Source organism: Coffea arabica, chromosome 4c, assembly GCF_036785885.1.
Source record: "Coffea arabica cultivar ET-39 chromosome 4c, Coffea Arabica ET-39 HiFi, whole genome shotgun sequence".
Lineage (NCBI taxonomy): Eukaryota > Viridiplantae > Streptophyta > Magnoliopsida > Gentianales > Rubiaceae > Coffea > Coffea arabica.
Window position 1 is genome coordinate 51,787,540 of NC_092316.1, and position 102,639 is coordinate 51,890,178.

At 34.9% G+C, this 102,639-nt stretch overlaps 5 protein-coding genes and 1 long non-coding RNA gene across 9 annotated transcripts in view; 4 read left to right on the top strand and 2 right to left on the bottom strand.

Annotated features, from left to right (window-relative positions):
- Positions 1 to 4,616, top strand: part of LOC113739476 (protein NRT1/ PTR FAMILY 2.11) — a 7,331-nt gene extending 2,715 nt beyond the window's left edge. For both annotated transcript variants that reach the window (XM_072046357.1, XM_027266695.2), the window contains 2 exons: positions 1 to 191; positions 3,195 to 4,616. The exon at positions 1 to 191 is cut by the window's left edge and continues 366 nt beyond it. In XM_072046357.1, coding sequence (XP_071902458.1) covers positions 1 to 191; positions 3,195 to 4,098 — 1,095 coding nt within the window. In that variant the 3' untranslated portion in view covers positions 4,099 to 4,616. The remainder of the gene's footprint in view (positions 192 to 3,194) is intronic.
- Positions 4,617 to 11,941: 7,325 nt separating this feature from the next.
- LOC113740378 (protein NRT1/ PTR FAMILY 2.11-like) lies at positions 11,942 to 14,864 on the top strand. Its single transcript, XM_027267988.2, has 4 exons — positions 11,942 to 12,183; positions 12,339 to 12,556; positions 12,803 to 13,359; positions 13,899 to 14,864. Exons 1-4 carry the CDS (start codon positions 12,054 to 12,056, stop codon positions 14,797 to 14,799), a joined length of 1,806 nt encoding a protein of 601 aa, XP_027123789.1. The 5' UTR covers positions 11,942 to 12,053; the 3' UTR covers positions 14,800 to 14,864.
- Positions 14,865 to 16,202: 1,338 nt separating this feature from the next.
- On the bottom strand, positions 16,203 to 23,452 carry LOC113740379 (plasma membrane ATPase 1). The gene is made up of 21 exons (XM_027267989.2): positions 23,073 to 23,452; positions 22,829 to 22,948; positions 22,505 to 22,603; positions 22,281 to 22,418; positions 22,057 to 22,191; positions 21,783 to 21,962; positions 21,475 to 21,681; positions 21,268 to 21,387; positions 21,051 to 21,170; positions 20,846 to 20,968; positions 20,662 to 20,766; positions 20,366 to 20,510; positions 19,690 to 19,854; positions 19,318 to 19,556; positions 19,145 to 19,177; positions 18,886 to 18,967; positions 18,330 to 18,490; positions 17,534 to 17,719; positions 17,264 to 17,446; positions 16,993 to 17,171; positions 16,203 to 16,557 (listed from the first exon to the last, which is right to left on the bottom strand). Exons 1-21 carry the CDS (start codon positions 23,124 to 23,126, stop codon positions 16,461 to 16,463), a joined length of 2,871 nt encoding a protein of 956 aa, XP_027123790.1. The 5' UTR covers positions 23,127 to 23,452; the 3' UTR covers positions 16,203 to 16,460.
- Positions 23,453 to 39,557: 16,105 nt separating this feature from the next.
- Positions 39,558 to 42,979, top strand: LOC113738474 (uncharacterized). Of its 2 annotated transcripts, none has more exons than XR_003460151.2 (2): positions 39,558 to 40,500; positions 41,887 to 42,979. It is a non-coding gene; the product is annotated as an uncharacterized lncRNA (long non-coding RNA). The 2 variants fall into 2 exon arrangements; XR_011813244.1 differs by having other exon boundaries at positions 41,909 to 42,979.
- LOC113738473 (uncharacterized) lies at positions 40,555 to 46,536 on the bottom strand. Its single transcript, XM_027265682.2, has 2 exons — positions 45,648 to 46,536; positions 40,555 to 41,420 (listed from the first exon to the last, which is right to left on the bottom strand). Exons 1-2 carry the CDS (start codon positions 46,307 to 46,309, stop codon positions 40,976 to 40,978), a joined length of 1,107 nt encoding a protein of 368 aa, XP_027121483.1. The 5' UTR covers positions 46,310 to 46,536; the 3' UTR covers positions 40,555 to 40,975.
- Positions 46,537 to 47,550: 1,014 nt separating this feature from the next.
- Positions 47,551 to 98,335, top strand: LOC113739350 (LOB domain-containing protein 27-like). Of its 2 annotated transcripts, XM_027266565.2 has the most exons (4): positions 47,551 to 47,812; positions 56,799 to 56,868; positions 96,973 to 97,982; positions 98,085 to 98,335. In XM_027266565.2, exons 3-4 carry the CDS (start codon positions 97,102 to 97,104, stop codon positions 98,194 to 98,196), a joined length of 993 nt encoding a protein of 330 aa, XP_027122366.1. In that variant the 5' UTR covers positions 47,551 to 47,812; positions 56,799 to 56,868; positions 96,973 to 97,101; the 3' UTR covers positions 98,197 to 98,335. The 2 variants fall into 2 exon arrangements, 1 of the variants encoding a protein (XP_027122366.1); XR_011813245.1 differs by lacking the exons at positions 96,973 to 97,982; positions 98,085 to 98,335 and adding an exon at positions 76,165 to 78,880 and having other exon boundaries at positions 47,551 to 56,868.
- Positions 98,336 to 102,639: the final 4,304 nt, after the last annotated feature.

Consider the following 102,639-nt stretch of genomic DNA (forward strand, 5'->3'; position numbering starts at 1 on the left):
TTCTTGGGCACAAGAATTTATGTTATCGTTTTGCCGGAGGGAAGTCCATTGGTCAGTGTAGCTCGAGTTGTAGTTGCTGCAATCAGGAAAAGGAAATTACAGCTGCCGGAGGAACCTAAGCAGTCCCTTTTTAGAAGTTTCTCTACCGCAAGTTCCATCAATGCAAGGCTTGCTTATACAGATCAGTTCAGGTAATAATGGACTCAGCATTTTTTTTTTTTCATATTCTACAACTCATATCACATGCTGCTGGTTAGTACTACTAGTACTATCAAATTAGTGTATATAATATAACCAAAATTTTTTTTTTTAAAAAAATGATATAATGATTTTAGCCTTTATAGGTAATCAAAGTTCCCAAAATAGGCCCACCTCTATTCTCTTTGCCCCTTTTCAATATCATGTTTTGGTTGCAATTCTCAATCCTTTCTTTTACCACGAAATCCCTTACATTGCCCTTCCCTTCAGTCCGATTTGAACAAATAAACAAGGGATAATTGCAGAAACCTCCCCTGAGATTTCTGACATTTGCACTGACCCCCCCTAACAATTTTGAAATTGCATTAACCTCCCCTAGAAAAAAGTTGGAACTAATTTAAAAGGTAAAAGTGTGTGAAATTACTAGAGTACCCCTATTACATTTGACTTTACCAGATGAAAGGTTTGAGTACTTTCATCAAAATCAACGTTTAATTTGTTAAACAAATTAAACTAATCAAACTATTTCTGCATAGTTAAATTAATTAACTAATTAACTAATTATCTAATTAACTAATCAAACTATTTCTTCATAGTTAAACTAATAACTAATTATCTAATTGTTAATAGTTATTAACTAATCAAACTATTTCTGCATAGTTAAACTAATTAACTATTAACTAATTATCTAATTAACTATTAGCTAATTAACTAATTATTTAATTAATTAATAATCTAATTAACTAATTTCTATTTATCTAATTAACTAATTAAATAATTATCTAATTAACTAAATCTGTTGTCTGTCCGAAACTAACAAACTATTTGCATGTTAAACTAATTAACTAATTAACTGCTTAACTAATTAACTAACTAATTATCTAATTAATTAATTAACTAATTAACTAATTTCTATTTATCTAATTTACTAATTATCTAATTAACTAAAACTGCTGTTTGTCTGAAACTAACAAACTATTTGCATGTTAAACTAATTAACTAACTGATTAATAGACTATTTGCATGTTAAACTATATGCAGTACGCATTACCTATTTAAAGTATCGGCTCTTTATGGGTATTTTACTTTCAAACATTTAATTTATGATAAAAATATCAATATTTGTAAGTAAAATTCAAAAAGTGTTACAAAAAATATCAATATTCTTACTTTCAAATATTTAATTTATGGCCCTATGTCCCTCCCCTTTTGTAAGAATATTACTGTAATACTTTTGAATTTTACTTACAAACATTGATGCTTTTATCATAAATTAAATGTTTGAAAATAAAATACCCATAAAGAGCCAATACTTTAAATAGGTTATGCGTACTGCATATAGTTTAATATGCAAATAGTCTGTTAATCAGTTAGTTAGTTAATTAGTTAATTAGTTAAGCAGTTAATTAGTTTAACATGCAAATAGTTTGTTAGTTTCAGACAAACAACAGTTTTAGTTAATTAGATAATTAGTAAATTAGATAAATAAAAATTAGTTAATTAGTTAATTAATTAACTTAGTAATTAGTTAATTCCTTAATAGTTAATTAGATAATTAGTTAATAGTTAATTAGCTTAACTATTAACTAATTAGTTAAGCAATTGTCAAGCAAATAATAATTTTCAAGTAAGATGAGGGCAAAATTGGAAGAAATATTTTATCTCACTTCTACAAATAATTTTTTATGGGACATCAAACTGTCAGGGAGGTTTCTGCAACGAATGGTTACTGTTCAGGGGAGGTAAATGCAATTTCTAAACCTAGAGGGGAAGTCAGTGCAAATGTCAAAAATCTCAGGGGAGGTTTCTGCAATTATCCCAATAAACAAATGTAAGTTGTGCACATTGCAAGCAGTAATTAATATAAATTAAATTGAAATTGTACCTATTAATAGTTTTGGGGCAAAGAGCCAATTATTGATAGTTCAACAGGGGCAGCATGCAATTAACTAAAAATTCATACTGCTCTGCTTTTATTGTTTGGTTCAGAAGAGGAAACTCTTGAGCTGGTATGGAAAATTGACAATTTTCCAGAATCACGAAGAAATACCATCTTTTCTCCTGTCCCTGTCGATAGAACTAATATTTAATTTCATCAGTTGCTCCAAAAGGATAATAGTAAATAGCTGCAAAGTCTAATGGAGAATTAATTATTTCAAGACGGACCTGCCTAACACCTATCCTATTTTCGATAAATGAGCACAATGGACCTCAAACTTTTAGCAAATTATAATTTGTCATTCTTATATATCTTTTTCCTTTTTCTTTTTTGGTTGAACTTGTGCTCAAGTTTACTAGTTTTGTCCACCAACAGTAAAAAGCACTGATTCAAATCTCTTTTGATACATGATCAAATCCGAGCAAATCACTCTAAAAGGCCCTTAATGTCTTTCACAAACATGCCAGGTAGTTCTCAAAGTAATCACTAAATACTGCAGTTTCCAAGTTTCCTTGGGCAGATAAAATTGAATTGAAATTGTGAATTTAATAATGATTGCCCACAATTGTTTAGTCCATTGCTTCACAAATTCTTTTGGAAAATTTCATAAAATTTTGTTTAATGCCTGATAATCTTAGGCCATGTTTGATAATTCAATCCAATACTTAAATTTAATGGATTTATATCTTAATATGTTCAAGCGCGTTTGATAACCAAAAATTGAATATCTGAATTAATTAAGTGACATTGAAGTTCTTAAGCAAAACTTGCTCTCAAAAATTAGTGATATGGTATTCAGTTATCACTGAATATGATATACACTCAAATATATTTGATTTAATATTTAACAATTCAATAGTTTAATGAATTTATATTTCAAATTTCAAATTTCAGATTTCAATTTTCAAACTTCAGTTTTTATCAAACTTTAATACATTTCGAGGTGAAAGATCAGTTTACAGAACAACTATGCATTTACTTTACAGACGAACCAATATCTTGGCTTAATCAGTGGATAAATGCTTTGCATTAACAAGCAAGATGGTTTTGCATTCAGATTTCTCAACAAAGCTGCAATCATAACATCTGAAGATCAAATAAACCCAGATGGATCAGCTGCAAATCCATGGAGACTTTGCGATATTCAACAAGTTGAGGAAGTGAAATGCTTGTTAAGAGTGATCCCAGTTTGGATTGCAGGCATCATCTACTTTGTTTCTGTGGTCCAACAGCAAAACTACGCTGTATTTCAGGCCCTTCAAGCAGACAGGCGGTTTGGCAAAAGCAAGTTCAAGATCCCTGCAGCTTCTTACATCGTATTCGCGATGTTAAGCCTTACAATCTGGATACCAATTTGGGATAGAATCGTAGTTCCATGGCTGAGGAAACGCACAGGACATGAAGGTGGCCTCACAATCCTGCAAAGAATGGGAATTGGCATGGCATTGTCCATTTTAACCATGGTTGTATCAGGCTTGGTTGAAAATAAGCGACGAGCGACTGCCCTTACTAAGCCAACACTAGGGATTGAACCACGAAAAGGTGCCATTTCTTCAATGTCAGGTTTTTGGCTAACTCCACAATTGGTTTTTTCAGGGCTGACTGAGGCATTTACGATTGTTGGCGAAAATGAATTTTTCTACCAGCAATGCCCTGAAAACATGAGGAGTATTGCCATGGCATTTGTATTTGTTGGGATTGCAGGATCGAGTTATTTAAGTAGTTTATTATCATCAATAGTCCAAAGCATAACAAGTAGAAGCAATGGAGAAAGCTGGTTAGCAGAAGATCTCAATATGGGAAAGTTGGATTACTTCTATTACTTTATAGCTGTGCTGGAGCTCCTGAATTTGATCTACTTTCTGGTCTGCGCCAAGTATTACAAATACAAAGAAACAGACACCACCCCTGAGGTGGCCATGGAGAAAGTAGTGCAATCTGAAGAAAAGGCTGTTGTTTGAGAAATTAAAGAACTTGAGCAGTTTCGGTTATAAATAAATTAAGGGATGGCATCCCTTTTTTTTAAAAAAAAAAAAAAAAGAACTTGAGCAGACAGATGATAAAGTATTTGCACCTCCAACCTGGATCAGTAATGGGGAAATGGGAAAGGAATTTGCCATTTGCCACAACATTTTTTTAGTACTGGTCTTTCTGGAATGCAATTTTTAGGCAACTAGTCGGAGCCATTTTTTCTGTGCTCAAATGTCATTTGAGCTGTGTTTTACTTTCAACAGCCTGAAATAAAGAAGAATGAGTTGCAGTAATTCATTATTCCAATAAGCCTTGTTAAATACCCGCTTCGATTGGCCCTTCCATGTCTCTATACTTGAGAAGCAATATCTGTGAAATCTGTATTACAGGGCGAATAAGGTAAGGCTTGCTCGCATGTAAAGTTGATTGAATGATTTTCTCTACTGCAAAAATGTTCTTTGAGTTTTGGTTCGATAAATTCTGTTAAAAGATTGTGAAGGGGATGGTGGAATGGTTTTTCTGCTAAAAAAGTCCTTTCAGTTTTTTTCCCCTTTATGGATTATCTATGAAATGAATTTTCTTGTAGATTAAATGTCTTGGTGTAGTCATTAAGTATCTAAATATGCTTCAGCTTGAGCTTGACAACAATCAAAAGCTCTCCAATTCAGCTCAAAAAAAATTAAACTCTATCTACTTCAATTCGAAAGTTTTAGCTATACTTCCACGTGCAATTGTACTCACTTTTGTATTTAATGTTGTGGTAAATGCACACAAAAAAAAAATCATATTTCATACAAAGTGGATACAAATGCCAATTTGTGATAACATCCTAAAATTAATACAGATCTTTTGTTCCACTTCTTATTTCCACTCTCTACTCCACTTTTTGTTATATTGCTATTTTCCTTCTACAAACATCATTTTTTTGTCTTATTATCAAATAACTACTAACACAGTAAAAAATAAATATAACCATCTCAACAAAGTAATATATAATAGAAAATCAAAAAATATAGCAGAAAATTCATTTTAAAAAACCTCATTTTTTGTGTATTTTTATTTTTTGAGTTTGTCAAATTTGTGTATTATTCAGTAATAATTATTGGATTTTAAGGAAACAAAAAAATTAAAATATGATGTTTATGAAGGAGCAATAGTAATATAATAAAAAGTGAGATAGATAGTAGAACAAGGAGAGGGACAAAAAATCCATTGCGGCCTAAAATTGTGCAATCTTCACAAAGTGAGCCAAAGCTCCCATCAAGTGAATAAGCTGAAGCTAAAGCTCAACTTACTAAAGCTTGATCCCAAATGAAATTCTCCTAACTTGGTTAGTACCGTACATGATACAGATTAAAAATGAATGCACTGGATTTGTACAAACAGGCATAAATGTGCATATCACGGAAGTTCATACTTCATTGAATGTATCTGCAAGTCGACTTCAAAATCCGCACTAAAATTAGGACCACCATTCACACTCACCTGAGTTGGTGCATTCATAATGCTTGGCCACCAAATTGATGCAAAAATATAAATAAATAAATAAAGGCTTAGAGGCATCCACACACTAGTATACTTTGTGTATTGTCACAATTATACTGGATTAAGTTATACAAATGTTATCGTTATCGAAAAAATAATATGAAGTCGGAACAATGGGATTCAAGTATCATCTACGTCCATATTCTAGTGAAAATTTTAATTTGGCCCTCTAAACTATGCTATTGTAACAAGCAAGTCCTTTGTTTGTAAATTAACTATCACACCCTAATTGACAAATTTAATTTCAATTTGCTCCCTTCCACTAACTTGGTTTATACACCACACTAGTAAGCAAATTAAAACCTTGCACTTGGGGATCGATGTCACCCTTGTGACTTGTAAGAAGACGAGAATTGTTATTAATAAGTGTTTAAAGGTATCGATGCCTGTTGATTAGCTTGGTATATGTGTTGTTTATTCAAACACTAATATGATATCTAGTCTACTTTAGTCTCTCGGCCACAAATTTTTAAGTAAATAAGTGTGTTTAGTGTATTTGAAAATTGACATTTATGAACAGAAATTAAAACTTTATCTGTGCGGACAACTCAGTTAACATATCATTTGCTGTGGATTAGGTAGAAATTATAGCATATAGTTAGCCAAATTCACTTGGTCCGTTAGGCCTATATTGTATGAGGCTATGAGCCTTACCAAAAATTATATGATGAAACCGTGGTTTCCCTTGGAGAAATAGCAGATGGTTTGTCTTGGAGGAAGATGCATCATGGAGCCAGCTAGCTTTCCACTACTATTCATGTCATAATTTGTCGCACTCGATCTCAAAACATTTCTAGTTTCCTAAAGCATTTTTGGAAGTGTGTTCATGTCAAATGTGGAATCAAGACTGTAATCATTTTTCAAACTTTTTTTAACCTGCTTCGCCGTTACTAATAAGCATTCGAGTTTCAACTAAACGAGTAGAGCGGAATCGAGTTTTAACTTAATTTAGGAACTTGATTAAAATTTATTAAGTTCAAGTCATAAAGTTAATACTATACACAATATATGTAAAAATGGGTAAAATAGGTAGTGCTCTATGATAACTATCAGCGCAGCAAATATTTGCACTCAAGTTCAAATTGAATGTTTGGTTAAGCTGCTCGAAGTTGACTCGCTATCAAATGATGTCTAACTATTCATCAGACCAACTTTGTGAGTTGGCATGATTCTTTCACAAACCTAATCAAAAACTTGATGTCTTTCAAGGAGGGATGCATCTTTCGTACCCGAAACACAAACGATTATCAGTTACAACCGGTTGGAATAATATAATGCTTTTTGAATACGTTGTAACTCTACGTGAACTATTTTGTAAAACTTCATAATAGATACATAATTAATAATAAATACATAATTATTATACATAGAACCCCATGAATAATAATAAAATGTTACACTTTTTTTGTAAATATAAACAAATAGTTAAAATGTAGTTATAACTTCTTTAAAAAATATTACACTGTTTTGGACGATTATCACTAATAGGCAGCGGTCCATGCCCCTGTCTGTCTCCTTCTTGAGCATGACTAGCATTTATAGAACCCCCAAAAAAATCTCAAGACCACAAATGTCCCAACAAAAGAACATCCAATCCGACACGAAACCCTTCTCGTTGCCCTTCGTCATTTTTGGATTGGTCTAATTGGGCTATCTATATCGCATATAGAAGGGCAAATTATTCAATTGGCCCTTTAACTCTTTGTCTAGGTAAAATTAAGCCCCTCATCTATTTTTTGCTGACTTTAAGCCCTTGAACTTGTAAAATGAGAAATCCGTGGCCCTTTTAGCCAGTTTCTCCGGTTTTGCAACCGGAGGACCAATTCACACGAATGCCAGTGTGCTTCTTTCAAGGGCATTTTTGTCCTCATATTCTAAGTAAAAAGGGTACACATAGTCCACCTTCTCTCCACTGGCTTAGAAATCAACGGGGAATACAGTGGCCAAAATTTTCCCAAATGCCCGCCTAGACTCGTAAACGGACTTCCCAAAAACTACTGAATTGGGTAAAGAAAAATAAATATTCTCAAAGATGCAAGACTTAGGCTCCAGATGAGACATCAGACAAAGAGATCCAACCCCGTTTTTATCCACAACCAATACCTCACCAGGCATTAAAGACATCAGAAACCAAACCAATATCCTCAAAGATGCAAGCTTGGACTTGTTAAAGACATCAGAAACCAAACCAACTCCAGTAATCGATTTGAGGATGTTGTCATGGACGGAGACGATGCCGGTGCCTTCTTGGCCGCGGTGCTGGACCGTGTGGAAGGCTAAATAGCACAGGCGAGAAGCTTCGGGGTCACCATAGATGCCCATCACGCCTCACTCCTCTCTGGGTTTGTCGTCATAATCGTCGGAGACGACGTCGGAGATATGATTCTTGGAAGCGGCCGAGACACCGGTCCAGTGGACTTTGCGGGTGTGGGTGACGGGGTGGCAGGGTTTTTGAAAAGGAAGAGCAGAAGGGTTTGTCATGAGGAGGGGTTGTAAGCGGAAAGAGCTTCTGGGAGGCCGCAGCTGCTGCGGTGGCGGCAGAGACGGCCATGGGATTGCGTGGGGGTTGCGCAGGGAAGAGTAAGGGAGGTGAGGGAAATCAAATAGAAAGGTGGACTATGTGTGCCCTTTTTACTTAGAATATGAGGACAAAAATGCCCTTGAAAGAAGCACACTGGCGTTCGTGTGAATTGGTCCTCCAGTTGCAAAACCGGAGAAACTGGCTGAAAGGGCCACGGGTTCCCCATTTTACAAGTTCGAGGGCTTAAAGTCAGCAAAAAATAGATGAGAGGCTTAATTTTACCTAGACAAAGAGTTAAAGGACCAATTGGATAATTTGCCCCATATAGAATGCTGTTTATTTATTCTTTTGCACAAGACCACAAATTCTTTTTTTTTTCTTTTTTTTTTTCTTGTTGGGGTAAGGTAAGAGTCTAAGGCCAACCCACTTTATTCTCCAGTAAATTCATTACCCTTGTCTCCAGTTATAGACGCAGAATTCAGGTTTTAACCCCTTTGCCTTGTATTAGTAGGCGGATTAGTTAAGTCTCCCGTTCGAATTGAACAAAATTATTTCATTTAAAATGTCAAGATTTAAGAATTCAGACAAGATAGAACCAACATATATTAGCAAATAGCATGCAACAATTTATGTTAAAACACTAAGATGATTACTTTCATTGCGTGAAAATGGCAATCTGGACGCATTCATGAATCATTCGGAAGTTATTTTCAGATTTTAATAGCTGTGTGAAAATGGCAACTGGGCACGAGTGATCAGTAGTCATAAGGGCACAGCTGTGAAAGGGATATCTGAGATGGTGAAATTGCTAAAACACTAAGATGCTTACTTCCATTGTATTACTTGCTATCACGAGATATGGAGATTTTGTTGTTTTGCAGGGAAAAGTTTATCTAATGGAAACGTGAGTTCACAGAAAAATCAAGAAAAGTGCCAAACAGAAACCACAAACATAATTGCTCGCAATTTTTTGCTTGTACAACTCCTAATTGGTGACATGAGAAATAGATGACAAAGTAGGTTGAATCATCACTAGATCCAGCTCAAGTTTGAGAAGCTATGATCATGAACTGATCAACCCTTTGAAATTCACAGACGTATGGCATAAAAGCATGTGTTGTTCTAGTGAAAAGACCCGGAATCCCTCAAACAAGCTACAACTGCAAAGAACCTCTCAACTATATAAGTTTAGCAGCTCAATTACGTACCTTTTGTGTTCCCCATGCAAAGCATACTACTAAATGATCCTTCAATTTTGAACAACGCAGAGAGGATGAGCACGGCATGCGCAAGGAGGACGTGCACAAATCTAGATATGGTCCAAATTTTAGCACCAAAAAAAAAATGATCCTTCGATTTTTTTTCTTGTGTTATTATTATTGTTATTTTTTTTTAACGTACCCTTGTTTAAGTAATTTTGATCCTTAAATTAGTCGAATCACACTTTAATCCTAGATATCTTTTTTTTTTTTTTATCATTCTTCCATGTAAAAGGTCACACTAACATGTCATTCATCATGAACACACAACTGGAGGGGAAACAATGGACAATAAATATTTCCCTCCAATATGCAGTCAAAGTGGTATGTCAAAACACATGAATTTCTTTTTCTTGTCTTGCGTCGACTTGGAGCTAGCTGGATGTCAAAAGTCCGATAAAATCTAGCTTAAAAAACCCCTTTTTTTTATTTCCGGGAAGAGATGGGTGGGACTCGAAAAACGAGGAGGGTATGGGAGGATTTGAGTCCAGAATCATTTAATTCCTAAAGTCTCAATTTAGTCAAACTTAAAAAATTTGTTTTGCTAGAGATGGCAATGGGTAAGATAAAATTTGATATTTGTGAGTATTCAATCCGATGGTTAATTCGGGTTACATGCTCGATGAGTTATCCATTAGAATTTTATCTCATGAGTAGCTACCGATGAGTAACTCAAACCTAACACAAATGAAGTTAATTATAATTAAAAATAGAAGAATGTTGATTTAACCCTTCACTAAATGTTGTGTTTTGCGACTAACGAAACATGTTCGTAAGCATGTTTTCATCATTAGATAATGACATTTAGATCATTCCATTTGTCTCAGTTTGTTTGGACTAGGAAAAGTAGTAATATTAGAGTGGCACGTGAGTTAGCTAAACGGGCAAAATATGCTTTAGATTTTGCAATTTGGTGGTCTAATTTTCCAGACAATGTATCTCATGTCATCGTGACGGAATAATTACCTTAATATAACTATTGTTTTTTCTATCAAAAATTAAAGAAAAAGCATAAGTGCAAGAACAAGAGTAAAATGCACATCATCATGACCAATGTTGTTAGACTCGGACTAGACAGTGATTCAGCTAAACTATTGGATTAGGGGTCAACTGGTCGGATCAGTCGGGCTAATTCTCAAAAACTCGCTGACATCAGTATAATGTCATAGTTATTTTATATTTTTATAAGTTTCAAAAATATAGAAATTTGGTTATATTCGGCCAATCATACAAAATGTTCCAAAAATATTAGACTAACAATCAAATATACACCTAATAATTATATATAAAAATATAAATTCATGGCTAAAATATGTCCGTTCTCCAAAACTACTTGAAAAACATAATTTAAACAAATTAATGCAAGTTGGAATCACAGATGCTAAATTGATAAAATGATAGGGTAAAAAATATCTTGATTTAGAGATCATTCAGGGAAGGAATAAGTGGGTGGCGTTTTCTTATTCCTATTAATAAATGAAAGTGTTACAATTTAGGTAATTCAAATTATATTTGAGAAAAACAAGAAAGAAAAGTTTGAGGACCTGGTCAATCAATTGAAACTAATGACTAGTTTAGCCGGTTTTTGACGGTTTTGATTGATTGTTTACCAAAGCAATTTTATGCTACAAACCAACTCAAAAAAAAAAGGCTGATCACGATCGGACTGGTCGAACCAACCAGTCCAATCCGAGTCTAACAACACTGATTATGACTGACTTTTGTTTTTAGTTTACCAAAATCAATATCATAATTATAGGCTTAGGAAAATATTAAAGAGAGAGAGGGAGAGAGAGATAAAAGTATGACAACATAAAAACCAATTTCACGTAAGACACGGACACTACACGGTCAAGAACATGCATTAATGGTTGCGAAGTAGGATGGAAATTAGACTTCTCCACGTCAAGATCAAAGTCAAGTGATTTTACTACAAACTTGTATGAGTGGTCATTTGGAAAATATTAGGGACCCCGTGTAAAATCAGCATACCTTCTTAGACTAAAGACCGGTTGTGAAGTGTGAACCAATGGGCAGCACCATAGACCTTTCTCAAAGAAACCGCAATTATTAACCACAATCGACAACCAACAGCCCACATGCCTATTGGCCACCACTGGTTTTAAGGTTTGGTAAAGTGGGAAGTTAAGGTTCAAATCCTGTTTTCTATCACTTGCCATTATATGTCCGTTTGATCACTTGTCATTATATGTTCGTTTGATTCGATAATGATTCAATTTCGTTAATTTCTTAATAACTCAATAGAATATGTTAAAGTAAGAATAAGATAGATGAGTGATTATTAAAAAAAAAAAAAAGAAATTAAGAATCCAAAATTATTACCGACTGAAATTGTGGTCCAGCAGGATCAGAATTTAGCTAGTGTGAACAAATACCAGCTAGTTGCAGAAAAAAGGTGGACTAAAATAGTGAAATAAAGAAGCATGTGTCAGTATGGGATTGGCAGAAAAGATGCAAAGTTTGAAATGCAGTGAGTTGGTGGCACACACTTTTAGTTGGGTCATCTGCAGTTAATGCATGTGACTGGTACTCTCTGAATTCTGTCATCATTTCCCCACTCATCAAGGCATAAAAACATGTAAGCAAACACATTAGTTGAATGAGTGAGAAAATTATCGAGAGGAACCAGGAAGTGAGCATGGAAAAGAATGAGAAAGCTGCTGCTGTGGAAGAAGTAGATGAGCCTGAGATTAACTACAGAGGAATCAAGGCCATGCCCTATATCATAGGTTTGATGAAAGAAAAGATACCTAATTTATCAATTGGTTATGATTCCAGGAACCCCCTTTTTTTTTGGGGGGTTCATCCCAAGAAATCGCAGTTTCAATTGTGTAGCATCTTTTGCATTTTTTTCTGAACTGATTTGGATTTTTTTTTTGTTCAGGGAATGAGACCTTTGAGAAGCTTGGAGCTATAGGAACTTTGTCCAACCTGTTGGTTTATCTCACCTCAGTTTTCAACCTGAAACATATTACAGCTACAACTCTCATCAATGTTTTCAATGGTACCACCAACTTTGCTACCTTAATTGGAGCTTTCCTTTGTGACACTTACTTCGGTCGTTACAAGACACTGGGATTTGCTTCAATTGCCTCATTTCTGGTACTACCAATAACTGGCAAATAATCTTCCTCTATAAATGTTCTCTTCTGTTGAGCTTTACAATGTTGCACTAAAGGAATACATAAGTGTTGAATTGAACCCTTGTTCTTGGACAAGGAAACAAACTAGATTCGATAACGCTAATGATTTATTCTTTTTTAGTTCAAATTGCGAGATGAATATGAGAAGATAATGCTCTGATTATTGTATTTCATCTACTAAATTGTGCTACATTTTTTGCTCAAGGGGCTGCTTCTGATATCGTTAACAGCAGCAGCGAAGAAGCTGCATCCTCCCCACTGCGGATCAGAAGAAAGCCATTGCATTGGGCCAACTGCAGGGCAGTTAGCTGTTTTGCTAGGTGGATTTGCCCTCATGATAATAGGGGCTGGTGGCATTAGGCCATGCAATTTGGCTTTTGGAGCTGACCAATTCAATCCTAATACTGAATCTGGAAAAAGGGGTATCAACAGTTTCTTCAACTGGTACTTCTTCACCATAACCTTTGCCCAGATGGTATCAGTAACGCTAGTTGTTTATATACAATCTGATGTGAGTTGGTCAATAGGATTAGCAATTCCAGCTATTTTTATGTTGGTATCATGTTTTCTCTTCTTCGTCGGTACAAAAATATACGTAATTGTGAAGCCTGAGGGAAGTCCCTTGACAAGTATAGTCCAAGTCATAGTGGTTGCAGTCAAGAAGAGGCAGCTAAAGCTACCGGAGCAACCAGCGGCGTCCCTTTTCAGTTATACACCTCCTAAATCCATCAACTCTAAGCTTTCGTACACGCACCAGTTCAGGTAACAGTTTGATTTTTTATTACATTGATTGATCTTTAATGGCATCTTCGTTTTGAGTATATGCCAAGTTGACCTGGTCGCGTTGGAAGTTAAAAGCAGCTGCATTTTTTTTGAGTTCGCCAAGATGGTTGTATGGAAGTTAGAGGACTAACTTCTAATCCTATTGGCAAAAAATTCCACGTAGCAATGAGACCAAATTAGTAAAATACACACTCAAAAGAATTGTCTGCATCAAGAGTGTGAATGATTTTTCACACATCACAAAAATCCAGATACTACTAACACGCACTCGACCGAACCGTCTGCATCAAGAGTGTGAACAAAAAAGTCCGCACTTCACTAAAGCAAAACTAGTAATACATGCCCGGACAAAGCAGCCAGCATCAAGAGCATGTATCTGGCAAACAAGTGAATGGATGGACGTGGACTCCGGCATCTAGAAGCTATTTTCAAATTTTCTAGATGGATGAAAGCCGACAAGATTTTCCGTACACTTGCAATTACTTTTATAATCCTAAATAAACTTTTGCTGTTTTCAGATTTCTTGACAAAGCTGCAATTATAACTCCAGAAGATGAGATCAAATCGGATGGAACAGCTGCGAATCCTTGGAGGCTTTGTAGTATTCAGCAAGTGGAAGAAGCAAAATGTGTGTTCAGAGTAATTCCTATATGGGCTGCAGCTATAATATACCATGTTGCAATCATTCAACAGCAGCAATACGTAGTTTTCCAGGCACTTCAATCCAACAGACATCTAGGCAAAAGCAGCTTCCAAATCCCTGCTTCAACCTACACTATCTTTTCCATGTTAAGCCTCACCCTATGGGTACCCATATATGATCGGTTCGTTGTCCCATTCCTCCGAAGGCTCACAGGAAAAGAAGGGGGCATAACAATCCTTCAAAGAATAGGCATTGGATTTTTCCTTGTCATCATTTCATCACTCATCGCTGCCTTCATTGAAGATCGGAGGAGGACATTGGCTCTGACAAGGCCAACGCTAGGAGTTCATTCTCCAAGAGGGGCGGTTTCTTCCATGACTGCCTTGTGGTTGGTTCCTCAGCTCTCTCTAGCAGGACTTGCTGAGGCATTTGCTGCCATTGGCCAAGTGGAATTCTACTACAAGCAGTTCCCAGAAAACATGAGAAGCTTTGCAGGATCACTCTTCTTCTGTGGCATGGCTGCTTCAAGTTATGTGAATAGTTTTTTGCTATCAATAGTGCATCACACAACTGAAGGTTCTCGCTCTGGAAATTGGTTGCCAGAAGATTTAAACAAGGGGAGACTAGACTACTTCTATTTCCTCATCACTGCTCTTGGGGTCTTAAATGTTTGCTACTTTGTAGCTTGTGCCAAGTGGTATAGGTACAAGGGTGAGGGTAGCACTGCTGTAGCTGTGGAAATGGAAACTAAAAAGTCAGAAAAAGCTGTAGTTTAAGATGGATCAATGAGTCAGTCCTCTTGAAACTGATATTGAACATTAAACAGGAGCAGTTCTCCTCAGATTGGAAGTTCATAAAGATCTAAAACTTCCCGTTTCTTTCTGTACCACTGAGTACACTACCACCTGACACAGTCTCCTTGGTCAAGCAAGATCACTTTGTCTTTGGATAAATACACTTAGATTAGGAGAATAATATGATACAAAAAAGGGAAAGCATCAGCTCAAATTCCACATTCTATGGTTTACAATTCCACTTTACTGAAATTCAACAGCTACATAGCAAAGGAGATTCGCAAGCATAGTTATTAAACTCGGCCCGACCGGCGGTCGAACTGGTGAACAGGACATTAGACCGGACTGGGTTTTGAGTTAGATCATTTAAACAATTAATCCGTTGAATAGTCAACGGACCAGCGGTTCGACCGGATTAAACCGAAAATTCGGTCGATTTTGTCTACGAATCGGATTTCGGAGAAAAAATTTATGCCTTCCATGGAATTCAAACATTGGACGTCTGGGCATTGCAACAACGCGGATACCACCAGGCTACTTCACAATATGATGCTAAGGTTTCTTACTTATAATATATAAACCTTTTTTCAATTTTATCTTTTTTTTTTATTTTTCTAAAACAATTTATCTGGAATCTTTTAATAAAATTTATGACCCCCAAACTCTATAAGTTATAGAATAGACTTCAAAAATAACATATTACATAATTCATTTTAAAGACAAATATTATTTTTAATAATTTTTTGCACTTAAAACTTATAAATAAGTTAGATAATTACACTAAATATAGATAAAATTTTATACTTAAAATTTGATGTATTACTACATAACTTTATATTTTATTGATTCTTATATGAATTAATTATTTTATATCAAATTAAATTATATGAGTATTTGCTATAACATTATTTATTACAATTTATATCATACATCTTATATTTAAAGTTATGAAATATAATATTTAAATATATTTAGTGACCCACCGGTTCAACCACTCATTCACTGATTGAACCAATAATCTGTTGACCCACCTCATTCGCCAGTTCCCTCCCAGGTTGGGTTTAATAACTATGTTCACAAGTCATAACTCGCCTTTGCCATTTGCGAAAAAGCCAACTTATCCATTCAAAGATATCATCCAAACTACGAAACCCTGAATTATAACCAAACGCAATGCTTGTCACTAGTCAGTTGTTGCGCCTGCGGCAAGGCAAAACGACCAAGTGACATACGGAATACGGCGACAACAACAGCAAATAGAGATTCACTTCGTGGAAAATACACTTGGATGAAAAATTTTTTAGAGTAGTTTCCTATGCTCGACAGAAAAAAATTCACAACTCAACAGCAAGACGCAAAAGTCAAGCTAAAAAGAGACAGAACCATGAGAACAAAAACTTGATGGATATAGACAATACGCTATGGCATAACAAGCGTTGATTTATCCCACTTCGGGTTCCAGAGAACGCCTGGGAAGGTATAAAATTAAAAATGTTATTCTAGCAAATGTGCTGGAAAACAGCAATCACAGTCCACTTTGAACTCTCTGTATCAAAGGGAACTCACATCTAAGTGTGGATTATGGGTTAATTTTTACTCTCAGCACACGTTGCACCCAGGAGCAGCAGCAGTCGTATATCTCCTCAGACGGTATAGGCTTGTTGAATGGTATCAATGTCAAGACCCTTCAATCTCACCACTGATTCGACATGACCTTTGAGGGTGTGTAGTTCTCTTAACCTGAAAATGAAGACAACAAAGAATCAGGAAAACAAATATATGTTAGGAAAATCAACCACCCAAAAATGCACGAGCTTAAATCCATGGATGTCTAGGCCTGATTAAACAAAGGCTATGAGAAAAGAACGACAAGAACACTATTATGGACATTTGAGGTTCCAATGATGTAAAACTTGCTCATGCAATAATAAAATGAATGAAACAAAACCAACAGACTAAGTCAGTAAAAAAGTTCAAAGAATGTATTGGACTTAATACTAGGTCAACCATAGAACATCGTTATGCAAACGCACAATATAAGGAAACTATTTTTATCTATCGTTATATAGATTATAAAGAATTTTACGCTATTCCATAGGAGTTCCAAAAGATAATAAGAAAAACAAAACTCTAAGCACGAAACTGATATCACTTATTGCTATGATCAATCTCTACCTCGCAATTTCAGCTCTCCTTTTGGCTTCCTCAGCCAGCTGATTGAGTTCTGTGAAATTAGTAGCCTCACTAAACAATTTAGTGTCTGGTACTTGCAGCCCATGAAGTGTTCTCTGTGCATGTGCCCATTTGAGCTCGCGTTGCTCCTTTCCGAAGTCTTTTTGTCTCGTAAAAGCAATCTGCAGAACAGGGAAAACATTAAAAATATATGTATAAAATAAGCTATTCATAACAGATATGATCAAATATGCTGTGGCATTATTATCTGTACCCTTTGTTCAAGAACAAGATCCCAGGCCCTCCCACTTAGGGCATAGCGGGTGAAGAACTTTATGAAGTCAAGTGGGATATAGAATATGAGATTGTATAGCCAAATAACTCCAGCCCAACCCCATCCAATTCCTTCAATGGCAGCAAAGCTCCAATTTGCATATACCGCAATGAGAGTTGCAACCTATTTGCATTAAATGGAAAAAGAATTTTAATACAGCCAATAGTCTTGCTAAAAGGAACTCTAATACAAAGATCAGGCCTGGCTTACCAGCTGAGCAATCACAAAAGCCACCACAAGGAACAAACCAGGACGTTCAACATATGACCAACTTCGAGATCTTGTCACAAATATCAGCGCCTGACTGATTGTGCTTACTTGCAGATATATTGCCGATGCAAGCTTTCGAAAGTCATCATGAGCTGTTTTCTCAAGTGTTGACACCCCAAAAGTTCTCTGGTAAAAGACCAATACGAGTTACTTCAGTTATAAAGTAGCACAAAAATCCATAATTGGTGGGGAAGTAACAAGCCTAAGTCATGACATCTAGCAGTAAAAATCAGTCCCCCGGCTTGTTCTCAAGCGCATCAAATCAGCTGATTATAGCTTCTTTTAAGGTAAAACCTTTTCAGGTGTTTGAAACTCATTTTGGCTTCAGCTTTTCGGTTGAGTTACTTTTGGAAACAGATTGTAGCTTCTCTTAAGCTAAAACTTCTTCAGGTGTTTGAAACAGATTTTGGCTTCAGCCTTTCGCTTGAGGTACTTTTGGAAACAGATGTTAGCTTTCAAAACAGGCAAGACAAACACATGCTTTTAGTGTTTTCAAAAGATTTTCAATAATCAGCTATTTCAGAAATCAGCTTAACAGAGGAAAAAATTGTTGAAAGCAAGCACTTCAATCATAGATTGATACATTTTAAATCCAAGGAGCAAATCCACATGTAGTGCAGCGCATTTGACACTTGTAGATCAAAACTAAAATTTCAAACAAGAAAAGTAATCCAAAAGTTGTAGCTTTGCAATGAAAAATGTAAACCATCAGTTTCTGTAGTACAGGCCTGCTTACAGGGAAGAAATCTGTTTTATAGGCCACCCAAAAGAATATAACTGTCATCAGAGCCAAATAACTTCCAAGAATAATTCCAGTTGCAAAAATCTCAGCCAGTTTCCAGCTATCTGGTTGTGGAGATGGTTTCACCCTATCCTTCGATATCGTCATAATAGTGCCTGAAATACCACAAGTTGATCGTTATAGAAAGGACGGATGCCATCCTATGGGACCTCTAGCACAATTTAGCTTCATCAATCACAAATACCCTTCCTCTGGTAATATATGACACTGCTTAAAAGATGCTATGAGGAAAATGAAGAACTAATGCTTGCAGGTTAGGCAATATCATAAATTTAAAATCCAGTAAAATATTGAGGTTATTTCTGGAAAGCTTCTGTACCATACTTCTGTACCATACTACAGAAGATGGTATGCCCTATTCTCTACTACAGAAAAAGGTTTGCCCTATTCTCTGATGCATTTATTTTGGTTGACTTATTAATGTGTGTACATCAAGCAACAAAGCCAGACAGGGGAGGTGTTTGGGTGAAGAGCAGTTTCATGAACTAACCATCATTAAGGATTGCAATAATAAGCACCATGAAAGGTGGAAAGTCAAACTTCCATATCAATGCCAGCAACATAAACCCAAGCTGCAATGTTCAAGAAAATCAGAAACTGTCGAATAAAAGTCAAACAAAAGCAGAAGGGCAGAAGTGCCGATGACATATAATTGTTAACAGATGAAAGATCAGTTAGCATCTGCCAAGGAAAAAGAAAACGAGAATATGAGCACAAGCTTACAAGAACAAAGAAGTACTATAACTTACCACAATACGTATAGTGATAGAAACTGCATAAATCTGCAAACATTGAACAGTGTAATCAGTTAAAGTCTATGCAAACAGCCTTTAGGAAAGGGCACATGAACTCTGGCAAGACAGCAATGGTTAACCAAACACCAATAACCAAGACATAAAAATTATCCTCTTTGGTGCAGTACCGTATAATTTTTCATTCTCTGAAAGATGGCCCGACTGGTCAAAACAGCACTAATGATAACACTAAGCCCAGGTTCTGTAAGGACAATATCTGAAGCACTACGAGCTGCATCAGTTGCATCGGCAACAGCAATTCCAATGTCAGCCTTCTTCAGAGCAGGAGCATCATTGACCCCATCACCAGTCATTCCACAAATATGTTTCCTGGCTTGCAAGCGCTTTACAATCTCGTATTTGTGTTCTGAACAAAATGTCCAGTGAATATAGCAAGGAAAGCAAGAAAATATAATACTATATAAAAGATCTTGAAGGCCAGGAAAGGGTTCCAAATATACTACGCAATTCCAACCATCAAAAACTACATCAGAACCTACCAGGGAATACCCCAGCAAATCCATCAGCTTTTTCAATCAGTTCGTCAATGGGCAAAGCAGCGATAGACTCATCCTTGTCCTGACCCAACAAAGCAGATGAAGGATACATGTTTGTTCCCATTCCCAACCGTCGCCCAGTTTCTTTACCTATTGCCAGCTGATCACCTGGTAATACAAGAGTCAACCAATTAAACACTGGACTTCACGACAAAAAAACTGGTGCAGACAATGATGGTAGGCTGTTCGAAGCAAAAATGTACAAGCAGCCAGGAAGAATCTTATGTTATAGATACTTATGCAACATGTCATTTTTTCTCGTAAGAATGCATTATTTGGAAGGGCGATGGCTGCCTAAACTTTAGATTATTTCCATCTTCTCAAACCAATGACCACCAAAGACTCACTTTTGCCAGTTCATAGGGTGCCTTTCTAAAATACAGAGGCTGGGGGAAGCTGTAATATCATGTTCTTGGAGTTGTTTAAAGTTTACCAGGTAAGTTCTAGCTATTCATACAGCAATACAATTGTTCATACAAGATAGTTTAGTCTCAGTATTCACTTCAGCAAAATCCCATAGTAAACCTCCCTACAACCTCTATATATGCCATTCACCAAAACATTTGCAACATATTACATGTAAAGCAATTGGTGCTTAAAGGCATACTGTGCTATGCACCTGTAATCATTTTAACATTGACTCCAAGATTCAGAGCTCTCCTTATTGTTTCTGCACTATCATGTCTGGGTGGGTCAAAAAGAGGCATGAGACCAATAAATTGCCAAGGGCCTCCAGGACTCTCTTTTCTTCCCTCTGGAACTTCCTACACAATGCAAAGCAGGAAAAAAAAAAAGAAAAGTACAATTTAGACAAGATTCTAAAGAGGCAACACAAATCAGTTTTGCTACACAGGCAATATGAACACAAAATCAGAAATGCAGTGATCAAAATGGATTATATCTGAGCCAATTTACCTGGTATGCTACAGCAAGTGACCGCAAACCTCGCTCTGCAAACTTATCAATCACCGCATGAACCCTACGCTCTATATCCGACTTGTTGTGTGAAAGATTAAGAATCTAACATCCATTTTATACTACATATTAGCATACGCTATTAACTGAATACTAGTTAACAGAAAAGCCAGAAGAATGTTACCTGCTCTGGTGCACCTTTGCTGACCCTGTGCATTTTGCCTTGACTGTCAAAATAAGTTAACGCTGTCCTCTTATCAGTTGGATTAAAAGGAAGGAAGTGTATTTCTTGAATGCCAGCACGAGCCTGTTAATGGACATTTTGAAAGCCAATTCAGAATAGTAAGAAAGATAGTTGTATAAACATTCCTACTACAAAAGCAACATACCTCCTTTGGATCAGCCAGCATGCCAACTATAGCAGCATCTATCGCATCCTGATTTTCTGTTCTAGATGCCCGAGCAGCCATCAGAACAACAGTATCTGCATCAATGCCTTTGGCAAAAACCTGAAGATAGGATCAGAATTAGGAAAACCATACGTTGAACAAACCTATGGTGTAAAAAGAGCATGTATGATTTAAGAACTACTTTCCCCTCACTAACCTCAATAAGATTCTTGTCAACAGTAAGCTTGTTCAATGTCAAAGTTCCTGTCTTGTCACTGCAGAGCACATCCATCCCAGCCATCTCTTCTATAGCTGTCATTCTCTTTGTTATAGCTCCCTGTCAGAATAGAAATGTTTTGTCATAAATGCAAAACTTTAAGAACCACCATTGATCACAAAGTACAAGGAAACCAACAAAACAAACCTGTTGAGCTAAACGGTGAGACCCAATAGCCATTGTCACGGAGAGAACAGTGGGCATGGCAATTGGAATTCCACCTATGAGAAGCACAAGAAGATTGTCTATCCCAGGACGATATCGCCGATGTTGAATTGGATACATAACAACAATCTCGATTATCATCCCAATGGCGATAGAACAAATGCAAAAATTCCCAATAGCAGTCAAAACCTAAGTACGATGACCAGGGAAAATGAGACAAAATATGAAACAAACAAAATTCAAGAGGATATGCATTGTCAAAAACGCATATAAACAGCCCATATACTTGCCTTTTGAAAGTGGCCCACTTGATTAGTGGAGTCTACAAGATGAGCTGCCTTCCCAAAGAAGGTGTGAACACCAGTTGCAATCACTACTGCTTCAATTTCTCCTTGCTTGCACGTGGAACCAGAGTATATACCATCTCCAGGTCCTTTTGTTACAGGAAGTGACTCACCAGTCAGAGCCGACTGCAAATTCCACAATTGTACTTTCAGTACCTCGAGCAGAGCTGCAAAAGTGATGACTTGGAAATAGAAGGAGCAACCAAAACAGGATACCAACCTGGTCAATTTTCAAAGGATCTCCGTCGAGCAAGCGAGCATCAGCAGGAATGATATCACCAAGTTTTATACTGATTATATCCCCGGGCACAAGAACTGCAGCATCTTCCTCGCTCCACCTTCCATCTCTAAGAACCTTAGCAAAAACAATGAGATTCAGACCAACATAACTCAATGTCTAGACATAGGTGCATGAATTTAATGTCAGAAAATTAGATCAAATACCTTGGCTTTCGGAGCAAGACGAGCCATGAGAGCAGCTGCTGCATTGCCAGCATTGTTCTCCTCAATGAAACTGATTGTGGAGTTGATCAGAAGCAAAGTAATAATACCCACAAAATCTTGCCAATCCGGAGGCTTCCCCTGCAACACATGACACGGAGCTCAAAAAGAGCTCAAGAAGCAGAACAAAAGCTAAGCAATTCCAACCTCAAAAGACAAGCTCTCACCCCTCCATTGGCAAGTGCAATTGCCATAATAGCCGCAGCTTCCATGACCCATGAAAGAGGGTTCCACATAAAACCCAAGTACTTCAACAATTTGCTCTCCTACAATCCAGATTTTACAATCCAACATCAGGACACATTGATCAATAGCTATTACAGACCAAAACACAAGTTCAATTCAAACAAAATTCAAAAGCGGAATACTAATAACTGCAACATACATGAGATGACAAAGTGAGAATTAAATTGTACTGGTACTACTTAAAAAGGGGATAAATTCAGAAACTTGTAAAGAAAAAAAAATGAAGGTAACTTGAAAATGAGTACCTTCTTCTCCTCTAGCTTGTTGTAGCCAAAAATGGCCAATCTTTCTTGAGCACCCTCAGAAGTAAGACCCTCCTTGGTACATCTCAGATTCTCAAAAACTTCTTCGATAGGAATGTTTTCCTGCAGTTCCCACATACGAAAAATTTTCCCATCAAAAACCCGAATGAGAAAAATCAGGGCAACGGCCAAAACAAAAAAACCAAAAAGGAAAAAGCTTGCTTTCTTGAGTTCGCAGATCCATTACCAAATCAACTGTCTCCTTCACTACAGCTTCGAGGACTTCAGGCTTGTCAGCCATCTTCACTAGTTCAACTCACTTTCTCTTTTGCTATCAACCTGAGCTCTTTCTTTCTTTTTCTTCTTTTTTTTTTTTATTTTCCTTCTTCTTTCTCTCTAGAAATCAGGCTTCAGATCAGAACCCAGTAATCAGCGAACCACCATGGTTGGATGGATGGTTGAGAGTGAAGGCAGCACACAAACTTTAAGACAGGAAAAACAAGATTGAACCCAGTGACAAAGATCGGATTTTGAAGAGAAAGAAATGGAATTGAAGGCTAAAATGAGGAGAACTACCCACCAACACCAAATCTACAAGAACTTGAACCGCTGAAAAGAGGTTGGAGTTGTAACAGTTAAAAAGTTCATTGCCTTTTGTGTTTTCCCATTTCTCTCTTTTTATTTTAATTTACAAAAAGCATTTTTTTTTTTTAATTGTAGAGTAATTTACAGGAGCAGTTAAAAAAAAAAAAAAAAAAAAAACCATCTTATAACATTTCTGAAACGGCAGTGACCACACAAAGACAACAGGAGTCAGTACAGAAGAAGAGTTGAGATGATGATGTATTTATGAAATATATTAAAAATTTGTTTTTAAAAGTGGGACCCACAAAGCACTCAGCTAATTGCTAAACGAAAAGGGAAAATGTTTATAAAAAAAAAAGAGTGCATGAACCAGTTGTAATTTTGGTAAATTTTTAGCTTTGAATTTTTATTACTGCAGGATTTAGAAGAGATAATTTTTGTTTTTTCTTGGGGTATGTAAGAAGAAGGGCCCCTAGAGCAATTTATTTTGTTTCATTGGATTATCAAGAAAAGTGACAAAAGATTTTATTGCCTGAATCTTTTATTTTTCTTTCCTTTTCTGCAGTAATTTATCTCTTGGGGTTGGAAAAGAGTCACAGCAGTCAATTTGCAGTTGCAGCTTCTTTGACACAAATTACAGCACAAAATAATAACAAATGATAATTATCAACTTGTTTGACTGGCAGTCTTGAAGGAGACCAAGTGATGTAGGAGTAAATCTTTTTCTTCTCATATCAATCATTACCAAACAAATAATTGACCGGGTTAAGTCCCGTTTGGCATTATTGTGGCTTAAAAAGAAGCACTTTAAAAAAAAAAAAGGTTTTAAAAATATTAAAATTAGACTACTTAATTTACGAAAAATGAGTTATTATTTACTATCCTAGAAATGCTTTTAGTAGTTAAAAAAATACATTTTTTTTTGTAAGCACGCCGTAACTCCAATCAGGGTCTAATGCTACTGGAAACTATCCAATTCTAATTTGTAACAACGCAAGATTAAAATACGTGAACTGTGAGAGGATATCATTTTCATATAGAGTATTTATGCTGTTTATTGTCAAGGAAATGATTTTGCATTTGCAAATGTTATGGGTTTTAATGGTTAGTTTGAAAGTGTAATAATGCATCAAAGCGTGTACACTCTAGAACCAAGGAACTTTTCCAAAAGGAAAATAATTTCTAACTACACAAAATGACAAAAAACTACCCCATGACGGTCTGAAAAAGAAATTTTGTAAGATTATCATTTTGCATCTGAAAAAGATATTTTAGACGAAATAAGTTGATCTTGGTCAGGCCTAATTTTCACATCATTTTAATGTATATACTGTAACTCCTGTAAAATCGTTCTCAAGCATGTGTAGTACTTTTTTGTCTTTAATAATTAACAAGAAAAGTGCATGGTCTGTTTCTTTTTTTTTTTTTTTTTTTTTTTACGAAAGAATTGCTTCTCTTTTGTTTGGTTAATTTAGATGTTACCAGTTTTGCTTGTGACGGGAACTAAATAAGTGCAATTCATGGCATATACATCAAACATAATCATATGAAAAGAAAAACAAGCCGTTTTTATAGAAAATATAGTGTAGCGATTTGAAATATATATATATATAAGATAAAAAAATAATTAAAAAATATGTTCACGAAAACGTAAAGATTTTTTAATAGAAAAACTTCCTGTAAGAAGTTAGAGAATAGAGGACATATTCATTTATGTGCGATGTTTCTTTGTCACGTTGAGGTGAAGTCAAAATAGTGTTGAACTAACTGCATTTAAGTTTGGACACACTTAAACCATCATGGTTCTGAATTATTTACTACTCACATCCTTTGTCTATCTGGTTATTGTTTAGGCCAACCATGAGAAAAACTTCAGGCACTCCAGTCCGCTCTTTTCTTCTGTACTGTTTAATAAAACGACATTCCTAACACCTAAAAATAGCGTCGAGTACGAAATTTCCTCTCTATAGGAGTGAAAATCAGGTCACGGGTTCATCGGTCGACTCGAGTCCAAGTAGTGTAGATAATCTGTTAATTCGAACACAATCTGTTTAACTATTTATGTCATATCTTGACTCGAGATCGATTTGAAATTTTTATAGCTCATCTTAAAACAATCGAAAATGTATACGGGTTGTGTTTAACTTATTTGATAAATAAGGCAAGTTTTTTTTTTTTCTTTTCCTTGTGTCACTCATGTATTGAGACAACAATAATTTTAGATTCTACAGTGCATATTAATCACCAACCTTCCAAAACAAATGATTACAAATCAAAGATCCTAACAAGATATTAAATGATTGACCACATCAATAAATGACATAATCAAGATATCAAATTCACAAAATGCTGTAAGTTATAAAATATTAAATACCAATGTCCAAAACAATAATTTTATAGATATCATGGATTAGATAAGATCATTGCAAGTAACAATAGCTTGGGGAAATTTCTACACTAGTACCAAAATGTGAAGTCATATAGAACCATACTTTGTTTAGGTAATAATTATTCAACCTAATTAGTTCTTGTTGTGCGAGTGGGGATTGTTGAATAGTTTTGAGTAAAGTTTTTGTGTCTTTGCTGTTTGAAATTGTCCATTAATTTTATGCTTGTTCATTATTCTTTAGGCAAAGTTTCACAACTTAAACTATGTTGAACTTTGTAGTTTACTAAAATTAAAGACTTTATAATTAAGACTACTATGGTATTTAGGAAAATAATGCAAAATGACCATTAACTATGCTTCGGACATAGTTAGTAAAATACGGGACGAATATAGTATGAAATATAATATATACCTATATTATATCAATTTTTTTCCGAAATACGATTAAAAGTTTTGCACAAAAATATTACATGTAAATAAACAGATTGTGTTTTGAGGGGAGACTTCTTTTTTTTTTTTTTTTAAAGGTGTTTCTCACGACCAACAAATAAAAAATTCCAATAGGGGCACTTAATTTTCCATGTAACAAATCCTCGGAAAAAAATTTTATTTATTAGGTGAAAAGCTTTCAGGCTTCAATGTTTACTATTAGCATCACCTCTCACATTCTAAGTTTTTAATCACCAGTGCGGATATTAGTTTTGATATGTCAAATATTTTTTATCCACGATATGAGATGGGAAAATTTAGACATTAGCTTGTCACCTTTGAGTAATTTGCAATAAAAGAGAGGGTACAGAGCATTTGGAATCTACTGAATTACGTTTAACAAAATTTCTGTTCATTAGTTTTCTGTTGCTAACAATTGGAAATTTTGGTAAAAAAATAATTATTATGTTAAACATGAAGTTTAGATTTTGGAATCTACAAGCTCTCCAAACGTGGTATAATCATTCACGCATAAATATGTGGGTTAAAAATATGCTCTTTAACTTATGCTATTTCATTCAAATAGTTAAAAAGCACTTACAACAAAGGAGCCAACAAAAAAGAAAGACAGACAAGAAATGTGCAGGAGAGAAAGCAAGGAATATTGGGCTATCTTAAAAAAAAAAAAGTTTATATATTTTGCAATAATTGTCAAAAGAAAAACATTTCTATGTGTTTGGATAATACCCATTTGACCAAAAATTATTTGCTTGTATTATAAACACGGCTTCCAATGCACCTTTTTTTTTATTTTTTTAATTATTTTTTATTTCACATACATCACATTATATTACAAGAGATGTTACAGTAACTATTCCAAATAATATTCCAAATAATCTAGTATCCAAATTCAATTTTTCATTCTTTTTCTTTTGAGCAAGCGAAGCTACCTTTGAATTGATTCAGCCAAACAAAAAAAAAGCATGGGAGGTTGGCCACCTGGCTTGCAATTGATTCAACTTTTATATTTTACACAATAAGAAAATGTTGCAGGGGTGGGTGAACGACTTTGCTTTCCTCAATCTCAGCTTTCCTTTGTCCATCTACTTTGTCAATTCGGACTTTTATATTTGCCTCCTTGTACGTATTCCATTTCCCAAGTATGATTAAACGGTGGCAGTATCATATAATTCGGCCAAGTTGTAGAAATCCATTGGTGACAGAGGCCAAGAAAGTGAAAGCTGCTGTTGATACACTTTTATTATTCTGATTCTGAATTGAACGCAAAATCTTTAAGGTCGCTCCCGTGATGTTGATTTCCATCCTTTCGTACCTTTTAAAAGAAACATTTAGGCTTTATCATCTTTCTTTTTTTTTTTTTTTTGTCCCTCCTTCATAATCTTTTATAAGATTCCTTTTCCAGACTGCATATTGGTACCTTTTGTTTATGGTGAAAGGCATAGTTTGGAATAAAGGAAATCGATGTATAAGCATCTGTTTTTATTTGTCAAGTAATGGAATAAATCATTAGGATTTGTCCGATCATATGAAAGGACATGAGTCACTAATTGTGAAAGGCGAAATCATCTAAACTTTTTTAGCCAAAAAAATATATATATATGGAGAAACAGAGATTGCGTGACAAAGAAAACTTCATTTTTGTACAATTTTTACAGATCTAGTACCTTCAATTACTAACCACCAGTCTTTGGGGTTGGTGACCACCATCAAGCCTTTAAGGTTTAGTGGGGTGGGAGGCAAGGGTTCAATTGCCACATTAAATTGCAGATTTGTTTCAAAAAATTCAAGCGGATACGTGGTGCACCTGTTTGATCCGATGGTGGTTCAGTCCCTTAGTGCATGATAGATTAGGATATCCTACAATTATCATTTTCGGGGAAAAAAAAAGTACTTTCAATTACTCGTTCCCATATTATTGGGACAATAAGCCTCACATTAAGTTGTTTGAGACAACAATAATATTTTAGGAGTCTCATTTCAGAAGCCACCCTCCATATAATGTGAAGCAAAAATTTCACTTGCATACATCTCATTTACATATGTGGATGTGATTAAAAAACAATGAGCACGGAATAAGATTTTGCAATGGACTTGCCGAAGAAGAAGAAAAAGAAGAAGATTCTATATGAACTAGCATGTACAATTCGTACTCTATAGCGTATGTGTTTAAAGTGCATGATAGTATATTTTTCTTGGTTTGATGGAATTTTGCATGATCATGAACGAAAAACTTTCATCTATTATGAGTACGTACATACTAGTCTAGGGTTTGCTCTCGTAAAGAGTTTTGTTTAGAATTTTTTTCAAGATTAATATAAAAATAAAGGAGTAGCGAAGAAGAGATAGAATTAAATTGTGCCATATTATCTTCCTTTCTAAGAAGCTGAGGGAGTAGAGGTTAGCAATGGATGTAGGGGCGGGCAATTGCAAGAATTTTTAATTTTATCTCATACTTGCACTCCCTAAAATTTTTAAATTTTCTTTCTTCCGTTATATTGTCCCCCTAAATTTATAGAGTAATTGCATTTGTAGCTTAATTACTTTAAACGTGAATACATCCAAAATAAAAGTTAGTATCATTCTTTTGTTTTCAAAATAGTAATTTATTTTCTTTTTTCAACCTAAAAAAAAAAAGAAAATAAAGTATTAATTGAAAACAAAAGAATAATACTCTTTGACCCTTTGGTACATACAAATAAATAAATGATCTTCATTTAAACTCCTTTTTCAAGAACTATAATAGGCGTTCATGCAAACCATTATATATTCATCATCCTACCAACAAATGTTATCCTCACTGGCTTTTGCTACAGTCGAGAAATGTCGATTAATGTCAATACTACCACTACTAGTCAAACATGGGAATTAGAAACCATGCTTAGGAATTAGGAGAATATCTCATCCTTTCCACACAAGCCACCAACTTCGGCAATATATTAATTTCTTCTTCTTTTTTTTTTTTTTTGCTTACTTTATACTAGTATACATTTAGTTATTCGTGCAAAATCAATGGATTCATTCTTTTATTTTTTCTGAATCCATTGAATTTTTTTAGACAGATATCTTGCCCACAACGTACGTAGGAGGCCTGATCTACTGAACGCTAAGACCTAATGCCAGGTAAATATAATTAACAAAGATTTTATAGGTTGATTTAAGACCATGATTTTGATACACACTATAGTATATATAATTTATTAAACACCAAATGTGTTTAAAAAAAAATGTGCAGGTGATGCTTACAGATTACATCTCTTTCTGACAAAATGGTCAACTAATTAAGTGGAGTAAACGATTTTGCAAATCTAAATAGGTAGAGTTTAAGCTAATATCTTTTTTTGCCTTTTTATATGGATTAATTTTTCATATACTGTCAGTGCATACTTTAACTAACAAATGCAAATGCATACCACATCGTCTAAATTTACACGTGTAACATGTATCTGTACTCGCAAGTATATACGTTAACAGTGCATAAAAATTTACCCTTTAAAAATTTGAGGAACGTTCTTGAGTATTTGAGAATAAAAAGAAAAAAAAACAAGAAGACAAAAGTATCTTCATGTTAGGAGATGGTTGTTGTCCAAGTTTACAAAAAGATTGCCAAATTTAAAAAGAAAAAAAAAAAGGTTTTGAAAATTCTCTGCCAATTGGCAACGTGGAGTGTTCCTCCAGGGTTGCCAGTTCTTTTGCTTGTACCTTCCAATCTTCCATTATCTTCAAATATCTCTCTGAAGTTTGTGAACGTGATTGCTTGATGAAATAAGTGGCATGCATGTTGGTAGGCGATGGCGTTCACATTTTCTGATGTCGTGCTCAACAAAAAATTGGATGTGACCTATCAGTGGACCTTTTTTTTGGTTGTTAGGTCAATCAAGTGTGTATGTCTATAATAGTCTTGATGGTTTTATTTATTTATTTATTTTTTGTCATCACAGCGGGTATTTGGACCCGTGGACTGGTTACCGTATGACTCAACTAGTCCTCACTGCGGGCTAGGAAAGGCTCGCCCTAGCGTAACCAGCCATGTTAACACCGGGAGTCGAAACCGTGACGATGATACTCATCCGACTGAACTACTACCATCAGCTCCAACCCCGGAGGGCGTCTTGATGGTTTTAATTGGTCTTTGTCTCTTTGGTTTTTCCTGTTTATTTTTTTTCCTTGCATTTGCAGCTTCGTCCATTAATTTCTCGTATCTTTCCCTTAACAAGTAAAAAAAAAAAGTGTAAAGCTAATTAGGAGGACTGCTGATTATGGCAATGCTGCACATGCATGAATGTTCTTTCTTTCGTTTCTTGTTTCTCTTTTGGACTTAACGACGGCAGCAAAGTAACACTATGACTCATTCAATTCCCAAGTGTTAGGAATACGTAATTCTCATATACTATATTGCTCTACCTATCACTCCATTGATGACGATCATAAATTGTTGAATGAAAACGAAATACATAAGCAAACACAATTAGTTTACCAGCCCTCAAGCTTTTTCCTACCTAATAGTTCAAGAAAATGTTTTTTTTTTAAATTTTTACTTCAACAAATTTTTTGACAAATTAATTGAAAAGAAATAATTTGACCCTTTTCTTTGATCTCTGAAAAGAAGCTAATTTTAACTTCTTTTTTTTTTTTTTGAAGATGAAAGCTTTTCTTTGTGTGTTTTTGTTTCCTTTTATCTTATAATGTGGGAATTTGTTTTTCTTGTTAAGCTGAGACCAAAAAAAAAAAAGGTTAAAGGAAAAAAAAAACATTCCAGGAGCTTTTGGTAAAATAACTTTTGCATTTATTAGACCTTTTGCAATCACTTCTTCAATTACTTTAAAAAGTAAAGGCACACGAGAATAGGCCCTTAATGGAAAACATTGCTAGTTCTTTAATTTACCCCATTTCTTCATTAACATTCATTAAGGAAAAGAAATCAATCAATCAATCAATCCATTATGCATTTCAGCTGATGCAGCCCATATGCCATGCATGCATAGGGTTGCATATGTATGCATTAATTCAAATGTCTCATCTCATTAGAAATAGCAATTTTGAAACAATCAGCAATTACTTGAAACAATTTTGGGAATAATTACTTGAAATAGAGTATTATTTGAAATATTATTTGGAATAATTACTGTAGCATTTTTTGTGATGTGATGTACGTGAGATAAAAAGTAATTGGAAATATAAAAAAGTGAATTGGAAAATGTGTTTACGATGCAAGCGAAATATTATTTGGAATAATTTGGCAATCCAAACACACCTGGATTTGTTGTATACAAGCAAGTGTAGAAAAAGGGAGCCACTGCCATTTTCTATATATTAGGACTTAATTTACCACCTCAACTACTCTAATTATTAAACTCTCATAATGAAGACTATGACAGGGGGTAAATATCTGAAAACCAGTTAGGTTCAGAAGTTGCATCCTTTAAGCTTAAATGTTACTACTATAACTCCTTTTAAGTTTTAGCTCTTGAGACAAAAAAATGGAAACGAAATGACAAGTACATGGACTTTGGCCGGCTGACTGACGATGTTTTACATGAAGTATTTGAAATGGTTGTGGCTAGATCAAAGCTGTAATCTATGATTTGAATGAATGAAAACTTCATTTTATCCTAAAAAAAAAAATAGTTGTGGCTAAGAACAATCATATGCTTAAACATATTGTACATACCTCTAAAGAGACGCTGAGTGTCTATTTATTTATAGCAGGACTTCGAATATTACATTGTTTTTATCGAGTGCCCAAGTAAAATTTTTGACGCCGTATACCAATAAAAAAAATTTAAAAATTATGCTTACGAGTTTCTTCAATTTTTCAATTTGTCTCGCATTTTCATACCCTAAAATTTGTGAAATTTTCATTTACTCTCATATTGACCACATCAAAATAAGTACAATTTACAGTACCCTATTTGAAAAGTAAACAAAGAATGCAATTTCAATAAATAGGAATTTAAAGAATTGTGAAACTAATGATAACAAGCTTAATTTAAGCTCTGTCTAATGTTACTTTCGTATAACAATAATTAAAACTTAAATTACGTATTATTATTTATCTAAGTGATTAATTTATTACCCCCATTATCATAGGGTCCTGGCTCTGCCACTATCATACACATTACACACCCTCCACCAACATTTTACATTGAGAGGTTTAATTTCATATGCCAATAAGCAATACGGCATCCTGTATCCCGATTTTTTCTTTTTACTCGATGGATAGAATTATTAGATGTAAAAAAAATATATAGAATTATTAGATGTGCAAAAAAAAAAAAATAGTAGAGGGGTAGAGTGGGGAATGAAGGAGATATGGGAAGAAGGGCAGGTACAGCTAAACCTGGCACATGTATTGAGGCGGACTTCTTAGCCGCAAAGCGGAAGCAGAAACCCCCAAACAAACAAACAAATTTAGTTAGGGCAAATTATCCAATTGGCCCTTGAACTTTTTGACTAAATAAAATAAGCTCCTTATCTATTTTTTGCTGACTTTAAACCCTCAAACTTGTAAAATTGGGCATTCGTGACCCTTTTAGCTAGTTTATCCGGTTTTGCAACCAGGAGGACAATTCACACAAATTCCAGTGTGCTTCTTCAAAGGGCATTTTTGTCTGCATCTTTTAAGTAAAAAGGGGATAACTCCTCCTTAAGAAACAAGTTGCGGTTGGGTTAGGTTAGAAGGAGTGTCTTCTCCACCGTCGGAATAACCTAGTACGGTTTCGATATCTTTTCCGTCAAGCTTCCAAACCTCACCCAGCGCCGCCTCACTGATGGCGTCTCCATTAACTTTAGCGGTCAGTTCCTGGACAATGAGGAGACCCTCGTTTTCGTCTCCGAAAGATCCAGTTCTCCTAAGATCTACCTTTCCAAACCCGAGCTCCTCCCGTCTCCACTCGAAAGCCTGTTCCATGATCGTCTTGTTATCAAGAATCAATGGGCCTACTTCATTTCAGCTCATGAAGAGCCCGATAAGCTGCTTAAGAGCTGGTTGGTTTTGTACTCGACCCGGCTGGATGATAAGAAAGTACGGCGGTTGACATCGCCTGGTGTGGCTGATTACAGCCCGTCCATTTCTCAAAGCGGGAAATTTGTCGCCGTGGCTTCATATGGGTCTCGTGATTGGGGCGGTGAATTTCACGAGCTACAAACGGATATTGTTGTTTTTCCGGAATCTGACCAGAACACCCGAGTTACGGTCTGCCAGCACGGTGGCTGGCCAACCTGATCGAGTGACTCCACCATTTATTTCCACCGCCAATCAGACGATGGATGGTGGAGCATTTATCGGGTCGATCTGCCCCAAAATTCTGACCTCTCCGAAGCTCCATATTTACCTGTCCGGGTCACCCCAGCTGGTGTCCACTGCTTCACGCCTGCAGCCATGCATAGCGCCAAGAAACTTGTTGTGGCCACCCGTCGGAGGGAGAAAAGCTATCGCCAAATTGAAATCTTTGATGCTGAAACCAAATCATTTTACCCAGTGATTGAAACATTAAGCCCAAAATTCCATTGCTACAACCCGTTTTTCTCTCCGGACTCTACTTAGAAGATGCGGACAAAAATGCCCTTTGAAGAAACACACTGGCATTCGTGTGAATTGGCCTTCCGGTTACAAAACCGGATAAACTGGCTAAAATGGTCACGGGTGCCTAATTTTACAAGTTCGAGGGCTTAAAGTCAGCAAAAAATAGATGAGAAACTTATTTTTACCTAGCCAAAAAGTTCAAGGGCCAATTGGATAATTTGCCCATTTACTTATATCACTTCACATGACGTCTGTCTCTTTCCCCAACATCATCCAACGTGCCATCCGTACTTCGCCGTAACACACCACCCCGTTCCCTTCCTAATAAGATATGTTTATGGGGGCTAGCTATTAAATACACATGCAGCCTGAATTGCTCAAGTAGTCCCTAACAAAATTTTCTTATCTCATTTCGTTCTCTAATATTCTGAATGAAATTATCTAAGAATCTTTGATAATTTGGAAGCTGTACTGTGGTCATTCTTCGTTACTTCTTAAAAGATGTTTCTTTTTTTTTTTCTTTTTTTTTTTTAAAAGCATGCCCTTTTCATATGCCTACTAATTCAAAGGCAAAACTGAGATTTCCATCGCTAATTTTTTTAATAGAGGAAAAATGTATTCTCTGTTTCTCTTTACCTTTATAAATAAATATAAGTTGTTATAAATAGATATAAGTTGAACTTGAACGTGTTTGCTGTCACGTTTCAGAAATAGTTAGACATTATATTGAGAAAACTATAATGAAAACGCTGAAATTTTGAGGATGGTTGCCCTTTTACATTTAATGTTAAGCATCTAAAACAAAATTTAAGCTCATAAAGGTTCAATCTAAGCATTTTAAAATTATTATGGGGGGTTTTGTAGTTGCATAGAGAACTCTCCCTAGTGGATTCTTGTGCAATGAATCTTGCTAGGTGTGTCATTGCGAACATTGGAAATTCAGAATTTATTAGTTGTAAACATCAAGATCATCCAATTATGATCTTGTGACTTTGTGCAAAACTAATAAAAGTGCTCAGTTTCTTTTCATGAACTTGATGCAGTCAAAATGTGGTCGAAACAAACTTGGGAGATGGGATACGTAAAACTTTAATAGCCGTAAATACTCTATTGCTAGATAAGTTGCACGGAATTGAAGGGCCAGCAGGTTTTTGGTCGATGCGTGTAACTTTTTAACCTTATGTTTTAGGGAATCTAAGAGAGCATAAGATTGACCTGCGTGAGATACTAATTAAATTGCCGCTTGTAATTGCACAAATGTGTCTCTTCGTTGCTGTAGCTCTACCCAGATTCTTACCATTTATAAAAGTTTACCATTTCCACGTATATATTTAAGGGTTTTTTTTTTAACAGATGCTCATTGGACACTCGTTAACATATCTGACATTCATCTAACCTATCATGTATATACGCATACTAGCAATTATTATCCTCTATTGCATTGATATACTTTTTCTATTTAATCTTACATATCTTCTCGTATACTCATTTACTTTTTCTAATTAATTTACTTTTTAAAAATATTACGTTTGAAATTATATCTTAACGGGTGCCTTATGAGCACTCGCTAAACAGACCCTATATTTAATTTAATGATTTACTTTTATTTTTTAGTGGGGGAGGGGTAAGATTTAAAAAATGAAAAGAGAGTAGGTGGATTTAAACTCAAGATCTCTAGATTCAGGGGTCTCAATTTTAGCTACTAAATTAAGGCCTTTTTGATACACACGTATACTAGTGCGAGAGGATAATTAGAGCCAATTTTAAGAAAGACTGGGGTGGACGGATTTTAACTTTGTCATTACAAAATTGGCAGAATTTGCTGATGGTTGATGTGATTCAATTTGGCAGGTCACAGCATAATTGTTGTCTAACAAAGTTTAATACTGCCATTTCGGCAGACCCAAACAAAACCATATCAATCACGATAGTTTGTTGTTGAACCTGTAATCCTAAACTATCTCCATTCTCCACATATAAGCTTCTGTCATCGTCAATATCAACTGCACGGTACAATATAGACAATAGCACGACTAATATGGACATTAATATAAAAAAATATGGACACTAACACAATAAAATGAAAAAAATAATGAATATTTTTGATATATTAAAATTGGTATCTGCATTTAATCTCCTCCACTCAATTTCAAAGCACTTCATCTCCCACCTTCAACTGCACCAGTGACTGCCGGGGATCTCATTCCGAATTCCACTTGGCTTATTTGTTCATCTCATGTGCCATAAATGGATCATCACCTTGTGGTTGCCGCATACGTGCTTTTGTTTGAGCAAAATAATTACTGTTGAAATCAAACCCGTGTATTAATCATATTGAGAGACTTGCATCTTGTGGGGCATATCATATTGCAAGGAAGAGATTGATGGGGCATTCTCATCGTGTGGGGCGTTTCTTACTCAAAGTGGGATGACTTGTGTCACCCACCCATCGTTACATTACATATCCTGTGGAATTGGTAGGGCTAAAAGATAGTCAATTTATTTGATCCTCGAATTGAGTTTAGCTTGATAAAAATTTATTCAATCTTAGTTCGTTAATTAGTTAAGTTAAGATTAAACAATGTTTTATGTTTGATAATAGTCAAACTCAATAAAAAGATTGTTTAAATTCGATTCAACAAATAAACAAGTCAAATTTAAATAAAATTTCAAATTCATTAAAATAGTGAAACAAACTTGAACACTAGGGCGTTCAATTTGATTAGACTTATTTTTCCAATCACGTACAATCAGATTACATAGTAAGCCCAATATCTCACTAAAATGCTGGTATAAGATTTACAAATATCTCACTAAATTACCCCCAAAAACTATACCCTCGAGTCTAAAGAATGCATTACAAACAACAATTGTGTGTACAATATATATATATATATATATATATATATATATATATATATATATATATATATATATATATATATGTAGAACAAATCATAGTTTCAAGGGTTTCATTCTTTTAAAGGAAAAAAAATATTATAGGGATTCCATCTATGGGTGGAAGAGTGAGGAAACCCGCGTGTATTCAATCTTCTAGCTTTTCTTTTTCATTTTTGGAATTTATATCCAAAGTTGTATCATGTATGTGTATTAATTTATCAGACTCCAGGATGTGTTGAAGTGCAGTCAATCTAAATTTTTTAGGGCTAATTTAGTCTTTTACACAGTGTCATGTATGCTCACATGAACAATTTAGAGAGAAATTGGGCTTAATTTTGTATTGATTGTAACTCATCGGAAAGGATCAAATGCCATAGGAGCGAATGGATCCAATTCAAAGGAGGACCTAGAGTTATTTTTAGTGGGAAGGATTTTTATATGAGTTTTTCTAAAGGGTAATACCATTAATATTTACATAACCTACCATATATATATATATATATATATATATATATATATATATATATATACTAACAATTATTATCTTCTCTTTTATTTATATACTTTTCTTATTTAATTTTACATACCCTCATTTATATTTATTTACTTTTTCTAATTAATCTTATATTTATAAAAATATAACACCTGAAAATATATTTTAACGTATGCCCTAGACAAACCATTTGTATATTAACCTTTTTTCTTATATTGTTAAAAAAAATTGAAAAGCAAATGAACTGTGCAGCTTTTCTATCAAATGCTACCAATCGAATTATTGCAGTGCTCTTAACTGCAGCCTTTTTTGAGTTAACTGTTTTTACTTTTGTTTTGGAGGTGACTGCGGCCCTTTTGAGATTTGGATGTCGAAATCTTTTTGACTTTTAATCGGCACTTTCGGAAAGATTACGCCTTATGTTTTGTCATGAAGCCATGTAGCCCTATTTGCTATGAAGAAAAAGGATTCAACGCAATTAGGCGAGGGGTGGATTCAATTCGAATAATGTTAGTCGTAAATCATAAAACGAAAGTGAATGTCTTAACTCATTTTTAATTGATCTTGTCGATAAGGTTTGAAGGTTTTTTTTTTTTTTTTTTTTAAAATGTAAGTGAGAGCATTCGAATTCAGAACCCCTTTCATTTACATTCCCTCTTCCGATCCATCCCTCCCTCGAGTTTGAAGTTAAATGTCTTGTCTTCAACAAATTTAAGAATTTAAATTTTAACTCTTACGGTTGCTATTGTAGAATTAGCTTCTCCAATCTACTTGTAACAATAACATGATGAACTTTCTTCAAGAAAAAAATTGAAAAGAAAAGGAGGACACCACAACTTCCACGTCATTGAACGATGAAGCATTGAAATAAAGTAGAGAATAATCTAGACATGTTGCAACCAATCTTGTAACTTGGGTTCACCCACACTCATCTCCCCTCTCACGCTTTAAATCCCATCTCCAGTTTTATTAAATGCACCTTAAATTTGATATATTTGAGTGTACATCACATTGTCACTCATTTTTTTGAGCAAGCTTTGCTTAATAAATTCAGTACCACTTAATTGATTCATATGTTCTATTTTTGAACATCAAACACATTTGAATATATTAAGATCTGAATCCATTAAATTGAAGCGATGAATTGGATTACCAAACAAGCCTTTTATGGATATCAAAATTTACCGAGGGTTTTAATGCCCTTGAGAGTAACAATTATAAACTCTGTAATGGGATGAAAGTGAGTTACAACATTTTGTCGTTGTTGTAATTACAAAAGGCCAGTTTTTCAATTCTTTACTTTTGTTGGGGACATCACGTGAAAAAATCTAAATAGCTTGAACAAAGTTAATTCGTCTGTGTTATTGAATGGGTTCTGATCCAATAATATTGGGTAAAAAGATGAAAATCCTGTGGCTGGGAGATCTCACATGGCCGGATGACTATGAAATGAAGGCCTGCAAAGAGTTCCACATGTCTCCATAGATAATGTCACCAACCCATCTCACGAATGCTCTCTCCAATTGATGATGGTTACTAGTTCATTCCATAAAATCTCAGTGAGTGGCCAAAAGCTTGGCCATCCATCTTTATACAAAGGAAGCAAACAAATCAAGTATCAGGAAGATTTTAGGTGCAAGCTTCTGATGGTCTAATTCTGTCTCTCAGAGATCTTGGATCTTCTTATAAAAAGGGAGATGTAGGAATTTAATTATCACTTTCAATTGAAGGCATTCCATATGATGAAGATTTCAATTGAAGGCAGAACTAGGGCCTTGTTTTGGCAGACAAGTTTTTTTGTCAAGTTTGTCTGCTACAAATTTTTAAAAAACTTTAACTATAATAATCTCAAAAAATTTCTCAAAAATTTTAAACTATATATTTCAAAATATTCAAAAAAAAAAAATACACTTCAAAAATTTTTTTTTTAAAAATTTTAATAGTAAGTTACAGTAAAGTTTTAGATAAATATTGAAAAAACCCATTTAACTTTACATAAATATTGAAAAAACCCATTTGCCAGACAGAGCCCTAGATTATTAATTCCTCTTAATCTGTACAAAAATAGAACTTCTAACCATTTACAGAAGCTGTGCACTAGTATTTTTAGGGAAATAATCTAAAATTAGCATATGGTTGATGTGAAGTGGCATATTATTATTTTAAAACCCTATTCAATTGTTTTTTTATCTCAGGATTCCCCTTTTTTTTTTTTTTGTTTTCTTCTTACGCATGGTGATCCAATTGTCAAAGATACTACCATTGTCAGGGGGAATTCTAGAGCTACAGGGAATTACTGGTTCCCATTTTTTGACCTTTGAGCCACATTCCTGCTGCCTAACAGGATTAGGTTCACGGCTGATAGTGGATGTGTAGCACAAGATCACGGAAATCCACTAGTGCTACTTTCTTTTTCCTTATCCGACTCAGCTGCTCTTTTTCTGTACCTGTTGGGACACAAACTTTTCTGCTGCTAGTGGAAGCTCAATCTGTTGCTACATCCCTCTTGAAGGCAAAAGTAGACAGCAACAAACAAAAATTAGTTCGTGGATGCTGATGCAGGGATTCTTGTGTGGCCCAACGCTGTTAGTGGCATTTGACTTGGACTTGTTGGAGCCTTTTTTGCCTAACAGGTTGCCCTTTCTCTCATGCGTGGAGGCAAACTCTGAGATGACTGAACGCAAGAGATTATGAACTAACTAACAACTGTAAAGACCACTCAAACAAATAGGGTGAACAAAAGTTAGGCCAAGGTTAAAGGTTTCAAAACTTGCTCAGAATTGCCTGGCGTCTTATCTGTTCGGTTGCTTGACATATTTACACGATCGAAGCCAACTCCTTGTAGCCGCCCAAATCATCATTGTGACTTGAATGAATACTTGGGTGGTCACAAGGTTTATGGATATGGATGAAGCTGTGACCAATCCATACAAGAGAGAAATTTGACAATGGTCTTCTTGTCTTTCAAAACTGCTAAAACAAGACTGCTACAAGAAAATCCGGGGCACCAAATGAGTTGGTCCTGTTAATGGCCTGACTGCAATGGCTTACAAAAGCCAAATGATGTAACAACTCATGAGGTTCTTTAAACTTGATATATTTACTCCCCACATCAGGGCATTCCCAGTAATTTAATTCAAAGACATCCAGACTCCAGTCTATCACAGGCCATAGGAGGAGCTCATTGCCACATGATAGCAACAGGATTGTTGGGTGGCCTGCAGCTGAAGAAGCTTCAACACAGGACAAATCATCCAACAGAAAATATTGAATCCAGTACAATTGTATCACTGCTGGGAATCATGTTGGCGTGACAATGTCGTACAACATTATCAGTAAGTCATTTGCTGAAAAGATAAAATCTGTGGAAGTATGTCTTGCACCTCGCATGCTTAAAAAGGATTAGATGAAGTTTATACAAATATCATCAATCTTCCAATCAATGTGAAAATTCACAATTGATACAAGAACAATTTATATAAATGTAGCATGTATCACTTCGTCTAAATATGTTCATAGACCATAAATTTATCTCTATCTCTCTCTCTCTCTCTCTCTAAGAGCATCTGAAACCCAATTCCCTAGTAAATACATTAGCAGTCCCATTCTGCTCCAGCCAAAGAACAAAATAATACTGATTATCTAATGACACAACCCAAAAAGGCAGTAACCCTGCCATCCACCCTATAAGGCTTTCTTCCTACTATTCACACACCTCAAGTGAATATTTGTACTCTATGTACATCCCACAACTGTCTTATCTACCTGTGTTAATCTGGTCATCCCTGAAGCTTGCAAGCAAAGGGGTTGTCATGAGCTGGGCCCCAAAACTCTCCTCAATTCAGCTTTCTGTGCTTCTGAAAGTCTTGATGGATACTTAACATCAATCTTGATCCTCAGATTTCCCTTCTTCCTAGGATCCTTTGAGATTGGCATCCCTTCATCAGGGATAGTCACCTCATAGCCTGGTTTCACGATCTCAGTTAACGGAATCAAGAGGTTCCTACCATCCAGTGTTGTCAATTCCAGATTCTTTCCCGTGAGGGACTCCAGAAGAGTTATCTCCTGATTAGCGACTAGATCATTACCATCCCTCACATAAATAGAATGAGGCTTTTCATCAACCACAAAAACAAGATCTGCTGGAATGACACCAGGTTCCTGGTTACCCTTCTCAGGGAAAGTTATTTTTGTTCCCTTCTTCCAACCAGGCTTTATATCAACAGTCAAGATCTCCTCCAGATTTCGAAACTTACTGCAGACAAATTATGTGCATATCAAGATACATAAAAGCAGAACAATGGTCATCCAGGAAAGAATTCAACCAATGCGATGTTCAAAATTATGACAAGCTATGACTGGCAAATATTATTCCAACTGCAGACAAAGCTTTCCCCAAAACAATGTGCCTCTGTAGTGCTATGGATTAGGCACATCAAAGGGCAAAGTGGTGTTGATCTGTTTCATCAATAATGGTTTGAGTTCCCGAACAATGAAAATTTAACATACAACGCCACTTTTAACTACATGAAATATATCTAAAAGCATTTGGTGATGAGCATTTTGTGTTTGTTTCTTCAGAACAAAAATAGAAGATGATTTCAATGTTTTTCCATTTTAAGTCACTTACTAGTATGGTAACTGTTATACATGGTCCTAACAGAAGTGGTCCCTTCAAAATATTTTTATTTTGGTATTCTGTTATATGAAACCATTTACAGAAATTAATCAACATGCAAGCAGCCAGAGGTAAAGATAGTTGTGCAAGAATAGAGAAGGACTGAGGCGGGGGCATGGCACGTCTGAGAGAAGCACAGTGAGAGGAGGAACAGAGGCAGGGGATAAAGTGGCGCATGGAGGTGGTCTGTCGAAAGAGTTCCATGAAGAGCAGGAGCATAGTGGTGCAGGGACTTGTTGCTTGGGAGGGTGGGGGGTGAGGGGATAGATTGAGCAGGGTGAGAATGGATAGGTGACCAGAACAGCTGGTGAAGTAAGCAAAGACAGGAAGGAAATGAGCTGGAACCTTCTTAGAAGTGGGAAGCGGGAGGGATTCAGTGGGGCAGGGAGGATGATGAGAATGTCTGATCCAGGGGAGAAAGGTGAACCATGAGGGGGTGTCTGAGCAGAGAGATTGACATGGGATGAGCAATTTAGGTGAGAAAGGCGTGAAATAGGAGGTTCCACTATTATCCAGGGTGGTTACGTGAATTTTGTTTTTTCCGTTTGGCAGGAGACTGACTATATTTTAACTGAGACTATGGAAGCAACATCTGGCATTGGAAAAAGAACAACAGCATTGGGCAGCTCATGAAAAGGAACACAAATATCACGGAGTACGGAATTACAGCATCATGTAGTTTTCCAAGCAATATTTACAGAACTAAATGTAAGATCTTTAGCCAATTTCATGCTCCAGGGCATCATTCAAGGGAAAGAAACATGTCTTGCATCCACATGTTTGTTGACACAGGTGATACTCAGTTGATAGCATGACTAGTGTGAGAAGTTACAATGTCTGATTGTCAGTAAGGCAAGCAACTCAACTGACAGTTATTTTTCATTTAGAAATTACTGCTTTAGAAACTTACATTACAAAAGAATATATAGCAGTAAAGTGTCATCATTAATGCCTCAGAAAAATGTTGTTTTCCCTTGTATTTGTGTTTTTGGTGGCATTAGTTGATTGGCGCTCCTATTTCTTGTGGTCATCTGGACTTTCAATCTTATCCCATTATGGTTCCATATTTTCAAATGTCGTATATGTTACAATTAATGTAATTGTGATAATTACAATAAAGCTCATTGTCCACCGCACATTTGTCATCCAATGTACTTACAAACTATACTAGTTCTACTCTTTTTTTATCAACTTGAACTAAAGATATGTGGACCGGAATTAATTCCTACATTAAGTGGTATTTCTACAGACTTTCCAGAAAAAGCTTGGGTGTACGAACTTAAATGTGAACAAGTGCATGATAGTGCAATGGGGTCATGCCCATTATATCCTGAGATGGTTTCTCGCTTTTTTATCCCACCAGAAATAAGCTCAGATGGCATTCAAAGAATGCAGTATATCCTTCCGTTTGTAAGGGTTAAACATAGTTTCAGTAGAAATGAAGCTTTTCAAGGTAGATAGATGCCACTGAACTAGCTGCTACCATGTAGAATGAAAAAATTCTAGAAAAAGAAAAGACACCCTAACATCTTTTACATTTGTATCATTATAAATCCTAAGCTCCATCCTCCCACATCACAATTTGGTTATCAACTATCTGAAGCATAACATCTTAGCAAACCTTCTGTGCTAGACATTTCTTAGACATTGGAAAAAGAAAGGCTTCAAGAGTATTATCTTTCTCCTCCTTTGTCAGGGACCTAAGATCACCCTACTAAGTTTGTAATTAAGACATTATTCAGCATCGCAACAGTAACCACATGATCTTTGGTCACTCTTGACCAACTAACCGGAAAATAAACTATGACGAATAAGCGAGAAGATACACCGCAATCATCAATCTTCCTATTCTTCATTTTGTTGTGAAAGACATTTTGTCCCACAAATAAATGTCAAAACCATCCCATAAACCTATTTTAGGCAGATTATGCAAAGAAACTTTTCAGCAAGCTATACGGATGCAAATTTCTATGGAATGCAACCAAAGGAAACAAAAAACCCTTAATTCCGGCCAGCTGCTATACATTTTCTATGGAAGACAAACATTACAAAACCTAAACTTTTTCTCCAATCTCAGTTTGATATCATACTTCATCTTTAAATATTGCATCTGTCAACTATAATTAAAGCAAAAAGCCTGGTGGGGCGGGCAGAGGCTAAAGCAGAAGAGATCTTGGTTGTAAAGACTTTATTCCACATATATTCTTTGGATTTTAAGAATTCAAGCACTTATCAGTTCTCTTTGTTCAGAAGCCAATTAGAGAAGCACTTTAAGAGATCTCCAAAAGCTACAAGTGGTAGATTACTCTATTACCCTTTTTTTTTTCATTCTCACTGAATAAAACACAACAAACTGATCTTCAAAAGTCATTATTCTGAACTAGTATAGAAACCTTGTTGGATTTATCAGATTTAATATTGAGATGCTAATAAGGAGAAAAGAGATAGTGGAGACGTTCCAATAAAATGTTTAGCAAATGAAGAAGGATAAAGACCAAGAAAAAAGGGAAGGGGGAAATGATTTACCAGATTAACAAATCAGAAGCACGACACAAGCTGCTAGATTTTCCAGAAAGAGATTTTTAATGAACATCATGCAATATAACCTTGATGGGGTACTTCAGAAAACAAGTTTGGCCAACAAAGAAGCAAAAGATATTCACATGAGAAACAGCCATTTACTTAGGGAAAATTGCCGATCTTCTTTAGCGTCTTATCAGTGGATACTCCAATCTGGTTCAGATGAAAAAATTAGAAAGGTGAAAAAAAGCAACTTTGCTTGAATACAGTTCAAGCGTTTTCTTTTTCTTCTTCTAGATTTTGAGGTTAGCTATGTGTGAATAAAAGGGAGGGGGCACGCATAGGAGTCCAAAATGGAATGAAAAGAAGCCCATGTAAACAGTGGTTTTCCTCATTCTTCACTTTGAGCTGTTTGATTTCAAGAGATGTGGCAGTGTAGTTCACTAAACTAATTTTTATGGCAATCATTACAGCAGGTACTAAATGGCTGCCCCCATAAATCCATCTATACTGGTCCAACAATAAATGTCCCTAAGACAGAGCCAATATGTCAACTATACACTAAATGAACAAGAAAGATGGTGGGAAAGCTTGGACAAGTACAAGGTTTTATTAACCGGTCGGTTTCCTATATAAGAGCATAAATAATCACGATAGGCTACATTTCTTCAATCTCACGTTCACTACGTATTTCATTCATTTGCATAATATTTAAAGAAGTCCACACCAATTACATATGAAAAGATACTGATCTCGACAAGTCCGAAAAGCACTTAGGGTTACACATTTTTTCTAACAATACTCCACCAACTTAAGAACACCTTTAAACAGAGAATTGGTCATATATATATTCACGGTTTTTAACAGTCTACTATAGGATTTAATACGCTCTGCAACTATTTTAGTCATCAAGAATCACTAAAAGAACCAGGAATCCTTAATGCATCAAATATCTCTGCAATTACCCACATGTAGAATGTGGAATAGCATGATTTCATTCATGCATACCTTGAAATTGAAGCTTTTAACCAACCTTCAATCTATAAACTCTTTCCTAATCCAAGTTCACTAAAACTATCACTACAGGTATCACGCCAATATACATTCCTGAGTTAAAACTCTGTATTTCAATCTTCAAGAAATGACCTTTACTCAGCTTTCCACATACATAAAACACGTAAATGTCAAATGCAAGAAAGTCAGAATCTTACAATATGCAACTGGACAAAGCAAAACCGAGACACGGTATTGTCTAGAAAATACATAAACTTGAGGTATACGTACCCTGCCCGATCGATTATCCTCCTCGATATCTTCAGCTTTTTGACAGACCCTTTGTACAACTCCTCCAAACTACACATCAAAACAGTCTCCACCGGGGCCTCCTTCCTCATCCCACCACCTCCAGAAGTCCCCACTCCGCCACCGGCATTTCCAGCCCCGCTGCTGCTGCCACCCATTGTAGTACTCCTAAAGAAATACCCATTATTACTAGCATTTTCCCTCCCAGCCCCACCGCTCCTCCCGCTACTACTCCCACCGCCACCGCCACCACCAGCATTAGTCTCATTCCCAAACAGTTCAGCATATATGTCATCAGCATCCCGAGGATTAAACCGGAAAGACGGGTTGGGATGCTGCTGCTGGTTATGGTGGTGGTGGTGGGGCCTATTAGCATAGAGCCCACTGCCACGAGGCGGCGGAGGAACTTGACCGGATTTGAGGGCTTCTTCACCGTAAAGATCATAGATCTGCCGCTTCTGGGGGTCGCTTAAAACATCGTAAGCTTCGGAAATTTGCTTGAATTTGGCCTCGGCTTCTTGCTTGTTGCTGGTAGGGTTCTTGTCGGGATGCCATATCATTGCTAATCGCCTGTACGCTTTCTTCAAATCCTCGTCGCTTGCATTGCGATTTACCTTCAATATATTGTAATAATCCACCCCCATTTCTGGGATTTCTTTCCTTTTTTTTTTTTACTGGGATTTTATGAAGCTTTGAAGAAGAAGAAGAAGAAGATGGCGGAGAAAGAGGTGGTGGATTCGGTGGAAAGTGCGGGCTTTGGCGGGGATGCGAAGTATGTCACCGTTTTTTTTGCGGTGGTTTTTACCCTTCAGCAAATTTCAATGGAATGTCTCTCATCTTTTTTGGTTGGTTTTTAGGGATTTTCTATGCAAACTTTGGTAAGTGTTTGGATTTCTTATTATGTACGCGTAATTGTTTATTTAAGTTTGATTTAACTTCTTAATCAAATTTGAATATTATAACAAAATTTGATTCGTTTCTTTTTCAAACATAAAAATGAAATTTTGAACAGATATTTGTTAAATTGACATCATATATAAAGTATTGAACAAAATTTTATTGAACATTATAGTTTTTTTTGTTAAAAGTAAGAGATTATAAATCCAACATCTCTTATTTACAATTTTTTTTTAACTTATAGTCGTTACATATTGATAGTCATTGAAATTGACAAACTTTATTTTACATATAATGTTCGGGATTGACAAACAACAAAAAAATTTATTTGGTTAGTGGATCATTAATATATACGAGTATCAATGTCATTCTTTTAGAATAAACCAGTGATTATAAGTTTTTCTTCATTAGCTAAGATATTTGAGTAATTTTAATAGACTTCTCATGACACCAAATCAAATTAAAAAATTTTGATGGGATTAATTTAGTTTCTCTTTAGAAGTGACTACTTAAATGTCTAGTCATCAATTCTTTATAATTTTGCTTATCAATCTATTTGGGAGATTTAAGAGGCATTGACTTATTATTAGGCCTTTTTTCTTTTGAAAAAATGATAACAAAAAGATAAGTTACTTAATCAAATTCAAAAGAAAATATTCAAAAAGTGTAAGGAATCAAGAGTTGAATTGTCATGTTGAGATTCTAACCTTTTCAAGAAGGGAAAAAAAATTTGAGGTCCTAGAAAAGGAGATATAGTGGCTGGCAAAAGAAGTGTAAGATTTTTTTTTTTTTGGTTTGTTTTAGTTGGCAAAATTTTTTTATTTTTTCATCTAAACTATACAAAAAAAAGGTTTATTTTAGGGTACACAAGAAGCTTGAAATAGGGGGTGTACGTAAAATTTCCTTAAACCTGAGGGATTTTCCTGAAATTATAATAAATATCAGTAGGACACAATTTAGAAATTTCACTCCTATTCCAGTACTAATTCGGATTTAATTTTACCGTTGGTAGCGCCACTCTTCTTTGAGAAGGAGCGGGCGGAATTCGGAAACTATCCGTTACGGGCCACCGCCAGAACTCATTCCTACTACTACTATTTAAATGGATCCCAGCCATACCTATCCCCATTTTTCTTCCGTGAACCAAAAAAAGTTGGTATTTTCTGATGTGAGAGACGAGAATTTGGGAGCCCTAGGCAGAAGAAGCCGCTGAGATGAGGAGAATAAGAAAAAAGCTAAATTTTTGTCAGGTTAGTTTTCTGTTTTTCTCTTACTTTGTTACGGTTTCTTTCTTTCACTTTGTTTCTTGCTTTTTATTTTTTCGGTGAATTTCTTGCTGGGAATTGTTGAATATTGAATTATTTTTGCTTTTGTTGTTAATCGACAAATTTTGCTTTCGATCATGTGCTGTCTGTGTTGGTTCTAGACTTATAGCCGAGTTGTTTGAGAAAATGTCTCTGTGATCGTTCCTCTGTTTGAAAGATGTCTATCTCTTCTTCTTCTTCTTCTTCTTTTTTTAGTTTTCGTTCTTTTGTAAATTTTACTTGGTGAAATTTCCGTCTTCTTGACCAAAGGAGCAGAAGTTCAGACAGTTCCTCCATGTTAGTGCAGAAGCTTTCCCTTGTTGCCAAAAAAAAAAGAGAAAGAAATAACTTCTATGTTCGAAAGCACATTAATTGAACAGGGGAATTAAGTGTCCATGTAGTAACTCAAGACTTTGGCTTGCAAATCAAAACAAATAAAAAATAAATGAATGTTGGAATAAGGGACAGCGTTGCATGGGAATTAATATTCATTTATTTAGTAAGCTAACACCTTTTACTTATTTTACATATGATGGCTAGCAGTATTAGATTAATATCCTAATAACTTGCCTCACAATGTTCTTAAAATTAATTAAGCAGTATACTAGAGAGACAAAAACTGAATTTGGCCAGGACAAATTAGGACTGTCCGAAACTATGAAGTACATGACAAGAAAAAACAAGTATAACTCATGCAAAGCATTGTAAGATTTCCAATCATGGCATAGTGTTTGGTAAGTTCCTGATGAAAACTAACGAGCAAAGTACCCTAGGATTGAAAAGTCTAAAACTCATAAACCAAAAAACCAGGCTTTGAATTCTATATTTCTATTACAATTTTAAATAATCTTTCATCAAAATTACAGCAAGAAATAGAGAAATAAAGAAATTCAAAAACAAAAATACACTATATAACCAGATTACACATCTGAATTCATACTTCAATCTGAAAGAAACTATAAAGCCTTACCAATTAAAAAAAAAAGTACTTAGAGGAATAAATCAGTTCATCATGCATTAAGTATTTTGTTCCTTGACAAAATTGGTTCACAACTCACGAACACTTGTGTTGTTTGAAGGATATACCATTTACTCTTTGGATGGCTTATTTTATCTACTCTTATGAGTGTTTTTTTTGTAAGCCTCAAAGGGGCGAAAGATCTATTTTTCAAACAATATGATGTTTGTGAGTTGTGAACCAACTTTATCAAGGAACAAAATACTTAATGCATGATGAACTGATTTACTGCTTTTAAGTAGTTTGTTTTTTGTTGTTAAAGCTTTATGGTTTCTTTGAGATTGAAGATCGAATTCCAATGTGTAATCTGTTTATGCATTGCGTTTTTGTCTTTGAATTTTTTGTTTCTCCATTTCTTGCTATACTTTTGATGATATATTGTGTAAAATTGTTGTAGAGTTCTAACCTCACCTTTGTTGATTATTAATATTTGAATTTTATATTTTAAATTACTGTGCTTTTTTTTTTCCTTTGAACTTACAAAATACTATTCCATGAGTGAGAATCATTCATGCTTAGTACTAATTATTTTCTTGTTTTTCCTCCTCATTTGACACAAACCAAGTTTTGTCTTCTTTAGTTAAAGAAAATAATAGAAAAAAGGAGTTGAGGTTTTTGATCTGATAAAATGGATTCTACAAACAAATACTAGTTTTCTGATATTTATTAAAGCTATAACTTGAAGTCAATGGAGTGCCTGGATGATTAGAGTGTAGCATCAAAAGTCAGAATACAAGTGAGCTGTTTTGTGTGGGAATATAAAAGTAAAAGAGGGAGAAGAGGGATTTGCTTTCTGGTACTTTGCTAAGCAGTTCAACCTGGAAACTCTTTAAGGTGTCAGTCTAAGGGAAATTGCAGAACCACCTACCTGAAAAAATTGTTGTTGTAAACTTCGAACATTTGGGGGTTAACCCTCATTAATAACGATGTTAAGGACCTATTCATGGAATTTTTAGAAAATTTTTTTCTTTATAGAGAATTTAGTTTTTAATGTTATGGATTGAACCTGGCAGCTTTTCATTGCTTTTGTCATGCGTGTTTGTTCTCCAGTCTAATGTTCTTGTTTGCTGGTGGAGTCTATGTGTGTGTGTCTTTCTTTTTGTGTATGTGAGAGAGAGAGAGAGAGAGAGAGAGAGAGAGAGAGAGAGAGAGAGAGAGAGATGGGCAGATTGTGGGGGGAGGTCCTAGAGCTAGGGAAAGTTTCAGGAAGGTGAGATTCACAAAATCTTTCTTATCCTTGTGTATTTGTATGAAATGTTGAATTAAGCCTCCTGCATATTTTATAGCAGATATCAGTTTTTAATAAGTAGTTGCAATTGTAGGCTGTCCATAACTGTATCTCCTCTATTAAAGGTTTTGCTCATTTGCCTTTCAGACACACAAAGGTTTTTTTTGCATGTAAACTTAACTAGTCACTTTTATTAGTTAGTTTGTAAGTGTAGTAGAACTGGACCATCTAAGGGATACATCTAGTTTCTTTTGCATGGATGCCTGGGTGTTGGGTTGATCTTTTGATGATTGGATAACGTTTCAATCTTTATTTTGGACAAGTGCCTTTCGTAAGAGGAATACTGAACTACTGCATCCTAGTGAAAGCAAAGAAGGCATTTAATTTGTCGTCCAAGGAGAGGTTAGTCTCAGACTACGGAAAGCATGACATTGAGGACTAGATCTTGACTGAATCTTGGGATATAAGACAATGTGCACTGTGCTGGATTCTAAGATAAGGATAATCTACACCTGGGAGCGGCCGGCCTGAGTTGTGGATTAACTTTATTTTGGTTCCATAGAGTGGGTCACCATATGATTGTAGAAGAGAACTTTGAGTGAGAGAAGTGTATAGATTTGGCACTACTAAGATGAATATCCAGATTCTGAAGTAATTATGGTTTAGTGTGTATTGGCTCATTGTTGCAAGGGCTAATATCGAAAAGATGTCCAACATGAAGATTGAATTGATTTTAGAATGTGGTTGTAGTGCTGATCTTTGGTAGATGTGTTTTACGATGGATCAATTTTTGCTTAGTAAGCTTTATTTTCCTTCCATTGTTTGGCATAGTCATTAATATCTATGCTTGGGATTTGTTTTCAAGTACTAAGCTTAGCGGTTTGACCTGGAAAGTTTCTTTATGGTTATTAGCTTAGGGGCAATTGCAGAATCATTCACCTTAGAAAAGCTGAAAATCTAAGGCTGGCGGAAGTTTAGTTTAGATGAAATATTGAGCTTTTGGGTGTGCCTGTGTGTTTTAAGAAGCATCCATAAGACACTAGAATAATTATTGTAGCTTCTTGCTGGGTCTTCAGAATTTTTTATGCTGAATTTGCTGTAAGGTTCTAAGTGAGATAACAAGTAAAAAGATTTCATTATGATTGACTAGGTAATACTGACTTTGGCTTGCATATCAAAACAAACCAAATGCTAATGAATGACGGAATAAGGGACAGCGTTGCATTGGGAATTAATATTTATTTAGTAAGCTAATAACTTTTACTCACTTTACATAGGATGGCTAGTGATATTTGATTTATGTTCTAATAACTACTCCTCATAATGTTTTTAAGAATAATTAAGCAGTCTACTAAAGGGAAACAAAAAAACTAAATCTGGCTAGTAGAAATTAAGATTGTCAGAAACGTTTTATGTTGAGGCACTATGAAGTGCATGACAAGAAAAAAACAAGTGTAGCTCATACAAAGCATTGTAAGATTTCCAATCATGGCATAGTGTTTGGTAAGCTCTTAATGAAAACTAACGAGCAAAGTCTCTTAGGACAGAAAAGTCAAATACTCATAAACCAGAAAACCAGGCACAGAATTCTACATTTATATTACAATTTTAAATAATCTTTCATCAAACCTATAGCAAGAAATGGAGAAATGATGAAATTCAAAAACAAAATTACAATATAAATCCAGAATTACACATCTGAATTCGTACTTCAATCTAAAGGAACTATAAAGCCTTACCAATTAAAAACAAAAGTACTTAGAATCAGTTCGTCATGCATTAAGTATTTTGTTCCTTTATAAAGTTGGTTCACAACTCACGAGCACTGTATTGTTTGAAGGATATACCATTTACCCTTGGATGGCTTATTTTATCTACTCTTATGAGTGTTTTTTTTGTAAGCCTCAAAGGGGCAAAAGATCTATTTTTCAAACAATATGATATTTGTGAGTTTGTGAACCAACTTTATCAAGGAGCAAAATACTTACTGCATGATGAACTGATTTACTGCTTTTAAGTAGTTTGTTTTTTGTTGTGAAGCTTTATGGTTTCTTTGAGATTGAAGTGCGAATTCCAATGTGTAATCTGTTTTTGCATTGCATTTTTGTTTTTGAATTTTTTTATTTCTCCATTTCTTGCTATACTTTTGATTACATATTGTGTAAAATTGTTGTAGAATTGCAGAGTTCTATCCTCCGCTTTGCTGATTATTAATGTTTGAAATTTATATTTGAAACTACTGTGATCTTTTTTTTTTGTGTTCCCTTTTAACTTACAAAATACCATGCCATGAGTGGGAATCATCCATGCTTTGTACTCATTAGTTTCTTGTATTTCCTCCTCATGTGGCACAAACCTAATTTTTTTTCTTCAGCTAAAGAAAATACTAGAAAAAAAGGAGTCAAGGGTTTTGACCCGATAAAATTGATACTACGAGCAAATACTAGTTTTCTGATATTTATTAAAGCTATAACTTGAAGGTCTCAATGGAGTGCCCTGGATGATTTGAGTGAGGCTTCCAAAGTAGGAATCCAAGCATGGGGTGAGTTGAGTGAGCTGTTTTGTGTGGGAATATAAAAGTGAAAGGAGGAGAAGAGGGATTTTTTGCTTTGAGGTACTTCGCTTAGCAATTTGACCTGGAAAGTATTTAAGGTATCAGTCTAAGGGAAACTGTAGAACCACTTGCCTGAAAAAGTCATGGTTGAAAACTTTGAACCTTTAGGGGTTAACCTCTTTATTAATGATGTTAAGGACCTATTCATGGAATTTTTAGAAATTTTTTTGCTTTATAGAGAATTTAGTTTTTAATATTATGGATTGGACCTGGCAGCTTTTCATTTCTTTTGTCATGCTTATTTGTTCTCCAGTCTAATGTTCTTGTGTGCTGGTGGAGTGTGTGTCTTTCTGTTTGTGTGTGTGTGTGTGTGAGAGAGAGAGAGAGAGAGAGAGAGATGGGCAGTGGATTGGACCTGGCCGCTTTTCATTTCTTTTGTCATGCTTATTTGTTCTCCAGTATAATGTTCTTGTTTGCTGGTGGAGTGTGTGTCTTTCTCTTTGTGAATGTGAGCGAGAGAGAGAGAGAGAGAGATGGGCAGATTGTGGGGCGGAGGTCGTAGAGCTAGAGAAAGTTTCATGAAGGTGAGATATTCACAAGATCTTTCTTATCCTTGTGTATTTGTATGAAATGTTGAATTAAGCCTCCTGCATATTTTGAAGCAGATATCAGTTTTTAATAAGTAGTTGCAATTGTAGGCTGTCCATAACTCTATCACCACTATTAAAGGTTTTGCTCATTTGCCTTTCAGAAACACAAAAGTTTTATTTGCATGTAAACTTATCTAGTCACTTTTATTAGTTAGTTTATAAGTGTAGTAGACCTGGACCTTCTAAGAGATGCACCTAGTTTCTTTTGCATGGATGCCTGGGTGTTGGGTTGATCTTTTGATGATTGGATAATGTTTCAATTTTTGTTTTTGACAAGTGCCTTTTGTAAGAGGAATACTGAACTACTGAGTCCTAGTGAAAGCAAAAGCATTTAATTTGCCATCCAAAGACAGGTTAGGTTTGAGGCATGAGAAATTGGTATAATTACTTTAGGTAGCTCAAGCTAGGATTGGTTTCAAACTGTGGAAAGCATGAAATTGGGGGCTGGATCTTGACTAAATGTTGGGATATACGACATAGTGCACTGTGTTGGATTCTAACATAAGGACAATCTACACCTGTTAGCGGTCAGCTTGAGTCGTGGATCAACTTTATTTTGGTTCCATAGAGTGTGTTGCCGCATGATTGTTGAAGAGATTTTATGTGAGAGGTGTGTATAGATTTGGCACGACTAAGATGAATATCTTGATTCTGAAGTAATTATGGTCTAGTGTGTATTGGCACATTGTCGCAAGGGTCATTGAAAAGTTGTCCGACATGAAGATTGAATTGATTTTAGAATGTGGTTGCAGTATGGCTGATCTTTGATAGATATGTTTTGGGTTGGATCAATTTTGCTTAGTAAGCTTTATTTTCCTTCCATTGTCTGGTTTAGTCAGTAATATCTATGTTTGAAATTTGTAGTACTAATCTACCTTGGATAGAGTTTATATTTTAGCATTCTTGGTTAACATGGTGGCTTTTGGTTGCTTCTCTCATATTCAGTACATCGTCTATAATAGATTGCAGTCTTTATACATGATGGTTTTGCAACTGTAGGCTGTGCATGTAACCTAATGATCAATTAATTAACAATGGTTTTGCTCGTTTGCAATTCAGAAGGTCAAGGAATGGTTTATTAGCTTGTAAACTTGACTAGTCACATGTATTAGCTAATAAGTCTTGTACCGGTTGAGCTTCTGTGGGACACTAATTATGCCTTTTTATGGAGGAATGTCAAACTAGCGAGTAGTAGTGAGAGCTAAGAGTTGTCTAAGGATGAGTAAAATTGGGAGTGATAAGTTGGTGTCATCAGACTATGGAAACAGGACATCTAGGACTGGATCTGAATTAAATCTTGGGGAACAGGACATTGTGCGCTTTGTTGGATTCCTAAATAAGGTAATCTATACTTGGGAGCGGCCGGCCTCAGTTGTGGATTATTTTTATTTTGGTTCTATAGACTGGGTCACCATATGATTGTTGAAGAAAATTTTGAGTAAGAGAGATGTATAGATTTGGCAATACTAAGATGAATATCCAGATTCTAAAGTAGTTATGGTCTAACACAAGGGTTGACATTAAAAAGATGTTTGATATGAAGATTGAATTGATTTTAGAATGTGGTTGTAGGAGTGATCTATGGTAGATGTGTTTTAGGATGGATCAATTTTGCTTAGTAAACTTTATGCTCCTTCTATTGCCTGGTGTAGCCATTAATATCTATGTTTTGAATCTGTTTTCAAGTAATTAGCTTAGTGATTAGACATCGAAAGTTTCTTGAAAGTTATCAGCTTAGGGGCAACTGCAGAATCATTCACCTTTGGAACAGAGTTAAAATTATTTTAGGTGGTTGAGTCTTTATTAGTGATGTAAAGACTAATTCGTAGTATTTTTTACCTAGGATAGAATTTATATTCTAGCATTCTTGGTTACACTTGGCAGCTTTTGGTTGCTTCTCTTGTATTCAGACTCCTCGTACATGCTTAGTAGTAGATAGCAAGAAATATTAATACACAGAGATAGTTGTTTTACAACTGTAGGCTGTGCATTATCTATTGAGCTCTAATCAATTAGCAATGGTTTTGCCCGTTTACCTTTCAGAGATAGAAGGTCACAGAACGGTTTATTAGCATCTAAACTGGACAAGTCACTTATATTAGCTAATAAGTGTAGTAGCATTTGAACTTCTATGAGAAACACTAATTTCTTTTGCCCCGCTGTCTGGTCATGGACTGATATTTTCATGGTCTATTTATTAGATATGACTTCAATTTATCTTTTGACAATTGCATTGGTATAGAGGAATATTGAACTATTGAGTAGTAGTGAGAGCTAAGAGTCATCTAAGGAGGGGTAAAATTGGGAGTGAGAAGCTTGTGTCATCAGTCTATGGAAACATGACATCTAGGAGTGGATCTAAACTAAATCTTGGGGAATAAGACTTTATGTACTTTGTTGGATTCTTAAGTAAAGATAATCTATACTTGGGATCAGCTGGCCTGAGTTGTGGATTAACTTTGTTTTGGTTCCATAGAGGGGGTCACCATATGAATTTTGAAGATAATTTTGAGTGAGAGAGGTATATAAATTTGGCACTCCTAAGATAAATATCCAGATTCTGAAGTAATTTTGGTCTAGTGTGTATTGGTGCATTGTCTCAAGGGTTGACATTGAAAAGATATCCAATATGAAGATTGAATTCATTTTAGAATGTGGTTGTTGTACGGCTGATCTTTGTTAGGTTTGTTTTAGGATGAATCAATGTTGTTTAATAAGCTTTTATTCTCCTTCCATTGACTGGGGTAGTCGTTGATATCTTTGCCTGGAATCTGTTTTCAAGTACTAAGGATAATTGGTTCATCCTGGAAGTTTCTTTAAGGTTATCAGCTTAAAGGCAATAGCAGAATCATTCTCTCGAGAACATAGTTGAATTCATCCACATTTTAGGGGGTTGAGTCATTATTAGTTATGTCAAGGATATATAAAATGTCTGAGAAGTTAATAAAATCTGTATTTGGAATTTGTTTTCATCTATCTTAGTGAGCTGTTTGACCTAGAAAGTGTCTTTGAGATTATCAACTTGAGGAAAATTACATAATTACTCGCTCCAAAAACATACTTGAGATCTTCCAAAGTTGTTGGTGGTTAACGACATTTATGGAATTTTTAAGAAAGTTTGTGCCTACAATAGAATATATTTTTAGACATTATCGGTTGGACCTGGCTGCTTTTGGTTGCTTTCTCTCATACTCATTTCTTATATAGAGTCCTTGTTCCTAGTATAAGTAAAAACATTTTGCTGGTGAGAGAGAGAGAAAGAGATGAATAATTTCAGAGGGGAGTCCTAGAGCTAGGGAGTTTAAGACGAAGATTCCAAAGATTCTTGAGAAGCAGTGTGCAGAAATGAAAACTATCTGTTATGTGCCACCACCTAAACTCATTCCTACTACTACTATTTAAATGCATCCCATCCATATCTGTTCTCATTTTTCTTCAATGAACTAATAAAGAAAGTTGTCTTTTCTGATGTGGGAGAGGAGAATTTGGGAGCCGTATGAAGAAGAAGTGGTTGAGATGAGGAGTCGAAGAAAAAAGTTCAATTTTTGTCAGGTTAATTTCTATTTTTCTCTTACTTTGTCAAGGTTTCTTTTAATTTGTTTCTTGCTTTTTTCTTTTTGGGTGAATTTCTTGCTGGATATTGTCGAATATTGAGTTGTTTTTGCATCTGTTGTTAATCTTTTATTTTTGCTCTTGATCGCATGCTGTCTGGGTTGGTTCTGGACTTAGTGGTGAGTTATTTGAGAAAATGTCTCTGTGATCATTCTTTCTGTTTGAAAGATGTCTCTCTCTCTTTTCTCTTCCAGTTTTCCTTTTGTAAATTTTACTTGCTGAAATTTCTGTCTTCTTGACCAAAGGTGCAGAAGTTGATATAGAATGATAGTTCCTCGATGTAAGTAAGGCCTTAGGCCAGAAGCTCTACCTTGTTGCAGAAAAGAAATAACTTGTAGGTTGAACAGCATAGCATGTTAATGATGATGATTGGTTGTTTCATACAGATTATTAAGAGGTCATGATGCTTGGTAACTCAAGACTCCATAAACAAGAGAATCAGTGTTGATGATAAGACTCTGTAATCATGATGCTTGGTATTAAAAGCTGAAAATCTAAGGCTGGCTGAAATTTAGTTTAGCTGAGATATTGAGCTTTTAGGTGTGCCTGTGTGTTTGAAGAAGCATCCAAAATACTCTAAAAAAATGATTGTAGCTTCATGCTTGGTCATCAGAATTTTTTATGCTGAATTTGCTGTAAGGTTCTAAGTGAGATAACAAGTGAAAATATTTCATTATGATTGATTAGATAATACTGTGTTTGGTTTGCAAATCAAAACAAACCAAAAGTTAATGAATGTTGGAATAAGGGACAGTGCTGCATTGGGAATTAATATTCATTTATTTAATGAGCTAACACCATTTACTCACTTTACATAGGATGGCTAGCGATATTAGATTAATGTCCTAATAACTTTCCTCACAATGTTCTTAAGAATAACTAAGCAGTCTACCAAAGGGAAGTGAAAAACTGAATCTGGCAAGGAGAGATTCAGACTGTTAGAAAGGGGCTATTTTTATGTTGAGCTACTATGAAGTGCATGACAAGAAAAAACAAGTATAGCTTATACAAAGCGTTGTAAGATTTCCAATCATGGCACAGTGTTTTGTAAGTACTTAATGAAAACTAATGAGCAAAATACCTTAGGATGGAAAAGTCAAACACTCATAAACCACAAAACCAGTTCTATATTTCTATTACAATTTTAAACACTCTTTCATCAAAACTATAGCAAGAAATAAAGAAATGATGAAATTCAAAAACAAAAATATAATATATGACCAGATTACACATCTGAATTCGTACTTCAATCTCAAAAAACTATTAAGCCTTGCCAATAGAAAAAAAGAGAAAGAAAGTACTTAGGGGAATTAATCAGTCCATCATACATCAAGTATTTTTTTCACACGAATTGTTTGAAGGATATACCATTTACTCTTGGATGGCTTATTTTATCTACTCTTATGAGTGTTTTTTTTGTAAGTCTCAAAGGGTAAAAGGTCTATTTATCAAACAATATGACGTTTGTGAGTTTTGAACTAATTTTATCACCGAAAAAAGGATTTGATGTATGATGAACCAATTTACTCCTCTTAAGTGCTTTTTTTTTGTTGTTTGTTTGTTGTTAAAGCTTTATAGTTTCTTTAAGATTGAAGTACTAGTTCAAATGTGTAATCTGTTTATGCATTACATTTTTGTTTTTGAATTTTTTTATTTCTCCATTTGTTGCTATACTTTTGATGACATATTGTATAAAAGTGTTGTAGAAGTGTAGAGTTCTATCGTCCGCTTTGTTGATTATTAATATTTGAATCTTATATTTTAAACTACTGTGGTTTTTTTTTTTTTTGGTGTTTCCTTTGGACTTACAAAATACTATGCCATGAGTGGGAATCATCCATGCTTTGTACTAATTAGTTTCTTGTATTTCCTTCCCATTCGACACAAACCTAGTTTTGTCTTCTTTAGTTAAAGAAAATACTAGAAAAAAAGGAGTTAAGGTTTTTGACCTGATAAAATGGATACTACGAACAAATACTGGTTTTCTGATATTTATTTAAGCTATAACTTGAAGATCTTGATGGAGTGCCCTGGATGATTTGAGTGAGGCTTCTGAAGTAGGAATCCAGGCATAGGGTGAGTTGAGTGAGCTGTGTTGTGTTGTGTGGAAAGACAAAAGTAAAAGAGGGAGACGAGGGATTTACTTTCACGTACTTCACTAAGCAGTTGACCTGGAAGTCTTTAAGGTATCAGTTTAAGGGAAATTGTAGAACCACTTACCTGAAAATCATGGTCGTAAACTTTGAAGATTTAGAAGTAACCTCAATATTAATGATTTTAAGGACCTATCCATGGATTTTTTAGAAATTCTTTTGCTTTATAAAGAATTTAGTTTTTAATGTTATGGATTGAACCTAGCAGCTTTTCATTGCTTCTGTCATGCTTATTTGTTTTTCCAGTCTAATATTCTTGTTTGCTGGTGGAGTGTGTGTTAGTGTGTGTGTTTGCGTTTGTGTATGTGTGTGAGAGAGAGATATGGACAGCTTGAGGGGGGAGGTCCTAGAGCTAGGGCTGTTCAAGGAAGGTGAGATTCACAAAATCAGTCTAAGGGAAATTGTAGAACCACTTACCTGAAAATCATGGTCGTAAACTTTGAAGATTTAGCAGTAACCTCATTATTAATGATTTTAAGGACCTATCCATGGAATTTTTAGAGGTTCTTTTGCTTTTAAAGAATTTAGTTTTTAAGGTTATGGATTGAACCTAGCAGCTTCTCATTGCTTCTGTCATGGTTATTTGTTCTCCAGTCTAATGTTCGTGTTTGCTGGTGGAGTGTGTGTCAGTGGGTGTGTTTGTGTTTGTGTATGTGTGTGTGAGAGAGAGATGGACAGATTGAAGGGGGAGGTCCTAGAGCTAGGGAAAGTTCAAGGAAGGTGAGATTCACAAAATCTTTCTTATCCCATGTGTGTTTGTATGAAATGTTGAATTAAGCCTCCTGCATATTTTGTAGCAGATATCAGTTTTATTAAGTAGTTGAAATTGAAGGCTGTCAATAACTTTATCAAGTCTATTAAAGGTTTTGCTCATTTGCCTTTCAGAAACACAGGTTTTATTTGCATGCAAACTTAACTAGTCACTTTTATTAGTTAGTTTATAAGAGTAGTAGAACTTGACCTTCTAAGAGACACACGTAGTTTCTTTTGCATGGATGCCTGGGTATTGGGTTGATCTTTTGATGATTGGATAAAATTTCAATCTTTATTTTTGACAAGTACGTTTCAATCTTTAGAGGAATACTGAACTACTGAGTCCTAGTGAGCAAAGAAGGCATTTCATTTTTCGTCCAAGGACAGGTTAGGTTGGGGACATGAGAAATTGGTATAATTACTTTAGGTAGCTCAAGCTAGGATTAGTCTCAGACTATCAAAAGCATGACATTGAGGACTGGATCTTGACTGAATCTTGGGATATGAGACATTGTGCACTGTGTTGGATTCTAAGATAAGGATAATCTACACCTGGGAGCAGCCGGCCTGAGTTGTGGATTAACTTTATTTTGGTTCCATAGAGTGGGTCTCCATGTGATTGTTGAAGAAATTTTTGAGTGAGAGAGGTGTATAGATTTGGCACTACTAAGATGAATATCCATCCAGATTCTGAAGTAATTATGGTCTACTGTGTATTTTCGCATTGTCGCAAGGGTTTGACGTATAAAAGATGTCCGACATGAAGCTTGAGTTGATTTTAGAATATGGTTGTGGAGCTGATCTTTGGTAGATGTGTTTTAGGATGGATCAATTTTGCTTAGCAAGGGTTATTTTCCTAACATTGTCTGCTGTAGTCATTAATATTTATAAGAATTTTCTTTCAAGTACTTAGCTTAGTGGTTTGACCTGGAAAGTTTCTTGAAGGTTGTCGGGCTCCAAACCCCCCCTCCCCCTGCCTTCCTTGTTCAATTCAATTGGTTTGACGTGGAAAGTTTCTTTACGGTTATCAACGTAGGGGCAATTTTAGAATCATTCACCTTAAGAACATAGTTAAAATTGTCTACATTTTAGGGGGTTGAGTCATTATTAGTGATGTCAAGGACATATCCATGAAATTTGTAGTATTTTGCTACCTAGAATAGAATATATTCTAGCATTCTATGTTACACCTGGCAGCTTTTGGATGCTTCTCTCTTATTTAGACTCCTCATACATGTTCTGTAGTAGATGGTGGTGTTTATGTGTAAGCCTTGGTAGTTTTATGTTAACAGGTATCTTGGGAGAAAAACATCTAGTCACCATATTATGAGTGACCAACTAGTATTTATAGGAGTACAAACCTAACAAACTATTTACAAGAATACTCTTACTAATTTATTATCTACAAGAATACTTATATTCTCTTAACACTCCCCCTCAAGTTGGAGCATATATATCATAAGCACCCAACTTGTTACAAATGTATTTCACCCTAGAGCCCCCTAAACTCTTGTTAAACAAATCAGCCAATTGATTTACAGACGGTATATGAGATGTCTTGATGATCCCGTCAAGCAATTTCTCTCGAATGAAATGACAATCAACTTCAATATGTTTTGTCTTTTCATGAAACACTGGATTAGACGCAATATGAACAGCAGCTTGATTATCACACACTAAATTCATAGGCTGTTTATGCTCAAACCCAAGTTCCAGTAACATGCTCTTCAACCAAACCAGTTCACACACAGTGTGAGCCATAGCACGGTATTCAGATTCTGCATTTGATCTGGATACAACTGTTTGCTTCTTACTCTTCCACGACACTAAATTACCACCAACAAACACACAATATCCTGTAGTCGATCTTCGATTTGAGGCAGAACCAGCCCAATCTGCATCACTATATCCTTCAATATCAATGTGTCCATGATTTTGATACAGCAACCCTTTTTCAGGAGCACTCTTAAGATACCTGAGAATCCGTATAGCAGCATCCCAATGACTAGTACGAGGGGTGTCAAGAAATTGACTCACAACACTCACTGCAAACGAAATGTCAGGTCTCGTTACAGTGAGATAATTTAATTTACTCACAAGTCTTCGATATTGCTTAGGATCATCAAGTAATGCACCTTGATCTCCTGCTAATTTCACATTGGGATTCATAGGAGTATCCACAGGTCGGCAACCTAACATTCCAACTTCACTCAACATATCGAGTACATATTTTCTTTGACATAAATAAATCCCATATTTAGACCGAGCTACCTCAATACCCAGAAAATACTGTAGATGACCTAAATCCTTTGTCTGAAAGTTTGCCTGCAGATTTGATTTAAGTTTCTGGATCCCCACAACATCATCACCTGTAATCACAATGTCATCCACATAAACAACTAATAAAATTTTATCAGCATTAGAATGCCGATAAAATACAGAGTGATCTATTCCACATCTTGTTAGACCGAACTCCATGACAACACTACTAAACCTGTCAAACCAAGCCCTCAGAGACTGTTTCAATCCATATAAGGATTTTTTCAAACGACAAACCAACCGCGGATTCTTTCCCTGAACAACAAATCCAGGAGGTTGTTCCATATATACCTCTTCTTCCAAATCTCCATGCAGAAATGCATTTTTCACATCCAATTGATGCAATGGCCAATTATAAGTTACTGCCAAAGAGATAAGAAGACGAACAGAGGTAATCTTTGCAACAGGAGAAAATGTTTCTAAGTAGTCTACTCCATACACTTGAGTAAATCCTCTAGCTACCAGACGAGCCTTCAATCTATCAATAGAACCATTAGGCTGCACTTTTATAGTGTACACCCATTTACAACCAACAACAGACTTACCTGAAGGACAAGGGACAAGATCCCAAGTACCATTTTGTTCCAAAGCAGACATCTCTTCTTGCATAGCTAATCTCCAACCAGGATGATTAAGAGCATAGGTAATAGACTTAGGAATGGAGATAGAATCAAGGGAAGCAACAAAAGAAGAATATGACATAGAGAGATGAGAATAAGAAACAAAATTAGAAATAGGATGTGAAGTACAATATTTCTTACCTTTGCGTAAAGCAATAGGAAGATCTAACTCAGAGGAGGGCGTCATACCTGGATTTGAAGATTGAGAGTTAATTGGTGAAGTGCGTGGCATATCAGGAACTTTCTCAACCATGGAACGACGAGAGTAAACTTGAAGATGAGGACGAGATAATCGAGCTATGGAATCTGGTGGACTGGATAACTCAGGTAATAAAGGGGAAGGGACTGGTAAAACAGGAGAGGAAAAAGATGGACACTGGTCTAACTCACAAGACATACTTTGTTTGTTAAAATATGGAGTGGATTCAAAGAAAGTAACATCAGCACAAGTAAAAAATCGATTTAAAACTGGACTGTAACATCTATATCCTTTTTGCGCTCGTGCGTATCCTAAGAAAATACACTTAATAGCACGAGAATTTAATTTATCCACCCCGGGAGCAAGCTGATGAACAAAGCACACACATCCAAAAATACGAGGAGGCAATTTAAACACAGTTTCATGAGGAAAAAGAATGGAGTGAGGTAATTGACCTCCAAGAATATTAGATGACATGCGATTAATTAAATAACATGCAGTTAGGACCGCATCACTCCAAAATTGCTTGGGCACATTCATATGCAACAACAGTGTTCGAGCAATTTCGATTAAATGTCCAATTTTTCTTTCAGCAACTCCATTCTGTTGTGGAGTGTGAGGACAAGAGGACTGATGAATAATACCAGACTTAGTCATAAAGGTATTAAAAGAAGTGGAAAAATATTCTTTCGCATTATCACTGCGAAGTATACGTACAGGCACACCAAATTGATTCTTTATTTCTGTAACAAATGCAGAAAAAATGGAATATAATTCTGAACGATCTTTCATTAAATAAAGCCATGTAACTCTGGAAAAATCATCAACAAAGACTACAAAATATTTAAAACCTAACTTTGAAGTGGCTCAACTAGGACCCCAAACATCAGAATGAACTAACAAAAAGGGTTCAGAAACCCGTTTATTGACTCTAGGAGCAAAAGAAACACGATGATGCTTTCCTAACTGACAGGACTCACATTCTAACGAAAATAATTGACTCAAAGTAGGAATCAATTTTTTCAAATTTTGTAAAGACGGATGACATAAACGACAGTGAATTTCAAGAGGAGAAACAGTAGCAGGACATGCTATCGGACCATTGAAATTGAGAAAGTAAAGACCATTATGCTCATGCCCTCCACCAATCGTCCTCTTTGTCTTCAAATCCTGAATGACAACAGAATCAGGAGAAAAAGTAACTGTACACTGTAGAAATTTAGTGAGCTTACTAACAGACATTAGATTAAAGGGCAAATTGGGTACGTAAAGAACAGAAGGCAGCGGAAGTGATGGATTAATTTCTACAGTGCCTAGTCCTTTAACTTTAGTGGTAGATCCATCAGCTAAAGTAACATGAGGAAAGAGAGTAGACTCTTGAAAATTAGAAAAAATTTTAGAGGTACCTGACATATGATCAGTAGCCCCGGAATCAATAATCCATAAGTCATTACCTTTTTGTGCTAAAGAAACAGAGGGAAGAGATGCGTGATTTGTAGTTTGGTACTGTAGGAATTTAACATAATCTTCCTCAGATATAGTAACAGTCTTCTGGGACCCATGTGCTGAAAAACTCGATTCAATTTGATCAGTAGTAACCGCATTAACAAACCTTTTAACCATGACGAATAGCACGTCAAACCAAAGACGGGGTCAAAACTCAAGATGACAGTGACGTGTGAATAGTACTCGTGAACAGTGCCCTTGAACAGTACCGCGTGAACAGTGCCCTTGAACAGTACGCGCGTGAACAGTGCCGTGAACAGTGCATGTGAACAGTACTTTTGCTAGATGTTTAACCTGAACCCTAGGACTCTTGCTCTGATACCATGTTAACAGGTATCTTGGGAGGAAAACATCTAGTCACCATATTATGAGTGACCAACTAGTATTTATAGGAGTACAAACCTAACAAACTATTTACAAGAATACCCTTACTAATTTATTATCTACAAGAATACTTATATTCTCTTAACATTTTACAAATGTAGTCTGTGCATAATCTAGTGAGTTTGAATTAATTAACAATGGTTTTGCTTGTTTACCTTTCACAAACAGAAGATCACGCAATGGCTTATTAGCATGTAACTAGACAAATCACTTATATTAGCTAATAAGTGTAGCAGCGCTAAAGCTTCTGTGAGACACTAATTACTTTTGTAGGCATGTCTGGGAGTGATAAGTTGGTGTCATCAGACCATGGAAGCATAACTTCTAGGACTAGATCTAAACTAAATCTTGGGAATAAGACATTGTGCACTTTATTGGATTCTTAAATAAAGATAATCTATACTTGGGATTGGCGGGTTTGAGTTGTGGATTAACTTTATTTTTGTTCCATAGACTGGGTCACCATATGATTGTTGAAGAGAATTTTGAGTGAGAGTTTAGATTTGGCACTACTAAGATGAGTATCCAGATTCCAAAGTAATTATGGTCTAGTGTGCATTGGCTCATTGTCGCAAGGGTTGACATTGAAAGATGTCCGATATGAAGATTGAATTGATTTTAGAATGTGGTTGTAGCATTGATCTATAGCAAATGTGTTTAGGATGGATCAATTTTGCTTAGTGAGCTTTATTCTCCTAACAATGTCTGGTGTAGTCATTAATATCTTTGTTTGGAATCTGTTTTCAAGTACTTAGCTTGGCAACTTGACCTGGAAAGTTTCTTTAAGGTTATCACCTTAGGGCAATTGCAGAACCATTCACCTTATGAACATAGTTCAAAATTGTCTACATTTTAGGTCGTTGAGTCGTTATTATTGATGTCAAGGAGATATTCATGAAATTCGTAGAATTTTTCTACCTCGAGTAGAATTTATATTCTAATATTCTTGGTTACGTGTGGCAGCTTTTGGTTGCTTCTCTAGTATTCCGACACCTCGTACATTTTCTGTTGTATATAGCAATCTGAATACATAGGCATAATAGTTTTATAACTGTAGGCTATGCATACTACGGTTTAGCTGAGAAACAGGAGGTCGCAAAATGGTTTATTTGCATGTAGACCTGACAAGTCACTTATATTAGTTAAGAAGTAAAAATTTTGCTATAATTTATAGAATGTATTTTAGATCTTTGTTATCACAATTAAATCCAAAATTTGTAAACTCCAACCCTAAAAGATTAAAATGGAATGAAATCACGGTGCCTACTGAATTTCAAATACAAAATCCACAAGTTCCAAGAAACCTAAAAAGAACATAAGCATAACAAATAATAGGGGAGCTGGATGGAAAAGTATTCATTAAATTTCCTTCTTACAGAGAAGGGTTAATTACATTTACCTCCCTTGAGGTTTGACCATATTACCAATCAATCTCTGTAATTTGTCCAAATAACGATCTCACCATTTGAATGATCAAACATTTAACAAAAATCTCCTTAATGCCGAAAATGACCTTATTGAGGCCATGTTGCATTAAAAAAAGAACATATTTTTATTTTATTAACTCTGAAGCAATCCAAAAAAATAGAAAAAAGTTTTTGCTTATTATTTTATAAAAATCATATCTTTGCTTCCATAAATAGTTTTGAATCAATAATTATTTTAAATCTTAAAAATGAATATTAAAAATTAGATAAATTGAAAGAAAAATAAAAAAAAAAGAAATTATTTTAATTCCTGAAGTATGGTTCAAATTGAGGAAAACATGCCTTGTGCTCTCCGCAACATGTCTTGAATAACAAATTCGAACCATACTTGAGGATTTAAAATAATTGCTTCTTTTTTATTTTTTTTTCAATTTATTTAATTTTTAATATTCATTTTTAAGATTTAAAATAATTATTGATTCAAAACTATTTATGGAAGCAAAGATATGGTTTTTATAAAATAATAAACAAAAACTTTTTTTATTTTTTTGGATTGCTCAAGGGTTAATAAAATAAAAATATGTTCTTTTTTTAATGCAATCAATAAGGGCATTTTCGGCATTAAGGTGGTTTTTGTTAAAAATTTGATCATTCAAAGGGTGAGACCGTTATTTGGATAAATTATAGGGATTGATTGGTAATATGGTCAAATCTCAAGGGAGGTAAATGTAATTAACCCTACAGAGAAAGACCATCAACTTTTTCAAAATTTTCATGGATGCCAGCTAGATAATGTTGTTCTAATTCTATTGAATTTGTATCCCCTATTGAAAATAATTCAACATTTAAGTTCAAAATCCCAGTACCTAAAGTAATACATCAAAATCAGTCTGATTATTCACCAACACATTCACAAATGAAAGGAGAGATAAATGTTATAAATAAAGCTAATTTTAAAATTAATTATAAATATTTACAAGAAGATTTTGAAGATGAAGAAAATACAAATAAAAAAGGATTTGGGGTTTCCTTTCTTCACATTGTTGTCGTTTTATACCTCAAAAATAGGGCTGAATGATATATATGAAAAATCTCAAATAAATGTGCAAACTAAATTATATAAAAAATGGAATTTGAAAGATAATCAAGTAGTTACAACTAGAGCTGTTAAGTTAATCAAGTAGCTCGAAAGCTCGTTAGAGCTCGGCTCGTTAAGGCTCGAGCTCGGCTCGTTAATTTTGGTTAACGAGTCGAGCTCGAGCTCGAAACATGCTCGTTTAGTTAACGAGCTGAGTAAGCTCGGCTCGTTTGATACTCGAGTAGTTCGTTAGAGCTCGTTAATGAAGGGCATATTTGTCATTTTAGAAATCAAAATTATAAAAATTAAAAATTATAGGTTTTTATTAAGGTTAATTTGCACGAGCTCGAGCTCGAACTCGTGAAGCTCGACTCGATTGTGATAAACGAGTCGAGCTCAAGCTCGAACTCGAGCAACATGTACATTTAACGAGCCGAGTTCGAACACATTTTTAAGCTCGTTTTCCTAACGAGCTCGAGTCGAGCTCGGCTCGAATTAAACTCGAGTCGAGCTCGGCAGCCAAATACTCGGCTCGACTCGGCTCGATTAACAGCTCTAGTTACAACTACTCATCCCCATTACAAGAAATTAGAATAAACACTACTGAAGGAGATATAACTGCATCACTTTTTAAACAAGGAAGAGAAGCAGAATCAAACATAAATAATAATGGGTTTGTTTGGATGGGAAGAGTTTGGATGATTTGGATTGAAAATTTGAGTTGTATGATTTACCATATCTGAATATGGTTTTATGCTGGATGTTTGCAATTTGAATTCTGGCAGATTGGTGTAATGAGAAAGGAATGATTACGCGACTTTTGTCATGAAGGTGGTAGAATTCTGGCGGATGTTTGCAATTTGAATAAGGGTTGTATGGGAAGTGAATTAGTTATTGGTATTCCTTCCATATAACATACCCGAAAGCGTCGACAACATTTCCCACATTTGCAAAAAAAAAATTTTGGTTTCGATTTTTTAAAAAATTCAACCAATTATAAGTACGATTAAATCTTAGAACAGAATAAACCCCAAGTTTTTTATTGCAGCTTGTCAAGCGACCAACACTAAAGACTCATGGTACAAATACCATACAACATTAATGCTCCGATTACAACGAAAGGCAACAACCATATTACTAAGAACGAGAAATATATTTGGGCATCACAAATATGACAGTGATTCTTATAACTCTGCGAGCCTGTACCGAATAGCAAATCATGGGTTGAACTGCTTCGTGCACGGTTTCGCGCATTTCTATAAGTATTGAACATATGCGTTGCCATTGTATCTTTCATAGCAATCCATTGCTCAACAACTTTAGGAGGAGAATGCAATGGCTATATCTCGGGATATTGCATCATGAATATTTGGATCTTCCTTGTCCGGGTTAGCAAAGTACATATCATTCGACTGTTGATCTCTAATGAAGTTATGCACGGCATAAAAAGCAATAACTACATTTATCTGTGTTGTCATCATGTAGTTCGGAACGGCTCCCCCTAAAACAACAAATTTCCTTTTAAGGACACCGAAATTTTGCTCTATGACATTCCATAGTGCAAAGTGTTGGTAATTAAAAAATTCCTTCGCAGTTGCAAATCTCCCTCTCCTACGACCACTGACATCTGCTTGCTGTCCCCTATATAGTGGTAAGAAATCAGGCAAGTTTCGATACGCAAAGTCGACCAAATAATATATTTTCCTATGACAATTAGGAGATACGATCGAATTGGTTGCATTTTGTACTTTTTTACTATTTTTCAAATTATTCAATGTCCCAGATTTTTCAATTGGAAAAGGCAAAACAAATAATATAAGGGTTAAATCAAATTACTGTAAAAAAAAAAGTGAAAAGATAAATAATTAGATTTCTTAAGGATTGGGATAAAAATATACAATTGATGTCTTAATTTACGTGGAGGGAGAGATTACAAATTATACCTGTAGGAGGGAAGTGATTTGGGCCGATTAAAGTCCTAAGACTCGGGCATCATATATACTTCCCTCCCATCTGGCATACACATACAAATTGCATATCATTGTTGCATACAGTTAAAACATTTTGCGATTGTACACCGTGTCTATTAGTGTATGCCACTTGCTGTTCTCTTGGGACAGAAGCAGGTATATGTGTCCCATCAATAGCCCCGACGCAATCCTTCAAAAAGAAATTATTAAATGGATGAGATATAAACTAATATATGAATGACACGTGTTCGAAGTATACTATTAATATGGTCTAAAAATAATCTACTAATTTCATATATTAACGCCAAACAAGGAAAAATTAAAAATCTGCTACCATATTTTCCTATGTACAATGCTTTTTGCCACTTTTAATAGCCTTGGTATGAATTCCTATGGTGAAGTGTGCTCTTGTTGGAAGGTGGGGCAACACTTGCATTCATGTTAATTAGATGAAATTTGAAAAGAAAAGATTATATTCGAAAGCAATTTTGATATCACCGTACTTCAAACCAAGGATAAAACCTCGTGTCGTTCAGAATTTTCGGATGAATTTCGTCCTGCCGTCTTGGAGTAATGATAAATTGCGCGAATGTGCATAGGCCCCGAATGACTTCGTGAATATTACGATGCACTGTCTCCGTTGAATGGTTAAATCGGTCAGCAATCATGTGCATTCTCATGTTGTGGCTCATCATGACCAATGCCATCGTGAGTCCCTCCTCTATTGTAACCCGTTTCTGATGATTTTGGAGAACAAATCCACATTCGGCCAAAAACTGGCATAATCTCATGAAAGAATCAATATTTAATCTTGTTGCATCCATAATTCGGGTATGGCGGTCTGACATCAATTCTTCAACCCAGTGTCGTCCTGATAATGTAGGCATCCTGCATGGTACATTCTGGATTAGACCTCCGTATGGTTCTGCATGTGGTCCAAATAATAGCGCACCGCCAGCAGTTAATAGAAGATCATCTTTATCCGAAGATGAGCTCGTTCTCTAGACATCACCAAATGCGCTCATTTGGATTTTTTCCACCAAAACAGAGTTAGAATGGTGTTTTTTCCGACTAGATTTGCTAAATGAGAGCTGTATGGTTAAATGCACTCACATGCTCTCTTTCCTTTTATACTATCTGTATGTTCGTGTGAAATCTACAAAATTTTTGCATCATTTTAAAGGTCATGACCCTTCGCAAGACAACTTTGTTTTTTCATGGGGTTCTTGGAGGTGTTCAAGTGAATAATAATGTGCAGTTATTACCATTATTACTAACTCGCATAAGTCGTCTTTGGATTCCATTACGAATGACCTGTAAGCAGCTTTTGCCTCTCCATATGTGCTTTCATTCATTCCCATTTTATTTGTATGCTTACGATAACGTCCATTGAGAAGGCTGTATGCGAGGTCAAATCTCATAAAAAAAATATGAATAGAGCGATATTTTTTCGAATCACGTGGTACGTGTCTGAGTATGCCAATATTCTGCCAATTTGAATGGTTAAGAATATAGGGTATATGTGCATAAAGGTGTTATGAAGTCTGTATAGCATCAGGTTACTGCTTTTGCTGTCTACTATAGTTGCATATCTTGCACTTTTTAAGGAAATGCACTTTTGTAAGGGAAACCCATTTTGCTGCAATCAATCTACTTTCTACTGGATTTTTTTTGACTTTTGTGTAGAAGTTACTTGGCATAATAAATAGAAAGTTTTGGTATGTTGAAAACTACTATATTACTTTCTATTAATTTCTACTATTTGTACTACTTCCTAATTCAAGTACCTATTGCTGGACTTTCTACAATTTCTACTAAGCAATCAATCTACTAAGTGGAATTATTTCTTATTATTTGTATCTAGATTTTTGTCAATTCAATTTCCTAATTTTTAGATGTTTGGACCGTCCCGTCCTTCATTAGACCTGCATCATGTAAAATAAAGCCACAACAATAAAAGAATGCAAATCAAATCTTGTGGCATCCGTATAGTCCTTCAAAAAAAATTGCAACTAAAAGAATGCAATTAAAAACTTGCAAGTTTAATCATAATATATATCTATTAGAATCAATTCCTCCAAACAAGTGAATCTCCAAGCCAAAGTTTTAAACCAACCAGGGCTGTCCAAATAACTGCGGAATAAGAAACTCAACATTGACAAATTATCCAAACAAGTTTATGCAAGGCAGTAGATTTAAAATCATATTCAAAGAACTAAAAGTCCCAACTCAAATCCCAACTGCATGGTACTTCCACTCAAATAACTGCATAGGCCGAGCAGTCTATCGTTCCAAAGTAGTTGCCCCGAAACTCCCATTAAAATCCCAAGCCTCGATTACTTTCCATCGGGTCCCCTTTGAGGGGCAATCTCAAAAGAGTTCAACCAATACTCTTGAAAATCGCAATTGAGACTCAGGAAAGTCTTCCGCCACTTGTCGTCCTCGAGTGCCAAAACTGCAGCGAGCTTCCTCCCTTTGTCCAGCAATTCAAACGATTCCACGACCTAGGCTGCCATATCTACATCAAATTTCTCCTTTTCAGATTCTCGGCGACCCTTGATATGTAGTTCAAAAATCGCTATGGTGAAGAGCAAGTTGGCACACTCGATGAATGGATTGTCTGTACTTCTATTTGACTTGCTTCGTCGGGATCCAGTTGGGAGCGAGGTCGTGGTCCCCTGACTGCTTGAACCTTGCTTCACTCCTACAATTGGAGCTTCTTCGTCGAAACTGGCATCCTGGCCGGCGTTGTACATTTCATTACCAAAGGGTGAAGAGAAAATCTGCCCATGATTTTGCCCAACTCGCTTGCGTGGATTGTAAATTAAGAGCGGTACTGAAGAGGCTTGAGCTTGACTCCCTGTGACGGTTTCTCTTTCTAAGACCTCAGACAGGATTGCATATTTGTCGACGCATTGGTAATATCTGAAGTGCCTATAATCCTTGTTCTCCTGTTTGAAAGGCAAAACAAGGAAGATGAAACATGAGAGTATTCACATCTGATGTTAAGGATTTGTACAAGGACAAAAGTAAAAAAAGAGACAGCAAAGTTCCCTTGTTGGACAATAGATTAACATTTATGCACTTCCTTCCCCCGGAAGACAGAATGTCAATTGCACCTAAAAAATTCAACCCCCCCAATGTGCACGCATACAACTAACCACCATCATATAGTAAATGGAGTAGGAATTAAGAACAATTGGCAGATTAGGTGACCATCTATATGTTAAAGACGCATGGACAAGACTTATTTTGACTACTGTTCGGATAACAATCTGTTAAGGCTTTATACAAATAAACAATTAATAGTATATGCAGTCTTACATATACTGTACAGCCTCAAGAAACAGGAAAAGGGCATCACCAAGTAGTGGCAATCAGATATAGCAAAGTTAAATGGCTGGAACTGAATTAAAGTTAATGGAAAAAATACCATTTGCAAATTGTTCCATTGAGACTCTTCAGCCAAGAAGCACATCCTATTCTCGTTCCAACCAATATCAGTTTCGAAAGTTTGTCGCAGACCCTTTAACTTGGCAAAGGCACGCCAAATCTTCTTCAACCGCGCGTATTTAGAATGGTACACTGTCCATGCATACTGCTTCCCCCAGGTCGAATTCAGGTGCGCAGCACCAATTGGCATCTAATGCAACGTTTCGATTCCACTCCCCACTCCTTTTCCACTCGATGTATGTCATACAGAAATGCATCTCCATGTTTTCATCTCCACTATCGAGTGAACTGGGCAATTTACAATCCACGCAAGCGAGTTGGGCACAGTCGTGGGCAGATTTTCTCTTCGCCCTTTGGTGATGAAATATAGAACGCCGGCCAGGATGCCGGTTTCAACGAAGAAGCTCCAATTGTAGGAGTGAAGCAAGGTTCGAGCAATCAGGGAGCCACGACCTCGCTCCCAACTGGATCCTGACGAAGCAAGTCAAATAGAAGTACGAAAACTCGCTCTCCACCCTAGCGATTTCTAAACTACATATCAAGGGTCGCTGAAAATCTGAAAATGAAAAATTTGATGTGGATATGGCAGCCTAGGTCGTGGAATCGTTCGAATCGCTGGACAAAGGGAGGAAGCTCGCTGCAGTTTTGGCACTCCAGGACGACAAGTGGCAGAAGACTTTCCTGAGTCTCAGTCGTGATCTTCAAGAGTATTGGTTGAACTCTTTAGAGATTGCCCCTCAAAGGGGACCCGATGGAAAGAAGTCGAGACCTGGGATTTTAATGGGAGCTTCGGGGCAACTACTTTGGGACGATAGACTGTTCGACCTATGCAGTTATTTGAGTGGAAGTACCATGCAGTTGGGACTTTTAGTTCCTTGAATGTGATTTTAAATCTATTGCCTTGCATAAACTTGTTTGGATAATTTGTTGATGTTGAGTTTCTTATTCCGCAGTTATTTAGACAGCCCTGTTTGGTTTAAAACTTTGGCTCGGAGATTCACTTGTTTGGAGAAATTGATTCTAATAGATATATATTATGGTTAAACTTGCAGGTTTTTAATTGCAATTTTTTTTGAAGGATTATACGGATGCCATGATATTTGATTTGCATTCTTTTATGGTTGTGACCTTATTTTACATGATGCCGGTCTAATGAAGGATAGGACGGTCTAGACATCTAAAAATTAGAAAATTGAGTTGACAAAAGTATAGATACAAATAATAAAAAATAGTTCTAATTAGTAGATTGATTGCTTAGTAGAAATAGTAGAAAGCCAGCGATGGGTACTTGGATTAGGAAGTAGTAGAAATTAGTAGAAAGTAATATAGTAACTTTCTACACACCCAAACTTTCTATTTATTATGCGAAGTAGTCTCTACACAAAAGGCAAAAAAAATTTAGTAAAAAGTAGATTGATTGCAGCAAAGTGGGTTTCCCTTACAAAAATACATTCTCTTAAAAAGTGCTAGATATACAACTATAGTAGACAACAAAAGCAGTAACCTGATGCCATACAGACTTTATAACAGCTTTATGCACATGCACCCTATATTCGTAACCTTTCAAATTGGCAGAGTATTGGCGTGCTTAGACACGTACCTCGTGATTCGGAAAAATATCGCTTCATTCATATTTCTTTTTATGAGATTTGACCTCTCATACAGCCTTCTCAATGGACGTTATCGTAAGCATACAAATAAAATGAAAATGAATGGAAGTGCACATGAAGAGGCAAAAGCTGCTTACAAGTCATTCGTAATCGAATATAAAGACGACTCATGCGAGCTAGTAATAATGGTAATAACTGCACACTATTATTCACATGAACACTTCCAAGGACCCTATGAAAAAACAAAGTTGTCTTGCAAAGGGTCATGGCCTTTAAAAGGATGCAAAAAAATTGTAGATTTCACACGGACATACAAATAGCATAAAAGGAAAGAGAGCATGTGAGCGCATTTAACCATACAGCTCTCATTTAGCAAATCTAGTCAGAGAAAGCACTATTCTAGCTCTGTTTTGGTGGAAAAAATCCAAATGAGAGCATTTGGTAATGTCCGGGGGATGAGCTCGTCTTCAGATGAAGATGATCTTTTATTTGCTATTGGTGGTGTGCTATTATTTGGACCACATGCAGAACCATACGGAGGTCCAATCCAGAAGGTACCATGCAGAACGTCTGCATTATTAGAACGACACTGGGTTGAAAATTGATGTCAGGCCACCATACCCGAATTATGGATACAACAATGCTAAATGTTGATTCTTTCATGAGATTGTATCAGCTTTTGGTCGAATATGGATTTATTCCCCAAAATCATTAGAAACGGGTTACAATAGAGGAGGCACTTGCGATGACATTGGCCATGATGAGCCACAACATGAGAATGCCCATGATTGCTAACCGATTTAACCATTTGACGGAGACAGTACATCGTAATATTCACGAAGTCATTCTTGGCCTATGCACATTCGCGCAATTCATCATTACTCCAAGACTGCAGGACGAAATTCATCCGAAAATTCTGAACGACACGAGATTTTATCCTTGGTTTGAAATACGGTGATATCAATATTGCTTTCGGATATAATCTTTTCTTTTCAAATTTCATCTAATTAATATGAATGCTGGTGTTGTCCCGCCTTTCAAGAAGAGCACACTTCACCATAGGAATTCATACCAGGGCTATTAAAAGTAGGAAAAAGCATTGTATATAGGAAAATATGGTGGTAGATTTTTAGTTTTTCCTTGTTTGACGTTAGTATATGAAATTAGTGGATTATTTTTAGGCCATATTAATAGTGTACTTAGAGCACGTGTCATTCATATACTAGTTTATACCTCATCTATTTAATAATTTCTTTTTAAAGGGCTACGTCGGGGCTATTGGTAGGACACATACCTGCTTCTGTCCCAAGAGGACAGCAAATGGCATATACTAATAGACACGATGTACAATCGCAAAATGTTTTAGCTGTATGCAACAATGATATGCGATTTGTATATGTGTATGCCGGATGAGAGGGAAGTGCACATGATGCCCAAGTCTTGGATGGGGTTTTGACCGATCCAAATCACTTCCCCGTGCCTCCTACAGGTATAATTTGTAATCTCTCCCTCCATGTAAATTAAGACCTCAATTATATATTTTTATCCCAATCCTTAGGAAATCTAATTATTTATCTTTTCACTTTCTTTTTTACAGTGATTTGATTTAACCCTTATATTATTTGTTTTGCCTTTTTCAATTGAAAAATCTAGGCCAAAATCATCTTTTATTGTCTATCAAATCATACGGACATTGAATAATTTGAAAAATAATAAAAAAGTACAAAATGTAACTAATTCGATCGTATCTTCTAATTGTTATAGGAAAATATAATTTGGTTGACTCCGCGTATCGAAACTTGCCCGGTTTCTTACCACCATATAGGGGACGCCAAGCAGATGTTAGTGGTCGCAGGAAAGGGAGATTTGCAACTGCGAAATAACTTTTTAATTACCGACACTCTGCACTACGGAATGTCATAGAGCGAAATTTCGGTGTCCTTAAAAGGAGATTTGCCATTTTAAGGGGAGCCGTTCAAAATTACATGATGACAACACCGATAAATGTAGTTATTGCTTATTGTGTCGTGCATAATTTCATTAGGGATCAACAGCCGAATGATATGTACTTTGCTAACCCGGACGAGGGAGATCCAGATATTCATGGTGCAATTCCTCCATATCCCGAGATACAGCCATTGCATTCTCCTCCTGAAGTTGTTGAGCAATGGATTGTCATGAGAGATACAATGGCGACACATATGTTCATTATCTATAGAAATACACGAAACCGTGCACGAAGTAGTTCAACCCATGATTTGCTATTTGCTAGAGGCTCGCAGAGTTATAAGAATCACCGTCATATTTGTGATGCTCAAATATATTTCTCGTTCTTAGTAATATGATTGTTGCCTTTTGTTGTAATCGGAGCATTAATGTCGTGTGGTATTTGTATCATGAGTCTTGAGTTTTTAGTGTTGGTCGCTTGATAAGTTAGAATAAAAAACTTGGGGTTTATTCTGTCCTAAGATTTAATCGTACTTTTAATTGGTTGGGTTTTTAAAAAAACTGAAACCAAAATTTTTTTTTGCATATGTGGGAAATGTTGTCGACGCTCTCGGGCATGTTATATGAAAGGAATACTGATAACTAATTCGCTTTCCGTACACCCTAATTCATCAGGTGCCAACAAGTGAATAAGAATCCTTTTGGTCAAATTGTGGGACCCGCGTACTATAATTAGCTCATACAACCGAATTCATCAAGTGCCAACAATGAATAAGAATCCTTTCGGTCAAACTGTAGGACCCGCGCACTATATTTAGCAAAGGAAGTGAAATCTACCACCTTCCTGACAAAAGTCACGTAATCATTTCTCTCTCATTACACCAATCCACCAAAATTCAAATTGCAAACATCTAGCACAAAACTATATTCAGATATGGTAAATCATACAACTCAAATTTTCAATCCAAACTCTTCCTATCCAAACAAACCCATTACAATCTTCAAAAAATACCTCAAGAATTAATACAATAGACGGAGGAATTATAAATGAAGAACTAACATTCGAAAAATCCGGATCTTCAGGAGAATATTCAGAAGAAATAGACATGATAACTCCAATAGAACAACAGTTTAAAGAAGAAGAAGATAATCAAATAAATATAATAAAAAAGGAACAAATTTTAGAAACAAAAAGATTGAAAAATAATAGATACAAGAAATTATTACCCTTGACCAAGTTCTCCTGATATTCAATATGAAGAAAGATCAAAATTTCATACTACAAAATATGATGGAGAATCAATATATGAATAGAATATAGACAGAAGAGTAGAATACAAAGTATTAAATACACTTCAAGAAATGAATATGGCTAGATTAGCTTACAAATTGAAAAATATCCAAGAAAGAAATATTGTGACTTTATTAGTATCTGAATTTATAGGACAACTAAAAAATTGGTGAGATAATGCTCTAAATTTTCAAGATAAACTTGCAATTTTTTACCACACAATAGAAGTTGAAGATACTAAAAGAAACATTCAAGTTCAATCGGACGCAGCAAAATTTTTAATAGTAACAATAGTAATGTATTTTGTAGGACTCAAAAGAAGAATTAAATGCTAATAAAACATTTTTAACAAATTTAAGATGTCCAACCTTATTAGGTTTTAGATGTATAAGGATATGCTTTTAACTAATGTATTAAGAAGACCAGATTGTAATACCTCATTCTGGAAAGAAAGATTCCTAACTGGACTACCAAATTTATTTTCTCAACGAATTATGAATAAGTTACAAAAAGAAATGGGAACTAAAGTTATTTCATTTGAAAACATTACTTCTGGACAATTATTCGCTTTTATTAAAAAAGAAGGATTAACCCTATGTTCTAAATTAAAACTTCAAATTAAATATGGATCAGAAAGAAAAGAAATAGGATCATTTTGTGAAGCTTTTCGTATTAAAAGAATAAAATCTCCATCATCAACAAATAAAAAGAAGCATAAAAGTAAAAAATATAGAAAATATAAGAAAAACATAAGTAATGAACCTTATTATGATAAAATGAAAAATAAAAGGAAATTTAGAAAAAATAAAATTGTATGTTGGAAATGTGGAAAAAAGGTCATAAAGCAGATAAATGTAAATTAAAAGAAAAGATAAATGAAATATGTGCCGAAGAAGAGGAGATAAAAAATAAATTAATAGCATTATTAATAAATGACAAAGAGCAAAGTTCAGAAGATGATTATTATAATGATTTAACTAGTTCGGAAGAACAAGAACAAGAAAATTGTAGTTTTCCAAATTCCTCAAAATATATAAATGTCATTACAACCAAGGTTTAATTCTACAAGAAGATAAAATGGCAAAAATAATAGAACCCTTTAGTTTTGCAAAATTAATAGATAAATACCCAACTATGAACAATATAAGAAAAGAAACTACTAAAGATCTTCAAGCAGAAATTAATAATTTAAAAACACAAGTAAAACAATTACAAAAGGAAATATTACAATTAAAAACAAAAGATTTAGAAATTGAAGCAAGAATGTCATTATTAAAACATCAACCTTTAGAACAACCATCTACATCAAAAACAAATGAAATAATTATTCTTGAAAACCCATCAGATGAAAAGCAATATTTAAATATAATTGAAAGAATAGCATTTCAAATAGTTTTTCAAAATTAATAGATAAATACCCAACTATGAACAATATAAGAAAAGAAACTACTAAAGATCTTCAAGCAAAAATTAATAATTTTAAAACACAAGTAAAATAATTACAAAAGGAAATATTAGAATTAAAAACAAAAGATTTAGAAATTGTAGCAAGAATGTCATTATTAAACATCAACCTTTAGAACAACCATCTACATCAAAAACAAATGAAATAATTATTCCTGAAAACCCATCAGATGAAAAGCAATATTTAAATATAATTGAAAGAATAACATTTCAAAGATGGTATGCTTTAGTAACAGTAATGGTAGAAGATTTCAAGAAACTTTTATAGCATTATTAGATAGTGGTGCGAATCAGAGCTGCATAAAAGAAGGGTTAATCCCAACAAAGTATTGTGAAAGAACAAATGAAGAATTGAGAGCTACAAATGGAGAAAAATTGCAAGTAAAATATAATTTTATCAAGGGATCAATATGTAATAATAATTATTGTATAAGAAATAATTTTATTATAGTAAAAAACATTCATATAGATATAATTTTAGGAACACTTTTTTTATTTAGATATTAGATATATCATTTTGCTGTAGATAGTGAAGGGGTTCATACAAATATTATGGGAAAAACTATAGCGTTTAAAATTTTTAACACCAATAAAACAAAAAGAGTTCTTAATATTACAATCCTCTTCTATTTATAAAACAATACATACTATTCAACATGTTAAACAACAAATAAATTATATTAAAGAAGAAAAATCCTATTTAAAAATAGAAGAACAACTACAAGAAATAACTATTCAAAAAAGAATTTCAGAAATGGAAGAATTAATAAAAAAAAGAAGTATGTGCAGAAATACCAAATGCATTTTGGGATAGAAAAACACATATAATTAATTTACCTTATGAAAAGGATTTTAATGAAAAGGATATCCCAATAAAAGCTAGACCAATTCAAATGAATTTTGAATTATTAGAATTTTGTAAAAAGGAGATACAAATTTTATTAGATAAAGTACTAATAACTCCATCAAAATCCCCATGGAGCTGTGTTGTATTCTATGTAATGAATCAAGCTAAAAAAGAAAGAGGGCTACCACGATTAGTAATCAATTATAAACCATTAAATAAAGTTTTGCAATGGATTAGATATCCAATTCTAAATAAAAAAGACTTATTAAATAGGTTATTTAATACGAAAATATTTTCAAATTTTGATTTAAAATTTGGATATTGGCAAATAATAATAGCACCAGAAAATAGGTATAAAACAGCATTTACTATGCCCTTTGGTCACTATGAATGGAAAGTTATGCCTTTTGGACTCAAAAATGCTCCTTTAGAATTCCAAAATATAATGAATGACATATTTAACCCTTATAGGTCATTTAGCATAATATATATAGACGATGTATTAATATTTTCAGAATCATTAGATCAGCATTTTAAGCATTTAAATATTTTCTTAAAAATTATAAAGAAGAATGGACCAGTAGTTTCAGCACCAAAATTAAAATTATTTCAAACACGATTAAGATTTTTAGGACATGATATTAATAAAGGAACGATAAAACCTTTAAATAGAGCAGTAGAATTTGCAAATAAATTCCCAGATGAAACTAAAGACAAAAATCAGTTACAAAGATTTTTAGAATGTTTAAATTATATTAATGATTTTTTCCCTAAACTTAGGCAAGAATGTTCGATATTATTTGATAGACTTTAAAAGAATCCTCAAGCATGGACAGAAGCACATACTCAAAAGATTAGATATCTTAAGGAAAAGATTCATTCATTATCATGTTTATGTCTTTCACATCCTAGAGCATTCATGGTAGCATTCATGGTAGCATTCATGGTAGTAGAAACTGATACTTCAGAATTAGGATTTGGAGGAATATTAAGACAAAGACTAGATAATTCAATAGAAGAATTAGTTAAATTTCATTCTGGAATATGGTCAAGACCACCAAAAAAAATTACTCTACTATTAAAAAAGAAATTTTATCTATAGTTCTTTGCATATCAAAATTTCAAGATGATTTATATAATAAGAGATTTTTTATTTCGAATAGATTGTAAATTAGCTAGGAAGTTTTACAAAAAGATATAAAAAATATAGTTTGCAAACAAATTTTTGCAAGATGGCAAGCTATATTGTTAGTTTTTTATTTTGAAATAGAATTTATCAAAGGAGAAAACAATTCCCTTCCTAATTTCTTAATAAGAGAATTTTTACAGGGCAATGGATCAAAAGGATAAATTCACGTAGAATCAGTTTGTAAAAATGATCCAAAAACAAAACTACAGGTTCAAAAAGAAACTCTATTAACAACCCATTGATTCATTTATTATGCACCTCGAGGAAGAATTCAACCTTATCATCTTCATAGATATTTAGTAGTATATGAGAAGATCAATGGACTTATTATGATGAAGCATTGTCTTACCCAAAGCGGTCAGAATAGGTCTCAGTACAAAGAATGGATCAAGAAGGAAAAAGAAAAAATGAGAAGTGTTATTTGTTAAATTTGCAGGAGAAATGAATCCCAAAGTAGGAACTTCAAAACCAAGGACTTCAAAAGACTATGAAATGTCTATCACTCAAATTCCTACAACTCCTAATAGATTCCAATCACTCCATGACTTTCCAGTTTTAAGCTATATTCAAGCAGCAAGAAATTCAACTCCTTCGGAAACAAATCCAAGCTCTTCTAAATCTTCCTGGCAAAATAAATCCAATGAAAATTTCACCTATTTCACAAAGCCTTTCACTCAACATTACCCTAATCAGATTTCTAGTACCACCATATAGTTCACTTTTAAATCTTACCCAAAGATTATTTCCCTCAAAATGGTTTTGGCAACTGGATGATCTAGCAAAGAATCTAGACTATTGTGAATTAATCCTCACAGACACTCAATCAGTGGAAATTTATCCAATTCTAGATAAAGAAAAACCTAAGTTGATTAGCCATCCCAAGTGCATAATTAAAAATGTGTGTTTACCTAGTGGATGGATTTCTTTGTATTCCAAAAAGACATTTTCAGTTAGATTTATTGCAGATGGCTTCACATACCAAGATTATAAAATGGCCTGGTACCGTGCCTTTTTCTTTAGGCCATTCAATCATTCTTGGTTTTTTACTTTCAAAGAAAGTTGCAGCAGGAAATTTCCCATTTGGTTTCATCATTAGTGGAACTGGTTTGGACCCCAGAAAGAAATTTTACCTCTAAAAACATTAAAGGGATTTCAGACCTATCTCAAAAAAGCCATAGGAGGAGTGTGTTCAAAGCCGATTCTGTTTCATATTGAATTTAAAGTTCCATGGATTTTCTGTTGGAGCTTTAAAATTCATCAAGAGTTAGAAAAACTACTCCCAATGTCCTTAGTTCGAGAATTCAAAATCAAATGGTGGGCAGGATTCAATATGATTTTATGTGATCAAGAAAATGTTATTAAATTTTTAAAAACAGGAGAAAAGCTCAATTAATTAGTTCATCAGATTTCAAAAGGAAGCACTCCAAACACGCCTTAAAAGAAAGAACAAGTATCACAACCAGATTTGATGGCAAATGAATTCCTACTCAAAAAGATTATGCGGAATCCCGAGAATATATGAGTTATCTACAAAATCAACAAAAGAAAATAGATGAGTCAGCAGGTTCCTCATCGGATTTCACTTTTGATCCATTCGGTGGGTCATGCGCATAAAATCCGAATAACGTCTAAACAAAAGGTATTGGTCAATTTCAAAAAAAGATAAGATGCAATCTCCAAAACACCAATCAAAAGAACATAAGAATGTCGGCATGCAAAATCAAATGAACCTGACATGCAAGTGTCGATTTAATGAAATTCAAATATAATATTCTGATAACTATAAATAACCCTCAAAAAGAGAAAGGAGGAGCATCGAGTATTTAAGAAAGAAAGTGTTTTAAAACCACCTCCCAAAAAAAAACCACCTTTGTGCTCAAATTCATATGGATAGCAATTTTTTTCAGAGTTTTGAAAATTTTTGTAAAAAAAAATTACTATAGCATTTTTTCGAGACGTATTGTATGTGAGATGAAAAAAAAGTCAAGCAATAAGTTAAAAAAATAGTTTCAAAAAATCTAAAAATAGAAAATTCCAAGAAGATACAAACCAAACAAGGCCTGATCTTGCACTTACTATTAGATATGATAATGTCTTCACCCAATCCATTTTTTTTATCATACACAGACAGATAAATAAATAAAATAACTAAACTAGAGGATGACTCTATAAGAAGTTTTTGACAAGAAGGCATAACGGTAAAAAGATAAAATTGAAGCCAACTTTGCAATAAGTCAAAGCTTAACACTAGCAAAAGGCTAGGCATTTTTCATTTGTTTGAATCATGGGAGAAGCCGTAGCAATTTGTTAAAAGTCTAAAATGGACGAGACGACATTGAGCAAATGAAGAAAATGATAGTGTTGCAACATTTCCATATCAAAAAATTGCATATAGTTGACATTTAGCTCAAATCACAATAGAGAAGTATGTTTTTACATTTTGTCATGGATGATGTATGTGAGAAAATCAAAACCCCTATATTTTCTATTTCTTTCTTTTTTTTTGTTGAAAATTCTAAGCCCTTAATTTTCAAATGCGAAATCATGGTCCTATCATTTTTTTTCCCTTTTTTTGAAAAGAAATTATGGTCCAATCTAACAGGAAATTTCCTCAAGTGCATCATCTTTAATGTCGAAGCTTTAAAAATTTAAGCTTCTGGAATAGTTGTAACTGTCAATGACGTGCCAAATTAATCTCATCCTAATTAAAAAAAAAAAAACAAATTAATCATCTTACTCAATTGAGTTTATTTTTAGCACACACAAAAATATATATATATATATATATATATATATTAAACAATAATGTCACAACCACCAACCCCCACCTCCCCATTTATACCACCCTTGCTGACCAGCCCATCCTTCCCCTCATTATTTTCATCCCTCTATCCTCTTCTCTATCTACTACTGCTATAGAGCAACAGAATTCTCCTCCAGAACTTCTCCATAATTCCAGCAAGAATCGCTCTTACAGAATCTTAGGAAGCTACAGAAAGAAACCAAAGATGCAGAGAATTACTCAAGAGTTCGAAAAGCACCTGAAGCTCAACGAAGACGATGGTAAAGAAAACGAACAAGAAATAGAATCCCACGGTGAAGATTACGATGATGATGAAGACGAAGATGATTTTTCTTTTGCATTCAATGGCGTAAATTTCTCAGCTGAGGACGCGTTTGATAACGGTCAGATCAGGCCGGTTTACCCCTTGTTCAACCGGGATATTCTGTTGGGTGGTGGTGTTGGTGACGGGCAGGATTTGGAGACTTTAAGGTTGAAAGATAGTTTGCCCTATGTTAAAAACGTGTTTGTAGAAGCTGAGGATTGGATGAAATCTCAATCTTTATTTTTGATCAGTACCTTTGTTTAAAGAAATAGTGAACTACTGATCCTGGCGAGAGCAAAGAAGCATTTACTTTTCGTCCAAGGATGGGTTAGGCAGGCCCGTGAAATACTGGTACAAATACTGTAGGTGTAGGACTGAATCTTGGGAAATAAGACATCTTACTTAGACTGATCTGGATTCTGAAATATGGATAACCTACACCTGGAATTGGTCGGCCTGAGTTGTGGATTGACTTTATTCTGGTTCGGTAAACTAGGTTGCCATATGATTGTCGGAGAGAATTTTGAGTGAGCGAGACCGTTAGATTTGGCACTAATAAGGTGATAATCTAGGATCTGAAGTGATTTTGGTCAACTTGAGTATTGTTTCATTGTCACAAGGGCTGACATATGAAAAGATGTCTGATGTGAAGATGGGAATTGATTTCAGACTGTAGTGATAGGATTGTTCAATGCGAGATGTGTTTTGAAATGGATCAAAATGTTGCTTAGTAAGCTTTTATTTTCCTTCCATTATCTAGGGCACTTCATGTAGCAATTTTAAATTGTGTTAGTAACTACCATATAAATAAATAAATACAAAAAAAACCTCACCAAAATTTATAATAAGATTCTTTTGGAAATATTTTGAAAGTGAACACCTTTTTTTTTTTTAACAAATGATCGTAATTTTAATTATTTGCACAAACATAGTAGTGTGTCTGCCTTGACACAAGTACCTCTAATAGATGGAGCTATCTTAAAGTGCAAAGGGCTCTGTTAATTTTAGTCAATCAAATGTGAATGTGTCTTTTCTGGAGCTTCAGGCATCCTATGTCAATGGAATCCAAGAGGATGTTTGTTACATTTGGAACTCGCCGTCTAAATCTCCAGTGTTATAATGATTCCAGGCATTGAGTATTTTCTTACCCAAATAAAATTAAAATAAAAAAGGGATTGAGACTTTCACCTTTCTAAGATTTTTCCTTTTTCTTTTTTTTTTTTATAGTGTGATTTAGGTATTCAGTGGCATCAGATTGAAAAAATGTTTTAGGCAACATACGATTAGTCCAAAGATTGGGCAAACACATGAAACACTCGTATCAAACTTCATCATCATTATTATAACTTAAAACCGTTGATTAGCAGATTTGGCGATTACAACATGCACGAGAGGGAGCTTCACTGATTTATCTATAGAAGACCATTATGAAATTTTTTATATTTTTCAAATTTGTTAATAAGTTTTTACATACAATGTCTAGTGATTGCAACATACACATAGAGGGGAGCTATAGTGATTTATCTATTAGAAGATAATTATGAAATTTTTATAAATTTCTTGTTAACAAATACATTGCACATCTGTAATTTCGAGTGCATATTTAACCCGCCAAATTATAGATCTGCCAAATCGTAGATCTATAATTTCTAGTGCATGTTTAACCTGCTATTAAGGTAGTGATGTAATTTCAAATGCACGTTTAACATACCATTAGATTATAGATGTGTAATTTCTAGTTCATGTTTAACCTGCTATTAGGATAGTGATGTAAATCAAATCGTATAACCCCAACCCCTTAGGTGAATTTTAGGTGATATTTTTGTTTTTTTTGGATAAGTAAGAAGATTTAAACTCAAGACCTCTTACTTACGACCCCTCTCATCTTACGACCCAATCTAACCCTCCCCGGATTTTAAGTGAATTTGTTTTGATACATTAATGTAAACATCTATCAAAAGATAATCTCACTTTGACTTTATTTGATGGCAAACAATGTCAACGGAAAATTATCAGATAATGGGAAAGCAAATCTCTTAAGAAAATCCGCTAAGAGTAATTGGTATACAAAAATATCAAACAATTATGCCATAAATTATTCTAGGTACAAAGACGCTATGGTGCATTGCTTGAGGTTTCACCAGCCTTCTCCCTCGAACTACTGGGCACCAATTAGTCATTTCCAATTCTCCCCATATTAATTAGTTTCAATTGTTATTTGCCTGCAAAATCAAATGGTGCCACAAAAAAAATTAGTGAAATTCAAAATGCTGGCCATTGTCACTTCTGCCGTCCCAAAAGTAAGATTAAACCTTGTAAATCTCCCTTGTGCTATGGTAAATTTGTATTTTCTTTGCCCACAAAATCAAATAGTGCATAGGAAAAATTAGTGCTATTTAAGGGCTAGACATTGTCAAATTTGCCGTCCAAAAAGTTAAATAAAACAAACCTTGTGAAAAGGAAAACCAACAGAAAAAGTTCAAACCAAAAAAAAAAAAAAAAAAAACAGCACGGAGAGAGAGAGTTCAACACGTCTGGAAACCATTATTTGGAAAAAAAAAAATGCCTCCTCCTTATTTGTTAAATACATTTTTCAACCATCTTTTTATTACACATAAATCACACCAATCATCAGAAATACTATTGTGAAAATAAACAACAACAACAACAACAACAAAAAAGCAGAGAATAATTGCAATAATGTATTTGGTGGTTGTACGTACCTCTGTGAGAAGAGTCTTCCACGTAAGATCGCACCAGAGACAATAACACCAAACCATATATTTGATACAAATTTGTAGAGTGCCAAGAGAATAACAAACTTAATTAACATATTATAAAGATACATTTTATATATGGGAAAAGAGTCTCAATGGTCCTCCAACTCTTTACCAGGTAAAGTTTTAACCCTCCAACAATTAACGGTAAAGTTTTAGCCCTCATCTAATAAAATAGAATATTCGTGGCCCTTCTGTCAAATCTAGCAGTTAAATTTGACGGGAAGCATCATCTTGCGAGACGCACGACTAAATATTAAGGGTATTATAGTCTCTAAGTAAAGAAAGGGTAAAAACACTTTCACCACTGATTTTCCCTCCAACAATTTCCACCCCTTTTACTCCAAACCCTAGTGCGAAAAAGTCAAACTATTCGATCCGGATGCTGCAGCGAAAGTGCTAATTGTTGTGCATCAACTGGAACCAGATGGTCACAATTCATTGCTTGCTCTTAGTCAATCTGAGTATTTTGCAGTGCTTGGGCATCTCAATGTCCATACGCCTTCACAGAACTCAAATTTCCCACCATCTGCATCTTGGGCTGTTGGAGGTAAATACATAAAATGGAGTTCTGGTTCTGAAAGTTCTGCCAAAGTACTTGCGGAAGTGGCAGAGTATCTTGGTGTTGCAATAAATCTCAGACATCAGACATACCTTTTTCCTTGTGTCTGGATCAACCAAAGGTACCTCTGCCTTCGTTGTTGGCAAGTCTTTAATGGTTGACAAAAAGAATTCCACCCAAGGGACCCACCATCACATGGCAGCCCAAGTCCTAGGCCTGCTGCCAATGATGCACTATCAGACTCAATTGCTCTCCCACTCCACTCCTGCTACCCGATGGAAGCTGACGCCGACGAAACAATCCCGAACCCTTTCAGGAGTGAAACATTAGTTGTTGCTGCTTCAATCTGAGCAGCTTTTTGTAGTAATGTTGTTGCAGACATGGCAGGTTGTGGTGCAGGCGCATACTGCCTACGTTCTTGCCTTGCTGTTCCAAAAATTGATGAATCATGATTTGCCAGCTGCCCCCCAATTTTCACCCCTTCTGCTACTTCAAGCCTCAAATTTATAATTCAGATTTGCGATCTTGACGGTCAGCCAAAGCTCTCGCTTTCTAGATTTGCAGGTTCCCTCCTTTAGAGACTAAAATGCCCTTGATATTTAGTCGTGCATCTCACGAGATAATGCTTTCTGTCAATTTTAACTGCTGGATCTGACAGAAGGGGCATGAATATGCTATTTTATTAGATCGAGGGTCAAAACTTTACCGTGAATTGTTGGAGGGCTAAAACTTTACCTGGTAAAGAGTTGGAGGGCCATTGGGACTCTTTTCCCTTCAATAAAATACTTTTCTTTCCATTTACTATTTTTCAAAATCAACTATTTTATAACGTTGAATAAAAAATTCCCTTTTTATATTGCTTTATAAATTTTCCTCATTTCTTGGCAGCAATTAATTAATCACAATGGGCAACGCACAGCCAACCCTTACTAGTATATATATATATATATATATATATATATATATATATATATATATATATATATATATATATATATATATAAGCAACCAAAGAACAGACAAAATCCACACGAAAATACATTATTATGCTTTAGAAATCTAGAACAACCTAAGCAATAGTACTTAAGGGACTGATACGTACGACTCCACATTCCTGACAAGGATGATGTTTTCTTGTACAGTGTTGGCCACTATTTATCACAAAGTCGTTCTTCTAACGGGAAAATATTTTCTTCCCTTTTCACCACCTCGTTATCAGTAGGCAACGCGAGGCCAGGAATCAAATTTTTATAGTTTTTTTTAACAAATATTTTATTTATTTTAAAAAAATTTTGACAGAGTTTCCCCTTATAAATGGATGAAACTCCCTGCCACCAATTCAAATTGGAAAAAATATCACAAGCAGTAAATGTATGTGTTACTTATGTCTAAAGAATTCCCGAATTAGCCAACCTCCCAGGTTAGCCTAGACACAACCCTCAACTCAAGAGTCTCCTACGAAAATTCGGGAAACCTAACTGCTCCATCTGGATCTCACCCCGGACCCGCACAGGCAATTCGCTATGACTCCCATAAATCGTCTCCAGCTCCGTGTCAGCTCCTAGGTTCGCCAAAAAATCAGCCGGCTTGTTCGCCTCTCTATAGCAATGCGTGATTTTCCGGAAATGACGCTTATATCTAAGCAAGCCCTCCAACTCCTGTTGTAGTCTCCACGGGCATCCCCGTTTCCCTTGTAGAATCTCCACCAAAACTAGCGAATCAGCCTTGATGTGGAGGTCATGCAAGCCACGGGTTACACATAATTGGACCCCAAATGCCATAGCCTTGAGTACTCGTCAAGGAGCCAAAGAAGCAGGAACATCCAACAATTACCTGCCCTTCCGAGTCCCTTACCACGCCTCCACCCCCACTAACTCCCAAATTTCCCTTAGTACAACCATCTGAATTCAACTTATACCCTACTGTGGGAGCCATCCAATGCACTAGGAGTATCGACATCCTCCGTCTCAAAGACAACAAAGAAGAGTAGAACCCCTCCCAAGAGTCCGACAAAAATGTTATCTCCGGAAATTGGCCATGAAATAAGTCCCTTAATTGGTGAAAAACCTGCCGCACCACCTCAGTACCCACCATCCTCCTCCCTTCAAAGACCGCCTTATTCCGTGCTTTCCACAGTTCCCAGCACGCGAGTATAGGAAGCAGCTGATAGACGAATTTGAGGTACACATTTTGCCCGCGGCACAACCACCACCGTAGCACCCTGTGCCGCAAATTGGACACCCTGCCTATCTCCCCGGGGTCCTCGAAAGTACTCCAAACCTCCATTGCTACATCTTCTGTGCAAAAAATGTGGTCAAGAATTATTAAATAGTATCTAGAATGTACACTATAAATGTTATACAATTATGTTTAGTTTGGAATTTGAGATACATCAAGACTGAAAGATCAATAGTTGTGTACCACATAATAAAAATATATTTTTTTGGATAAATAAGACGATTTGAACCCATGAACTCTTATTTACAATCCCTTTTATCTTATCATCCAACTCAACCCTTTCCCTAATAACCCATTTGGAAGTGCAGATTTGGTGAGAAAGAAAAAGATTACGAAGGAAAATTAAACCCAATTAAAGTGATCAAATATGGTTTGGGATTAATGTATCTAATAGGGCGTAGGCCTTTAATGTGTAAAGACTTAAGAGATCCTATTTCTATGATGGGCTGAAATAGGGTTTCAAAGGGTAACAAGAATGTTATCTATAAATAGGGTTATAGTCCCCAAGTCACACGTATCATTCTATTTGTCATATTTTCTAATACCACAAAATAGCTTTTCCTTGATATCCCGTCATCTGAAAAGATATCAGAGAGATACTAAAGGATTCTCTCAAGGATTGGCAAATACATGTTGACCTGGAAGGCCACCCCATTATCTTTGAAAATTCAAATATCAGTTTGTCGATATGAATCCAGGTACGCTTCCGTAGTTTTATCCAGGTACGCTTACGTCAAGACTGAAAGATCAATAGTTGTGTACCACATAATAAAAATATTTTTTTTTGGATAAATAAGAGGAATTGAACCCATGAACTCTTATTTACAATCTCTCTTATCTTATTATTCAACCCAACCCTTTCCCTAATAGCTCATTTGGAAGAGCAAATTTGGTGAGAAAGGAAAAGATTACGAAGGAAAGTTGATCTTTTTCACGTTTGGGACTTTGGATAAGAAAGAATTGAAAAGAAACGAAAAGATATCAAATCCCTTCCAAGTCAGAAAAACTTTCTGCCCAAAATCGGGTGGAAAACATGAGAAAATGAAGTGGGTTAAGGGTCCGTTTGTTTCGGGTGAAAATGTTTTCCAGGAAAATATTTTCCTAATTTCCCGTGTTTGGTTGCACAAAAGTTACTGAAAACATTTTCCTATGTAAAATATTTTCACTCATCTTATGGAAAACAACTTCCCTTCCAAACTTACTGAAGTTGTTTTTTGAAATGCATGCATCTCGCCTGTAGTATGTTCCAAACTTACTGAAAACATCTTATAGTATGTTCTTTTTTTTTTTTTAGTGTAAACAGGAGGACTCGAATCCAAAACTTCTTCCTTACACTCCCTCCCCCGTACCATCTAACCCAACCCTTCCCCTAGTATATTCAAAATAAAAAAAAAAACTCATCTTGTTCATCCTGTGCTAGTAATTAATTATGTATAATAGGGACATTCTTTTCTAGAGAAACTTTCAGCAGTGAGAGTGCAAGATATATGTCACAATAAGCATTGCATGTGATTGATATTTGACACTCAATGGCCAGCAATTTGTTTATTGCTTAAGGAGATATTTTTTATTCATATATACATTTCTCCAAGATTTTTTAAAGTTAAACAATGAGATAAATTTTCTTATTTTGCATGGGAAGAAGTATGTAGTTATAATGTGTCGAAAGTAAAGATAGAGATAAAAGTGAAAATATTTCAAAAGTTAAACAAACACCAGAAAAATGAAGTAAGAAAATATTTTCAATAAGCTAACCAAACACCTGAAAATGATGAAAGGGAAATGATTTTCATGGAAAATTACTTCCACGGAAAATATTTTCCCAAGGAAAACATTTTACTTCCAACCAAACAGACCCTAAATGAATTATATCATATACCACTTTTACCCGTAAAAGATTACAATATAACTATATAACCTAATAGAATTTTCATGTAATCTTAAGATTTAAGGACCTTTATGTAATATTGAATCTTTTCTTTTCACTTTCTCCACTTCCAAATAAAGGAAAGTTACCTCATTTCCTTTCTCCTCCAAAACTCCCATATAACATGGGAAGATATTACAATCTTTCCTATTCTTTTCTAACTTTAAGATTTCTGTTCTTTTCTTTTCTTTCCTAAAATCCCAAACTAGTCATAAAAGCAATTAATTAAATGCATTGAACATATAACCAACTCTCATTAGAGGAGCTGGCCACCACTGTATATAGTGGGGTGGGAGGTCAATGGTTCAAACCTTGCCTCCCATCAATATACCTCAATATGAGGAGTGTTCAAAATCCATGTGGGTGAGTAGTGCACCCGTCTAGTCAGATGGTGGTTAAGTCCCCATCAGGTCCCTCGACTCAATTGGCCTACTCCCTAGAGTCGTTTTCCTTAAATAGTAAGTCCCCCCTCCTTAGGAGTAGGAGTAGGCTAGGCTAGGCTAGGCTAGCCGTTGCCCTCTAGAGGGGAAAAAAATGCATTGAACATATATTATGGTTTGGCCAAAACTTGAAGTCTTAGATGCAAGTAAAACAAAGCTTTGCCAGTTAAATACTAACAATTCTTTGCTTTGTTGTTTAAAAACACTCTCAGTTTAGCACCAAAACTTTACCTTAGAAGGAGGTTTTCCAATTTTTGTCCCTTTTGTCCACGAGACTTCTATCTCGAAATTTTCCTGCAATTATCCAAATTCTGAGCCTCTTTCTTGCTTAAAGCTATCAAGATTGTTGAGAAATAAAGGATTATTTTGATGTTTTCAGGCGACACAGAGTCCCTAAACTATATTAAAGGGCAAATAGTATTGCACGGCATAAATTTTAGGTCTACAATAGATTCACTGTGAAATGACAACTATGCATTTCACTGATCAAATATTAAGATCATTTTGAAAAGGTTGAAATGACACGTTTCATGAATAACTTAATGGGTAATTAAAATAGATGCTGTGGTATTATCACTAGCTACTATGGAAAAGAGTGCTAAGTCACATCTACGTTCTAGACTCCTCTCTATTGTATTGGAGAGAATTTCTCTCCATTCCACTTCAATAAAATTAATTTAAAATTTTTTTTTGAAAATACATTTCATCCTTTGTGTTAGCTATGAATAAAACTTTGTATTAAATTGACTAAGTTTTACTCTTTGATTAATCATTACAAATTTTGTATAATTTTTACTCATTTTTCACTATTTAAATTTTTCGTGTAAATTAAATGTCAAAGTATTCTCAAAAGAATATTATTTTTTAGTATGTTGATATAAAGATTAAAAGAAAAATAATAACACGATCAAATAATTTTATAGAGTTATAAAATATTAGACATAAATAAATGGAGGGAATAATAGAGAGAAATTCTATGAAAATATCCTAACTCCACACCTAAAGCACCTATTTCTAGATATGGCCACGGATCCAAAACTGCCAGTTCCGATTTAAAAACTAATGGTTCCAGTTCTTCCTAAAGGCAGAACCTAAACTAGCCTTTATAGGAATGGTTATAGTTAGAGTTGCTGTACTTGAACCTCTAGTTCTGGTTCAGTTTCGGTTCTAATTTTATTCCGGTTTCTTTCGATTACGGTTCCGATTCTTTCAATTATGTTTAAACACTTATTTTTATGAAATTGATTCTAAGAAAATATGACAATGAATGTAGAAAAGAAAGAACCTTATCATATTATCATGTGCAAGGAAAAAAAAGAATGTAAATTTTATTTTAAAAAAATGCCTCGTTTTTTATTAGATTAGATTGATCTTAAACTTGGATCAGTTATGAGGTCTATGCTTACCAATGGGATGGAACAATGACTTGTTGGATTAGGATTAAGGCTACTGGTGTTAGGTGCTAATTATTAATATTGAACTGGTGAAATAGATTTAGGTATCAAGTACTTTTTAAGATGGTTTGAAATAGTTCTAAACCATTGGTTCCAATTTCAATTCAAGTTTTTGGTAAACCTGAACCTGAATCTTTGGTTTTGGTTATGGTTCCGATTCTGGTCCAAAATTCAGTTCTAGATTCAATTCAACAAATCGCTAGTCCGATTCTGATTTAAACCTGAACTGTGGCTACCCTACCTTTTTCTAGTCTACAAAGGCATGAGGAAGTTTCCTTTTGTTTGGGTGGATTAGTTAGTACCAAATTGGAATCTTTTTAATTTATCCCAAGAACAAAAAGATTAGGAAGAAAGACTTCGCATTATTCTTCTTCTCATCATCCATTCGCGCGGCATGATCATTAACAGTTGCAGCACCACTCAATCTATCGATGCTGTGCCGTTTTTCCAGCAAACCACCTGTAGTAATTAACATCCTACAAATGTTAATTATAATGTCTTTTGACTCCTAAGCTGGTCATGACAAGTCTGAAATTATTCCACAATATTACAAAATATAACAATCTGAAATTATTCCCGCAAAATTACATGTTATTCCACAATATTACTTGTGAGGTGCAGTTAGTATGGATCATATCCATACAATCGGCCGGATATAGGGCAACTCTTACAATGTTTTTTCAGTTCAAGAAAAAACATTGAAGCAAAGCAACAAATAATCAATATGATTTACCTTACTAAACAGGGGAAAAAAAAGGGGGGGTACCAAGTGAGAGGAAGAAAAAAAAAATAGAAGCAATGTTGAGGAGTAAATGACAAAATTATGACGAAGTAGAAAGATGGAGTTAGAAGAAGAAAATATGTGAAGAGTATAGAGAAGAAGGATTAATTAAAGTCATTAAATGGAGAGAGTAAAGAGAAGAAATAAAAAATCGTTAGACTGTAGTTTAATTGGAGTTAACAAATAAAGGTAGATTTGACAAATAAGATAAAATAGATGGAGTAAATCCGCTAATTGAAATTTTAATGCTCAATTACGTGCAACAATTTTCAGAAAATTAAGATTTTCTTTATTAACAACCAAAATCTCTGGAAAGATTCAGTTCAGAACCAAAGTTCAAACAAATATTCAAAAAGAGTATAAAAAGTTCATTGCGTTTCAATTGATTTTAAAAAATTGTGCCAAAAATTAATGATGATATAACGTAATAAAGTGCTAAAGTGGATAATTTAGAGGGCAAAATACAAAATGGTGGTACGGTAACAAAGGCTCGTCGCAATCAACCCTTGTTTGATGGATCCAGAGTAGTAATTTGTTGCTTTGCCTAGCGAGGATGGATTACAAATGCTATTAACTTGAGAGAGATCAAATTTAGGAAACCCAACCAAACTTCAGCCAAATGCTTTGGTTTTAGCTTTAAAAAGAGTCCAATGAGAACCAAAACTTTTTGTGGAATACAAAATGATGCAACAAAGCCAACGTTCCAAAAATTGTGGATAAGAAGTTTTGAAGAATACGAATAAATGTACCAAAACTCACGTCTGAAATCTTCAATTACCACGCAGTCGTGGCATGGTCTTCCATTAAGCACCATAGATCAAATAAGTTAGGATTCAAGTGCCTCAATCTTAACTGTCCTAATCGCTTTCAGTTACCTTACTGCTCCACTACCAGTATCATTGGTATTAAGGCAAAAGGTCTTTATGCAAATGAGATTAGGGTCACGTGGTGTTATGGTTCTGACTAGACGAGAGAGTATAAAGAATTAAATACTCTGCGTGGGATTAAATGTTACATTCGATGAGGCCTACCTCTAAAACCTGTGGAACTAATTGCAGAGTCCTTAAATGAGGTTGGATATATGTGAGATTCCAAAGGAAATGAATGATACAGGAATCTAGCTCCGATTATTTAATAAATTGAGTTAATCATTTTAAACTCATGGCTTCGCTCAAAAGTTATTTATGCGAGCCTGTGGACTCGGGGCATTATCTTGTACACTCGAAATATTGTATCAATATATTCCCAAATCTAAATGAGGTGTTGTTTGATAAAACTGAATCTATATTCTGATATCTGAATATTGAAATAATTGATCTGTTGAATTTTAAGTGCTAAAAAAATATATGAATGCTGAACCTATCTATAATGTTTGATAAATATCTAAAACTAAATGATTAATAAGCTAAATTGTGCAATTTTTCCAATCTATCTTTCCATCCTAAAAAAATAGAACCTATGATTTAATTAGCTTGAAATTGTCAAGTATGAAAAGGACAATAATTTTTTTTTAAATCAAATGAACATAAAAGATGAAATGTATTATGGAAAACATTAAAAAAATAATTACTATCCAATAATTCATCTAACCCCAAAAAAAAAAGTCAGAAATGATTGTTTGTAATTACCCAAAAAAAAAAAAAAAAGAGTTCGCATCTTTAAACTTTCTTGAAGTTTGAGAAAACTGGGTTTTAACGCTTGATTCTTATCTCTTGACTCTTGATAAATTTTTATAGTAAATTTTATATATACGGTCAAAATATACGCTATCATGGTTGGATAGATGACAAATGAGTAAATTTTGAATTTTAAATTTAATTTTACACATGTATCATATATCTGATGGTGATAGTGTACACACTGACAATGTATATAAAATTAATCTAAATTTTTATTGATATTTTACAGAGACTAGTGCTCAATGCACGTCCAATTTGTGTGCAATCAAAAAAAAAAACATAATACTTGTGATCATATATATTAAATAAAAGTTTTATTACTGAAGCAAACTTTAATCTTTTAAATACTTTTTATAAAATAATTTTATATTAGTAGTTGTAATATTTAGGGTTAGTTATGTTGAAAATATATACTTATAAATGGTAAAAAGAGTCATGAGTAGTTATAGGCAGTTAAAATAAAAGTAATTTTTTATAAGGACAAAAAGGAAAGTTCATAAAGTGTTAACCCCAATATTAACCCCAAATCCCTTCCTCGGGCATTATGTGTGTGTGTGTGTGTGTATATATATATATATATAGTAAGTTTAGATGGTAAAAATGATATTTATATATCTTGTCAAGATGAATATATATACTTCGAGTGGCAACACCTGAAGTGATTAACATCCAGCGGTAGTAAATCCGCTGATTAAAATTAAGTTACATGCAATAATTTTCAGCAGATAGGTATTTGTTTATTAACAACCAAATCTCTGAAAAGATTCAGGTCAGACCCTAAGTTCAAACAAATATTCTTCCTTCAGTATCGGAATCAAAGAGTTTACTCGGTCGTCTTCTGAGTTCACAAATTCACACGTGTTTTGCAGTTGCAACAGTTCAAGAATTAATAATGGAACCAGCCCGTCTCTTTCCAGTCCACCATTGCTACCATTCTCTCGTCAAAATTGGCCACATAATATAATCAAGTGTTCTGATCAGTACCTACTACTACCAAGATGACCGTAAAAGGTGGCACCAGCCCTGCCTGTGCTGCATGCAAATATCAACGGAGAAAGTGCTCATCAGACTGCGTTCTTGCTCCATATTTTCCTGCCAATCAACACAAGTCCTTTCAAAATGCGCATCGGCTCTTTGGGGTGTCCAAGATTGTGAAGATACTCGAGCAGTTAAGCACTCTTGAACAGCAGGAAGAAGCCATGAAATCTATTAAATACGAGTCAGATATGCGGGAAAGATACCCTGTTCACGGCTGTGCAGGGATCGTCCACCACCTTCGTGAACAATTACGACTAGCCACGGAAGAACTTCACTATGTTTATGCACAACTTGCTGCCCATCGCGAACAGATTCCCAATAATCAACAACAGTTGGGCTGTTCTTCTTCGGATTATTCTTCTTCTCATCAGCCTCAGTTACTCCACTCGGGCGTCATGATCAATAACAGTTGCAGCACCACTCAATCTATCGATGCTCTGCCGTTTTTCCAGCATCATTATGCTGGCAGTATGCATGATTGTGAAATGCCTTTTACGATGGATTATTTTCTGGCAAATGAAAATTATGGTGATGATACTGATGCTAATGATGACAAGGGTGTTCGACACCGCGACTCCAATGATCATGTGGCTAAACCTCTACTTGGATTGGAGCCCGTCTACACTAATACGCCTCCCGACCCTTATTGTGATTTGATAAGAAATAACGTTAATTCAGTAGTAGGTAATCAGCCTGAAGTTATTGCCAATTCAAATCAGGCTTTTGGGATTCAACCAGAGATCAAAGTTTTTGATCAGGACTATGAAGACATGCCGCCCTTCAATGCAATGGTGGACGACAGACAATCATATGTTGAAACCAAGGAAGCCTGTGAATCCAGGTATACATATTTATATACATTTGAATACTTCTTGATTAGCACTTGACATTTTTCCCGTAAAATACTAGCTACTCATTTCCAAAAATTTCAATTTATGTCCAGCTCCGTGGAATCATCGTTCAGGGATTTTCCACAACCGGCAGAACAGGAATCAGGGATGGAAAGTGAGTTACGGACTGCCGCGGCCTGCTTTAGCCTTACCAGCGTCAACTAACTAAGACAGGGAGTAAACTTTTTTTTTTTTTTTTTTCTAATTCATACTTCTCTTCCTTCTTCATTTCTTGAATTCTTTTGGAATTTCAATTTTGAGAATTTTTTTGCTCATAGATAAAAAGATTTTGAGTTTCAAATGTTCCATCAGTCAAACTGTGGATATTCGTATTGCCACATAACTAAACAGTCCAAATACAAGAATTCCGATTTGATGCAGGAAAAATATTCTTTGACTGAAACACATTAATCCACAGGAAAACATTCCTGAGGTCGCATGTTTACCTAAAACTGTATACAAATGTTTTGGTTTGCCAACCATGTAAATAAATAGATTATCAGATATAGAAGTCTGCAAACAAGCTGAACAAACCTCTACTTAAAAGGACTGTAAGTACGACGACGTATGAGGATCACCACCCAACAATTCTTAAAGTTTTTTAGCAGTATCTGTCTTCAAGGGAAAGAATTACAAGTCGTGTGTTTTGTTTTGTAACGCTGGGAATTATCATTGAGACTAAGGGCGGAGTCAAGACCACATAGTAAGTGGGGTCAAGTAAAACTTATTTTTTTGGCAGTACGTACATTAAAACTTTTACAAAGCAAAAATTAAAATGTAAAAGTAAAATTTACTAACATTACATACAAATTATAGTTGAATCATATGAGTATTCATCTTCTGAAAATGTTGCAAAATTAATTTATTATCAATTTGGATAAATAGATCTTTTCAATATAAGGAACTAAAGCTCTTGATTTTTTTTTTTAAATATTTTACGAATTAATGTTAACTTCATCTTCTATAGATTTTTTTTTTTAAGAAATTGGTTTGAAGAATTGGTTTTTCACTCCACTCAATAAAGCCCATCCCTTATTTTTGGTAATCTAGAAAGAATTATTCTTGAAATAACTTCCATAAATAACTTGAAATAAATTCAAAATTCTTGTGATGGTAACATTTATGAATTTTCAATTGTTTAGAGAATTTGTTAAAAAATTTATTGGGGTCAAATAAGATACAACTTTAAAATTTTCTAAATTTTTCAAGCCTAAAAACTAATTTCTAAAGCTCTTGATTTTTTTTTAAAAAAAATATTTTGCGAATTACTGTTAACTTGATCTTCCATGGATTTTTTTAAGAAATTTGTCTATAGCCTATTGTATATAAAAAATCATAATAACTTAATTTTGTATTATAGATGAAAAAAAAATTAGCATTCACTTGTTTTTGGAAACTTTGAAGTTTGAAAATTTTGGTCTGAAGAATTGGTTTTTCACTCCACTCAATAAAGCCCTTCCCTTATTTTTGGAAATCTAGGAAGAATTATTCTTCAAATAACTTCCATAAATAACTTGATATAAATTCAAAATTCTTATGATGGTAACAATTATGAATTTTCAATTGTTAAGGGATCCATTTTCAATTGTTTAAAGAATTTGTTAAAATTTAGTGGGCCAAATAAGATACAACTTTAAAATTTTCTAAATTTTTCAAGCCTAAAAACCAATTTGTCCATAGTTAAGTGGGGTCAATTGACCCCACTTGCTTACCCGTGGCTCCTCCACTGATTGAGATTGAGACGGTTTTCGAATCCGTGAATTTTTTACCTTTTTCTTCTTCTTCTTTTTCACCCCCACCTCCTTGCCAAAACATAATGCGAGGAATCAAATTTCTATAGTTAAGTATTAAGTAACATCTTAGAATTTACACCGTAAATGACCGTAAAATTTGGAATTTGAGATAGGTCAAGACTGAGAAGATCAATGGTTGTGCATCACATTACAAAAGTGATTAATTAAATGTATTGAACATTTATATTAAGGTTTGGTCCAAACTTGGGCCTTAGATGCAAATAATGCAAGTTTTGACTGTTAATTACTAGCAGGTTTAGTAACTTTCCGAGATTAGAACGGCGTAAGGGATTTTCCAATTTTTTTTTTTTTCCCCTTCTCTTCTCAAGGCTACCCTCTCAAAATGTTCATGCGATTGTCCAAAATCTAAACAGTCTTTCTTGCTTAAAAAGCTCTCAAAATCACTAAGAAATAAATAAAACCACAGGAGGGTTGCACGATTCTTTTGAAATTTTAGGAAGGTCATATCAAATTCTACAAAATCATAGAGGGTTACATGTAATTTGTCCGATTTATTATCACATCTTTCAATCACTTTTTTTATTTCAGATACATCATACATCACATCTTTCAAAAAAAAAATATAACAATATATTTTTCTATAAAAATTTCCAAACAATTACAATCCAAACGAGCTCTTAAACTGTTGCACTGTCAAAAAAGTGATAATCAAATCTTCGTTCGTATAAATTGCTTACGCGACATTCCCTTCTTAGCCAATTCGGCAAATGCCCATTCGCACATAAAAATAAGTATCCGAGTGTAACGGAATTGACCATTTTTTTTTCCTCTTAATTCTGCAATCAGATCCAATATAGTATGCGGACGAAATGATTTTAGTACAGAAGACTCGTTGATACGCGACTTGTTTTCTAGTAATATGCTCAGATTCCAAGTCTAAGCACAAGATGGAAAATGAGTGCCATCTTGGCCCATATGAGACCGATTGTTGTGGTGGTGGTAGGGCTGTCAACGGGTCGGGTCCTGGCCGAAATTCATTATTTTGGATCCGGACCCGAATTACTATGCCGGATCCGGATTCGATCCGTTTACCCGACGGGTCTTTTATTCTATGTTTCGGATCCGGATCCGGCGGGTCCCGGATCCGGATCCGGGTCTACCCGAACAAATTTACCAAATTTTATAATTTCTAATAAAAATGAGAAAAAAATATATTTGTAAACTAATTTCTAACTAATGTAAAGAAAAAACCAAATAAGAAAAGAAATCAAATTAATTTTATTAAAATACATCACCATAATTAAATTATATTGATAAATATATATTTTTTAAATTATTAATTCATTTATATCCGGATCCGGGTCTAATACGGGTCGGAATACTATATTCCGTATCCGACCCGTTTTTTTGTTTGACAAAACGGATCCGGATCCGGAAAATGGAATTAAATCCCTACCCATACCCGCAATAATTTCACGGATCCGGTCCGGATCCGGGTCTAGACCCGACCCGTTGACAGACCTAGGTGGTGGTCCTTTTTTTTTTTTTTAATACGATAGAATTTCTATAATTTAAACTAGTCTATTCTAAGAAGGAAGGGGAGGGGATTCGATATGAGTAGAAACTCCGTCGAAACTAGTTAATAAAAATCGTCACATATTATAATAAATTTTATGAAAGACAAGATTCGAATTCTTAATCTTTCGCGTCACCAAGCCTAAAAAGGCTTGGAATGACCATTGGGCCTTGGCTTGTGGTGGTGGTCCATGGTGAACTGAATCTTCCACTTTTAGATTTTGCTGCACCAGGTGACATTTTTCCCAACGCAGAAACGTCTCTTTTTAAGTCTGTCACGATTTCCTCGACTGGAGTTGGGTGTCAGTGCCACTGTAGGAGCAGGAAAATCCTGCCTGGAAAACTGGAAAGATAGCTGATCTCTTTTTCACGTCTTGAAAAGTCTGTTTTCCACTTATGATAAAAAGTGTAAAAATAGTAGCTGACAAAGTCCCTAGGAAGTGAATTCCTTCTGTTTGGGACGACTGTTTTTGTTCAGTACCAAATGGGGATCTTTTTTGTTTGTCCCAAAAAGATTAGAAAGAAAGACTCACTCAGGTCAGGAGGCCTTTTGCTTCTCCCATTCATAATAAGGGATAATTTCAAAAACTTCAGAGGAGGTTTTTGACAATTTTATTGAACTCTTTTGTAATTTGAAAAAGTACACTTAATTTCCTTGATTTGATAGTTTTAATAATAAAATCTTAAAATAATATCCAAAAATACTCTTGTGTAATGAATTTTAATTTATTTTCCTACATTATAAATAAAATGTGCCAAATTTTTCATGTTCATATCTACTAGAAACAACTATAATAATAATTTTCTTGGTGGGATTATCATAATTTAGTAGTGCTTTTGGTCCATTTCTTTTTGATTTATTATTAATTTTAATACCAATAAATAGAAAACAAAGATCAATATAAAATTAAGTCGTCAAAAAAATCACTAGTCCGACATTTGATTATAATATAAACTAGAGGCAATAGAAGTAGTTCTATAATTTTATTGGCAAAAAATTTAAAAAAAAAAGAATAAGAAGGAAAAAGAATAAAAAAATAATTTTAAAACTCATTCTAAGTATAAGCATATCAAATAAGAGAATTTCATTAAACTATTTAAGAGTAAAATTGTTATTTTAAATAATAAGGGAGATATGTATAATTATTCAAACCTCAAGGGAGCTTAGTGAAATTATCTGGGGAGGTTTCTAAAATTATCCCCCATAATAATGCATCCTTCTTTTTTTTCCCCCCTTGTAAAGTGCTAAAGTAGATTTAGTTCTACGTCAGCACGGTAG

Bases quoted from the DNA above. Each gene is read 5' to 3' on its own strand.
- LOC113739350 (XM_027266565.2), top strand. From the start codon at position 97,102: ATGACCGTAAAAGGTGGCACCAGCCCTGCCTGTGCTGCATGCAAATAT. The intron at 97,983-98,084 runs GTATACATATTT...ATTTATGTCCAG, and splicing joins AAGGAAGCCTGTGAATCCAG to CTCCGTGGAATCATCGTTCA.
- LOC113740379 (XM_027267989.2), bottom strand. From the start codon at position 23,126: ATGGCTGACAAGCCTGAAGTCCTCGAAGCTGTAGTGAAGGAGACAGTT. The intron at 17,447-17,533 runs GTAAGCCAGGCC...TAATGCAAATAG, and splicing joins CTTTTGTGATTGCTCAGCTG to GTTGCAACTCTCATTGCGGT. The intron at 17,172-17,263 runs GTACAGATAATA...CCTGTTCTGCAG, and splicing joins ATCTTGTTCTTGAACAAAGG to ATTGCTTTTACGAGACAAAA.
- LOC113738473 (XM_027265682.2), bottom strand. From the start codon at position 46,309: ATGGGGGTGGATTATTACAATATATTGAAGGTAAATCGCAATGCAAGC. The intron at 41,421-45,647 runs GTACGTATACCT...ATTTGTCTGCAG, and splicing joins AGGATAATCGATCGGGCAGG to TAAGTTTCGAAATCTGGAGG.
- LOC113740378 (XM_027267988.2), top strand. From the start codon at position 12,054: ATGAGTGAGAAAATTATCGAGAGGAACCAGGAAGTGAGCATGGAAAAG. The intron at 12,557-12,802 runs GTACTACCAATA...TTTTTGCTCAAG, and splicing joins CTTCAATTGCCTCATTTCTG to GGGCTGCTTCTGATATCGTT. The intron at 13,360-13,898 runs GTAACAGTTTGA...TGCTGTTTTCAG, and splicing joins TCGTACACGCACCAGTTCAG to ATTTCTTGACAAAGCTGCAA.